This window comes from Xiphophorus maculatus, chromosome 14 (assembly GCF_002775205.1).
Source record: "Xiphophorus maculatus strain JP 163 A chromosome 14, X_maculatus-5.0-male, whole genome shotgun sequence".
Taxonomy (NCBI): domain Eukaryota; kingdom Metazoa; phylum Chordata; class Actinopteri; order Cyprinodontiformes; family Poeciliidae; genus Xiphophorus; species Xiphophorus maculatus.
Window position 1 is genome coordinate 22,521,914 of NC_036456.1, and position 141,953 is coordinate 22,663,866.

General features: G+C 38.4%; 11 protein-coding genes and 3 non-coding genes across 18 annotated transcripts; 5 read left to right on the top strand and 9 right to left on the bottom strand.

The window, feature by feature from the left end:
* Positions 1-12,719: 12,719 nt before the first annotated feature.
* On the top strand, positions 12,720-32,011 carry fga (fibrinogen alpha chain). Its single transcript, XM_005810759.3, is given in 11 exon segments — positions 12,720-12,821; positions 23,187-23,352; positions 24,463-24,545; positions 24,548-24,706; positions 24,862-24,966; positions 26,072-26,255; positions 26,467-26,612; positions 27,192-27,290; positions 27,560-27,712; positions 28,968-29,604; positions 30,668-32,011. Coding segments are annotated over 11 exon segments (2,508 nt in total). The 3' UTR covers positions 31,342-32,011.
* A 91-nt stretch (positions 32,012-32,102) lies between these two features.
* On the top strand, positions 32,103-35,840 carry LOC111610846 (fibrinogen alpha chain-like). Its single transcript, XM_023345836.1, has 4 exons — positions 32,103-33,126; positions 33,490-33,673; positions 33,749-33,894; positions 34,479-35,840. The coding sequence occupies exons 1-4, from the start codon at positions 32,821-32,823 to the stop codon at positions 34,845-34,847; spliced, it is 1,005 nt and encodes a 334-aa protein (XP_023201604.1). The 5' UTR covers positions 32,103-32,820; the 3' UTR covers positions 34,848-35,840.
* Positions 35,841-35,847: 7 nt separating this feature from the next.
* On the bottom strand, positions 35,848-41,232 carry fgb (fibrinogen beta chain). The gene is made up of 13 exons (XM_005810750.2): positions 41,074-41,232; positions 39,805-39,834; positions 39,602-39,708; positions 38,623-38,722; positions 38,244-38,312; positions 37,974-38,088; positions 37,689-37,795; positions 37,478-37,592; positions 37,259-37,378; positions 37,054-37,176; positions 36,874-36,968; positions 36,544-36,734; positions 35,848-36,454 (listed from the first exon to the last, which is right to left on the bottom strand). The coding sequence occupies exons 1-13, from the start codon at positions 41,155-41,157 to the stop codon at positions 36,223-36,225; spliced, it is 1,488 nt and encodes a 495-aa protein (XP_005810807.1). The 5' UTR covers positions 41,158-41,232; the 3' UTR covers positions 35,848-36,222.
* Positions 41,233-45,341: 4,109 nt separating this feature from the next.
* On the top strand, positions 45,342-52,318 carry LOC102226787 (toll-like receptor 2 type-2). Its single transcript, XM_005810760.2, has 11 exons — positions 45,342-45,627; positions 45,984-46,140; positions 47,300-47,449; positions 47,538-47,744; positions 47,825-47,947; positions 48,638-48,788; positions 48,938-49,102; positions 49,187-49,366; positions 49,457-49,597; positions 49,672-50,174; positions 51,217-52,318. Exons 1-11 carry the CDS (start codon positions 45,360-45,362, stop codon positions 51,632-51,634), a joined length of 2,463 nt encoding a protein of 820 aa, XP_005810817.1. The 5' UTR covers positions 45,342-45,359; the 3' UTR covers positions 51,635-52,318.
* Positions 52,319-52,804: 486 nt separating this feature from the next.
* On the top strand, positions 52,805-58,708 carry LOC102227045 (toll-like receptor 2 type-1). The gene is made up of 12 exons (XM_005810761.3): positions 52,805-52,861; positions 54,113-54,374; positions 54,446-54,602; positions 54,917-55,066; positions 55,369-55,572; positions 55,654-55,776; positions 56,166-56,316; positions 56,605-56,769; positions 56,846-57,025; positions 57,107-57,247; positions 57,324-57,832; positions 58,243-58,708. The coding sequence occupies exons 2-12, from the start codon at positions 54,116-54,118 to the stop codon at positions 58,637-58,639; spliced, it is 2,436 nt and encodes an 811-aa protein (XP_005810818.1). The 5' UTR covers positions 52,805-52,861; positions 54,113-54,115; the 3' UTR covers positions 58,640-58,708.
* A 1,403-nt stretch (positions 58,709-60,111) lies between these two features.
* LOC111610884 lies at positions 60,112-65,200 on the bottom strand. The gene is made up of 6 exons (XM_023345944.1): positions 65,065-65,200; positions 63,469-63,537; positions 63,315-63,386; positions 63,118-63,180; positions 61,958-62,011; positions 60,112-61,887 (listed from the first exon to the last, which is right to left on the bottom strand). The coding sequence occupies exons 2-6, from the start codon at positions 63,469-63,471 to the stop codon at positions 60,727-60,729; spliced, it is 1,353 nt and encodes a 450-aa protein (XP_023201712.1). The 5' UTR covers positions 63,472-63,537; positions 65,065-65,200; the 3' UTR covers positions 60,112-60,726.
* A 4,253-nt stretch (positions 65,201-69,453) lies between these two features.
* On the bottom strand, positions 69,454-76,380 carry LOC102227295 (protein FAM111A-like). 3 transcript variants are annotated; one of them, XM_023345891.1, is made up of 7 exons: positions 75,928-76,380; positions 72,406-72,503; positions 72,220-72,253; positions 72,058-72,131; positions 71,878-71,937; positions 71,559-71,600; positions 69,454-71,454 (listed from the first exon to the last, which is right to left on the bottom strand). In XM_023345891.1, the coding sequence occupies exons 4-7, from the start codon at positions 72,124-72,126 to the stop codon at positions 69,571-69,573; spliced, it is 2,055 nt and encodes a 684-aa protein (XP_023201659.1). In that variant the 5' UTR covers positions 72,127-72,131; positions 72,220-72,253; positions 72,406-72,503; positions 75,928-76,380; the 3' UTR covers positions 69,454-69,570. The 3 variants fall into 3 exon arrangements, with proteins under 3 accessions (XP_023201659.1, XP_023201658.1, XP_023201657.1); XM_023345890.1 differs by lacking the exon at positions 75,928-76,380 and adding an exon at positions 75,109-75,154; XM_023345889.1 differs by lacking the exon at positions 75,928-76,380 and adding an exon at positions 74,937-75,142.
* An 874-nt stretch (positions 76,381-77,254) lies between these two features.
* Positions 77,255-83,045, bottom strand: rnf175 (ring finger protein 175). Of its 2 annotated transcripts, none has more exons than XM_023345767.1 (9): positions 82,936-83,045; positions 82,558-82,595; positions 82,334-82,475; positions 81,439-81,593; positions 80,385-80,492; positions 79,350-79,470; positions 78,938-79,071; positions 78,688-78,798; positions 77,255-78,037 (listed from the first exon to the last, which is right to left on the bottom strand). In XM_023345767.1, exons 1-9 carry the CDS (start codon positions 82,954-82,956, stop codon positions 77,917-77,919), a joined length of 951 nt encoding a protein of 316 aa, XP_023201535.1. In that variant the 5' UTR covers positions 82,957-83,045; the 3' UTR covers positions 77,255-77,916. The 2 variants fall into 2 exon arrangements, with proteins under 2 accessions (XP_023201535.1, XP_005810808.1); XM_005810751.3 differs by having other exon boundaries at positions 77,917-78,037; positions 78,697-78,798.
* A 705-nt stretch (positions 83,046-83,750) lies between these two features.
* LOC111611233 (piggyBac transposable element-derived protein 4-like) lies at positions 83,751-89,594 on the bottom strand. Of its 2 annotated transcripts, XM_023347112.1 has the most exons (9): positions 89,548-89,594; positions 88,729-88,772; positions 88,424-88,531; positions 87,369-87,447; positions 87,116-87,162; positions 86,702-86,911; positions 86,398-86,475; positions 84,899-86,227; positions 84,721-84,824 (listed from the first exon to the last, which is right to left on the bottom strand). In XM_023347112.1, coding segments are annotated over exons 6-9 (1,560 nt in total). In that variant the 5' UTR covers positions 86,854-86,911; positions 87,116-87,162; positions 87,369-87,447; positions 88,424-88,531; positions 88,729-88,772; positions 89,548-89,594; the 3' UTR covers positions 84,721-84,823. The 2 variants fall into 2 exon arrangements, with proteins under 2 accessions (XP_023202879.1, XP_023202880.1); XM_023347111.1 differs by having other exon boundaries at positions 83,751-86,227.
* Positions 86,985-87,076, bottom strand: LOC111611266. The gene has a single exon (XR_002753967.1). It is a non-coding gene; the product is annotated as a small nucleolar RNA SNORD14 (small nucleolar RNA).
* On the bottom strand, positions 87,238-87,329 carry LOC111611265. Its single transcript, XR_002753966.1, has one exon. It is a non-coding gene; the product is annotated as a small nucleolar RNA SNORD14 (small nucleolar RNA).
* Positions 88,596-88,688, bottom strand: LOC111611267. Its single transcript, XR_002753968.1, has one exon. It is a non-coding gene; the product is annotated as a small nucleolar RNA SNORD14 (small nucleolar RNA).
* Positions 89,595-90,408: 814 nt separating the features above from the next.
* LOC102224774 (tripartite motif-containing protein 2) lies at positions 90,409-106,099 on the top strand. Its single transcript, XM_005810752.2, has 14 exons — positions 90,409-90,598; positions 96,502-97,084; positions 97,957-98,105; positions 98,915-99,095; positions 99,197-99,456; positions 99,537-99,675; positions 99,943-100,128; positions 100,375-100,570; positions 100,793-100,896; positions 100,994-101,161; positions 101,256-101,424; positions 101,663-101,733; positions 101,814-101,954; positions 102,038-106,099. Exons 2-14 carry the CDS (start codon positions 96,986-96,988, stop codon positions 102,188-102,190), a joined length of 2,016 nt encoding a protein of 671 aa, XP_005810809.1. The 5' UTR covers positions 90,409-90,598; positions 96,502-96,985; the 3' UTR covers positions 102,191-106,099.
* A 33,350-nt stretch (positions 106,100-139,449) lies between these two features.
* LOC102227556 (snake venom serine protease Dav-PA-like) lies at positions 139,450-141,085 on the bottom strand. The gene is made up of 6 exons (XM_014473193.2): positions 141,046-141,085; positions 140,638-140,830; positions 140,370-140,555; positions 140,003-140,064; positions 139,777-139,901; positions 139,450-139,683 (listed from the first exon to the last, which is right to left on the bottom strand). Exons 1-6 carry the CDS (start codon positions 141,083-141,085, stop codon positions 139,531-139,533), a joined length of 759 nt encoding a protein of 252 aa, XP_014328679.1. The 3' UTR covers positions 139,450-139,530.
* Positions 141,086-141,953: the final 868 nt, after the last annotated feature.

A 141,953-nucleotide genomic window follows, 5' to 3' on the forward strand; every position in this document is an offset into this window, starting at 1 on the left:
TTTGTAAAGTAAGTACTGAACTTCAACACAGTACTACTGATGAAGAAAGGGGTCCATGAGGAAGCAGTGCTCAAGCCAGTTCTTAGCTACAGCAAACCAGAACATTACGAGAAGATGGCCAGAGAATCAAGCACCATGCCATCCTACAGTAGACTGGCCACTATTACAGGAAGGTTGCCATTCAAAGAACAACTTCAAGGCTTTGGACTGGGAGGGCCGTGAAGAAATTGGACTATGCTAAAGAAGAACTCCTGTCACCACCTGATGGATTAAAATGGAAAAGGATCATGATTATGGATAAAGCGTCATGATGCTTATGCTTTTTGCTTTGCTCTGCTGAACAGCCAGAATTTTTTTTTTTGAGGCCTTCTGTCTCAGCCCATCTTCCCTTCCCTAAAGAATCATCCCACATCCTGAAGAACCGACAGTTCATCCAGCGAAGGTTCCTGTACAAGAATCAGAACGATCCAAGTTTTCTTCGACATTCATCACCTCATGGGGGAAATCAAAACTCCATGGAGGGGGTGTCAAGAGAAGTGGAGTTTTGATGACTACACTGAGCCCTCTGTGACAACTGAGGATGAAGAATCTGCATCTTCACATCCCAGACGAACCTCTTCTCTTTCCAGGGGATGAGGACGGCGAACTGCAGGAGGGTGATGGACTCCCAGCATGTGAAAGGTCTGACCTCGTGGAGGGGGTGTCAAGAAAATCCGAGCTCATCCCACTTCCCCATGCTGGAGATTTTAGTTTAACAGTAATAATAAATAAAGTTATCTTTAAAATGAATCACTCAAGTGACATCAGGGCCCAGCAGTAGACTTAAGTGTCAATAAAGTTAGTTTAACAGTAATAATAAATAAAGTTATCTTTAAAATGAATCACTCAAGTGACATCTAGGCCCAACAGTAGACTTAAGTGTCAATAAAATAAATCTAGTTGTGTGTGTTGTTTTTGTCTCATGCAAGCTTTGCTTTAATTCTACTTTTTTCTATTTAATCATAAGAAATCATAGTCAGTCAGAGAGAGTCATTAAACAGGAAAAGCAGGTTTCCTGGAAAAAGAGGAAGTAAGTTTCCAGCCTGCAGATTTATAAAAATAGCTGAGACTATTCTTTATTTTAAAGCATGAAAGTTTGAATGAAATCTAAACATTTTGAGTAATTTGATAAGATTTAAAGTAAAATACTTATATTAATATTGGTTTACTTGTAATAATACTTACACTTACATTTGTGGGAACACTTACAAGAAAAACAAGTAACTGTAACTTTGGCATCAAATAATTAGAATCATGTATTATTCTTGGTTTCTTTTCAGAAAAACATCTGTAATAACTCACATTAGGATTATAATAAGTATAATTAATAAGTTATGGTTATAAAATCATAAATTAATGCTAAATCAGAGAAGCTAAAGAAAATAAATGTGATATAAGTTATGGTTATAAAATTATAAATGAATGCTAAATCAGAGAAGCTAAAGAAAATAAATGTGATATAAATGTGATTATGACATTGAACTTGAAATGGTGTAAAAGGTGTAACTGCAATTAAACATCACTGATATGTTGTAGGTAGAGAGTAGGTGAAAGGTGAAAGGCAAGGAACTAACAGGAGAGCAGAGATGATCAACGCCTTATTTAGAGAGTAGGTGAAAGGTTGTGCAGGCAATGGACAGGAGGTTGAGCAACTCTGAGACATTAGCACAGACATCAGGACATAATGTCTGTAAGACAGTGATGGATATGAGATCATCTGTCTGAGCAGTCAGCCAATGAAACAAGCCCAGCAACAGTGCTAGCCAAAGAAACCCTATAAAAGGTGAGTGCAAAAGAGGAACCTTTCGTTGGATCCTCCGGACAGCTTCGAGCCAAGATCGAGATGGACAAAGAACTCTGCAGCTGAAGAAGAGCCGGGGCCACGGAGCCGAAGACTGTCCTGCTCATGGAGACCAACCCGTCAGCCCTGCAACCTGTGGCTTCAAATCGCACTTCTCTCATCGGCTGGGTTCAGACCCCAAAGACAAAGATGAAGACAAAGGCAAAGACAAAGAAGAAGAACTGGTGCCTGTCTTCCTGCCAGCACCAAGTCCTGTGTGACCTCAGCATCCATGCGGAGAGGAGGCTCATCAGACCTGCGGAGATCCTGGCCTTCATCGATCGGCGTCTTCCTCCTGCTGCAACATCTTCTTCATCATCGTGCCAGGTCTGGGGTTCGAGGCGTCAGGCTCCGTCCGTCTCTCTCAAAGGTTCCCTTTTTTTAGTTTTCAGTGTCAGCAGTAGGGAAAGATAGACTAGATGATTGATTTTACTTATTTGATTATTTCTGCTACTGAATTAAGCTGTACTGACCCTTGCAAAAATGCCTTACTAATAAAATATTTAGCATAAAGAAAATCTAAAAGATGTTGTGGACATTCAGTTAATGAGTCACCTTAAAGTTCTTTGATGGTTGTAAAATAGCTGTGATGTTTGATTCTGGAGAGGAAGAGGTGGAAAATGTTTTATAGGTTGCTGGTAGCCCAAATTTAAAACAACATCCTTGGGACTCGCCCGAGTCACTAAAACCTACCTGGTTCAATAACAAATGCAAGTTGTAAAATAAGAGAACGAGCGACCGTTAACAGGTGTGCTCTGTGAAACTAGTTGGCTGTAGGCTGCTCAGTCTGGCTAATTCACAGGGGGAAGAAGGGTGGGACACCTGGATGTAGGCCGTCAGAAAACCAGGCGAATCGTTTCTCGAAACCAGCTTAAACAGAGTTTACTTCAGTTCTGGACAGGGTAAATCCCGGCAGATTTAGGAAACTCAATTAACCCGTTAGATGGAGAGCTGGTAGCACATCTCCCCTCTCAGAAGAGGAAGTACGAGAGTGAGAGAGTAGAGACAGAAAGGAGGGGGGGGGTGTTGCGCAACAACAGGATAGAGGAGGTTCTGCTCCGTCTGCGAACTCTTTCATTATTGATTAGCTTCAACATTCTGATTAACCAACTCTCACAGTTCCCTTTAAGCAAAGTAATATTTTCTCTCTCCAGTATTGTTCTCTGGGATATTTGCTCAGCCATTAGTATGAATGCCCATGACCAAATCTATATTAAAATTCCAAAAATGTAACGTAGAAGGAAGAGTTTCTCTCATGGATAATTCAGGAGCGAGGCTTAGATGTTGACCCTTCTTGCTGACTTGGTTTGGCCTTTTGGAGTAATTTATTATTTTGTCTTCAGAGGTCATACCGCTCTGACCTTCTTGCTGCTCGGCTGTGATTCACACCGAAGCCGGACGAGGTCAGCCGTAAAGCTTACTGGATGCAGTACATTATATGTCAGCAGTTTCTACTTTTATTATAAAAGTTTTCAAGGAGAAAAGATCTCAAACGCTTGCTTGTGTTGGTGAAAATTTATATTTCAGGTTAGTAAAAAATTATTACATCAGAGTAAGAAACACATCTTTAACATCTGTAAAAATATATTTACTCTACACATTGTTTAAATTAATCTTTTACATTAACTAGTAGCCACAAAATAAAATGTATGCAAAGTTTTGCAGGTTAAAGTATGAAACATTAGCGAGGTGAGGACACTGTAGACAGGAAGTAAATGAGAACAGAGCAGGAAGAACCATACTCACCAAAATAAAACAAAGAACTTTAAACAAGAAACTCATCAATTTAAATGTAGTTAAAGAAAGTAAAGCTTTTAAACCCTTCAAGCAGCCTGTTCCCCTCCTCGCCTGTGGGGGCGCTGCATCAAGAACACTGAAGGAAACAACACAAAAACCTCTGAAGAAGAAAGTGAGTGCAATTTCCTTCTAAACAAAAACTGTCAGATTTTAGCAGTTGTAGGTTTTCTATTTTGTTTTTAGCTAGAGACCATGAGCCATTTCTCTCGTTTGGACTTTTATTTTGGGTGTATTTACCCAGAATGCTGTGCTCTTTAGTCCGCCTGGGATTCAGCACCGGAGTTCGCTTCAATCGAACTGAGACCGAGGTTTGAAGGTTGGCCAAAGTTTAATTTTTTGGTTCTCATCAGTTTGTTTACGCTTTCACACCTCCCCAAACGAAACAAACTTTCTAGGCTAACAAACTAGTTCAATTAAAGTTCACTAAACCGGGTCAGTGTGAAAACATCCTTAAATTTAACTTTATAACAGATTAAACATGACAGCTAACACATCATAAATGTAGTTAATTAATGGTATCCAGTGTCCTGGATGTCTTATGGTTTAACACAGCTGATTGAAATGGTCCAAGAATCTCCTCCTCAGTACGTCGTAAAGCTGCTAATGAACCATCGTCTGATTCAGCTGCTGAGCCAGAGAGAAAACTTAAACATGCAGGATAGAAGATCTAATTAATGAGTTAGACCAACTGTGTCCCAATGAGCCCAGATCCGCTTGGTGCCAATACAACCTGATGGGAAACTGCCCAGAGAAACATTTCTGCGTTTAAATGTTGCTGCTACAAACTACAAATTATGAGCAAAATCTTTTTCTCAACCCTAATGAGTCTAACCTTGAAGACAAATTGGAAGATTGCTCAAACCGTTGAGCCAAAGTTTTTTTATTTTACTCTACCCTTTTAAGGATAATTTGGACTAGAAGGTACAACGACACACAAACACACGAGTGACCCAGTTTTCTGGCAGCATGGCAGGACAGTGTGAGCTGACTCACTGAAGTGCAGCCACCGTCAAATAGTTGGAGGAAAAGCTTTTATGTAAAAAAAAAAAAAAAAATGTTCCAACGGCAATAAACAACACAAAACAGTCTCATCTGACTTCCCGTTTCTCAGCTCTCCATTTCGGCCATTAAGGCGTCCGCTGGGACTGGAGCGGGAGAAGATGAGTACAAATTACCTTCCTGTCGCAAGAAAACATGCACACACTAACCCTAATTGCATCCTTAAACAGAAGAGCAAACACGCGCACACACAGACGTGAGTTAGGAGCACAACGGGGAAGTGTGGTTTGGATGGCTGGACATTAAAAATGCATCAGAAGTCAATTAGCATCGGCTTCAGGTTGGAGGTGGAGGAACAGGAGAGAAAGATACAGGACAGAAAACAGAAGCTGATGAAAAGAGGAAATAGAGAAGAGATAAAAGTGAAGGAAGTGAGAAAACCAGCAGGGAAATTAAACACTGCTCAATTACCAGTGATTGGTTTTATAGCTGATAATTAAACTCTAAAGCCTGTCCAGAAATCCAAATTCAGGCAGTGAAACAGTTCCTTTATTTATTAACATCTCTGCCAATATTTCATCAGTTCATTGTCTTCCAGTTTTATTTCTCGCATAGGTTTTCCCAGTTCACCCTGAAGAATCCCAAGAGATTCCTGGGAAAGAAAGGAAATATTTATTCAGTCCAACAGGTTCTGGTTCTGCTCTAGAGTCTCGTTCCAGTCAGGTCAGGAAAACCTCAACAGAAAACATCCTGATCATTTGTCATGTATGCTACGTAGATAAACCGGTAAATAGAGAACTTTCTCTTTGACCCCAGATCTTTTTTTACCCCAAAGAAGTGCCCCATTCCATCTACTGCTCTAAGAACGCCATCAGAACGAAGGGTGCAGCAGGTGGAGCACATCTCCAATGAAGATCTTCTGTCCAAAAGACTTACACACCAAACACAAACAGATCCTGGTGATATCGTCAAAGGCATTGGGTCATGTAAGAGCCTCCAGTGCCAAAATGGCTATAATCACTTCAACAACTTCCATGAAGAGTCACTGGACTCAATCTGCAGACCCAATCTGTTCACTGGATCGGGTAGAGGAGAAAACGCTCTCAGAGCTTTAGCTATTTGTTGTGGAGATAAACAAGCTCAGGCAGAAAGACAATCAGGTTGTGTGAGTCGGGCTGCAGAGTGGTGTTGACCTTGGCATGCTGATTCTCAGCTTCATAATCTGTTATTTGTAAAAGGGAATTTCACCTCATGAGTGGGAACTAAGCTGGACCTGGAGCTTGAAGTTGATTACCAATAAATGTATTTGGAGGCAGCAGCATAAACACTTCAGGCTCTGGAAACCAACACAGTCAGTGCTATGAAACAGTATTTACCTGCTCACAGTTTTTATTAGCATCACTGGAAAACATGGTGAGGTGATGATCTCTGGCTGCTTTGCTGCTGTAGGATCTGGATGACTTGCTTTAAAACATTCTGGTTAAAAAAATAAAAAGTTCAAGTGAGCATCACTTAATTCTCATCAACTTGTTATTTGTACTCATCTTAAACAAGAAACTTTTGGATAAAGAAAACAAATATAGTAATTCTTTATAAGTTAATCTATTTAAATTGAGTCCATGCAACAACTAAAATAAAATAAATAGTGAATTATTTGAAAGTGGTGAGGATTTCGGGTGGTAAAAGTTTAACATTTTAACAAACCCAGACACTACGCCATTTCTGCTGAAGCAAACGGAAAATGAGACCATGAATCTTTAATGTATGTAGTAAATATATTGCTGCTGTTGTAGGCAGAAAAAAAAAGAAAAGTTGCTGAGAATAATATTTTAGATGAGTTTAAGAATATTTTGTACCATGGAAAAGTCTTGACCAAATAGATTATTCGCATTTAACTTTTAATGTCAAGATTTACTATTTAGTTTATGTACAACTAAATGCATTTTAAAAAACACATTTAAAAACAAAATTGTTCAAGTTATTTTAGGATTGCAATACTTAAATCACACAATGTAATTTTACTTATCTTTTATATGTTGCAGTAATTGAGGAAATTGATTTGTATAAATTTAAGTGAATACAGTCTATTTTTCTGCTTAGCCAGCAATTTTCCAGTTAGTTCCCCAGTCTGAACTTGTCAACAGTGTCTTGATTCAGTCAGGAAATCAAAGAACCGACTCTAACAGCCCAAACATTCAGGACCGACCCATCAGCTAGATTCAGCAACCTATCTGTTTTTATTACGGACACGATAGTTTATAAAAATAGACATAGTATAAAACATATTTACTGAGATTACATTATAGAGTTCCAATTATAGCAGCATATTTTATGTTTCAGGTCAGTGTTGCTTCATAGACTGTCAGCTCCATCAGTATCAACCTCCAGGTAAAACAGCCGGTGTTGTTGCACAGGTGAGAGATCTCCTGCTGCATGTTTCATTGGTAATCGTTCTGCACTGATTGCTGGAGAACTCAGACTTCAATCATAGTAGCAGGCAGAAATGAGGAACCTTTACTGGGGTCAACAAAATGGAAGACACGGCGTGTCTTATCTCTCAAATATCAAATATCTCTACAAAAGGAAGAAAGGAGACCAACAGATTATTCAACCAGCTTTAGCTCTGTAGAGCAAATAATAATAATAATAATACAAAAGACTTTGAGGCAATTTTTTTAATCACATCACAGAAGAGAAAACTTTTGTCTAGATTAGTTCTGGAGAGCCGGTACCTCAGGCCAAACGGATCCAAAGAGAGACAGCAGACAGAAGCAGCACAAAACCAAGAGTAAAAAAAAAGACAAAAAGAAACAGATAATATTTCTGTGGGGACTTAATGGACCAAGAACTGATTGATGGATGTAAGCTCCCGCTGATCTCGATCATCGCTGAGTGTTTGTGCTGCCGAGCCTCTTGAGGGGTTTAAAGAAAGACCAACAGGAAAACATCTAAACGCGAAAATGAATGTACAGAATCACAGAGGAGGACAAAAAAGTCCCAATACAAACAGATAGCCAGCAGCGACGCTACATATTAAAACAAAGATTTAAAGGAGAGTATCATTTTTCTTTGCAACTTTCAGGTTTGTAAAAGTGTGAGTGTGTGAAAACTTTTGAAAGGTTTTATGTTTCATTGGACACAATGAAACAAATCTGGAAATCTAAATTCACACATTTTATGTAAATATTGCCAAAAAAAACGTCTCTCCATAAACTGCTTGTATAACAACATAGACAGTGTAACCAACGGTAACACATTCCAAAGATGAAGGAAAACTCTGTGATGTCACAACTAGAGTCATGCTTGTGATGTCATCAGCTCTCTATCTATGTAACAAACTTCTACCTTCTTGTCATTGCTTGCTGCACTACTGAGGAGTTCAGACGCACGCAAAGCGCTTTTACAGTGAGATTGTTAGCAGACTGATTTGAACAAGTACTATTTTGTCAAAACATGGCAGATCAAAGCCACAATTGTTCCATCAGTGAGATAGCCAAAGGACGTCAGTATGGGTGGGTAGGGAACAGACCTCCTCCCTTTGATTTCCATATAGAGATACAACGACTTGCCTCTCTTTTAAAAATGGAGAAAGCAAAATTATTTGAGCAGAACCAAAAGCTGGACGACACCCAAACAAAACTGGAGGAAACAAAAGCTGAGGTAGAGACGCAGAGAGCTCTTAAGGAGATGTTCCTCAGCAGGAACATCGAGTTGAAGGAACAACTACAGGCAATTGAAATGCGCAACAATCCAGAGACTCTCAGCCCTGCAATTATCGATTTCGAGGTGGACAGCGACACAAAACAGCAGCTGCAAGAGGACTTAGACCTAGTGAAGGTAGATCATATTGCCACAGAGCGAGCGTTCATGTCAAGGATTAAGGAATTAAAAGATAAAAACAGTGCACTCCAACAAGAGCTGGACGACATGAAGGCTAAATACGAGGAGCTTCAGTCCAAATCTGAAGCAGACATTAGTGAGATCAAACGTCAGGCTGACCTGCAGATGGTCAATGAAGACAAGATCAGACAGGACCAAAATTTAATACAGAAAATGTCAAAGGAGATCAGCAGCTTCAAGGAAACCGAGAAATACCTGTTGAGAGAACTGGAACAGATTAATGGTTCATACCTAGAACTAAACTCGAGGTATGAAGCAGATGTGACTCATATGACAGAAGCTAATTTGGAAAAAACAAAGCATGATCTTATTGAGCTCATCAAGGCACTCAGAGCAGAGAAGGACAACCTCAATCAGAAAACTGCAGAAGATATCTCTTTCCTGCAATGGCAATCAACTAAGGTAATAAAACATCTGCAATCTGTTGTGGAATTCGCAACAGTTAATTACCAAGAACTAAAAGCCAGATATGATGGAAATGTTCTGACTCTAATGCAGCAGTTAGAAACATTTAAGCAGCATGTAGATAAAGAGTTTAAAACTTATTCAGAGCAAATGACGAGTGGCATGAAGATTATCACCGAGCTTAAAGCTGAGAAAGACAGTCTCCTAAAACAACTGACTGCTTTGCAACAACTTCCCTCCGGCTGTGAGCTTAACTCACAGCAGCAAAACATGAAAACTGATCATCAACACAAACACGAATTAGGACCTGAGAGACAAAAAGAACCAAACGAGAAAGACACTACCCCGGAAAACAAGGTTTCTGACACTGCGTCCTTGGATCAGGACCGTCTGACAGAGGAAACCCTGTCAGAAAACATTGATGTTCCTGATGCCTCTCCCAACCAGGTAAATGACTTTACGGAAAACATGCAGAGTAACATAGGATCCATGGACGTGACGGACCGCTCTGTGGAAAATCTGTCACAGGAACCAGTGGGGGCAGTCGCCAAGGAAAAATCAGTGTGGAAGAAGATACGACACTGTTTGGGGCTCAGAAAACCACAAATGTTCAAGAAGAAAAGCAAGAAAGACTCTGAGTCAAGCGACTAGGAAAAAATGTAATTTCTGAACCGTTTGCAACCCCAAAATATATTTCTTATTTTAGATCCCCCCCAAAAAAATGACCGTGGGTTTTTCTCCGGGTGCTCCGGTTTCCCACAGATTTCCAAAACCATATAAATTAGGGTTATTGACCAAAGTAAATTGTCCTCAAAAAAGGTAGTATTAATTTCTGGAAAATTTAATTTGCAAACGGTTCCGATTGGAGAAACATTTGTGGTGAGAAAAGCAAGAAAACCTCTAAAACAAGCAACTAGTTAAAGAGTCCAGGTCAGTCCTGAACCATTTTCAAAACCCCAACTTACATTTTACATTTTAGACTAAAAAACAAAAAAGGACAACACGGTGATGCAGTGGTTAGTGCTGCATCTTCACAGAAAAGCGTTCTTCACTCTCAACCAGGCGCCTCTTTCTGTGGGAGTTTGTCTGTTCTCCCCGTGTTAGTGTGGGGTTTTCTCCGGGTGCTCCGGTTCCCCCCAGGATTTCAAAAAGGATGTAAATTCGGGTTATTGACTATAATGTACATTGTCCTCAAAAAGGTAGTAATTTCTAGAAAATTGAATTTGCAAATAGTTCAGATTAGAGAAACATAGTGAGAGTTGCTCTCCACAGCTTGCTCTCCACAGGTTGCTCTCCACAGATTGCCCTCCACAGGTTGCTCTCCATAGGTTGCTCTCCATAGGTTGCTCTCCACAGGTTGCTCTCCACAGATTGCTCTCCACAGATTGCCCTCCACAGGTTGCCCTCCACAGGTTGCCCTCCACAGGTTGCTCTCCGCAGATTGCTCTCCACAGATTGCCCTCCACAGGTTGCCCTCCACAGGTTGCCCTCCATAGGTTGCTCTCCACAGATAGCTCTCCATAGGTTGCCCTCCACAGGTTGCTCTCCACAGGTTGCTCTCCACAGATTGCTCTCCACAGGTTGCCCTCCACAGGTTGCTCTCCACAGGTTGCTCTCCACAGGTTGCCCTTTCCCACCAGTTTCTAGATGCCGTCAAGGTTTTTTAATGGGATCCGTTTTAGTGGCCTTAGCATCTCGTCTCTGCTTTTTGCAGATGTGATGAGGTCCTATTGGCTTCATCAGCTGTGGGCAAATAAACTTTGTCGTAGGCCTAACAAGGCGAATGCCTGAACTGGAAAAGGAGGGGCCCTTGCTGTTGAGCCATGTTGCATTGCTTGATAGCTAGTTGTTGCCAGGAATAAACCCAGTCCTGTTTTTTTTCTTTGCAAAAGTTGTTCTCACTGTTGCTTTTGATATATTTTAAAGAAATGTTTATTGTCACAATAGAAGGAGCAAAGAGTCGGGGAGGAGACAACAGACCAGAGGCCAGCAGCAGGACCATGATGTAGGATCTTCTCTTACCTGAGAATAATTTGCTTAAGACGGGCAAATTATTACAGACACACAATTACTTATCTTAGAGATACGTAATAATTTTCTTATTATCTTGCAGATAATAAGAAAATTATTACTTATTACAGATAATAATAAGCAAATTATTACGTATCTTAGAGATACGTAATAATTTGCATATTAATAATAATTATCTTAATTAATAAGATAATTATTACTTATCTTACAGATATGTAATAATTTGCTTATTATCTTAGAGATAATCCACTTATCTCTAAGATAAGCAAATTATAACTTATCTTAAATATCAGAGATAATTTGCTTATGCCCTAATTTCCACACGACTCACACAAACACAACCCTAATGCTCTTCATGTAAGTGGAGCACAAAATCAACACAATGCTTATGAGCCACACAAATGTGGACACGTTGTGTGTCTGACCCACACAAACACAAACAGGCACATTGCAACACAGGCACACACATATATTCCTACATAGCTTATTTCTTACAAATGAAGTAAATCATGAAAATAGTAAAATAAACCCCAGCTAGTAGATATGAACGCTCCTCTTGCCGGTGCTCAGATTCTGTGTCTGTGACACCCAGAGGAGGTGAAATGATCCCATATGCCCCATTTATATTTTATTTGTAAATATTTCTGACAAAATGTAACTGTTGTTGCACCAATTATTACAGTAGTTCAATTTTTAGCTTCACCGCACAGTCACATTTAGATATAGAAAAATCCATATTGGAATATTGGAATATTCCAATGTTAGCTATTGGAACAGTTAGCAGGCCATGACGGCAACACTGTCTTTAGAAGACTGCTTGATACTGGATATTACGACATTTAATTTCGATTTACATTGAACTGAATTGGTGATTTGCTGATGCATATTGGAGCATTAAATATTTGACTAATTCTGACATGTAGCAAGTGGTTTGTGGTTACAAAATTCAAGCTTATGATTTTTTACTAAGTGTCCAGATGAAAAGCTAACTGGGACTTAATGGCCAACATGGGAACTGGTACTTTTCCCCACAATTTTAAGGAATTACTAGTGATGTTACGTGATGTGCCGAGGCTTCGAGGCGTGTGTCGAGTAATGGAGGGGGCGTATCGAAGCTTGCTTCATTTAGGGGAGGAGCCGAAAACGATGACGTCCGAAGCCTCGCTGCCCGGCTGTACCACGTGACTGCTTCAGGAAGTGGCTCAGAGTTTGGCGCGGGGTTTGACAGCTTTAGAAACCCCACAGCCTCCATTCAAAATGTGGGCTGTTGTAGGCGAGTTGCGGTCAGTTGAGAGAGTGGAGAAAGAGGAGGATTTCCCCTATGTGGGAACATTTTGATTTGATAAGCCCTAACAAGGTAAGGTGAACTGAACATTTGCAGATGCATTAGGTTTGCTTATGAGGAACCGTATTTTTCACTGTTTCTTATTTTCTGTAAAGGTGAGGTGTTTATTGTGCTCCAAGGAGTTGGGGTACAATAATAACACCTCATCCATGCTAAGGCACTACCGTGCCTTGCATGAGAATAGGGAAGAAACTGGAGCTTCGCCCAACCAAGGTATTTCGTTACTATATTACAAACACACTATCACAATCTTTGCATGCTGATGTTTGCTTGTTGTGCAAATAAAGACAGGTAACAGACACTGTATTTATTCCCTTTTAACCAGCCACCAGAAAACAAGAGCTGGATGAAGCTCTAGTCTCCATGATAGTGAAGGATACCCAGCCTTTCACTATTGTGGATGACGTTGGATTCAGGACATTTGTGTCTAAGCTGGATCCCAATTATGTTCTCCCTACAAGGCAGGTATGATCCGTCCTGGTCCAGGTGAAAAATCTGGACTCAAGAAGAAACTTGACCAGCGAAAGCGAAGAGCGTTTATCGTTATTGTATCAATTCTTAATCAGTTTACATGTGAGAGCAGGACTCTACCAAACAAACACGCACAAAAACATAAACTGTCATAAAACTGAACATTTGACTTACTTATAAATTATTGCAATAGAAATACAGCCCCTAAAATGTACAATGTAAAAACACCTGACGTTAATAATTGGCTATATATTTTGTCTGGTGTGAGCAGGTGAAGGATTTCTATTTATGTTTTGTGTTACAAGCAGTACTGACTCATTTTGATTAACAACCTACCTTTACATCAGACTGCAAGTTTTGTAAATTCACACTAACATGATTGAAATGACGCCGACGCCACCCTGATGATGTAGAGCTGGAGAAAACCTCCGACAAACAAACTGTGTTATAATGGCAGAAGTAGCGGAACGTCAGCATTTATATTCAGCTCTAAGCAAAGACGAAAAGTTACTTTCTATAATCAATCTATTACGACACAAGTCAAAATCTATTAGAAATCAATTAATTAGATTTATTTTTAAATACCAGGGTGTTTAATCTTATTTAAAAGTATGTATACCTATAAGTATGTGTATGTACAGTATACACATACGTATGTGTACCTCAATACAGACGCCATTAATGTCTGTATTGATGTTCACACTCTTTACCGGCAGGTGGCGGTAATGCTTACCTATCGTTTTTTTGTTTTTGTTTTTGACCAACCGCCAATAAAACTGAAAAGAAGAAGAAGAACTCAACCCGTTACCCAAAACATTTTTTGAGTCATTTTTGCCTTATCAACCAAAATCTGAGGTAAAAACGACAAGCAAGGAAACATTTTCAACGAGTCCTGCATCAGGTCTTTAAGGTTGTTTTCGGGAAACAACGTAGAAACCGTCGTTAGAGACCAAGTCTTTCTCAGCCAGAGGAAGAATGAGGGAGACAAAGTCTCACTGGGTGCGTGAAAGCTGGTGGGACGCATTTTGTACAAGAAAAAACAGGTGAGTAATGGAGCCTAAACTGTATGAACGGAATGATTGAAATATGCTATGAAATATTTAATTTGCAGAATCCTGGTAATAAAGCTTAAATTGTAAACTGAATGATTAGATTGCCTCTAAACACAACAGAATCGATAATTAATAATCATACTATGGAAATGACTAACAAGATCTGATCAAACAAGAAACTTGACTACCTCAAGGGATTTCTGAGGTTGGAGAACGAACCGTCTGACTTTCTTTAGCCGATTAAATTTAACCTTACCAAAGTTTTGCCTTAGAGCGAACAGGTACTGAGATTGAAGCGGATCAGATGCCTTCAGCCATTTGCTAGAGCTGGACTCTGGCCTTCCTCACTGTAAATTAATGGACGGAACCGTGAAATCTTCCCTCTACCTCAGAATTATGGACAAATCAAGAGCTGACCTTAGATTTACGTACGTTTAGTTTGGCAGAAAGGTCCAAAGCACACCAGCAAGACCACCTCCGAATGATAAGTAAATAAAAAATAAAGAAATACGATGAAGCTTGTTAAAGTGTTGACTCAAAAACCCTCCAACATGGCTGAACTAAGACGGTTCTGTGAAGACAAGTGGACCAAACTGGTTTCCCACCAGAGTGAAGCCTCCTGGCTACTCACTATAAGAGTTTCCTTGAGGTCAGAAGAACAATAAACCACATTGTTTTTCTAGATTTATTTGGTTGCTTGACTGAATGCACCTGAAACCCATTTTTTATGTCTTGTTAATGGAGGCGGATGAAACAGAAGAAGACATCGATGTTTCTCCCGTTGCTGCAGCCCAGCAGAGGCTCAACCTTTTGACACCACCAGTCAGTTAGTAAAGCTGTTGAAACTGCTGCAGGGACTGGAAAACTTTCCTCAGTGAAAAACGTCGGCCCAGTTGACCCTCGGTGGATACATTTCTCATTTGAGGATCATGGCCAGAGGGATTTATGGAAATCATCTGGTCTTCTCTGAGAACTGATCGTTCTCTCATTATTCAGCTCGTTTTTCTTTATACGTTGTCAAATCTTTCTGAGTCTCTTCAGCCTTTGCTTCAGTTTTGTTGACCTTTAATGTATATTTTCAGGTCAGAAGAATTTAATCCGAGCGAAGATTTGACTGACTCCTCCAGGTTTCTCTGAAAAATGCTGCCTTTCTATTCCTATTTCCAAAAACAGACACAAAACTCCACGTTTTTTCTTTGTACGACTTTGACAAAAATAAAAAATTCTGTGAAAGGAAGCTGACCCGGCTACAGCGCTTTTCACCGTAATGAATGGCACCGTTGGGTGTATTGTATGTTATCTACAGGCTGCTTCATAAGGCCTTTCAATGACGTTAAATGAGTTTATGAACCTTTATGGTCCTTGAGGTGCAGCGGCAGTCAGAGAAGCCTGAGTGCTTGTGAAATAGATGTTTGCTCAGCCAGATGTAAAATTGGGGTCAAAACGTTTTGCCACAAAACACTGAAGCAGTTAAAACCCTGAATACTGATGAGGCAGGTGGAAAGGAGGAAGTCCACTCTTCATGAGCTCAGCGTAGGCGTTGGACATTCGTCTACTTAACTAATGTCTGTGTTCACTGAAACTCTGAAAGTTTTTAACAAACCATTTATAAGCTGCAAATGTCCTTATTTGTAGAGACAACATGTAGAGAAAGCTGGACTCTTTGTTTAATGGTGGTTTGACTTTTGTGTAGAAGCTCCAGTGGTTCCCAGCATTTCCTCTGGTTTCCTCACATCTAGACTTTGTGTTTCAGGTAGCTTTCTGTGGCCAAAACGTTTTCAATATTCTGCTGTCAAAAAAAATGCAATTTTGCAATTGTGTTGTTTCCATTACATAAGAGATGCAATAAGTCTGCTTATGATGAACCGTTGGATGCTGTGAGCTCTGGTGGAGCCAGAAGCATACTGACCCAGGAGACCAGACAGGAAAACCTCCTCAGCCCAACGCACAAACGTTTTATAGAAAAATGGGAGTTTTTCATAAAACCACAAGCTTGACTTTTTGTTTATTGGTTTATTTATTTAGCACGGATGCTGCAGTACTTCCTCCTGGTGGACTGCAGTAGTATTAAGATTTCTTTCTAAGCTCTAAAACAACTAAAACTCTAATTTTTCCTAATTACATAAAAATGTTTTATTGTTTTATTGGTTTACTTGTTTAAATGTTTTGTGTACTCTTTGCCAAAGCTCCTCTGCATTTCCCTTAATTTCCCCTAAACAAACTGAACTGTGTTTACTCTGATTTATTGAAGTAATTGAAGGTAAACTGAAAGTGTGTCATGTTCTGTAACACGAAGGGGACGTGTGCAGTTTACTGATAAAACGTGCCGGATGTGTTTAACGCTGACCGCTCACTCATAACGCCAAACACTGAAATCATCTTCAGATCCAGGCAAAGCTTCAAATGACTTCCTGTTAATAAAAGCCGTTTTTTCCAGACGTGACATCTGTCTGGAGCCTGTGGGGGTTTAAATCACTAAACGCTCTCTTCTCACCGCTCAGTCTTTGTTACATTTACGCTCTGAACATGAAATTCCACTTACTTTATCATCTGGGAATAACCGTAATTACCTTTTCCTGTTACACTGCTCAAGTCATAATTTGTGACTTGTGAGTTAATGACGCCTGGGAAAGCAAACAAATTTAGACGCCTCATTTCGACCTACCAAAGTGTGCGTTGAGTTCGGCTTAATTAAAACCAAACATCTAATACAACGGCCTATTTAACCCTCAAGAGTGATAACACGTGTCATTTAAGACAGCAGAGATAAATAACCAGGGTTTAAACTCAACAGCTCAGTATATGTTTATCTTCTTTATGCCTTTTTATTCTCTATTTTTTATATATATGCCTGTAAAAGAAAATGTCTGGTTACCTGCTTCAGTAGTTGAGTTTCCATTGTCATATAATTGCTCCATTTGACATTACAAATATAAATTTGCTTATTTGCTTAATTTGGAAAGTTCAGAACTGAGTCATTATCTAACAATGACTTTGTGCAACAAAATGTAATGGAAATGTTTTCCATGGTGTCAGGATCTGTGCTTTCTGTGTTCATTTAGAGCTTTTTGTGTCCTTGAGTCTTTTCGTTGTCCTGTCCTCCCCTTGATTGTTCCCAGGTGTGTCTCGTTCTTTCATTACCCTCCCATGTATTTAACTCCACCTGTGTTCCTTGTTCCTCGTCGGGTCCTCGTCAGTGTCTAGTCCGTTCGTTGTCAGTGTGTCCATGTGCCTGCTGCCGGTTGTTCGGACTGAGCTTTCTTCATTAAATTCACCGTTTACCTTACCTGGGTCTGCTGCGTCTGCCTTACCATCACCTACACCCCACCGTTCCATGACACATGGTCCATCGACCAGTCGGGTAGTAACTAGTTACATTTACTCAGTTATATTTACTTGTAACTTTTAAAAAAATAAAAATAAAATAAATACTTTTAGGAGTATTTTTACAACGTTGTACTTTTTACCTGAGTAATTTTATTATGAAGTATTTCTACTCTTACTTGAGTAAAATTTCTGGATTTTCCACCCACTGAATGAAGAACAAACTCCAAACATTCACCAGACACAAACACACACCTGCTGTTTTTTTAAAGTTTCATAAGTTTCCACATCAACCTTTTTGGAACATTTTACTGTTAATTTTTGTTGCTTGTATAAATTATTGCAATTTTTATGCTTAAAATAGCAAAATTTCTGCTGAACTTCATATTGTAATTTTTAAATATTAAATGATTGCTAATTTGATCAGTTACTTTGACCTCAGTCATTTCTTGCTATGTTTTATTTTTACTTGAGTAAAATATGTTGAAGTATTGCTGCTCTTACCTGAGGACAGTTTTTAGGTTTTCTGCCCTCCTATATTGAACCGGTTCAAGGGAGAATAACGGATCACCTTTAGGGCGATAAAAACTGAATCTGTTGAGAATTTTATTGAATGTTTTTGTAACGAGGAGAAAAATGTAACATAAACAAAGTTGGTCCGCGCTGCAGACAGACACAAATCTATGTTTTGAAACCAAACATCCTCTTCCCACTCCCACTCCAGATGACCTTTACATGCCAACAGTCGGAGCAAGGCTCCAACTTACTCCACCTAGTTGATATATAACAGACACTCCCTTCTCTGTGGTAGGCATTAACTATTGTGTGCAGAAATAAGAAAATACAAAGTCAAAAGTAAAGTTTTCCATTACACTCCCAAAGCAACTTTTACTGCATAAACTCATATTTCTGCTCAGAGGATTAAAGTTTTTGTTCCTGAGTGTCTCTGGCACTGCCTGCTTCATTTTTCATCACCTTTACTGTAAAATAATTGTCTTAATTCAGGTGTGAGTTAAATAACTGGGCTTTGGGTGTCCATGTGTTTACTCAGCTGCAGATTATATTTACTTCAGCATGTTTTCAATGTTTTAGTTTTAGTGTGAACAGACGTGTGCATCAGTGAGGCTGCACTGTGATACCTTTACTAACAGAAACATTCATTTAAAAGCAGAATGCCAGCGGAGGAAAGGCTCACTGATCTCTTTTCTCCCTCTGGTGGTTTAAACAGGACTGACATCTGGATGAGTCTGAAACTGACTGAATCTGTTTGTACAGCTGGATTTTATTATTTTAATTAGTAAAGTTCCTTGAGATGATATTTGTTGTGAAATTGTTCTTTATTATGGATAAATAAACCAAACTGAATTGAATTAGTATACCTTCATAAAGTGCATATTCTGACCTTCTCTAAGTTCAGGATGGAGAGATATATCGACCAGAAATAATCAATAATCAGTTTGCTCTGAAAGCAACATTATAATGACCTTAGTGAGACAGCAGAGGAATATGTATTACTGGACCTACGGATGTCAATAAAACCTTTAAAAGATTCAAAAGTTCAAATGGTTGATTAAAGATTCTTCCCTTCTTGGGGAAAACGTTCAAATTAATTTTGTGTTTGAATTACTGTGATGAGTTATTGCGCTTTGACCAAGCAGTTAAGTTTAAGATTGTAAGTTTTATTGCTTCCTTGTTGGTGAATAATTGACTTGTCTAAATTGCATTTAGCTTTCATTAAAATGTCACAGACTGTGGTCTCCAGTCACACTATAGAGCAGCGTTCAGAGAGCATCTGTGAAGAACCTCAGGTAATATGAATCACAATAACATTTCATTTCCCTCTGGGATCAATAAAGTATTTACGAATTGAACGGAACCGTTTACCTGCTTTGTAACCCCAATTTATCGTATCTTATGTTCCTGTGCAGCTAATAAATGTATCAAAAGTTTCACCTGTAGTGCTAACCTTTGGACGGTTGGGGGCAGCACAACGCCAGTTCTGCACCCAGGCTGCCGTCTACACGTAGTTGAAGAAGAAACGCGGAAAAACAAACGCTGGTGTTGGAGGAGCTGAGTTTTCCGTGTTTTTTCAGCTTACATGTTATATGTGATTACGACTTGGTAAGTTTTGAGCAGGTTAATTAATTTGTTTCACTCGGTGTTTAACGGCCGGAGTTTAAACTGACGGAGACCGGCTGCTTTAGTAAAGCTGCTAAAACAGACACAGCCTGGCGTCTGTCTGAGCTTTTGTATCTTAAGCTCAGACGCGTATATTAAAGTGATTCAATGAAAGATTTTCACTTTGTATCCGTTGAAGTTGAGGCTAAAAGAGGAAAGCTGCGCTTTAGCCGCGGCTCCGCACCATTTCTACACCGGCGAGACAAGCGTCGCCACACGAAGGAGGAGATTATTCTGTATTTCTATCCGTGTGTCGCTCAGCTCAAGCGGGGAAAGACGAACAGTAACAGTCAGAATAGGGAAATAAAAATGTTTCTTTAACTAATGGATCTCCGGAAAACAAAGAAATTAAAAATATATATATTATCAACAGCTTTCACTCACTTGGTGACATTACGTTAAATTTGCTCTGAATTAAATGCTACATTAATGTCCTTACTGTTTAGTAGAAGTGCCTTTTGAAACAGCGTAATTAGGTGACATGCTTTCAGTTTTCTTTCCATAAGTTGTTAAGTAGAGGCATTAAATGAAATAAAACAAAAACCCTTTTTATTTAAGCTTTAAACCGTCTATTAAAACTGAGCATCCAGCCTGTGAATTTGAAATATGAACAGAATAATAGAATAGAAACATCCTTTATTGTCCCACAGGAGTAAGTTAAAGGTAAACAGAAGCATGTAAATACAAACTATGATATAAAATAAAAAAATTAGAATAAAAATAGCACACTAAGATTGAAAGAATGTGCAACTGAGTAGAATAAATTTTGAAATGTACAATGTTTATGCATCAAAAAACAACAGATTGTTTTCAAGAAATGAAAAACCTGTAAATGACATCAGGGATGTAAAACAATTTATTGCTCTAAAGTCTTAGCAGCTGCTGGAAGGAAGGATCTATGATTACGCTCCTTTGTGCACCTCGGATACGGAAGAGGAGCTCGTCTGAGGCGGTCGTTTGTGCACCTCAGATGCAGACTGAAGCAGATCTCTGGGTTTGCAACAGCTTAACAGGAAATAAACAGAAATAGACATAAATGCAGTTTCTGTTTACCTCTTTGTGTTATTCTGGTCGATTTTATCGAAAATGGCGACTATTTGCGGCAGCCTTGAGCTCTGGTGTGTGTTTCTGTCTAAAACACAGTGCTGGTGTGTTTTAGACAGACAGTTTGTGTAAAACACAGTGAGACGACAGTGTGTAGCTGTGTTTAGACACTGTTGACAACAGTTAGTTGAAGTGCAGGTTCTGAGCATCAGTATTTGGTCAGAATGGTCCCGGTTATGATGTTTCGTGCTGTTTTTCCTTGTTAAAACAGGAGGAACGGTTTCTGGTTGCTTTGCAGAAATTACAGCTGCAGCCTGCAGATGCAGAGCTGCAGGATTGCTTCAGTTGAGTCAAAATGTCTCCAAGCAACAAACAGAAATGTCCTAATTCCATGTGGTGTCAGCATGGTTTTGTTTTTTTATCTTATCGTATGCAGAGATAACCGGACGGGTGGAGCTACTTGCAGACAGTTGAATGGTGGTGCTGCTCCTTTATCTCGCCTCTGTAATGCTCAGTGAGCTGAACTGTAGATGTTGTCTCATGCGGCGCAGCAGCCTGAGCCCAAACCTCAGTCAGACCTCAGTTCAGCGCTGCAGCCTGCCGCACATCAAACCGTTCTCTGAACTTCCTCAGACATCAAACGATAAACTTAACAAAGTTTCCTCTCGTTTCTTCGTGTCTACCTTCAGGCTCTGTCTGTAAGGCTGGTTTGGATCAGTCGATCTTCGCCTCTCTGGCGTCTCTGTCGGGTTCTTGAAGGACTCGTCTCACCACAGAACCCGTCGGCCTGGTTACCGCCACCTTTAGGAGGAATGTTAGGTGTTGTTGCGTCATCCTGTGTTCCTCCGGTTGCTGCCTGCAGGTCTGGTTTGTTCTCTGCTGCTCAGTCTTGTCTCTAAAACAAGACGCTCTAAAACAAGTTGTGGCCAGAAGCTGCTGCCGCTGCTGGCCACACCCCCCGACTCAATGTTTACACTCGCAAGAGACACTGTCTGCAATTATACAACTGTATATCTTTGAAAAGCAGTAGTAGAGCCTCCTGCACAACCAACAAGAAAGCAGCGAGTGGTTTCTGGACGGTTAGTCGACAACAAAACACTTGCTGTTGTTTGATCAGACATCGTATCCAGCTGACCAAACGTTCTGGAGCTCAGCTTTGGTCGCTAGGTGACCAGGTGGGGTTGCTAGGTAACGGCAGGGCACGTTGGTTATGTCTCATCAATTGGGAGTTTTTTTTACATAGATTGTTTTCCTGACACCAAAAAACATGAATTTGTGGCCAAAAATCAGCTTTAAGTGCTTCTGCTGTTTATAGAATGAAATTAAATCATTAAAAAATTGGAATTTTTCATAATGTATCCCTTTAATAAATGAATCAATTTTGACAGATAGAAGTTGGCCAACATTAAAAGTCTATAAATAAGTAGACAATGTATTCGTTTAGATTTTTTTAAGTATCAATAACTACTGTTGTTGGACTTCTTGTCAGTGCTTTTATGCAGGCTTATTTTTGGGCAGCACAATGCTGTTCCTGCTGTTAAACAGCAACATTAGATCATAAAGATCCTTCTGATTATTACTCTGTAAACAATACAATTATCAGTGAAAACAGCTGGACTTTGTGTCCTTTTGAGGACTGTTTGATTCTTCAAAGATAATATCTTATATTTGACTAAATAAACCTACAAAACATTTAGATGTTACATCCTTTTTTTAAATTAAAATTTCTCATTTAAAATCATTGTTTTCACTGCTAAAGTTTTTAAATTCTCAATGAATCTTTTTAAAATCTGTTTTCACTGAACAATGTGAAAACGGCTGAAACATTTCGGTCCTAAATCTGTAGTTCCACCAAACAGTCAGCAGATGGCAGCAGAATCATTCGGTTCAACCTGAACGTTCAGTTTCTGCAACATCTGGACCCAGGAAAGGGTCATGACATTTATTGAATATTTTTTTTTAAAATGCTGAAACTGGAAAAAATAAATATTGAAACCAAATGTCAAATTTTGCTCTTGAGATCTGAGAAGTATGAAAAGTTTATTTTAAATAAAAAGGAATGAAGCCAAATCTTTCTTTCTGAATAAAGATTGAGTTCATTGTTTATTACTCAATTGTATGTTTTCAACATTTTCTTTTGCAATTTGTCAGTTTCACATTTTTTTATTTTCAAATTCAAATCTGTCTTTTCAGTTTCGGGTCTTTTTTTCACTTTCAAGTTGATTTTTTATTTTTTTTTTCAGTTTCAGATCTTTGTTCCCTGTTTGATGCTGTATCACGATCAGCAGGCCTCAGGGTGTCTGGCCCTTATCATGTTACGTTCATGAAGCACAGAAACAGTTTCTTGGTTAAGTTTTAGGTTTTATAAATTATATTTATTGAACTGTTTTCCTTAGATAACTTAAAGTACTGACAGATTTAGCCATTTTAATGAATGGATGAAAGTTATTCTTTTTTTAACATGATCGTTTTTACATGAAGTTTCCACTCATTGTGTTTCTAAGCTCTGCATATCAACCTTTACTGTAAGCTAGAACTGCTCTGCATGCTAATCACATGTTTGTTATTGTAGCTCAGACTCTGATTCCTGCACTGCCTTGTGTATCAACGGGCTGAGACGCTCACAGGGAGACATGATGAGCTATAAAACAAATCTAAATTTATTCTGTCACCTTTTTCTCCTCAGGGAAGTTCAAGCCTCCTCTGTGTCTGATTCGAACGCCTGTGAGCGGAGCGGACAATCCTTTGGAAATGAGAGCAGGAGATCGTTCTTACGTTGTTCCAGACCTGCAGGAACAATGCAGCCAAAACCGAACCGGACAGGCAGAGCCGGAGATTTATTTTTTTATCCCGGATTCAAACCCACAATCAAGCTGATCCTGAACCTCATTTTCCACAACTGCAGTCATTCAAGAGGAAATGTGCAGGTGTGAATGTTTTTCTCTTTACTCTGATGCAGCGATATTTCATTTGAATGAAGATCTGTGGACTTTAATATTTATGTTTATGAAAATATGTTAGCTCATAAAAATTGTTCCTGCTTCAAATTAAAAATCTTCTCTTTATGAAGACAGCAAACACTCAGATCTCTGTAGGACCTGACAGAAAAATAAAATCATGATAAATCATTTATAAACTTTGCAACTAGATCAGTAAAATCTTTCCATACTTGGCCTGTAGGGAAATGTTACACTAAAAGTCTATGGTGACCCAGAAGGGTCAAGAAATGCAAAAACAACAACAGAAGTTATGCTAATACAGAAGCTATGATAAACTTGCCATACGATAGCTTTCATCTTATCATAACTTCTGTTGTGGCTTGTGCATTTTGTAGCTAGTATTGCAAGCTAACAGCTACAGTAGCTGCTAGCTTTGAGATAATGTAGCTTATATAGCTTGTTTGTTAGCACTTTCAAGATAAGTTTGCATATTTTCATATGATTAAATATTGTATAAGCCAAATAAAAGGTTAGTAGACCATACTAAATTAACTTGGAGTTAATTTAGCTAATATTGCAAGCTAACAGCTACAGTACCTGGCAGCCATGAGCTAAAGTGGCTGTTAGCATGATAATCAAAATACTTGTTATAAGTTTGTGCATAAAAATCTCCTAACCAGGAGCTAATATAGTAAGCTAACAGCTAAACTGTCTCCGAGTTAAAACATACAATATTTAGTAGAGCTGAAAGTCAGAACTGTTCAGTCATACCTTATAAAAAAACACAAATTATTAGTTATTGGTTTTAATCTTTCAGCTCTTCTAATGGTAAAACATCAACCTGACTGCGAGTACTCAATGAAAATTAACTTATTTTCTTAGCAGGTTTAAAGAGACAACAATCCGAAATGTCCCTTTTTAGACAAATAAGTAATAAATGCAAAATTATTTCCCTATTGGTGATTGATCTAATATTGATTAGTCATTTTCATAATTGCTGTGAGAGGTTTGTCACTGTTGGCCTTGAAGCAGCACAGTCTGGGATGCCCGCAGGTCCAGCAGCATGTTTGAGTTTTCTTTATGTTTACTTTACTGCAGAGAAGAGACACAAAGTACAGAAAACAGCCAACGCAACGTTCAGTGTTAGCAACAGCTGTTGCTCAACTCCAATCAGCCCTGACTGTTTCTGGTGAGTCAGAGGTTCAACAAACAGAACCAGCAGGATTCAAAAGATCCGGCTGCCGCGCTGCAGGAACATTCAGGATCTTCAGAGAAGAAGAACAACAGAAGGATGAAGAAGCTCAGTTTGCTGCTCTGTCTGGTTTCTGTGGCCATAACACAGGTGAGACAAAACTTATGGACTTTATCATTAAACTTTACTTTCCTAAAACCAAACAGTTCAATATATGCAAAAGTTTTGTTGAAATTGTTCGTTTTTTATCCTGAACATTCGTCTCCAAACAGAAGATAAATGTTTCTCTTGTGTTTTTTATCCAGGCTACGTTGTTGGACCCAAGAGGAGCCCGTCCGGTGGAACCGGCCACCAGAGACCAGAAATGTGCCACCCAGAGAGAGTGGCCTTTCTGCACGGACGACGACTGGGTAAAGCAGCAATAATAATATGAAAATTATATTTTTAATACAATTAACCTTCTGTCTAATTGGATTCAATGATTTTTGTAAACATCTGTAAAAATAAGCCTGATATGAGGCCAAAAGTCTTCAACTGTTTAATTTCCAGATGGACGAATTTAAAGCAACCAACGATGAAATACAATAAAACTGACATTTTCTTCGTTTTCTGATTAAAACCTCGATGCATTAATAACGCTTGAGCTTCATAAAAAATATCTTGGAATTTCAAATTTTCTTTTGGAAGATGAATTTGTTTGTTTTTTTCCAGCACAATCAGCTTTAGCACAACTTTGTGTTTTTAAGATGATTTTTAGATTTGATGGAGATTTTCGAGTGATTGCTTTTGGACTTTAGACTTTATCTTACTGAGGATTTTTCTCTATCAGCCTTTTTAAACCTGTTATTTCTAACTGTTTAGGCTTTTTATGACAACAGTTTGTCAGTAAACCACTTAATTAAATTCTAGTAAACATCCTTTTGTTTTTAAGAAAAAGCTGTTTTCTTATTTAACCCCACAAAAATGTCAATTGTACAGCTTCTTTCACAGAAAACATCAAGTGCTACATTAATGCTACCTTCTTAGCTGCAAGTAACGTTTGTGTAAACTTCACCACGGATAGCCAAAGCTCTGTTAATACCAGGTTATATTAACAGGCGTATTAAGTATTGCTGTTAGGAAACTTAAATCTGAATTAGTTACTGCTGTCAGAGGTAAGCTAGTTAGCTTTATTTGTTACTTTTTTATTTTCTTTTTTGAGTCTTTAGTGTAAATATTTATAAAAAATCAGGTTTGTCATCTGAAAAATACATTTTTATTAGTTATTATAACTTGATATGTCAACTCATTTACACCAGTTACTAATAAATTTTATTTATTTTGTGTCAGCAGCTTTAAGCTCAACATAAAAAAAGCTTTTATTTTAGTTTGCTTGTTTATTGTTGTTAAATTATTCATTTCTTTTTAGATTCTGTGAGGTTTTAGTTGATCTGAAGGTCCACTGAAATGAAAATGTTTATTATTTTTATTATTTCAGGTTTTTGGTTTATATTTTGTTCATGCGTTTTCCAACAGTACTCAAAATGCCCGTCAGGCTGCAGGATTCAGGGCCTGATGGATAAAAACGACCATGAGCTGCTGAAGAAGATCGCGAAGATCCGCAGCCTGCTGGATCAGCACAAGGCCCGACATCGCTCCGTGGACCTGGTGTCCAAGCAGACCTACGACATCCTGACGGAGAAACTCACCCTGGACACCGGTCAGCCTCCATCACTGCCTTTAACCTTGTGAACATTTGGTAGAAAAAGGAAAACTAAACGTAATAGCGTGTTAGGTCAAATTTAAATACTCTTTATAAACCATAAAGGCCTTCAAAAATTACATTTATTAATTTTTTTTATTTATGATTTATGATCAGTACCCATTTATTTCCCAGTTTGATGCTAGTGAGTCGTCTCTTTTTCCTGCAGGAAATGACAACATGTACTACAACCTGGCCCAGACGCTGCGTCAGCGGATCACTGAAATGAAGGTCCGGATCGACAGGCAGCACAAAGCGCTGGCCGCGCTGAAGGCTCGGGTCAAAGACCAGGTGGTGGAAATGCAGAAACTGGAGGTACGCAGAGACAAAAGCAACAAACGCTCCAATCAGACGTCTGAAAAATAATTAGTCTGCTTGTTTTTTATTAGCATTTCATTTGGTAGTTAAAACAAGGTTTTTATTCTTGTAATGCTGAAAATACATGTTTTATTGGTTATTGATAAGAGTTTGAAACATTTTTGATGTGCTATCTTTAAAAAAAAGAAAATTTTAAACTTGATCTTTTTAAAACGGATCTTTATTTTACATAGTTTTATTATATTTCCTACCTCATCCTGTCAGGTTTGAATCATTTTGGGCCTAGTTGTTCAAAATTCAGGAAACTCTAACGCTGTAAAATAAAAATAATTCATTTATTTGTGAACGTTGCTGTTTGTTTTTTTGTTTTAAAACACATGTGAATTAAATCAGTAGGTTTTAAATCATAAATCTCAACTACAATAATTAAAATTACGCTCTACAATTCTGTTTTTATTTGGTTTACCATAAGAAAAGTAAATGTCACAATCTGGGAAAGAGAAAAATAAGGCAGCAGCAAAACTTAATTTATCTTTGTACTGATTTTTATTTTTGTAACTTTTTCTCCTCTATTAGATCGATATTGACATTAAGCTGCGCTCCTGCAAGGGATCCTGCGGCGCTCACACCGTGTACCAGGTGGACCGGGACAGCTACGTGGCTCTGGACAAACAGGTAAACACCCTGGAAGATATGGCACTCCTAACATCAGTGTAGCTTCATAATTCATAAACTGTATCTACTGAGATTTATGTAATGTATGCAAACTTAGTTATTTTTGCATCCAGGTTACATAAAAAAAGTAAAAACTGCAACAAAAAAAATAACTGAAGCTACAAAACTCATAATGAAGAGAACAAATTTAGTAAAAAAGAATCATGTTTAATGAACTGGTGGTTTATAATAGCAGAAACTGTTTTGCTGACATGTGTTTCCTCCCCCAGGTGAACCAGCTGGACGCCCAGGTGGCCCAGAGCGTGGAGACGGTGGGGACGCTGTACGTCATGAAGAGCCGCCCGCTGCAGGACGTGATTGTCGACTCCAGGTTCAAATCCAAGGATGTGGCGGCTCAGCGGACGGCGGACTTGTTCCCCCAGGTGAGGAACGCTTTGGGTTCTCCAGAAACAACCATTTAAAGAGGTGTGTCGGATTTAAGCAGAAAGAAACTGAAGGACTTAAGAAATAAATCCCAGAAATTAATAAAACAATATTAATTACTTCACAGAAATTAGTTTCCAACTCCAGATTTCAAAGAGCGGTACCATACTGGGTTTTGATATGTTCTTTCTGCTGATTGAAAGTGCTGGATTTTTTCATCAGAACCTCATCTGGTTCTGCAGAGGAACGTCTAACACCGGGTGTCCAAAGTGCGGCTTAATATATCTGTTAGCTTGCTACATTAGCTTCTGTCTTATAAATCCCAGTATTAACTGAAAAACAACTGAATTGGGCTTTAATTCCTAGATTAAGGTTTAATCTTCTGATTAAATTACCGCTTGAAGATTTCAAGTTAAGAATATTTCAGTTAAAGCAGAGACTAGCAACCCAACAGCTAAATTAGCTCCTAGCTACTGGTTACTTTAGCTGTTAGCTTGCTGTGTTACTTCCAAGTTAGTAGATCTTTAGGTTTTTCTGAACTTTTATTTGTAGACCATTTAGTTTGAGGTCACAGCTGCTAATCCTGATTTTCAGTTATAGCAGAAGACTCACTCATCCTGAATGTACCGATTAGCAAGCTAACATGGCTCTGAGTTAGAAGTTATTATAGCAGTTAGCTTGTGTATCGGCTCCTAATTAACTAGCTTAAAGGTGTTATAAGGTTTTACTTGTAGTATACAGCAGAGATGTGGTTTTCTTTCTGACCAATTCAGTTTCTTTATTTACTACTTATGATTGTAAGTATGCTTACAGTCATACTTACAGAGAGACCTGTCACAATAACACATTTGTCCTGGACGACAAATTGTCCCAGAAATTATTGTGATAAAAGTTAATGTTGTTTTTCAACTGCATCATGTTGATAATGGAATAGTAATTCAAATTTGTTCTCTTAAAGACTAATAAACTTTAATTCTCTAAGGAACAATTAACACTGGAAGACATTTTATATATATAAAATAAGACATCCAAAAACATAAAATAAAATTAAAGCCACACAGAATCAAAATCATAACGAAAATTGATTATGATGTCTCTGTAAGCAAAATTTTATCATGTTATTATTTTATTTAGTGATTAATTTATTGTTAACCTCAGCCTGATTCAGTGTGAATCTTCCTGAGTGAATTTGTAACCACAGAATAATGAAATTATTGGCTCCTGTTCTTAAATCGTAGTTTCTTCTGTTTCCAGGTGAATACTGTTCAGTTCATCCTGGAGGAGGAAGGCTCCAGCTCATCTCCGGCCACCGTCTCCAAGGTCCCAGGTACTTCCCACTCAACGTCTCCCTCCTCATCCTCGTCCTCATCCTCGTCCTCATCCTCATCCTCCTCTTCCGGATCACCGTCTAAATCCATCACGGAGCTCTCAGGACGCGGCGACGGCGATTTTCTCAGCGACTTCGACGGCACAGGACTCCAGGGCCAGCCCAGCGTCAGCATGAGCACCAAAACCGTCAGCTGCACCAAAACCATCAGGAGGACGATCGTCCACACCAAAGACGGGCCGGTGGAGCGGGTGGAGGAAGTGGGCGGCGGACCCGGATGTGACGGGATGGGTGGCTTGACAAAGGGTGGCCTGGGCTCCTTGTTCCCAACGCTCACCGGCTCATCCTCCTCATCCTCCTTTTCATCCTCTTCATCCTCTTCATCCTTCCACTCCGGTGGATCCAAGGGAAGCATATTGGCAGATTCTAAATCCGGGTTGAACCCGTTCGGAGATGACTTCGGCGCGTTCATGACCGACAACGCAGAGGACGACATTCCTGATTTCCATGCTCGCAGTGTGAAGACCGCGGTTGTGGAACGGCAGGCGGACTTTGTAGGAACAGGTACCAAAACCACCGAACTGGAGTAGGATCTGTAGGAGACGGGAAGGAGGCGGCCAGACAGCTAGCTAGCTAGCTTGTTAGCTAGCCATATGTACCAAAAACAGGAAGTGAATACAAAGCTGCTATTTTATTGGTCCTAGTTTCCACATTTAAACATTTAATGTGACATAAAAGTTTGCCTAGCATTTTTGAAAAGCAAAACTAACACATTGATTCTCCAAGGACTTTATAACATTTTTATTACCGTTATCAGCTCTTTAACATCGACCCATTCTGTAACAAATATAACTTTAAATGTTTCCAATGGTCCAAACTAGGGCTGGGTGATATGGCCTAAAAATAAAATCTCCAGATCCGATTTACGACTTTAGTTGACTTTTTGATTTCTTTTCTAAACAAGAAATTACAAATGACAGAAAATATATTAAAAATCGTGGTCTCAGTTTGGTTGAAGTGAACTCTGGTGCGGTTCAAATGCAGATGTGAAAGCCAAACGAACCAGCAACCGCTCCAAAAGCAGGAAGTGGACTACAGCGCAGGGCATTCTGGGTAAATACAACCAAAACAAACATGAGACTCTCATGCTCTTACAGAGAAATTTGACAGCCGGCAAATCTGAAGCTGCTTGTTCACGTTTTGTGGAGGAGGAAGTTGCGCTCAGTGTTCAGAGATTGTCCTCTTGTTTCCTTCAGTAGTTCTTGGTGCAGCGCCCCCACAGGCGAGGAGGGGAACAGGTTTTTTCTAATCAGTTTGTTTAGTTTGACAGTGAAGTGAGAAAGAGAAACACAGCAGCTGAAAATGCAACAAATGTTGCAATTTTGGTCCCAAATTGAAGTGAGAATACCAGACTACCAGGTGGAAAGAGCGCCAATAATTGATTGATTGATGAATTTGATTTATTGCCCAGCCCTGGTCCAGACAGAGTAGAACTGGGAGATTTACTGTTTAAAAATGATTGAAGCAGGAAGGAAGCGGTTTTTTTTTCTGCAGTAAGTTTGAGCCGGCTGATCCAAAGCCGTCCTCGCTAATTCGCGGCCTTCGGTGTGTGCCCCTCTGTCCCCAGATTGCGTCGACGCCCACCAGAAGCACCTGAAAGGTGAAGCGAACGGTCTTTTTAGGATCAAACCCGCCGGCTCCGCGGCGGCCGTGGAAGTCTACTGCCACCAGGAGGGCATAATGGGCGGGTGGTTGTTAGTCCAGCAGAGAGAAAGCAGCTCCGTCAGCTTCAACCGCACCTGGGCCGAGTACCGCGACGGCTTCGGCTCGGTGGACGCTCTGGGGAAGGGGGAGTTCTGGCTGGGCAACCAGAACCTCCACCTGCTGACCAACCAGGGGGAGACCATGCTGAAGGTGGAGCTGGAGGATTGGGAGGGGGGCGTAGCCACAGCTGAGTACACGGTTAGGGTGGGCACCGATGTCGAGGGCTTCCCCCTGCAGGCGTCCGGGTACACGGGAGACGCCGGGGACGCTCTGGCGTCCCACAGCGGCGTCAAGTTCAGCACCTTCGACAAAGACAACGACGGGTCGGGGGAGAACTGTGCGGAGGTGTACGGCGGCGGGTGGTGGTACAACAGCTGCCAGGCGGCGAACTTAAACGGGATTTATTACAAAGGAACATACGACCCAGAAACAAACACACCTTACAAAACTGCGAACGGCGTAGTGTGGCCCACTTTTAAACCGGCCACTTACAGCCTGAAGGCGGCGCGGATGTTCCTCCGACCAGCCTCCTTTTGATCCAAACCAGGGCTGGAAAACTCATGTTGGGCCAAAACAGGATCAGGAATGTTCTCAAAGAGACCAGAATATATCGTTAAAACATCTTACAATATTCTAATTTAGATACATTTGCAAGAGTTTTTGCACTTATGACTCCCAGTATCGATCATGAACTATAGCTCACCATGGCTGAGGCAGCAGAGTAGTAGAAGTAAGAAATGCTGCCACCTGCAGGTGGGGGTTAGCATCACTTAAACCCATTTTTGCAGAAAATTTGCAATAAACTCACAATTATGCATTAGTACAAAACATACAGGGATTTGTTGATTTTGCTTAAATTCTGGAGGAACTGATTGATTTAATTCTGGAAACTAGAGGACCACATAAAACACTAACGTGGGCCGGATTTGGCCCCCGGGCCTCGAGTTTGACACATGATCCAATCACTAAACCTCATAAACATCTAGAAGTTTGTCCATTTACTGCATGAAGACAGAAATGAGGATGTGACTGATGGTTCACCTGTTAGTGAATCATTCAACACAATGTTAACAATGTACTGAACTGCATCGATCTGTTAGCTTGAACTGTCCAATGTTCCCAAAGTGACCCAATGTTCTCTGTTGTTCAACTCTGAGGATCAGAGAATTAAATCTGATCAATAAATAAAGACTCTGTTTTCACTTCAGCTGCTGTTTGTTGTCTTGTTTTTCCAACTTAAAAACTTTTTGAAAATTGTAACGTTACAGAAACTCTAATGTGTTAATAATCTAAATAAAATTATCCAAAGCTATCGTGCTACTTAAAGTATTCTTGAAGTTAAGCCATACCGTATATACACTTCATTATATTCTTACAAAATCACAAGAAAGAAATGGGAACATAATGTTTAAAAATATACCATGTAGTCTATTTATGGATATCCATTTTAAAATAAGATCCTTTATAAAATGCTGCACTTTGAATGAAAAGCAAAGATCCAAGACTTTTATGTAAAAATGTAAGCAATATTCTCTAAAAAGTCAAATCTTTCTTTGTCAAAAATGGGAGAGGAAAAAGTGCACTTCCTTAAAAAATGTAAACAGAATGGTGTCTCCAACTGAGAACTGAAGGTCCAAGAAAGGCAAAAAGAAAAGTGCAGATCAATAAATATCAACAAAAGAGGAGTCATCTCTGTTATAAACTAAATGTAAGCATGAGTCTGTACTTGGATCAAGATATACTAAGTATTAGTACCTTGTGGCAGGAAGTACATAAAGTGCAAGTGTAAGCTTTAGTGTTAAAGTATACAATAAGTGAATGTCTTAGTCTTTATGTTCTTTTTCTTTATGTTTTTATGTTTATGTTTTTATGTCTTAGTATTTATGTTCTTTGTTGCTGTGAAAGCTGGAGCCGATTGAAGGAAGTAAAATTTGTTTACATGTCACATTTAGTCTCAAACAGGTTTACAAAGTTGCATGTAGTGTTTTAATTTCCTAATGGACTAATAAGATAAGGATGGCAAAAACATATTATGTAAATGCAACTCAAATACTGAAAAGGTTTAACAGCATCACGATCTTTGACTGGTCCAAAGATCCTTCTGCTCTGACCAAGAGACAAAAACAAACACAGCTATCTTCTTCTTTTGGTTTGTCCAAACATAAACCGACCTCTGCCTTGTTTTTCTCTTCCTCTTTAGTGTGTCAGAGGTTCAAACAGCAGAAACAAGATGGCCGCCGCTATGCAAGTGGCACCAACATGTACAGGATGCAACGGTGCTCGACTGGATCACATCTCTCTCTGTGTTCAGGTGATGATTGGGTAAGAAGTTTGAGTCTGAGGAAGTGCTCTTTCAGGCAGTTATTGATCAGTTCTAAACAGAACAATAACTGAAACCAGAGTTGGTTTTTGTGGTTTACAGTAAACAAACAGAAAACATGCAATGAAATAAAATAGATGTGTAGTTACTGGCAACTGAAATTGGTAGGATTGTTTCTAAAGATTTAGACACAAACAGTGAATATCCTTTAGTTTATTGATAATCCTTTTTATGACTAAAGAAAAATGCAGGACCGTGGGTAGAGCCTTGCGGTGCTCCACCTTTAACTGGATCAGTGTTTTTGTTCTGTTAGGAGCCACTGGCCCCAACTTTCTCACATCCAGCTCCCATTTCCTCCTCCAAAGGTCTCCAAATGCCCGTCTGGCTGCAGACTGCAGGGTTTGATGTCAGAAATGGAAAGTGACGTGGAAAAAAAACTGCAGATGTTCTGTCAAAAGTCAAGTGTTTATGAAATCGCAATGGAGAAGTCCATGGCAGAGATGACGCACATCTACAACTCTAACCGCAGAGCCATGGTCAACAGATACAGTTAAGATTCACACGTGTTCAGTTTAGGCTTTTTGGAATAAATAACAACGAATTAAAGCTGGATTTTGTGTTTAGTTTCAGAACTGAAGTTTGTGGAAAGTGCCGACAAACTGGGCAAGAACCTCAGAGAACTACGACAGCGATCACGATTTCTGGCACAGAAGATAAAGGAGTTGAGCAACCATGTGAGGAAACAGGTGGAGGAGCTGTATCGAACAGAGGTGAGGATACAACAGAACAAAGACAGTAAATACAGCTGTGCACATTTTTCAAGTGAAAGGAAAATTAGACATTTTGTTGTGAAATGTTTTACAGATAAAACTGAGAAGTTGGTCTTTGTGACAGAAAATTCTGCAGTAAACCTCAATAGAAAGCTACCAGAGGTCTGTCATAATACATTTTGCTGGACGATAAATTGTCCCAGAAGTTATTGCGATAAATTATAATATTGCTATTTTGAGACAATTTTAATCTGATATAATGGTAATGACATAATAGTGCAAGTACCCTCGCTTAACCCTCAATAAGCTTTCATTTCTAACTGCAGGACATTTCAAATATCCAAAATAAATAATATATTTTTTTAAAACTAATAAAATAAATACTAAAGTCTCTGTAAACAAAATTGTTGTTCAAAAAAGAGGATAGTTGAGACCAAAGCACCAGATTGAGGCTTTTTATTATCCAGTTTTTGGTAGAAAGACACAAGAAAAACAATCATGCAAATGCAATGATCACATTGTGACTATCATCACATTCATTGATTTATTGCTTATTGCTAACATCTTGCGCCTTACATCATCAGGTGGACGTAGACATGAAGCTAAGGACCTGCCAGGGAACCTGCCGCGTGGCGCTGATGCTCAGCGTCGATCACCATGGCTACCAGACTCTTCAAACGGACCTACGCCTCATGGACAAAACCATGAAACAGAAAACCAAACCCGCCAAGCCTCCACAGAACATTCCCCGAGTTACGCTGCAGCCGGCGAACGTCGGCCCGCCGCCGCCAGCAGAATACAAAACGATCCCGACGGTCCAGAAAGAGCTGCTGACGCAGTTTGAAGACATTGAACAGAACCGTATTGTTCTGGTGGACCAGTCAGACCAGGCGAACACACTCAGAGCTGCAGGTTCTAATCTGGAACCAACAGCTGAGGGAGAATCACTGTAATAATACTTAATAAAGTCAGACAGACTTCACTTATTTATGTTTTCCTGACAGAAAGACTCCTCCGACCTTTAAGTCTTTTCATTTTTTAATGTTTTATTTATTAGTTTTCCTCCTGGCCTGATTGAAAATGAGCAAAGATACAAACCAAAATACATTTATTGAAATGAACTGATCACTTATTCTTTTAGTTTAAAATTACTGATTGTGTCATTTTGGAACTAAGAAAGGATATTAATAAGCCTTGAAAAAACTTGTTTTTGAGGATAAATATTTAAATAATGTCCTTGATTTAAATATCAATATAACTTTGTTATTTATTGTAACATTGTTTTATTACAGTCATGTGGTCTGTCTTATATAATCAACTTATTTCACCTACAGAAAAAGGCATTTCTGTCTTTGTAAATAATTTATAACTCTTTTCAAACATCTCTGGTGTTTCATTTAAAGATAAATACATTTATTTTATTGACTTTGTTATTTCTGCAGCTGCTAATAATAAAATTTGTCCCAAAGCAATAGATTAAGTTCGATATTGCTTCTGGTTGAACTGCGGTGGTGATATAGCGATGAGGTGGACTTGAACATATCATGACATGAAGTTGAACTGGTGAACTGTTTGTGTTGAACATTAGCTGAGCTGAAGATCACCAGAGCTGACCAATCAGAGCAAAGAAAGCGTTTCGAAATCTAAATAACTGTAAAACTGTAAATAGACAAAAGAGAAAAATTAATTTTACCTGTTAAAATTAACACTGTAAAAAGTTTATATCAATAGGGTTAAAGTTGAGTTTTTCTCTGTTTTGTATTTAAATAGTTATTTACATGATTGATTGATGTTTAGTTGCTTTTCTTTTAGTAAACGGACATTTTGAGAAAATGGATAGAACATATTTTTTCTTCTACTTTTTTTAATCAAAATTTGTGTTCATATTAAGATGTGGCATTTTCACTTTACCTGTAAATTAATGGGATTAATAAAGAAACACGACCCAGATACTCATAGGTTCCTCAATGTGTTTATTGAGTAGCGCAGGACAGTTTTATTCACTGTTCCTTTAATGCAAACGACGTCGTCACGCACAACAAGATAAATCACAGCATATGTTTTCACAACAAATCTGATTTCTCCTCTTTTGAAGAATATGACCTTTTGAAGAAAATATTTTTATTATATAAGAATAAAACCTTTTTGGTAGCTTTTACACCATTTTTTAAAAACTCAGTTGTGTATAAATATGCATGTTTTTTTTACCATATTATTATTTCTACCAAATCAACTATGGATTTTGATCCCTTGATGAAAACTCTTCTGCTGGTCTTTTATTTTGGCAGTTTCCTGTTTGTGTTGCACGTGCCCGCCCCTTTTGCATGATTATCTGGAGGCATAGAAAGGCCTGATCTTCATGCTGATGGCCTTCAGTGAATACCAGCTGCCCTTCCAGTTCATCCACACCACACCGTCATCTGTGCCGTGCTTTGTCATTTTTGACGTATAGGCTCCGCCTATATAGTATCGCCCATTTGGATTGGCTGAGTGGCAGCGGTTGTACCACCAGCCACCTCCGTCCTCCCTGGCGCACTGCTTGGAGGGATCGCCCGGCGTCCTGGAAGCAGCAGACATGGACAGGAAATGATGACAAACAGGAATAGTTGAAGCAACATCTGTGAGGTTCAGTGTTTGCTGGTTGCCTACCAGTTGTCGTTGTCTCTGTCGTAGGTGCTGAACATCATGCCGTTGTGAATGGTCATGGTGCGGTTTTCTCCATACAGCTCCAGAGCTCCTTCCAGGAAGCAGTTGCCAGCGTTACCAGAGTAACCATTGACGGCCATCACATAGTTGGACGTCTCTGTCTGGATGGTGAACTGCTGGTATTGGGCATAGACCTTATAGGAAAAGGAACGGGAAGGTTTAGCTTCAGTTGAAGTCAACGTTTTCACAAGGAAATTCAAAGATGAAAGATAATTTCTACTTTTTCTTTAGATTTATTAGAATAAAAGTCACCACATTTATGAAAAGACTCACCTTGGCTCCTGTCCAGTCCTGCATCTCGATGAGAACCTCAGTGGGGCCCATCTTGGACAAATGGCTGATGCGGTCGTTTCCCAGCCAGTACTCACCTGTCCCATGACAACAAAGGACAGTGTGATATTCATCTTCATGGCATAGTTGGGATACAGTTCTTTCAGTTGTTTAAAGTCTTACCAGGAGTCTCGCAGAAACGTTTGCTGGATTTAAAAGCGATGTTTCCAAAACCACGGCGATAGTCGTCCCATCGGCGGCCAAAGTCAACGCTGCCATCAAGCCTGTTCTGGATAAGGACCCATCCTGGAAGTAGACATTTTGAAAAATACTGTGACTTTAACTGAAAACAAATACTCGAAACTTGCTGGATGAGTTGCACTCTAACCTCCATTCTGGGAGGTCTGATCACAGAAGACCTTGTACGGTGGGAACAATGGATCCGGCTGGATGAGATACATCTGGGAGTCTCGTCCTCCACGCCGGTAAATGTCCTCACACTCCTTACCTGGATCGCAACGAAGGGAGGTAATCAAAGAAAACCAGAGGTAATTCTGTCACCCACTGTTTTTCTCTTTGTGAAAAACATTTTGCCGTCCTCACTCACCAGAAACCACCGGAATTGGACACTTGGTTATGCACGGATCCCTGCACTGCTCATTCTGGGACAGGATGGCCTTTTCAAGCTTCTGGATCTTCAGCCTGATCTTGTCCAGCACCCCCTGTATCCACAACAACATTCACATTAGAATCACCTTGTTTTGTCTGTCATGTTGGTTCTTTCCTTTATATAATACAACTCATAAAAATAGATTCACCTGTAGCACTCTGATGTTGGAGGGGAAGATCGTGTCGACGGTCTCTTTGATGTAGGCATGTTGTTCCTCTACTTGATCGGTGTACTGACTCACCGCCTGGTTGTTGTCTGAAAACATCAGGAAATGGAAAGATGAGAAGTGATTGTCTACAAAGAGACTGCAACCTAGTGATAAAATAAACATCCAACCTCACAAACAGGAATATCTTGCTGTCATGAGTTTCTCTTTAAATAAAACAACTGTTTAACTTAAAGTAGCATCATATTTTGCACCAATTATCCTTACTGTCGAAGACACGCTGTCTCTCCCTCAGAGAGTTGGAGATGCCGTTGACGTAGTTGTAGACGTTGTTTGACGAGCGGGACAATTCCTCAATCTGAGGCTTGAGTTCAACAATAACCTTACAGGGAAAAAGATCAAGAGAACAGAAATTAACATCTGCATCACAAAGTTTTTATTTTTGAAGCTTGAACACATTTGAATCTTTGATCTCCAGAGATGATCTTATAAAAAACTTTCCATTTGAATAACTTGAAGAAAATGAGTGAAATTTACCGCTTTGACGTTCTTCTCCTGCTTCAGCAGAGCGTTTTTCAGTTCGCAGCCAGTCGGACACAAAGCACCCTGATGGAGAACAAAACTCTGATGAATGGCCTGAAGCAAAATCCTCTCTTTGTTTTCTAAGGTCCGAATGTTTTCTAAACTGTTAACCTGTAGTCAACGAATTTTCTGAAAACTTTCAGCTTAATGACGACGCTCTTCTGGAAGTCCTCTAACCCAAAGTCTTTCATTTCTGAAATCTTTGCTGATTTCTCAGACACTCATAAACTAAATAAAATCAGCTCTACAGTCTACGATAAGTAAACTGAAAATGTAAAATCCTGTTAAAACTTGAGTCAGTCTTGTTTCCTAAATGCTGAAGGTATTTTCCTACCATGGCCTCTGAAGCATGCGTACATCCTCCCGCATCAGGCTGCTCCTCTTTCTCCTGCACCTGACTGCCGACCGGAGCTGGGGTGGGCCGACCGCGGTACCTGAACAGAAAACCATCAACCTACTGAAAACACAACAGCAAGGCAAGTTTTCATTCTGACACTCAGTTTTTGGGGTCAAAATTTGGACAAATTAAATTAAATGGTCCAACCAAGTCTGACATTTAAAGGTTTTTGTCTAGAATGAGAATATCAGCTAAAAAAATGATCAGTTTTCAACCTTTTGGGCTAAAAATAGACCAGAAACTGGTTCATTTGCTTTTGTTTTGTCATTGTAAAGTCAATTTTAAACATCTATTAACAAGCTATTTTATTATTAAAGCCATTTCAGTTTATTTTTGTTGTGTTTAGTTTCATGAAAGATGCAGATAACGGGCTTTGTGGAGTTGTAAAATAAAGATAAATATGTAGTAAATGGTGTTTAATTTTGAAAGTTAAGAAAATGAATTTAAAATATAAAGTATATTTCTATTTCCAGATTGAGTGAGCTTCTATAAATTTTGAAAAAAATAAACATTAAGCTTTTTTTAAAAGCCTTGCCCAGCTGTTGTAAATTTCCTTTTTCTAAAATCATGCAGAAGAACTACAGAAACTTTTTTCATTTAGTTTTTATTGCCTTCAAACAGAAAGATATTTTATTTCCTCCTATGCAAACAACAGGAGTTGGGCTTCCTGATGTAAGCGGAGGATGTCCAGATAGGAATATAATGTCCTAAATTTAAATACAACTTTTAATTAAACTATTTAATAATTTTGTTCAAACATTTTCTCACTGTTTCCTGGATTTTATCAGTTTTCTATATTGACTCTTTAATGTGGGTCACCAGTAAAATGAGTATAAATAATGTGGGATTCGCTCCATTCATCCTGATGCCAGGTGTTGGAGTGTTTTAGTCAGGTGAGGCTGTGGGCGGGGCTTACCTCTGGCCTGAGGTGATTGGTGGAGGAGCGTATCGGTTTGGGCTGTACGAATCTCTGCCACTGCTGACCGGTCGATGACCTCGAGCATCAACGGCTGTTCCTTCGCTCTGCACAGAAAACAAAGTTAATATCATGTTAAAGATAAATATTACATAGTTCTCATCAAATGTAACATATTCCTCAAGATAAATGGTTTTACATACTGTGGTGTTCTTTGCTGCCGCCTTGTTGTCCTGTGAAGAAATATTAGGAATAATTGTTAGGAATTCAAACTGGTTTATTGGTGTTTATTGATGTTTATTGGTGTTTATTGATGTTTATTGGTGTTTATTGGTGTTTATTGGTGTTTATTGGTGTTTATTGATGTTTATTGGTGTTTATTGGTGTTTATTGGTGTTTATTGGTGTTTATTGGTTCTCTGTTTCTCTGGTGTGGTTTACTAAGATTAATAAGACAAAAAGATAAATGCATATTTTGATTGCATCAAAAGCTGATGTAAAACCAATTTTTGTGGAGAAAAATGTATTAACTGTGCAGTTTTAAGACATAATTGACCGAATGATCTAAAAGAAATTAGCTATTTTTTAAAGTTTTTTTTATATATAATTATACTTCAGTAAGCTGAAATTCAACCATAAAGTTTACATCTGTTGGTTTTATCAATTATTTGCAAAAATTCAGAATTTTTCTGATTCTATTTTTTCTATATTGTATAACTTTTTAATTTGCATGATTCAATATGATCAAATAAAATTTAAAGAAATGTGTAATAAATGTTTAGTACCATCACCAATTTTAAATAACTTTTTATTTCACAATCTTTTTAAAATATTACTAAAATGTCTGAAATTTTTTATTTAATGATGCTGCTGAAATTTTGATTCCCTGAAACACATGAGAAAAATGACCTAATGAATCCATAAACCCGCCTCTCACCCAAAACGTTCACTGGAGTTAAGCACCAATGATGGATGGACATTCATTTTATTTTATAACTAATTAAGATTTTTTTTTTTTTACATAGAAATGCTTTAAAACTTTTACAGGAATTACTGAAAAAATAAAAATGAAGGAAACAGCATTCACTTGAAAAAATATTTAGTTTGAATTGAAATTTTTTTTATTGTTTCTCTCAATTTTAAATTAATGTCAATTCGTCCAGAATATTTTTGCTGTTTTTTAGTCTCTTCACATGATTTAATGACATATTTTTTGCTTGCTGGATTGATTGTTATCAGACATCATGACCCACATTAATGAAAGCCCATTATTGACCTTTTAATTGAAACAATAATCAATAAACAGTAATCTTTTAGGAACAAAACAAATACCATAAAATGCATAATCTTTTTTAGCAATAATAATCAGAACAAAGTAAGCCTTTAATATTACTGTTACTGATAAGCAGAGACAACTTGAATTTATTTTCCTCTGGCTGATTTCACAGATTTGTCCGACATTAAAATACTCACGGGGTCGTAGTCGTCGTATTCTAGGACTTCCTGAGCCCAGGTGACATAGAGGCACAGGTACAGCACCAGCAACGTCTTCATCATCAACTTTGTGATCTTTCTCCGTTTTCCTCTCTCTGCCTCCTGCTTCTGACCCTCTGGTCTTTGCTATTGAGGTTTTTATCCTCTGATCTTCTGCTCCACCTGCCTCCCCCGGGTTTTATTGATCTGCTGCAGTTGATCAGTAACCGTCTGCTGCGGTCGGTCCAACCAAACCTGACTCAGCTCTGAAATCAGTCAAGGAACAAAAGGGCAGAAGGAGCGAGGAGTCACAATTTGTTTAACGAAAAGGTTTACTGTCAGTCTGATGAGTCATGTAACATCAAAACACTTGAAATGTTTTGAATTAAACAGAAATAAATGAAATATACTTTTTATTTCAGATTGGATGTAATTTTAAATTTGCAGCAAGCCAAAATACACACATCCCTCATTTTCTGCAGCTTAAAATGTTTACAGTACATTTACATGTAGAGACAACAAAATTATTTGTCCAACATGTTGATATTTCCCACTGAAGACAGTGAAATATCTTAGGTTTGCACATGCACTTTCATAATCATAACACTTTAAAGCCTCAACATTATTACTTCATATGTCGCTAAATAATAATTTAAAAAAAACAGATATCACAAAATATGTGCATACAGAGCAAAAAGTTAGACACAAAAGACTCGCATTTTTTAATTTTCACTGGAAAACATTTTTTTTTAAGTTTTATTACTGAAATGCTGTAATTGTTTCAGCAAATAATGTCTAAATTTACTAAATATCACCATAAATTGCTAAATGGATCAGAAAAACAAACATTTTAATGGTTTTGAGTTAGGAACTAGAAATGTGGACTTCTTTTGGATCAAATGATCTATAAACTCTGGGGGGGTTCAGTATTTTTGAATAGTTTTATAATTATTACTCATAGTCAATGAAGCATTTATAAATAAAACCCATGAAGACAGATTCATTTACAGTTTACTGTCTTGCATCATTTAAACATAAATGTTCATCCTCTCTGTGCCGTAATGTAATATTTGTGCTTAGTTTTTCTGAATTTGTATTATTGATTTACTTCATTATGATCTCAATGATGAATCAGAGTTTCATTGCACATTCAGTTAAACACAGCATGTCACTGCCTGGAAGTACTCACTTCAGAGTCACTGCTGTTTGAGTCCAAAAGGGTAAAAGTATCGCATGACGAAACAACAACCCACAGAAACATCCACAAAGCTGTGCTAACAAGCATTTCAGCCACTTAATGAGGAAACATTTTGTTTTCTTTAATCCACACAGAGAAGCAGAAGGACAGTATGAGTTCAAAATGGGTCAGTTTTTGTTTTATTTTGCTAAATATGGCTGAAACCTGTGTTAGAATTTTGTGTTTGCAGCTCAACATCTGCAAAATGTTACAAATAAACTCAGCAGAGTGGACACATTTGCATAATTTGTATAAAGCATCAGTAATTTATCATTGAAAGTATTGAAAATGATCCCCTTGAAGTTGTAATCAGCATATTTCCATAACAGACTAACCAAGTTCTTACTTTTTGTCTGTCCCAAAATGTTCATGAAATATGCAGATAATGTTCTGTGAACAGTTTATTTCACATATTTCCAAAGATAACCTATAAGTCTACATCACCCTGAGGCTTATTGTGGGAACAGAAATTTAGTGATGCATCTCAACAAATTACAATATCATTAATAAATAGTTTTTGCAGGAACTAAAACAAAAAGCAGAACTGATCAAATTTAGAATCAAGTGAGAGGTTTTGCAGAAAAGAGAAATTGTTTAAACTTGAACTTCTAAAATAAAGCTGAGAATCAGCTCTGAACATTCAAAGACACATAAAGATGATTACAAAGTCAGCCATGTGAAGAGCAACATTCAGGCTCCACTAATCTGGAACAAACTTCCTGGAAACTGAAACTGTGACTTCCTTTAAACCTATTTGATTAGAGTTCACTTTGATTTATAATAACCAGAATATCAATTCATTACAACTTTACATCACTTCTCCTTACTTTGCCTCTGTTGTTGTTTTTTGTTTGTTTATTTTTTGTTGTTGTTTGTTCACTGTATTGTATTTTTACCATGTAAAACATGTTGAAATGTCCTTTTGCTGAGAAGTGGGATATGAATAAATAATCTTGACTTTATAAGCTTGAAAAAAGAGTATGTACCAGTAATAATAATCCTGCCAGTTAGGCTTTAAAGCAGACATTAGGGTTATGGTCCAGTGCCTCCTGACATTTACATATGATGTTACAGGAACCCAAACAGTTTGCAACAACCTCTGGCTGCTTTACTTTGCTTTCACACTTAACTTTGTGGTAGAAAAATCATTTCTAGTTGAAAAGTTATTTTTGTATTTGTTTTTTATCGCCCAGCCAGGGGTCTTTTGTGGGCTCTAGTGTCCCTTTTTTCAAAGTAGGCAGACATGCGGTAAACATCGTCGGGTCCGGGAATCAAACCCCCGACATCCGAGACGAGGCCACGTTGCCTCTTAATGCCTCGCTAACCCCTCCGCCACCACGACACGCCCATTTTCTGTATTTTTAAGTGATTTGGTCAAACTTATTTTAAGTTTGCATAACACTGGAGGATGTTTCCTCCACAAACGAACTCTCATGCTTACTACCCCTTTTTAGTCTTGCTTCCAGATGCCAGTGAAGAATTTAACTTCCTCTTGTTGAAACCATAAAATCCCCTTATCTCATTATTTTTGCCACTTTCAGTTTTAGACTTTAATATTTACTCCTTCAGGAGAATCTACTCTGGAGCAAACTGGGTAAAACATGTTCTTGGCATGAAATAAAGCTTTGAATCTCAGCAGACGTGTTTTCCACTTTGCGACAAATGTGATTGCATCTGAAATCATTCAACAGTTTCAAATAGAGAACAAAAGAAAAGAGAAGCTATAAAACGTGACAAGAGATTAAAAATCAGTAAGAGATTAAAAATCAGTAGATTGATTTCTAACCCAGGTGGAAGTCAGATACCGCAGCATTAAAATAATATTTAAACCAAGGCTGGTATGGTTCTGTGTCAGATGTTTTCTGATGGGTAATGTTATAGCAATTGAAAGCCGAGCATAAATTGCAGCATAAAATTGAATGGATTTACAACAGCACTCAAATATAAAGCATCAAACATGAACCAACTACTTAACGACTGAACTGCCATTATTTCAAGTAAATGTTTAGATTGCTTTTAGTTATTTTCATTAAATGTTTTTTAACCAAAGTCTATGGATTTTTCTTTGGAGTTTAAATGAAAACTTCTGTTAATAATTTTGAATTTTACAGATTAAGATAAGTATGGCAGAAATATTGGAAGAGATTGGAAAGGTTTCAAAGCATGAACACTGTTACGTATATCTGCTTTAAACACCAGAACTGCCAGAGGCAAAAGTAATGAGGACGCTTCACTTTGGTCCAAAATCAGCTGTGGGTCGTATCTGGAGCACAAAAAAGAAATTATCTATGAATTTTACTGACTGATGCTGAGCAGATCAAATGAGAGAAAATAAAGTAGAACTACAAGAATCATACGTGGGACACAAAAACAATTTGAAGATTAGAGGATTAGCAGAAACATCCCCCACACTGGTGGAAGTAGCTAAATGTGTGTAAAAGGTCAGAACAGAGATGTTCATCTCCACTAGAGCGTTAATGCAAACATTCATGGGAATTTTCTTTTTTTGTTTCTGCTCACAATTTAGTTTTCTTGAATCACACTTTTTCTTTTTGTTATGATATTCAGAAATATTCGTAATTATTTCTGTTGTAGCCGAAGAAAATCTGCATGTGAACAGAAACAGAGAAAGTGGAACCAGAGAAACACGTCGTTCTTCAGCTGATCATTTAGAAAACACCTTTTTATGAAGCTTAAATCTGTTTAATTTTGCTATAGTTTGATTACTGTCATTTTACGGTCATTTTAAGTTTCTGTTGCTTTACTGAAGCCTTTTTCAGATATTGAAGTTATGTGGTAAATATACTATTTCACTGAAAATGTTTCATGTTAGCCCTGAGCTGAGTGAAAGGGAAATAGTCAAAGTGAAACCTAGTTTTGTTCAGATATTTGTGTTTTCTTCTGGACAGATGCATAAAGACTTCCTGAGATGATAAAGTAAAAAAAAAAAAAACAGTCTTTTCCTGTTTTAACAAATCACTTCTCCAATGTGTGCGTTTCACTTCTGCGTCTCGCTCAGCTCGACAGATCTGCTCTTCCACTCTGCAGCATGAGACGTCTGACTTCGGGCTCCCTGGCCCTGCTCCTCCTGTTGGCACCTCTGATCCGGGGTCAGAAGGTCGACGGGGGTGATGGGAGGCCGACCTGCAGGCGCTGCGACCGCCATCGCTGCTGTAACTGCTCCTACAGCGGATTCACCAGCGTTCCCATGGTAACAGACCAAGCACTGAGCCTGGACCTTTCCTTCAACAACATCACCATGGTGACCCAAGATGACCTGATGGGACACTCACAACTGAGGGCTCTGGATCTCCATGGTAACCATTGTTTTTGCTGCGTCTTTTCTATTGTTTTTACAGCCAGTAGAATTGAATTCAGATATTTCTGTCAGCAGGAAAAGTTTAGTAATAACTATTTACATTTACTCAGTTACATTTCCTTGAGTAACTTGTTTAAAAAAAATACTTTCAGGAGTATTTTTACTGTGCTGTACTTTTTACATTTACTTGTTCAGATACTCAGTACTTGAGTAGACTTTCTACCAACTACTTTTTGTACTATTACTTGAGTAATTTCTTGGACAGCTACCTTTTACTTGAATAAGAATAAGTTTAAGTAGTGTTACTCTTACTTGAGGACAGTTTCCAGGTACTCTGCCCCCCTCTGCCTGCAGCTAACCGGTTAGCTGAGATCCATCCGTCAGCGTTCGACTCTCTGTGGAGCCTGGAGGAACTGGATCTGTCTGACAACCAGCTGAAGTTTCTCAACCCCAAGTGGCTCAAAAATCTGGCAATTCTGGAGCATCTCAACCTGCTGAACAATCCGTACAGGTGAGGAGCTCAGAGCCCCGCAGAGGCAAAGCTGCTGCAAATGAGTTTTTAGCCTTGATTTAAAGAAACTTAGAGTTTGAGTAGTTCTGCAGTTTTCTGGAGGTTTGTTCCAGATTAGAGAAGCATGGTCTCCATGTTTGGTTCTGGTTCTGAGGATGCTGAGCAGAACAGAACCAGAAGACCGGAAGGTTGATACAACAGCAGCAGATCTTTAATGTATTGTGGTGCTAAGCCGTCCAGTGATTTATAAACTAACAGAAGTATTTTAAAGTTTATTCTTTCAGTGGAAGGACTTTAAAATCGGGATGATGTTCTCCACTCTCCAATCATGACACCTAGAGGATATGATGTGAAGCTGTTGCTGTAAAAAATGTTATTGTACAAACCAAACACTAAAACACATCCATTTATAAACAGAGATACAGAAAATTAACACTTTTCTACTACATATTATTTATTGTTTATTGTTATTATGGCATCAAAAAGCAGCAGTGCTTTGTTGTTAGTGTATTTAGAGACTGTAAGAACTTTGAAAAAGGAAAAAAGAAAGAAAGAAATTTGGCAAGGGGTCAAATATTTTTTACACTCTGCGCCGCTCACATCCTCAGATCACAATATGAACTGCTTCTGTCTGCCACATGGTATGGAGTCCCCTCCTACAGACTTCACAGGTTTAAATGTTCATTAGTCTCTGCGCCATCAGAATAATAAATAAGGTAGGCAGACGGTGCGATTGTGCATTGCTGGTTTGGATGATTCTGGATGTTCAGAAAACGTGGTTTTGTCTTATAGAGTCTTTACCAGTCAGACTGAAGGACTTCTTGTTTTTTACTTGTTGAACTCCAGTTTCAGAGCGTTTGAGTTCCTCTGTGTTTCCAGTAATTATTATCTTAGTAAGATGTATGAGACATTCACACATGTAAGAATATTCAATTGTTTCCATATTTAGTTTGGGAGGGGACAAGTGAAAAGCCTTGTATGCCCTCATATGTGTTTAATATGGATTGGGTTTTACAAAGGAAACATGCTTGAATCCCTCCGTATTTATTCATGCATGGATTGTTCCTCACCTAAAGCATGATTCAGTTGGAAATCATGTTAGATGTGTAATAAAAGGAGCAGAAACTTGTAAATTCACCGTGTGTTTGGTCTCGTCCAGCTGCCTTGGTTCCCCTTCGATGTTTCTTGGACTCGTCAGACTGAGGAGGCTGATGTTTGGAGGTCCAGACCTGAAGGAACTACGGAGAACAGATGTGTTTGGAGTCACGGAGCTGGAGGACCTCACTGTCCACGCGAACAACCTGGCCAGGTGTTCCCACATTCGTCCTATATGATGCAGAGACCTTTAAATTATAGTTAATATTTGACTTTTCCTTTCTTTTTTCTGTTCTCTGCAGTTATGACTCTGGCACATTAGGAGACATTTGGCCTCTGGGTCGTGTTACCTTAAGCCTCCATGGTCCGTTTCTAACCAATGTGGCCTTGGCTGCAGCTGTGCTTGCGGATGTATCGTACCCTGAGACTCCGATCATCCTACAGGACCTCAATCTGACTGGGCGTCAGTCTGTCCAGCCCTTCAGAGAGTCAGCCAACAAGAGGATCCGGTTGGAATATCATGCTCTTTTCAATTTGTTCCTGCAGTAACACATGCTTTTATTAACTTTTCTTTGTTGTTGTCCTTCAGATCTCTTTCTTTACGTAACTCTTCTGTGTCCGATGCCTCGTTTGTCGACTTCCTGATGGTGATGAATGGAGACCCGCTCTCCTATCTTCACGTGGAAGACATCACGTTGAAAGGCGAAGGGAGGTAGGAAACCAAAACCTGCAGATGTTCAAACACCCAACGGATGTAAATCATTGCCTCCACTAATCTATAAAGTTTGTGCTTAGAAATCAGATTGCTACAAAACCCACATCTATATTTATGATTAGAGGATTTTTTTAAAACAAAAGTAATAATTTGACCATGTTGATTTCTTGGAAATGAACAAATCTATGTAAAATTACTGACACATTTCCATTAATCAGCCAACAGAGCGAAGTGAAGTGAACTGTTTAAACACTTTGATCCCCCAGTTTTAACTAAACTAAGGAGAAATGCACTTAAAAACCTGCTAAAACGTGAATTACTCACTTCCATAAACACCGGCAGTGTTGGCGTTTTAAACTAAAAGGCCGACAGTGACACCTGCTGGTCGTAACACAGGATGACAGATCATTTTCACTAGTTCAGATTTAGAAAGGGGCTGGTGAAGAACCTGGGCAACAGTTGCACCTCATCTGTTGAAGTTTGTAACTCCTTCTTACAGGCACTGAACTCATGTAGAGGTAAGAAAGCTCCACCAGTGAAGAATTTCAAAACATGAATGTGGCAGAAAGGATTTTTTTGTCCGCAGCATTGATTTTTTTACTTAGTTTTGAATAGATATGATTTGGCATTTTTCCTTTCTTACATTTACTGATGTTTTATGATCAGCTGACTGTTTGTCTGTGGCAGGTGGGAGAAAGCCAACAAAACTGATTACAAAAGCATCGACGAGTTCTTTCTCCGAAATGCTGTGGTGGTAGATGTCTACAAGTTCACTGCGTTTCTACAGCTGGGTTTTCTTCTGTATTACCCAAGGAAGGTGTCCGTCATAAACTGTGGGGTAAATATGTGCTGATAGCAAACGCTCCAAAGTTTCCAGGCTCTGGTACTGACCAAAGTCTTAACAAAACTAAAGACCGGTAGAGGAAGCCCTTTTGTATTTAATTAGAAATTATTTGTATTCCTTTTAAAAGTTGTTTTTGTCTTCAGGTGTTTGTGATGCCCTGTGATACAGCCAAGCTGCTGGTGAACCTGCAGTACCTAGATTTGTCTGACAATCTGCTGACCGACCTGACCATGGCAGAATCGCTTTGTCATGGAGCGCCAACGCTGAAAGAACTCAGAGTTTTAAACATAAGTGGAAACCCTCTGAAGGTGTCTTTATAGTTAAAGCAAAATCTGCGTAACTTACCAGGAATCAGAGTTTCTTGGTTTCAAGCTTTGTCCATTTCTGTCCAGTCTTTGTCACTGATTAGCCATCTGGTGACCAACCTCCTGAAACTGACCCACTTGGACGTCAGCAGAACTCTGTACAGCTCAATGCCCTCGAGTTGCTCTTGGCCCTCCACTCTGAAATACCTTAACATCTCCAGAGCTAAGCTAACCGCCACCACTTCCTGTTTACCAAGATCACTAGAGGTAAAGAGACTGAACCACACAGAAGCAAACTCAGCAAATTCAAAGCAGTCACAACCAAAATATGCTTAACTGACTGAACATTACGGACAGGTGCTGGATCTGAGCTACAACGATCTCAAAGGTTTCTCCCTGGACTTGCCTTTACTGAGGGAACTGTACCTCTCTGGGAACAAGTTCCTAGGATTACCTGCTGGACAACCCTTTCCAAACCTACAAACTCTTACCATGCAGGTAAGAAAGAATCCTGTATTTCTAAATAAAGTCAACTCTGCGTTCTCCAGTATGTGACGCCTTTCTCTTTTCAGTTTAACACTCTGAATATGTTCGGCCTCCCAGAGCTTCAGTCATTCAGGCGGCTTGAGAACCTCCAGGCTGGTTACAACAAGTTCATCTGCACCTGCGGTTTTGTTAACTTTTTCCAATCACAACTAAAACAAAAAGGAAATGTCAAGTTAACGGACAGAAAGGACGGTTATGTCTGCGACTCCCCTCTCCACCTGCAGGGAGAGTTAGTGAGTCAGGTCCGTCTCTCGGTGGAAGCGTGCCACCGGGTTTTGTTTGTCTCTGTGAGCTGCGGCGCGGCCCTTTTAGTTGGGTTACTGCTATGTGTTCTGCTGTGGAGACTCCATGTTTTCTGGTACCTGAAGATGACTTGGGCGTGGCTCAAGGCAAAGCGAAGTTCCCAAAAACAAAGAAGAGACACTACAGACTCAGAAGCGCTGCTGTCCTTTGATGCGTTTGTGTCCTACAGTGAGAGAGACGCTGGCTGGGTAGAAAACTTCCTGATACCTGAGCTGGAGGAGCAGAGGTGAGTATTTTTAACTTTTTAGCTCATATTACACTCCAACAAGGATATTATGCCTGTCAACTATGCATTTATGTAAGAAAAACATTCAGATAAATATATAAATATTCTTGTATATACTCTATAATCTGTATAATCTGTGCATATAGCTCCCATATTTATATTTATACACAATATCCACAGTATATCTCTTGCTATAACCCCTTATAGTCCATACATACATAGTCTTGTTCATCTGTAAACAAATATTTATATCTCGTAGAGCACTTCTGGATAGATGCAAACTACATCTCGTTGCTTGTACTTGTGACAGAGTGCAATGACAATAAAGTTGAATTCTATTCTATTCTATTCTAAATGGTGAATTTATACAGTATATTTTTCTAACAAAATGTAAGTTTTTGGATCAAGCTGCTTTTAAAAGGCTCTGCATGATCCAGTCGAACTGCTGAAATCAGTTCTCATTGTCATAATTGTTTGGCAAAAATCTGGTCATTTTGTCCTCAACCCCATGTTGTCTACTCCTTCTTGTTACAATTAATCAATCAATCAATTTTGAGGATCAATTGTCCAAGGTCTTGAGGATTTCCATACTATCTGTAGATAGTATTTCCATACTATCTACCGAGCAGAAGTACTGTCTATACTTCTGCTCGGTTCTGGTCCGGTGCAGTGGGTCAACGTCCCTCTGACGCCTTCTGTTTTCCAGTAACATGAGATGTTACAATTTGCCAATCGTTATTTCCTCCTTTTCCAAACTTGTGAATTTGTAATAGTCAATCCTCTCTTCCTTAATCATAAATGCATTATTGTAAACCACACTCATAACAAAACACCATGAGGTTCATTGTTTAGGAATAATGAATAATTAGACAGTTTCACAGGAACTCTGCTAGATGTTATAACCGTAACCCTTTGCTAAAATGAGCGTCCCGTAATACGTGACCATCCGCTGTCAGTTTGACTTCAGTCTGACTATGATGGACCCTTAAAGCACAGTAGAAAGTGGATCCATAATCTGGTTTCCTGTTTGTTTTCTCACCAGTGAGGATGGTTCCAGTAGTACCAACTCCTCTCGGCCCAGTAATACCAGCTCCTCTCGGTCATTTTCCTTGTGCCTCCACAAGCGAGACTTCCTTCCTGGACAACCGATCATGGACAACATCATGAGCGCCATCGAACGCAGTCGTCGTACTATCTTTGTCCTCTCCGAGAACTTCGTCCAGTCCGACTGGTGCCGCTATGAACTGGACTTCTCCCACTTCTGGCTGTTTGAGGCCGGCGGAGACGCTGCCATTTTGATTCTGCTGGAGCCGCTGTCCAAGGACAACGTCCCCAAACGTTTCTGCAAACTGCGCAAACTCATGAGCTCCACCACCTACCTGGAGTGGCCTCAAGAGGAGGAGAGGAGGCCGGAGTTCTGGAGGAGTCTCCGCAACGCTCTGAGAGGAGACAATGACTGACAAAATAGAGCTTGAATGTATAGGGGAAGGAAAAAAAATCAGATGCACTGAGGACTTTCTTGTGTAACTTAACCAAATTATTCATGAAAAACTTACTGTATTTTTGGGAAAGTGAAATATCTATGTACAATGCCAACTCTGTTGGCTGGTGTTTGCAAAGCAACCAATCCACAATTGGATTTCATTTTCCTTGGTTCCTATTGGCTGAACCTCCAAGAGTGGAAATAAATAAGATGTTGGATTTTAGCTTCTGCAGTAGCGCTAACATGGCTTTCACTGTGTGTATTTATGCATGTTGAGGTACATTTGGTGTTTGAACTATTAAGAAAGACATCCACTCATTTTTAGAAGGGATAAGTTATGTAATTTATGTTAGACTATGATCCAAGGGGACTGACTGAAACATAGAAACTGGAAAACATGCCATAAGTAATGCCTTGAATAAGGTTGATAACACAATCAAAAGATGTACTGTGCATATTGAAAAAAATAAAAACATACAAAAGAACAATGCTGAAACTATTCCACCAATAATATCACCTAAGGAGCAACTTTACTTGATGACAAAAGTTTTTTATTCATAATTAACAATTATGAATTGTAGCTTTACATGAAATATTTTGTTTTGGATTCATGTTCTTAAATCTTTTTTTTAAATAAAAATATCACAAGTACTTATCTGTAGAAGCCAAAAATATGTTTTAGCTGCAAAGAATAAAGAACAAATAAAAAACGAATATATTTTCATGTCATTTTGTGTTGCTAGGCGACGGATCCTCCTTAGATCCACAGCATCCCTGCTGAAACTTGGTCAGCAGGTTGAAAACAGGCATGAATCCTCAGTAAGAGCAGGAATAATCTGTCCTGACATGGAAAGAACAAAACATTAAAAATAACACACTTTCTTCTCTAATTATTCGTTATTCCTAAAGGTTCTATGAAAATATGTATTCACACTGTTCTACGAAACATTTCTCCATTAGATTAGTGAAGTAATCCATGTTTTGTGATTGTGCGCTTCCACCTGTCTGTCTGTCTGTCTGTCTGTCTGTCTGTCATATGAGGGGCATCGACTCCTGACTGCATGTTATGAAACTGATCTGCTTGTTCACTTCCTGTTTCACACTTGAACTTGTAGTTCCTCTTTATGATGGGATGAAACCCTTTTTATTCTCCGACTCATTGACTTTCTGTCGTCCATTTCATCTCATCTCACCGGATACTAAGGTAAGAAACATCCACTGAGTACTGATGAAAGTATGTTTAAAAATACTTTTATCCATCAAAATTACATTTTTTATGCTTTTAAAAAAAAATCTGTATTCTTTTACTCTTATTGAAAAACAGATTTTACAGTAGATAAATAATAAAAGTTAACCTGAAGGGAGTTTCTCCAACACAACCTGTTGATCTCGCAGCTTGTTGCTTTTCCTCCAGAGAAGCTCAGTTATTATTGTTCAGTTGAGAAAATGAAATACACAGCAATAAAGTTAGAAAAGACACAATATGGAGTTTGTTCAAAGTACAGTACTTTGTTTTTAAAAACATGTTTTTAAAAACACATGTTGTTTTTAAAAAAGTGATTCTTATTCCATTTTAGTCATTTTTAATAGACAAACACATTACAAACTCAACACAATTCACACCATAAAGACGACCTGAAGAATGTTTGTAGGTTTAGTTTTCATTTGCATAATTTATTCACATTCATGCTTCATGGAGTCGACTCACAGCTGGAAGCTGTGAAAAGGCACCGCAGCCCAGAACTGTTTGCTCAGAATCAGCATCTATAGACGCCATTAACCAGGAGCTGGTCATCCTGTCATAGGGTCAAACACAAGTTTTCTGTTTTCCTCTTTACTTTTTTTCTGTCTCTTCGTTCTGTGTGTTTTAGGTTAAAACTATTTAAAAGCATTTGATGTTACTTAAGCTGACCAGCTGATCATTTGCACCACTTCATTTGTTTTCCCTCTGTGAATCTTCTGCACAAATTTTATTCATATTTTCAGAAAAATGCACTTTAACCACAAAGTGCAACATCTGCTTTCTCACTGTTTTTATGAATTCCCAGCTGTTAATAAAATAGCCAGGCACGTTGAGACGGTCTGTATTGGACTGTCAGACTCTCCTGTTATGTTCAAGCCTTTTTATTCCCTAAACATCACATTTAACCACAATGATTTTTCCTAAGTCACATATAAAAAACCATAAAAACCTCCAGAGAACTTCCCTCTTTAGCAGCTCTGTGTTTTGGGATGCTGTTAATAATCAACTGTCGTGCCAAAAAGACTCGATTTCCTCATGAAATGATTTCCTCACACCTCCTGCCAGACTTTCACTTCTGCGTCCCTGTCATGTAATACAAGCTGCAGGATGAAAAAAAAAAATCTGACTCATTTTTCTGCAGAAACAGAAAAATGAGCGTTCACCAATAGAGTGTTCAAGTTCACCAACTTAAACACTCAACTTTCTCTGCAGGAGATGAAGCATCTGAGGATTCTGGCGCCGTTCCTCTTCCTCTCGCTGATCCGGGATCAGACGGCGAACAGAGATGATGGGAGGCCGACCTGCAGGCGCTGCGACCTCCATCACTCCTGTAACTGCTCCTTCGGTGGGTTCACCCATGTTCCCATGGTAACAGACCAAGCACTGAGCCTGGACCTTTCCTTCAACAACATCACCATGGTGACCCAAGATGACCTGATGGGACACTCACGACTGAGGGCTCTGGATCTCCATGGTAACAATCAAGGGATTCAAACTGAAATAACCAGTAGAGCGTTTCTGAATGCAGACGTTTCTGTCCTGCAGGTAACCGGTTAGCTGAGATCCATCCGTCAGCGTTCGACTCGCTGTGGAGCCTGGAGGAACTGGATCTGTCTGACAACCAGCTGAAGTTTCTCAACCCCAAGTGGTTCAACAAGCTGGAGCCGCTGAAGCATCTCAACCTGATCAACAATCCGTACAGGTGAGGAGGGCAGCTTACGCTTTGACGCAGAGGCGTTTATCCTTTACATTTTGTGAAGAACCCAAAGCCTTACCACGGGTTCTCAGATGGATGAAGGTCTTTACTTTGAATGGGCCATTTGACCACATGAACATGTTTAAATTGAAACCATCCCATTGTAGCTCAGGATAAACGTTTAGGGTTGTTGTCCTGTTAGAAGGTGAGCCTCCATGCCAGTCTCCAGTCCTGTGTGCAGCCCAATGCCTGAACAAAGACCAGGCAAACAAAGACCAGCCACACTCATCACCATTCATGTCCTTCTTGGTCTCCTACAGCTTTCTTGGCTCCCCTTCATTGTTTCTTGGGCTTTCCAGACTGAGAAGGCTGATGTTTGGAGGTCCAGATCTGAAGGAGCTGAGGAGAGAAGACCTATCAGGAGTCACCCACCTGGAAGAGCTTACTGTTCAGGCCAACAATCTGGACCGGTAACCAGACCTCATTTTTCTAGGTTTCCCTTTCTAGCACTGAGATATTGTCAGAGTTTTTTAAAGTGCTCTTGATGAACAGTTCTCCAAAGGTTCTGGTGATCTTTGTTTTTCATTGGACTTTATTGCTTTTTTGCTTCCCTTTCCTTACATGTCCTGTCCAGCAGTGTGGGAAATTTCAACTAAAAACAATAAATTAATAAATAAATGCCAAGCAGTTTATTCATGGAAATAAATAAAAACCAAAGTCCAAACCCTTGATCCACTGTCTTTCCTCTTCCTTTGACTCTGTCTCCCTGCAGGTATGACGCTGGTACTTTTGGGGACATTTGGCCCCTGGGTCATGTCACCCTCAGTCTTCACGGCCCGTTTTTAACAAACCCTGCGTTGGCTGCAGCTATGCTCAATGACGTGTCCTACCCTGAAACTCAGCTCACTCTGTCAGACCTCTGTCTGGCTCATAATGTGTCTGTTCAACCTTTTAAAGATTCAATCAACATAATCAGGTTTGAAAATAACCTCCATTTTAACTTAAATGGAGCAAAATGTTAATAAAACGTTGATTCTCCTTTGGTTCCTCTCTCCAGATATCTGTCTCTCCGTAATGTGTCGCTGTCTGATGACGCATGTGGCTCCCTGCTGGCACTGCTAGATGGAGTCCCGCTCAGATCCCTCTCCCTTGTGGGTTTAACTCTGACAGGCGAGGGCAGGTAGGAACCCAACCTGTCAGCTGTTCATCACTCTTTTAGTCAAACTTTATCCATCCATCCATTGTGTGTACCCAGTTATCCTTGAAAGTTTGTAGAGTTTATAGAGTCCATCTTCAGCAGTCGCTGAGCAAGAGTCTTTCCCAGCAACACAGACATAAAGAGCAAACAATCATCCACAAACACATAACTAATGGCAATTTAGAGACACCAGTTAACCTGAAGATTCAAGGTACTCTTACTGGGTTACCTCAAAACATTAATACTAATTCCAATCAGGCGAAACATCTGATGAGACTAATAATGGATGAATAACTTTGACCTTGACTGTTCTTCCAAACCTGAGTATTTAGTATTTAATGTGGCTAAAGCCTTTCCTGACTTTGCGCTAGGTGGGTAGCGGCTAAGCAGACAGATCTGAGCAGCATGGACGAGTTCTTTGCCAGTGACGTCATAATTTTAGACATTTTGAAGTTTGCCATGGATTCAGAAATACAGTATCTGGTGCAACACCAGAAGAAGCTCTCCATTATTAACTCAAAGGTAAAAATCACACTTCACATACAAAACATCTGCCTGCATGGTGGTAATGTGAATCAGGCTATGATGCTTTTTATTCTTAAATCATAGTTTGATCAATAGGCAAATAATTTTTCATCTCCTTCATGTCATTCATGTTAACCAAACAGCATTTTATTTTAAATTCATAATTTTCTATCATTGTGAGAAGAGTTCTGTATTTTCGTGTGGTAACATTGCAAATCACATTAAAATAAATCTCAGAAAATAAGAAATGTTTTCCTCACAGATCTGTTCTCATTTTACTTTCAGGTGTTCCTGTTATCCTGTTACATAACCAAGAAGATGGTGAACACATTATACTTGGATGTGTCCGATAACCTGCTAACAGACCTGACTCTGTCTTACATGCTGTGTGACAACGACGAAACTCTCCAGGAGCTCCGAGTTTTAAACATGAGCGGAAACCTTCTGAAGGTGTCAGCGTTAAACCTGAGGTACAATTTGTGTAAAATTGCTCAGCGCGCCAACTGTTGAACGTTTGTCTACTTAGTCTTTGTCCACGTTGAGTCGTCTGGTCACCAAGCTCACCAAGCTCACCCAGCTGGATGTTAGCAGAACCAGCTACAGATCCATGCCCACCAGTTGCTCCTGGCCGTCCACCCTGAGGTACCTCAACATCTCCCGGGCTAAGCTAACCATCGTCACTCCCTGTCTTCCAAAATCTCTGGAGGTACAGAGTCTGGGTCAAAGACCAGAAAACCTTCCCATTGAAAAGATGCTTTCTATTTACCTCCCTCTTGGTTCTTTAAAGGTGTTGGATTTAAGCTATAATGATCTCAAAGAATTTGTGTTGACATTGCCAATTCTGAGAGAGCTCCATCTTTCTGGAAACAAGTTCCTGAGGTTACCAGCAGGGGGCCCATACCCCAATCTGCAAACACTCATGATACAGGTAAAAACCAATCCCATTCATCACGTTGTGTCTCTGTGTTCTCCATGCTGATCCATTTTGGTTCTGTACATTACAGTCAAACACCTTGAACATGTTCAGCCTTTCAGACCTTCAATCATACAGACGACTTGAGAACCTCGAGGCGGGACACAACAAGTTTGTTTGCTCCTGTGGATTCGTCACATTCCTCCGCTCACAACTAACAGGAAGTGGAGATGTGAAAATAACAGATAAACATCAGACCTATGTCTGTGACTCCCCTCTCTACCTGCAGGGGGAGGCAGTGAGTCACGTTAGCCTCTCCATCATCCAGTGCCAGCCAGTTTTGTTTGTGTCTGTTAGCTGTGGGGTCGCACTGCTTCTTGGGATACTAGTTGCAGGCCTGCTTTGGCGATGCCACGCATTCTGGTTCCTGAAGATGACCTGGGCCTGGCTCAAGGCCACGAGAAGTTCCCAACGACGACGGCGAAACAGAAACACGGAGGAGTCAGATCCATTGCTGTCCTTTGATGCATTTGTTTCCTACAGTGAAGAAGATGCCAGCTGGGTGGAAAACTTTCTGGTACCTGAGATGGAGGAGCCAAGGTAACCGTTAAAGGTCTTTCTTTGCAATGGTGCTTTCTTGACTGTTGGCTGTTTCCACGTTGCTTTGGCTCTTGTATCCTAAATCAACTGAATGGGTCCATGTAAATTATGATTTATCGTAATGGTTCAGACACCTTCACTAAAAAAGTAACAATAGGAAGTCTGTCAGTGAACAAAGTCATACTGGTGTGATACTGAAGCAATAGGATGTATGAAGCTGCAACAAATACCGTTCCAAATTTTCCTAGGTGAGCTCCTTCGATCTCACCATGAAGTTCAAAATGCCAAACAAGGGGTCTCCAACCATATATTTACAAGTTTTTTTTATTTCCCCTGGTCAATGGGCTTATTGTTCAAATTATATTAATAATAAAAGACATAAAATGACCTGGATTCTTATCTGGTTACAGCGACTCAGACTCAGAGAGTCCAACATCCCCGTTGACTCTCTGTCTCCACAAGCGAGACTTCCTTCCTGGACACTGGATCATGGACAACATCATGAGCGCCATCGAACGCAGTCGTCGTACTGTCTTCGTCCTCTCCGAGAACTTCGTCCAGTCCGACTGGTGCCGCTATGAACTGGACTTCTCCCACTTCTGGCTGTTTGAGGCCGGCGGAGACGCTGCCATTTTGATTCTGCTGGAGCCGCTGTCCAAGGACGACGTCCCCAAACGTTTCTGCAAACTGCGCAAACTCATGAGCTCCACCACCTACCTGGAGTGGCCTCAAGAGGAGGAGAGGAGGCCGGAGTTCTGGAGGAGTCTCCGCAACGCTCTGAGAGGAGACAATGAGCAGGAGAACTAACAGATAAAAAACTAAAGAGAAAGAGAAGAACTTGTACCTACTGTCAGTCGACAATGTACCTAATAAAGACCGAGATGGATTGCTGCTTGTTGGTCTGTACTAATTTCATGCAAATTGTAAAAAATATCCCAAAAAAATCCATGCATATTAGATTTTTAGTTTAGTTTAGTTTCTCTTGCTTGTGAATTGACTTGTGGTTTAGGACTAGAGATATAAATCTCCAAAGTCAAGATTTATCTGTGGGCAAAATGGGTCAAAACACTAACTTACCTGAATCTGACAAGTCTAAGTTGAAGAAATAATGCGGAAATTAACTTCTAAATATTTGAAACGTGAAGATATGAATAATTTGACCTTCTGCTGCTGATTGGACCTTAAGGTGTTTTTATCATAGAAACCAAATAATGACAGAATATCAGTAGGTACAGAGTAAATCATTTAATAGGAACTCAACACGGAAATTGACATCAAAGCAGTGAATGTTTGAAATGTTGTTCAAAAACAAAACACAAAGTTTAACAATTGTAGAAACTGAAGAACCACTGAATGAAATGGTGTAAAATAAAACAATAAAAATACCATACCACAAAAAGCAGTAAAAATAAATAAATAAAACAAACTGAAAGTATAAATAAACATGGAAGGAAGCCATTTTAATTTCATGAATAAGTTACTCTAGTCCTGCACATAAAACTGCCTCCCTGTTTGGAGCAGGAAGCAGCTCTGCGTTGAGTGAAGATGAAAAAACAATAGAAAACCAATTCAAAGTACAGAAAACTGATGAGTCATAATTTTATTGACCTGATATGTTCCTCGCTTTACTAAGATAAGATAAGATTTATTTGTCATTGTCATCAACAGATTACGAGACTGAGATTTGCTCGACTCGAGTTAAGATGCAGGTTATGTGTATATACATAATATACAAAGATAAAGAAATAAGTAGTACAAAATGAGAAATAAATTTTAACAAAGTGGTGTCAAGAGCAGAAGTTCTTATGCCTTTGAATTTAGTGCCATGATTGCCATCGGGTAAAAACTGTTTTTAGGCGACTTGTCCTGGTTTTTATTGCTCTGTATCTCTTGCCTGATGGCAGCAGCTGGAAGAGACCATGGCCAGGGTGTGAAGAGTCATTTAAAATGTCCAAAACTTTCTTGTGGAGCCTGGAAGTGTAAATCTGTTCCATAGTGGGGAGGAGGCAGCCTATGGTTCTCTCTGCTGCCCTAACAACCCTCTGGAGCGCCTTCTTGTCCGCGGATGTGCTGCTGCCGTACCAGACACACAGACCGTACGTGAGCACACTCTCTATGGAGCAGTGATAGAAGGCCTGCAGCAGGTCTGAGGGGAGACGGTTCTTCTTGAGTATTCTCAGAAAGTACAGTCTCTGCTGTGCCTTCTTCAACAGCTCCTTGGTGTTGGTGCTCCAGGTTAGCTTGTCCTCCAACTCCATGCCCAGAAACCTGAACACTGGGACCCTCTCCACACAGGTCCCACTGATGGTGAGAGGCTGGATGTCCGTTTTGTTCTTCCTGAAGTCGATCACCAGTTGATCTACTAATGATCCTGTGGGAAACCATACCAAATATTGGAGACATGAATGATTCCTGGATGTTTCTCCTGGATTGGGATCATCTGGACCCATTATTAAAGCACACTGACAGGCAGGCTGTGGGTTTGGCTGTAGATAATTACCATATAGTATGTAAAACATTCATCAGATTGAATGATTTACATAATAACTGTAAAACATTTATTATGTAAAGAGATTTTTTTCCTCTGGAATTGAAAAAAAAACCCCATCATTGTTAGGGACACACTGATTGCAGTTTTCTGGCTGATTGTCAACCACAAAAAAAGCCTAACCTGGTGATTCCAGTTTTGGTCAATATCGATTTTTGGTGGATGAAAAGTCACTGGAGATTATTTCAGACATGATTGGTATGAGTTGGCCCTCTGTCATGGCAGAGCAAAAGAGGAGAGTGGCAGATTTTTAGACCATAAAGGTCGCTCATGAGATGGGAGTCGCCTCAATAAGAAATATTGTGATGTTTAATATGAGATCTCATACAACAAGACCTTTCCACTCCTACTCAGGACTGAACATCAACCTTGTAAGGTAATCATTATCAGATACTTCCTCCCTAATTCTTTCCAGCAGCTGCTTTTCTCCTCTTTTCCTTAGATTGCTCACAAACTTTTTAAATATTGTGAGCGAAGGGATGGCATACTCGATGACACCGTTTTTAAACTCTGGAAACCCGTAGTCATACCCTCCAGTGTGCAGCCCAATAACTTGGCCATGTCCATCAATAACTGGAGAACCAGATGTTCCACCATACATGGGACAACGGTAGGTTATGACCTGTTTTTCTCTTATTCCACTTTTCATTATGTCACCAATGCCTTGATTCGTGATTATTTGTTTGATTGACATCTGGGTGATAATCAAGTCTTTGTATTGAGCTAAATGATCATTTACAGCTTGCTCCCTGTTTTCTACATCGACAATAGTTGTGTGTTTGGTGGTCTTCTTTCTCCCTGCAGGGAACCCAATAGACCCGACTCTACCGCTCTTCGGCACTGGACCGAGTCTCTTAAGGAGTCCTGGTGGAAACTTTACTTTCTCTGCTGTTGGGTCCTCAGGTATGAGCTTAAATATGGCGTAATCCAGCTCTTCATTAATGTCAAGAAATATTTTCTCCACAGTGTATGACAGGTTCACAGTTTCTAGTTCAAAATCAACAGAAACTTTTATGTCATCCAGCAACTTTCTTCCAACCAGACAACCTTTGAACAGATGTGCATTTGTCCAGATGAGGCTGCCCAACCACACGGAGCCTGTTCCCTGGGAAACACCATGCACAACAATTTTGCAAACAGATTCCTCTCTTTCTTTCAGGAGACTTAGAAACTCTTCGTCACTCAGGTTTGGTGCTTCCAGTTTACAATCACCTAGACGTTTATAGATAACCATTGCTTCAAACTGGCGGCCTGGTGGCTCATCTGCCTTCGGTTCAACTCTTCCCCTCTCACTCTCTACATCGTTCTTTACTTGTATATTTGTTGGAGAATGTGCTTTATATATGTTTGGAAAATACATGTTAACACTATTTCTGGATGGAGAGATGGACTCTGGACTTTTTTCAGACCGCTGTGCATTCAGGTCTCGTTTCAAACCCTCCTCTTCTGTCATCCTCTCCTTCTTCTTAACACCGGGGTTCACTGGATGTGGTCGAGGATTGTCCAGCTGAAAAATCACACTTAGATTCATTTCCAGGCTACATATTAAATCTTCCTTTGCTTCCCTTTCTACTCACCGGACACCTGCTGCCATTGGAGTCGTTGGTTCCCAGAGGAGTCTTTGTTTGACTCTGCAACACATTGCAGGTCTTAGATTATTGGTAGCAAGTACACTTTAAAACATTTGAGCCTCAGTCTGTTGTGTCTATGAACTTCTATTTTTTAAGTGAAAAAAATCATGCAAGTTTTATATTTTGAACTTAAATGTGTGAGTTTGTGTTACAGTGGTAAGTGGTGTTAACTATTAATCTTGTGATTGATCCAAGAATTCAATAAACGAGTGTTTTTAAGTAAAAACTTAAAATATTTAATAATACTTAATAATTAAATAATCACTAATTTCAGCCTCAAATGTAAAATACTTGCTGTAATATTTTAAGCATGACATTTTTAGGGTGGATTTAAGTGACTAAAGAAATGCATCACACATTGTCTCCCAGATGGAGGAGCCCTGTTTGAAACCTGGCAACGTTGTCACTACATTTAGAGATTTTTAGACTATTCTGGTGTTTAACTTTCAGTAAAGTCACAAGAAACAAATCAAACAAATTTTTTTCTGTGTTATTGGAGAGTTTGGCGACACCTGAAAGCACCACGTGCTCAGCAGTAACTGTCCTGACTATATTTCCCAGGGTGCTTAGGGGCATGTTTTTGTATCCTGTGTTGCACTATGAGTGAACGTTATTAAGGCAAATAATAATTTTACGTATCTGTATGTTTGCAAAACAATGTTTAGACAACTTGTTTGATTAAGTTAACGAACTTTAACCTCTGAGTTTAATCAAAAACAATTTTCTAGTCAACTTGCATTTTCAGATGATTTTTAGAGTGTGGGGTTAAAGTTAGATCTGAGTAATAATTATAAATGATGATTTTTAACAATGTAAGTTTGTCTTCAAAACAGTGACGTGTTTACAGTAGTGATGGAGAGGCGGTTCTTGGCTAACTAAAAACCTGAAAGCTCCCAAATGGTTCCTCTGATTTTGTTGCATAAATTACTAATGAAAATCGTCCAGTTTGAGATTTTTCTCTCTCTCTCTCCTGGGATGTAGTGCTGTGTTTGTAGCTCCTCCCACTCAGTGCAGACACACTGAGGTCACTGAGGTCACTGAGGAGACAGTTGTTGATCTAAATGGAGGCAGAAAAATCTTCAGTATCTTCTGAACCTGCAGCTCACCTGGACACCTGGAAATACGCTCCGTTTTTTCTTAGGTGGACTGGAGACGTCAACTTGTTTGACCTGATGAACAGAACAAAATATTAAAAAATAATAATTACCAACATGTGCAGCTGCTCATTAATCCTATACAAGATGCAGACATTTATTTTACAAATGCTAAGCAATGATGACTGAACAACCAAAGTCTTACTAACATTTTCTTTGTCACAATCGGTCTTGTTGTCCGTTTTGTTTTTTGTTCGCTTTCTTTTGGCTGATGTCTTCATCTGTCAACACAAAAGTAAAATTAGGATCAAAAACTGAAATATAAGTAACTTCAATAAAAGTTTTTAGTGGACAGGGACTCACCATGTTGTTGTGAGCAAACAGCTCTTGTGGTTGTAAATCCTGTAGCTAAGAAGTTGATGTGCTTTGCAACTAGAACAGTAAAGATCAACATCCAGGTCAAAGGGCGTTTTATCACATCTGTTGCAGGGTTAAGCTAACACTCCGTTTTTATTCTAAGCCTGTTCTGAACAGTGCAAGCAGCATTAACCAAATCAGAAGAGCATCAGGGTAAGATTTGCACACATTTTTACAATGTGGCATAAAATGATAGAAAAACATTGTATAAACTATCAGGACCAGGAATCTCTTCAGGTCCTCTGCAGGCTTTAGACCTTTTCCATAACTGGATATCTGAGAATCCAAATAGATTTTTATACAATTTGCTTTTCATCGACACATAAATTCTGTTTAATATCACTAAAAATGTGGCTTACTGCTCCAAATGTTGCTCAATATAGCAAGAAAGTTGTTGAGTTGGACACAGTGGGGTCACTAATGTTAACCGTAAACATGCAGACATAACCTGAGGGCCGGTCTGTCAGTCAAACCTTTCTCACTGGACAGCAACAGAGGACAGTGGTTGATTCTTAGAGCTTTGCCAAGCCAGATAAGATCGGTGGATAAGATCAGCTTCACATGTAAAAATCCACCGATCACTGATCTTCCAAAATGAAGGAAATCGGCACCAATAAATCTGCTGGCTGATAAATCGATGCACCTCTAGTCTGCAACAAATAATGCGACGCTGATGTCACATATGTGACCATTGGCACTGATTTTCCATACAGTGGAGGAAAGATGGCTGCTATAGAGAAGTTCTGTTTTTTTACGTTTGTTCAGATGCTTTTTGTTTGTTAGTTTTTACAAGCCCTACTGCTCCAACATGGCGAGTTGCAGAGAAAGAGTGGCTGGAAATCAGCTGTTTTAAACCAGCTATCCCTCCCAATATGGAGACACAATGCGGTTCAAGCTGCACATGCTTACAGAGACAATGTTGATTCCCAGTTGTCTTGTGTTTTAACCTTACATTTTAACATGCTATTTAAAAGTAGCTCATCCTCTCTATCTGTCCACACAAACGAACCTCGGGACGCCATTTTTAATCCCTAACAGGAAGTAGTGGTTAGGCTGTTACCCCAGCAACCTGACCTGCATAAGTGGAAGATGATGGATGGATGGACTTGATGTACAGAACTTGAACTTTGTTGTTTTTGGGACAAATTTGCTGCTGATGTAAGGCAAACATAACAGCCCCACCGGATTTCCCATAATCTTGACATTAAACTTGACTTTAATTCACCTTTTTCAAATTTTCACACAGGTGAGTGTTAAAGAACTTAAATCAGTTGCAAATATGTAACAAATGTTACAATATTCATACATAATAATGAGCTTCTAAGCTCTTCCTGCTAAAAGCAGCAAACTTTAAAACACTGTTCAGTGTTTTCACCAAACCAGCAAGCAAATGATGAGTTTATCTTACATGTAATCAGCTCTTATACAGACATAACGTAGCTTGTAATTATTCTGTTATAAACATCTTGCACTTACTGGGACTTTGCTGCAGAGTTGCATCATGCACTAAAAAGAAATGAAGTAAAAACCAGACAAACTTACAAGTCTAAGTTGAAGATGGAGAGAAAAGATCACAGATGGCCTTTAAGTGAAATAAACGGAGGATAAAATAGTTTAAATGCGTTTAGTTGTGCAGCAGAACCGCGGCGCGTTTTGCTCCGCTCTCACTTCCTCTCACTTCCTCTCTCTATCACACTCTCTGTCGACAGATCTGAAGGTAGAGAAAATGGCGCGAAATGTGCTACCTTCAGGTGCAGCTGGGAATTAACCGTTTCGCCCTTCAATCACAGGAAAATTTAGGGTTAAACACCAGAGCTCTGTATTCCTGCATTTCACTTTTCTTGTTAAAATGTCGCCTGCTGCTCTCTGTTGATTTAGCAGCCACGTCATATATTAATGTTGTGATTGTAAATCTTCATATTGTCACGTTTCATGACGGCCCTGAACTTCATCACAGCGAATCGCAGACATTTAAGTCTTGCAGAGGCGTGCTTAAACTTGTGCTAAAATAAACGGAGTCATAAACTCAGAAATTAATAATGGTGGGTGTTTCTTCAAGTAATTCACTTTAAAACAGATAAAATTTATATTAATTCATTAAAAAACACCACTTAGTTCATAAAACACAGCTTTAAGTCTTAAGATCTTTATGATGTTTTTTTTTTCTAGCAGCCCTTAAAATGTTTATTATTGTTATTATTATTAGTTCCAGCAAAACTCAAAAATACGATTTTAATTCATTTTATTTTTCATTTTTAAAACGTACCTGTTAGTTAAACACATCGTTAGTCATTTATCAGGATAATTGACACAATATGTAATTTGCAGCAGCACCAATACAGCCTCATTCTCAGACATTAACCTGTTTATATCTTCTATAACAGGTATAAATGTCATAAACCCAGAACCTTAGGTTTTAATGTACTTCACTTATTTTGTGGCCTTCTACTTTCTTCTCTCCGTTGTAATAATAAATTATGTTTTTGGTTTTTTTTTAAGAAATAATCGCTAAACTTTACGCAAAAACTATCTTCTAATTCCAGCAGGTTTTCCGCTCACCTGCAGTATAACTATTTTTTTTTGCAGTGTGCAGCTTTGTCCACTTGATGGCGCCGTTGAGTCGAAGCTATTTCTTGATAAAGTGGAATGAAAAATCTCAACTGTTTCTTAAAGGTTCTGATATTTTCTGTTGTTTTGTTCTGCAGGATTTGAAAAACGTCAAGAATGACTGGAAGGTATTATTACACTTATCTGGACGTTTTATATGAAATTTAGATTATATGAAAGAAAAAAAACACACCATAATTTCTCCTAAGAGAAATAAGAGCAGCTATCTTCTATGTTGGATTGTTTTCTGAGGAAAGTGACCTGCTGCACCTGTTACCTTCTGTTTGCTTGTATTGCAACACCTGAACACATGAAGCTTTTAGCACCGGTTCCTTCTAGTTAGTGTGTTGATCTTGGTTCTGTTTGGTAAGAAATTTCTGAATTAACAACTAAACATAATTTACCAATAAAAGGAGCAAATCTGTTACCTAAAACCAAACTTCAGACAATATGGACATCAAGTCTTTTCAAGCATTTCCGAGATCATTTTCAAACTTTTCCAGTGCCACATTAATATAGAAAATTAAAATAGAAATTATCTAAATAATACAGTTTAAATTCACTATTATATATTTTATTAGTTATTATTGTTGTCAACAGCATCTTGTTGTGATTTTCTACAATCTGAAGCAGAAACAAGGTAAATTAAAATACAAAATGTACTAATTGAAGCTAAAATCAAATCATAGATATTTTGCAGTTATTTTTCAGAAAATGTATTAAAAAACAATCAACGTGTCGCCGTAGAAAATCTATGTGCATATCTATAGTATCCCAATTATATTTCTACAAAAGGTCCTCTGTAGGTCTTAAATGATATAGTAAGTTAATAGTTACTTACTGCATGTCTCTATTTCTGGGTTTTCACTTTCACTTGAACTGCAGCAGCTCCAAAAACAGTTAAAATGATTTAGAGAAAACTTTACTTCTTTAAAAGCCAGCACAGACCAGCTGTAGTACTCAGATCCTCCACCAGAGGGCAGAATGAAGGGTTATAATTAGACTCAGCAGTAAAGAAACATCAGAAATAATCTGTTCTGTTCTGAGACACACTGGATTATATCTGGAGTTTGTGGGACTATTTCTGTGAATCACAGCTCAGAGTAAAAAAGGTTTAACTGACGACGGTTCCTCTAAAGATGCTCTGGTTCTGGACTTCTGAAAGTCCAAAGGAAACCTCTGGAAAATCTTCAGAAAATCTGGAACAATGAATTGTTGCTGTGCAAATAAAATAATCTAGTATTTATTTTAAAAAGTGGAAGTCATTATATTGTTTATTTTGCAGTAACACATGACAGAAACATCAGCAATAAAACATTACAGAAACCAAGACGTGTTCATTTAAAGTACAGCGTATGAAACCTGATTATTAACTAAAAACAGCTCAAGCATTTTCAAAGCAATTCAGTTAAAAACATTATTACCATAATGTAGTCAAATGACGTACATTACAATTTAATAATCATTATAACAGAAAGCACTCAGAGTCAGTTAATCATACTTTAACATTTAAGAAAAGTTTTATCTGATTTATACATCCCACATTAATCTGGATCCTACAGATATCTTTGGATTATTATAAAACAGAACCAAAACATTTCTTTAAATGGATCAGAATAGTCAGAGCAAAGGGAATATTTGTTGCAACACATTTCTACATGATTAATAAAAATAATCCAGTTCCAGAAAACATCCAACATTCAGACTAAATTTTATAAAACTTTTTTTATGTGGCCCTCTAGATTTACTAAGTGTGCTTAAATATTATGTTGTCAATTAAATCAATGCAGTTTTAGTGTTTACTGCCAAATTACATCAATCAGTCCTTGAGAATTGTCATGGAAATTTACACAAATTCAACAAATCCCCACACTTGTTTGCGCTCATGCATCATTTGGATTTTATTGCAGATTTTTTATCAAAAATTGTCAGAAACTTTATGACTTGTACTAAACTGATGCCTCAGTCTTAACTGATGTCAGATTATAGTCCATGATCCATATAAAACAGGGGTGTCAAACTCAATTTCACCAAGGGCCACTTCAGCATATTGGCCGCCCTCAAAGGGCCACATTGACGGTATAAATCAGGAATGCCCAAGTGCAGTCCTCCAGACTGCAACTTTTAGATGCGTCCCTGCTAAAACAAACCCCAGACAAAAAGTTGACTTCCCTCATTAGCAGCAACTCAGTTCTGTAGAGGCCTATGAATGAGTTTATGATCCAGGTGTGTTAGAGAAAGAACGCATCTAAAGTTGCAGAGTGATGGGTCTGGAAAACTAGACTTGGGCAACCCTAGCATAAATGTATTAAAATACAATGTTAAAAATAAATTAAACACCTCATATTGTTAAATGACTGATTTTATGTATTCAAGTTTTAAATATTACATTTGCATGGATGCAAAATTACTGCTCAGTTTAAAAATATGCTCAGTATTTTTAAACTGCTCAGCTAAACTTCGCTCTTTAGCTTGTTAGCTTGTTGATGTTTCAGTTTTATTCCCTGGGAAAATTAATCTTTGTCTGCTTTAAAGATAAGCAGACAAAGAATAAAAACAAGTTTTGATATTAACTCTCAACTTCATTCACAAAACTTTTTCGTTATTTATTACACAACGAACATGTATTTCACATAAGAACAAAACAATGAGGTGACGTTGCCTGTCCTTGAACACAACGCTGATCCTCTTCACCCTGTCACCAACTCACACATCCTCATTGTGTTGTGTTGTGTAAATAAACACAAAACAAGCAAAATCAATAAACTATATGCATATTCCAGTATATTGAGTTTTGGTTTTACATTCATTCTATTTAAATTTAGTTTGTTCGTGCTTACCAATGTTTTCCTCTGGTCAGTTCGTCGATGTCTGGTTTTAGTTCTATTCTGTGGAAATCCGCAAAACGGCGTGTAGGTTTTCGTCAGTAATGCGCGATCTGTGTTTGGTCTTGTTTAAATTCATTATTGAAAACATCTGTTGGCTCAGATAGGTGCTTCCAAACATGGACAAAACACGAGCTGCATGGAGTCGAAGCTGTGGCATCAAATCAGGGGCAGGAGACGGTAAAAGTCCTCGATTGAAACGTCACGGAACTTCGCTCTTTAGCTTGTTAGCTTGTCGATGTTTCAGTTTTATTCGCTGGGAAAATTAATAATCAGCTTGAGGTGGCTCTGCTGCACTCTAGTGGCGAGAAACCGTAATGTTGGCTGGTAAGAATCTGAAGGCATTATGGGAGATGTAGTTTGTAGTCAATTCGTGCTCAAAACCTATTTTAAGTCAATCAATGGGGCTGTAAAACGGTGGTGGGGGGGAGAGGGCCACATAAAATGACGTAGCGGGCCACATGTGGCCCGCGGGCCTTGAGTTTGACACATGTGATATAAAACATAACATTTACCGTAAAAAATATGCTATTTCTCTTGACATCTAATTTAAACACTAACTTTGCTCCATTTCCTCCTCAGGAATAAATTGTTCTCCTGTTTCATCTGTTCTCTGATTTTCCACACAGAGAGCCTGATCTTTAGTTTGTTTCAGTCCAACAATGATCTCCTCAAGGTATCCGTTTCCCTGTGCTTCATTCATAATTCTCTCCAACAAATCCTCCCTACCAGCTTTATGGAGTTCTTCCAGAAGCTTTTTGAATACATCAAGCAGTGGGTAGCAAAACTCCATAACACTGTGACCAGGAATTACCTTGTCATAGAAAAATCCACCAGAGTGCAAACCAAACACCCGTCCAAAAGCATCAAACACTGGGGAGCCAGAGGAGCCATGATACATGAAGCTGTTGTAGGTCACACACTTCTCTGCAGAGGGATCTCTTTTGATCTGATAATTAGTTGAGCAGACAATAAAAGGTTCATAGGACACTAAATTCTCCTCGACCCTCTGCTCCGTGTCCTTGTTCCTGATGATACATGTAATGTCCATTTTCTTCACTCCTCCTGCTGGATGACCAATAATACAAGCCCCACTATCATAAACAGGTAGAGGTACTGGACCAAATATCTTCAGGAGACCTGGGTGTTTTTCCTTTAGCTCTTTTAGATCAGGGATTTGGATGAGCTCTAACAGAGCAAAATCTAAATCATGAGTTCCACCAACTAGTGTAGCCTGATATTTCATCCCTGGTTTATTTTCAAAGTTTAACTCTGCAGTAATATTCAAATAGTTCCTCCAGTTATATATTTCCACCCAAGGTTTAAACAAGTGGGCATTGGTTAGAACAAAGTTGTCAAACAGAACAAAGCCTGTGCCCTGCACACTTTTCTTTAGCTCAGTTAAACCTGAATTATTCTTCTCCTCTATGATCAAAAGACAAATGGACTTGCTGAGCTCCAGCAGCTCTCTCACAGTGTGAACTTCACTAAAGGAATTCTGGATCTTTCCAAAGTTCTCCTTTTTCAGTTTCAGGGTTTTCTCAAAGGAACGACCAGTAAATCTCCTCTCCATCCAGTCTTTCAGTTGTGGAAACTGGTTCCGCAGAAGGTCATTGATCTCATTAAGGTCAATTTGAATCTTTAATTCTTCTGTTGCTGCCTTTATACTGACACCCTTTTGTCTTGCATGCTCTAGAACTGTTACAGTTTCACTCGTCTTCTGTACTTTGGTTGATCCAGAAGCATCTCCCTCCTGCTGCTGCTCATGGCTGGTCTGTTGTTTTGGGTCTTGCTCTTGAACTACTTGTGATGGATTTGTTGCTTTTATTTTTTCTTCCTTCGGAAGATTTATTTGGAATTTCTTCCCATCTAGGTTGTCAACTATTTCTGTAGAGTTTGTAAGGGCTTCAGCCTCGGCTTCAGACAAAGTGAAGTTTGTGAGAACGTCAACAAAGCGACCGTCCCGTCTTAAAACATCTTCCACTGTCATCCCTTTTGCCCCATAAACACAGAAATACCTAAATCGCGTAAGAATGCTGTTACATCTAAAAATGAGATTTGTTTTAGTTTTGGTGTTTTCTCCTCCTTCTTTATCTATGAAGAAAACAAAATACTTTCCCTTTAGGAGAGCTCTGGCCTCTTCTGGCTGTTTCTCAACAACTTTAGCTGATGTAGTTATTGTGAGAGTCTCTTCGTCCTTCACACAAGAACAAGGAAAATGTGTTGCAACAATGTGGGAATTATTTCCTTTACCTGATCTAATGATGATGTTTTCGTCTGATATTTTTGTTTTCTGTGATTTCTTTATATATTTGTTATATTCTTTGGGTTTCTCTGATTTTATTGTCTGAAGAACAGTTCCTGGTTTCTTACAGTAAACCATGTGTTCTCTACCATCTGAACCAAATTTGACTATGAAGTTATGATTATGGTCATCCAGCTGTAAATAAAGTAAACAATAAAAGTCAGAAAATTTAATAATAACAATAGATTAATGTAGTGAAATGATGCAAATGAAATGAAGGAAATGACAAAAACACAAACCTCTGCAGTCCCATCTTCTTTCTTCACCTTTGTTGGATTCATCTGTAAAAAAGAAAACAAAATAAGCCACATGGGCCTGATCCATTATAAATATTTATTTCATATAAATATGTTCAATTCTTTAAATATGTGAAATATGTAGGTCTATAAAAGGTTCTTAATACATCTCTATTTTTCTGTATATCATGACATTACAGTTAAACAGAACAAACATGAGTGATGAAATTCTGTGACTGAACATCCAGACCAAACTTCATGAGTTATGTTTTATAATTAGAAAGTTTAGACTGAACAGTTAAACCATGAGCCTGTAGCTCACCTCATTCTCTGAAACTTTAGGTTTTTTTCTGTTTCTGCTGCTGGAACTACCAGGAACATCCTGTAAAGTAGATGGAAATAAATCTCCATGCAGTTATTTAACATCCCGACACAGTTATAAATGAAACATAATGATCACTAATCAGTGAGTAAAGAAGATTGTCATCAACTCAGGTCTTACATGTTGCTTTGTGAGAAAGTCTCGTATATCTTGATTGCTTTCTTCCATCTTTGGTTTCTTTGGAGCCATTGTTTCTGCCAACACAGTGATAAAGTTTTGATAAAGAATCTGTTAACTGAAATATAAGCTATTCTATCACCATCATGAAGGAAAATTACTCACCTTTAGCTTCTAGTGAACAAGTGGACTAAACTCTCTGCAACACACATTAAATATAAATTTTTTTAAAAATCTATCTGTTCCATTGATGCTAAAAATCAAGTTAGGTTTTAAAGCACCAAATAAACCAGATTTGTCTCTATATTATTCCAGTTGTTTGATTAAAGCATGAGGTCACTTCTATCTTACCTGAGTGAAGGTTGTGACTGTTTCACCCTGATGTTTTAGTAACGGCTGTAAAATGAATGACCTCAGGGGGCAATGAAAACACCTGGAACCTTGACTCACTGCAGACACAGGAGTAAGAAACTGGTTATTTTACTCAACAAGTGGAAAGTAACGTAATTATGTAGGATTGAAGTTTTTACTTTCATATTTGTCTGAACTCTAATTTGAAGCTAAAACAGCAGCTACAGCCTAAAAGTACATTATTTATTTATTTATTCATTATGACATATTGTAGAAAACACCAAAAGATTTGCAGTCATGATTTGTTAAAGTAGGGCTGCACAGTGGTGCAGTCGGTAGCACTGTTGCCTTGCAGCCAGAAGGTCCTGGGTTCGATTCCTGGGTTCTTTCTGCATGGAGTTTGCATGTTCTCTCTGGGCATGGGTGGGGTCATCTAGACAGGTCGCCAGTCTGTCGCAGGGCAACACAGAGACAGACAGGACACACAACCAGCACACACACACTCACACCTAGGGAAAATTTAGAGACCAATTAACCTGATAATTATGTTTTTGGACTGTGGGAGGAAGCCGGAGTACACGGAGAGAACCCACCATGCAGAAAGACCCCAGGCTGGGAATCAAACCCAGAACCTTCTTGCTGCAAGACAACAGTGCTACCAACTGCGCCACTGCTAATTGTGAAACAAATTTATCTCCATAAAAGTATGTATTTTCCAAGAACATGAAGACAGAGATCTTCATTTGGCAGCTAGCATACTCCCAAATGAGAAAGATCTAGCTTCAGCTGAGAGTTTCAACCAATGGCCCATTTAATTTGGGAAATCTAATCATTAAATTTTTGACATATAGTAATATAAGAATAAATGTTAATTTGAAAAATTATAGATTATTAACAACAATCTTGAAAATAATGAGCTAAAGTCAAATATTCCACATTCAAAATGAATAACTGAAAATCTAATGAAGGGGGAACATTTTTATGTTCCCACCTGGCTGAGTTTATTCAGCACACACCCAGTTCCTGTAAATATGTAACGCTGAGTCACTGTAAATATGTGCAGTTCCTGCCAATGTCCTCATAGGTGGGAAGAGATAAAAAAAGTGAATGACATCTATGTTAGACACCTTTCTGCCCCTCCTCCTCCCAGCCCATTATGTAAATGTCAGTTTTTATTGGTATATGTTCCAGCACTGAGAATAAGCGAGGACCAACGAAGGGTATGGTAACTGCATTAAATGTGACTCACCCTGAGCAAGTATAAAAAATGACATGCATCACACGGTAAGTCAAGCTTCCCTGTTGAGCTGAAGGTTACACAACAATAGTTTTGGAAGGTAACTATTAAAATTATTTGCTTTTAGTGCGACTTTGAATATTGCAGAAGCAGGGATTACGTGATTGGGTTGCACACAGTTCAATGAATCATCTATTAAACTAGTTTTATAAGCCCGCCAGGCTTATAATATACATGTCCCTGATATTATTAAAATAGGCTTCTGTTTAACAACAAACCAGACAGACAATATGAACAAAGCTACATTTGACCAAGCATGTCTTAGTCGTCAGTATTCAGACAACGGTTTCTTAATGAATAGAAGTAACTCTTGGGCATGATGAAGTATTAGGGCCATTGTAGGTTTGAGGGAGATAAATAATTGGCCAAAACAGAGTATAATTACACACACACACACACACACACACACACACACACACACACACACACACACACACACACAAAGTATGTAAGAAATTCAATGTGCTAAAAATGCTCAACAAAGGCCATTTCCATTTTATTGTCCCCATGTTAACCACCTTCAATATTATCCATCTTAAAATTCTGCAAAATAAAAAATAAAAAAATACAGCAAATAAAACAATTTGTCAAAATCTATGAACCTAATTAAATCTAAATTTGCAGAGATTTGAAAATCATCGGGATTTATACAAAAAGGGCAAACTTATTCTTTCAAATGTACAAATAAAATTAAAGCGGTCTTTTTAAAACTGTATTAGTCGAGAAAAAGAAAAAAAAACATGCTATAAAGCTCTGATGGAGGCTGTGTGACTCAAACAGCTCACATGTTTGAGATCTCGGTAAGAGCGGAAATTAAGCTCTTACTAGCGCTGTTCAACCACTTTATGGCACCCCAATAAGGGCGCTATAACTTAGTAAGGCGTCTACTTGCCATATAAAAAACTGAAACTGATTTTCATTTTTCCCCTATTAGAGTGAATGACTCATACATCTAAAGTTGCATTTTACAGGGGGGTTTGAACTAACTATCCAAAAATGTATTAATGTTCTGCAAAATAGAGGAACCGCCTTTTACTGTAGCTCCAAAGGAAGCTACAGATCAGAAGCTAACTTCGATGCTGTCTGGTTGTCCCTCCTGTTTAATAACTTCCCACCACTGAGTGTATAAGCAATTAATTACATCAACAGAAGTTCGCCATTTACATAAATTTCCCATTTTAAATTTAACATTACTTTTTTTTACCATGTTGTTAAACACTTGACCATTACTTACGAAGCTTTTCTGCCCGTGGAAACTGTTGTTCGTTTTAGATGTACAATAAAAAGTGAGGAAAAACAATAAAAAGTGAGGAAAAACACCATAAACAACCGGAAGGAAAGATACCGACAGTGGAGGAAGAGGTCCGAGAGGATTTATGATTGTTAACCGGCAGACATTAACCCACCAGTGGGTGTTCAGTCCCGCTCTCTCTGTTTTCTCTCCTGCGACACTGACCTGCTAGGGAATTTATAAAATGGCGCCGTGTTCCAGCGCCAATCGACGACTACCACGTAGTAATATGGTGCATTCAATTACAACTAGGAATTCTAAAACTGAAACGAACAAACATAAATTTTAAATCAAAATTTTACATAATCCGTTTACAGGGTTTTCTTTTCGTTTGCTAGTTTCGTGTATGTTCAGCAAAGTTAATTTTACCCACACCGTCAAATAAATCCAAGTTGCGAATCCAAGTTGTATGTTTCCTGTTTCTGATTTTATTTGAACTCAACCTGGAATGGTTGCCTTCCAGTCCACGAAAACTTTCAAGAGTAATTTCGCTTTTTTGATAGATTCATAAGATTGTTGGACTAAACTGTAAGTTTAACTGCATGTATTTCATATCACATGCAAATGAAACATTTAAAACAAGCAGACCTGAAAACACATTTTAGGAGTAACCAGAACCATTTGCAGATTTTTTCCAGCTTGACAACAGTGAAAAAGATGATGCTGCAAATTTATCTAAAAAGGGAACCCCTGAGTACGACCGCCTGGGAAAGTTGAAGCCTCTGTACACCAAGATGAGAGAAGCTTCTCGCCAGCATTTTCATCCAGGCCAAGAAATTGCCATAGATGAAAGAATGGTTGCCTCCAAAGCCAGGGTTTTCTTCAGCCAACATATGAAGGCAAATCTGTGAAGTGGGGTTTCAAACTTTTTGTTTTAGTCAATTCCAGTAACGGCTACACCTGGGATTACTTTATTTATGAAGGAAAGACTTACCCCAATGGAGACAAAGGCTTAACCCATGACGCAGTACAAAAGCTTTTGAATACAAAAACTTGGGGTCTGGATACAAGCTGTATGTAAACAACTTTTACACAAGTCCAGCCCTCTTTGCTGACCTCCTCGAAAAGAAAATCTGGGCATGTGGCACAATCAAAGCAAACAGAAAAGGGTTCCCAAAAACAACTGAAAATGCATTGGACAGGAAGTCAGAGCGTGGCAGCATCCGCTGGATCCGGAAGGACTCTGTCCTTTCTGTCCAGTGGAGAGACACCAGGGACGTCTGTCTGTGTTCTGCTTTGCACTCAGCACATGCAGGGGACACGGCTGGCAGGAACGTCAAAGACAGAGATGGAAGATGGACCAGGAAAGAGATTCTGGTTCCCCCAGCTGTGAGGGACTACAGTCGGTATGTATCCTGTAAAATGTTTGGCTGAGTTTTATGGGTACAATCAGTGGCACACTCAGAAAACGTAATCTGGCCGAGATTACATGTAACCCAGACCCTCATCCCAGAGAGGGAAGTTTTAAGTTGTGTTGAGTGATATACATATATATATTACATTCTATTTAAGAAAAAACAGAACTGCACTGAATGGAAGAAATTTCCCATTTTTAAATTGTTTTTTAAAGGAAAATTATATTTAAAAAAAAAAACAAAACAAAAAAAACAAAGAAAGAGCTAGAAAAGATGTCTAGCATTTTTCTTTTCATTTTTTACCTCAAAGAAGATTTATTGTCCCAATGTTAAGGGAAACCTTTGTCACTGTTCCAATGTCTCTAAACAAAAATGTTGATTGTGATAATGAAGTATTTTGTTAAGTACAATGTTTGGTAAAAATGTTATTCCAAGTCTTTTGGATCTATGAAGCTTAAATATGAAAAAGTATAGATGAAGGCGAAACTGGCCATGAGTTTATTGGTCTCGGATCCCGTTATCGCCCACCTCTAGTTAGCAGATGCTAAAATGGCGCCGTGTGTCGAGCGCCAATCGACAACAAATACGTAGTTACATGGTGCATTCAATTACAACTAGGAATTCTAAAACTCGAACGAACAAACATCCCTTCAGGTTACTGTTTCTTACGTCTGTTTGCTAGTTTCGTGGATGTTCAGCAAAGTTAATTTTCTCCACACCGTCAAACTAGAGGTGCGAATCCAAGTTGCTGTAAATTTCCTGTTTCTGATTTTGTTTGAACTCAACCGGCAATGGTTGCCTACAACATAACCACAACAAAAATACTCGCCATCAAAAAATATATATATATTGTTGGACTAAACTGTAGGTTTAACTGCATGCGTTTCATATCATATACACTTTGAAAATATTTCAGAATTATTTATTAAATACAAAATCAGATTCAGCAGAGGTTTTGGCAATTAAATATTTCATTTGACAAAACGGACATTTTTGACACTTTAAAATCAAACTCCTGTATTTTTCAGAGAACTACTCATTCTCTGAGTTGATGGTTTAGGACAAACAAACCAATAATTTACCTGTGAAATTAACTTAAATGGACAATATTTAAATAAAACAGGAGCGCCAAATGAAACGTTTAAAACAAGCAGACCTGTAAACAAACAGCTTTTAGGAGCAACCAGAACCATTTTAACAGAAGTCCTTATGTAAACACTGTGCAAAGAGCTTTAGATAAATAAAGCAGAAACTCATAACTGGAGTCAAACAATCCAGCAGCAAAGAGTGTGCAAATAAAACCCAATTAAATCTAGATAATACAAGATGAATTGGTGTTTCATTTAAACAAAACCTGACTGCAAGAAGCAGTTTAAAAATACTGGATCTGTGCCTGAAGTTTCCTTTGTGCTGGCAGCAGCTTGATTTTGCAGCAACCTCTGGAGTTAAAGTTGCAGCCCAGAAGAATTAATCCTGCAGGAAATTCAGCAAGAGTTCAAAACAGCGGCCTGAAGCAGTCCTTTGTGGCGCCGACTGCAGATAATCCTGTAGCGGTGTTCCTCAGGGCTCTACTCCAGGCCCAGAGAGAAGTTTATTCCATGAACGATGCCGATGATGATGGGTTGCCAGGCGACTAAATACCGCAGCCAGTCGAGCAGCTGGCCGTACAAAACGTGGGTTTTCTCCCAGCTGGAAGCAGAAGGAATTAAGGAGAACGGCACAGAATACCGCTGGTCCACTACATCAGAATTAGAAAATCTATTTCAAGATTCCTCAGTTTTTATGAAAGCAAGAACAGACTGAAAGTTTTTTACCTTCAGGGTATCAAGCTTTTAAAGTCAATGTGCTTTAAGCTTTTGTGCAGCTACTAATGCAAATGACAAACGTATTTATTATTCTTACTTTATGTGACTTTTAAAAATATATATATTGTTGAAGGAAACTTCTGGAATACAACTTTCATTGCCCATTTTTCATGTTCAAACTCCTGTGGTCATGTCATACTGTATTTATGGCATGAAGTTTATTTTTATTTCATATCAATGCTCTCAGGACTCACTCCAGCAGACACAACCAGAGGTTTCATGAACGTTACTCAGTAAAATGTACCACTTAATGTCCACCATCAGTCTTATACCAGATAAGTGACGTTTTCCATTAATTTTTTTGTTTCTTAACTAAATTATATTGTGTTTTTACATTAGAAGTTATTTTGGGTTGTACAGATTTATTTTTGCTAATGTTAAATTATTGAAGCTTTAGGTTTTTGGAGGGAAAACACTTTTTGCTCCAGAATTATGTTATAATTTGTGCCACAAAACATAAGCAAAAAAACCCACCAAGGATACGGGTTGTTCATCATCCTCTTCAGGTCCACCTTCTCGTTGCAGTAAGGACACGTCTGCTTCTTACCCACAATGCACCAGCCCCGGATGCAAAACTCATGGAATCTGGCGGAGAGCCTGTGAGTTAAGGATGCAACAGGAATGGCTGACAGGCTCCACATGGAGAGAAGGAGCGTTTCCTGACCCGGAGTCACGGTCCTAAGAGAAAAGCCTGATGCAGGGAGAAACGAGAGCAGCAGGATACATGTGACCACAGGAGAGCTGGAAGGTGTCTTCTATAAATCCCTCCTCCTCCACCTCCACCAGGATCCTCTGACCGCACACGGCACAGATGCCTCCGCTCAGGCTCCTGCTGGGCATGCCGCCCTTGTTGTAGTACTGAAGGCAAACAGATGGGTGATTTTTTAGTGTTATACAAATAAGACCATCAAAGTAATAACCAGAACAGGATATGGAGTTACATACATTTTTCTCTAAACATTTATAGATAAATAAAATGTGTTGATCCTGCAAGCTTGAAGTAATTTTTGTTATTTTCTGCAGAATTTTCTGCATTTAGAGTAAATATTAACTCAGACTGGACGGTTTTGTGCATTAAAACCATGTTGGGTTGCAGTGAAATGGTCTCTGCTGAAGGTAGCAGCGGCTTCCTTTACCCCGATCGTAGAAGCCATGTAGTCAGAGCAGATTTCTGCAAAGTCTCGGCCCATGACGCCGTAGTAGAGACCATAAAACAGCATGATGACGCCCACGTCCATGGAGTCCTCCGCCTTGATCCTGCACAGGCAAACAAACAGGAGCAAAACAAAATGTTTGAAAATAGAGTTAAAACTCACGTTTCTTTATTTACATGTATATTTTTCATTTAAAATAACATAACCATGCAGCTGTGGCTCTTTTTATTATATTTGTACAAATAATAAACAAGGAAAACAAACACAGTAAGGTTCTTTTGTAAGGGTTTGTTTCCATTTCACTCAAATTTTAGGATTTTATGTAGTTTTTAGAACATTGTGCATATTACTGTAAAAACATGAACCTTATACTGGTAAAATGGTTGCAAGATGTTTTTATCTAAATGCACCAAAAGTAATGAGAACAGGGAGACATTTGCTTCTGGTGTTCAGAGCTTGCAGTCTTGCTTCAGAGACTTTCTGCATCAGGACAAACTTCACCTCTAATTCAAAGTGAGAAACTGGGATTTCTTAAATAAAGACTAGAAAGTAAAAAACCGAATGTAGATTCTTTAAGGTAGGGTTTATGAAACCTTATTTTGTTTGAAACAATTGAAGATAAACTATAATGTTAATGCTTTGCTTGACGTTTTAAACCCAGTTGAAGACCACAGGTCCAGTTTAGTTGGTATTAGATGTTTTCCAGTGACCCAGCTGGTGGGGAAATGGCCTTTTTTCATCTTTGAATGATATTTAGTGAGAAAAGCTCAAAATAGTGGTGAGTAAATGGTAAAATCAATGTGTCATGCTGCAAATCAAAGGCCAATCATGTCAATTTAACAAAATGTGAAAACTACTACTAATGTAATTAATAATGCTTTATTCAAATTAATAAAGCATTATTAATTTGTCCTTTAGGAAATGAAAGAAGGAATCATGTTTATTTTCATACATTTAAATAACACCAACACCTCTGATGCTGGACGTCTGTTTGTGTTGGGTTGTGACTGAGCTGACCTGAAGAAGACGTTGAAGCCGAACATGGTGAACATGATGGCCAGGTAGCCCAGGACGCCCACAGCGTAACTCAGCTTGTAGATCAACAGGAACCACTTGTAGACCATCCTGGAGAGGAAACACAAACACAGCGAATAAAAACAATTCAAGACATCAACAAAGAGATCCATGTTTATTCAGGTTTCACAAGTAAAACAAAGAATTTGATGTTTCACATTTTAAAAAAGAAAATCTTCCTTTTGAAACTGTTGAACTCAAAACCAAAATGTCTCACACAGAAACCAGTAAAACCTTAAACAAACTTCCATCATGATCAGGAGCTTTGCTCTTTTTTATTCAATTCAAAGAAACTTTATCTAAATGTCATAACTTGTATTATTCAAATATCTTCAAACAGCAAATCTGAAGAGGCCTCTGACTAAAGAATGTTGCTATTATAGCTTGTTATAATAGTCATAGGACTATTGTCTTATGACTATTATAACAAGCTACCAGCTCTATATTCAACAGTAAAATATTCAGGATCAACTGTTAGCAGCTCTGCTGATCCACCTCATTTGCTTTTGCTGCTCTTTTTTAAACCTCTGTCTGGTTGTTTGGTTAGAAACTTGGAAGACATGGTTTAAACTTCCTCCTCTCTCTGCGTCCATCAAGTCTCCTTTTCACCACCTCTGGGATTTGGGGTCAGAGTTCAGGTACTATCTGAGGTTTTAAGATGCTAATCAGCTGCTCCTGGTTGTAAAAATAACACTTTGTTGCCACGGTTACACGTCCAAGCAACTGTCAGCAACTTTATTTCTTCCATCTGTGCCAGACATCTCTGTCTTTTTGTGTTTAGCTCTCATGTTCTACCAGCCAAGAAGAGCCTCGCTTTCAAGTATGGAAGCCGCAGCAGCCAAAATGCTGCAGAAACTACTTGAACTTCATGATTATCATCATTTATTTATTTCTGACTAATTGTCAGCCAGGTTCTCCTCTTATTATTAAATCTGTATGATTAGTTTATTTGATCATTTGTAGTTTTTAGCTCTGGTTCTCTGAGTCGCCCTCCTACCTGGGGGTCCTGCAGGACAGCGGCTTTCGGGTGGCTCTGAAGATGATGTAGCTGGTGATGACGGAGAACATCCCCCACATGGACAGGAACCTCCACCAGTACAGCTTGATGGTGAAGTAAAGTGGGACCACCCACATCTGGACCAGAGTCACTAGCTGGAGGAAACGACAGAGCAGATCACAACTTCACTCCAAGTCCCAAATCTGGCAAAACTTTAGCTAAAAACCACCAACAGTTTTTACATCAATCTGGTTTTTAGGATGTTTAAAGGAAAGTTTGGATTTTTTAAAAGTGGATTTTGTTGAGAAGCCAACAGTTGTTCATTTCTGACCTTTGGTTTTATTGAAAGGAATTTACAGATTACATAAGAACAGACCCTTGAGGTCACAGGCCCCATCTGGGTCAACTTTACAGTTTTGTAAAAAGTACTGTAAAGATTTCTTCCTGATGAAGATGAAGAAGCACCATGGTGCCCTCAGTTTCCTCACCCTGAGGGCACCATGGTGAAACAGGTAATGGCAGCATGATGCTGACATCATACTTTTCCTCAGCAGTGGAAGCAGACATGAGCTATTTAGCAAAGATTAAACTAAATTACACTCTTAGCATATAAATATAGTAAGCATTGACTGGGGGGGCTGAATATACAGGCATGCCACACTTTTCAGATTTTTAGTTGCATTAAAAAAAAAAAAAGAAGCATGTTTCAATTTTCTTGCACCTCACATTTATTAACTACTTCATGCTTGTATATCATGTAACAAAGTAAACTGAAGTTTGTGGCTGTGAGGAGACAAAACGTGGAAAAGTTTGTAAGAAAAGCCACCAGCTATGTTTGTGTTTCCATGGAGAGCAGCTGAATGTGTCTGGATGAGTGGGATCAGATCGTGCTCACGTTGTAGGAGCGGTGATGCCTCTGCTTCCACTGCACCAGGACGATCTGAGCCACCACCAGCGTGGCGATGAGGATCAGCACCATCTCCGCATGCATGGCCTCATGACCCCGGTGCTTAATGTGCAGCCGCTCATGCTGCACCCTGCAGAGAGGAGGAGGAAGCTGGAGTCACAGCTGATGATGCCTTTCCCCGCAGCATGATGAAGGGAGCCGCCACCACTCACCTCCAGTTCTCCCGGTGGGTCATCTTCAGCAGGTCGTCCTGAAATGAGACGCAAATAGCAGCAGCTGGGAGGTTTGAACTCTCTGGACATTTAAATGTAGGTCAACGCGACTCAGCCGCTCAGGTAAACGGCTGGAAACGGCCGATACAACCCAACCAAACGTCATTTAGCGGCGGGTAGATGACATAAAAGCGGTTGAAACGTGTGTAATAACATCGCTGTAATGCCACGTCAAAACACCAACAGTCAACAGCTAGTTAGCCTGTTAGCTTGGCAACAGTTATCCGCGCTCATTTCCGGTTTTTTTAAACGTAAAACATCAAACAGTTCGCAGTCAGACCAGAATAAAATACTGACATTTTAACAGTAACCACTGACCTGAGGCTGAACCCCCGCCATGGCCGCACCCTGTCCCCTTGTGGCGAAGACAAGCCGGCCGGCAGCGTTAGCGGCTACGAGCCCAGTGTACGCAAAGCCGTGAGGGACAATACGCACAACATCGCATTTTTTAAATACCATTCCTAAACAAGCACGTTAAATATAAAATTTAAAACATAGATTTTACACTAGTAAAGCTTTGTATACGGAAGATTAGGGCATCTGAAAAAGTCATTTTAAAAAAGATTAAAAGCATCAATGTTAGACGAAGTTTTATCATAAAATGATGCAACTAGCTTTTCCTCCATCATTAAATCAACTTCTGGTAACGTTATAACTTGTGTCTGTTAATACATAGTCTTCATTCTGCTGGTATGACTATTTTCATGTTTACTTTATTCTTGGAATATAAAACAAATCTTAGTCTGACCTGATTTACCATCATACCAGTCATGAAAAGAAAAAGTCCAGAATTATATTTTTCTTTTGCACACTGATCAATAAATGTCACTCCTCACCCAGAAAAAACATAATTTAAAATAAATCTTTAGAAAGTATAACAAGCCATCAGCCAAAACCTTAATAGCCCAGTTGGTTGAAATCTAAAAAGTTCACATATTTAAACATTTATTCTCAATTAGCTCCATTCAAAAATAATAATCAAAACATTTTCCAGGCCTTTGTTTTGATTGGTCCATGTTAAAGTTAAATCCAGATGAATGACAGCACACAAGATTCTTCAGACAGAAACAAAACACTTTCCTCAGTTTCATTTACAGACTTTATTAAATACACCCTCAGGGGGTATAAATAAATTTCTGCCTGACAAAAACACACAAAAGTAAATCACTTATAGCCTCACAGCTATTAGATTTAAGAAGAAACTTTTGGTACCTCTGTAAAGGTAAGATGTCATAGAATGGTTTTCTGATGTCAGCACCATTGTAGCTTTGACCCTGCCTGAAATATTAGGGACAAAATACTTTGCATTTTTTGAACCTCGCCAAAATTTTCTTTGAAATAAACATTGCAAAACACTACCAAAATATTATTTATAGCACAAAAAAGTAGTACAGACTTTTAAATCTAAATGTGTAAAAGAATACCAAACTTGGACTCAATCAGATGAATCATATTTATTTTAGAATGGTATTAGTGAGAAATTTCTTAGGCGGAGAGGCCATTTTGGCACATTTATCCAAAAATGTCACCAAACTGTGCCAAATGTGTTTTTTACATCAATACTGGGGGTTTGTTAAAATTAAATAGCTTATTACCATCTAATGACACTTTCTACATATAATATAACCATTGGTCATGACATTTACCCCATTTATATGCAAAATGTACCATTGTGCACAGTATAACATGTATAATAATGATGAACTGAAAGCTCTTTCTTTGACTCCAAATAGAAAACTTTTATTGAAACAAGGTAAAACAGTCAAAAATACTTTTTGAAGTAATTTCCAAGAACAAATAAACAATTTTGAAAATCCACCACCACCACCACCAAAAAAGAAAAAAAAAGTTCAAAAATAAAAAAAAACTACACCACTACACTACCACAAACTACACCTTTTTGTGGTAGTCCTCAAAGCAATTTCTGTCTGGCTGAAGACAGAGGGCAACGTTACATTTGGGACAGTACAGTGGTGTTTTTCTCTTACTGCCATTCTGCTTGCACCACACACAAATCCTTCGCTTTTCCTCTGCTGTTCCCCCAAAGTATCTGGGAACTGACCCAGGGCATTTGAATGCACCGGGTTGAGCCGAAAATGATGTGCTTGGTTGAGGACAAGCTGTTTCTCCTTTGGACTCCAGTATGAGCTCCTCCATGAGTTTCTCTCTGAATTGCCGTTGGGAAATGGCCTTTTCCTCTCTTTTTTCTGCAAGCATTTTGAACATAATGAAACTATTTACAACAGAAATGTCAATAAAATGGTAAAAAAAAGTCTTATACCACTTCATTGTCTTGTTTCTGACTGAGTAGTATTGGATCAGGGCATCAGACAGATCAACTCCTCCCATAAATTTATTGTAGTCTTTCACAGAGTCAGGAACAGGAATATCTTTCACTACCCAGTGCCCTGCCTCTTTGACTCTCCTCTTTACAGTTGCTCCACTGAAAGATTTGTGGAAGGTGCTGCAGACCGCCACCTCCTTGGTGTCCTTCCACTTGATAAATAGGAGTCCGTCTTTTCTGATCCACCGCATCTCTCCCCTCTGTGCAGATCTTGGAAGGTTGTTCAGTGTTGTTTTGGGGAATCCCACAAGATTTTGCCGGATGGTGCCACATGCAGCAGTGCTGTTTGAAGCCAGTTTTTGAAATAGGAAAGGACTACTGTAGAAATTGTCCACATATAAATGGTAGCCCTTTCCTAAAAGTCCAAAATCCATGAGGTCCATTACTGATGTGGCGCCGAGACCTTCTTCCTGAACAACGGCAGACTTCCCCTGGTAAATGAAAAAATTCCAAGTATAACCAGTCCTGGAATCAGCCAAAACAAACAGTTTATACCCAAACCTGGTAGGCTTGTCCCTCATAAATTGCTTAAAGTCAATTCGTGCTTTACTGGCCACCATCCGTTCATCAATGCATATTTCTCGCATTGGTTGAAAATGAGCCTTGCAGGCAACTCTGATGTCGTCATAAAGTGGTTTCAGTTTGAATAGCCGATCATAGTGAGGAGTTCCCTTTTTTTGCTCATTTTCTTCATCTTTTTTGATGTTGGACAGGTGAAGGGACCAAAGGATGGACTCAAATCTGTCACGGGTCATGCAGCTACGTGGAAATGGAAAATTATATGGCCATTTTGTTCGCCAGAAGTCTGGCTTTGAAGGTACTTGTACCAGTCCACTGAATATAATTATGGCTAAAAATTTGTAAAAATCGCCCACTGTCAAAGGTGACCATTTGAATTTTTTTCCAGCTGCAAGTAAACGCTGTGCATTTTCATTTGTGTTTTTGATTATTTCCCGAATGGTGTAGGCACTAAAGAAAAGCTTGAACAAGCTCAGGGGTGACCAACTTTTTGTAGAGTCAATCTGAGGTCCTGGGTTTTTCTTTGGAATAAATAATGGACATCCGGGCTCCGTATCAAGTTCCTCTATAGTGTGCCAACAATCCTCGCCTTGTTGTTGGTGCGCTGAGGAGCTGACTTTCTGTCGTTTCCTTGCCTTTTTGTGTGTGGTTGTTGTTCTTTTTGGGGCTGGAGCTCTTCCACGCCCTGAAGACCTCAAAGGAACTGGTGGAACATAGTCTTCATCAGCCTCTGCTGCACGATCTCCACTGTGGAAACAGAATGAAATATATTGAAGACTAAATTTGACAAAAAATGACATACTGAAAATGAAGCTGCATCACATAGTCTTATAAAATAAAGCAAAGACACCAATGTTGCACCGTGACAACACATTTCTTATTTTGTAACAATTTTTTTGGCATAATGGAGATCTTACCTCAAAGAAGATGAAGAATCATGAGAGGTGGGGGGAGGTTCAGCTCCATCTGAGCTTGATGGTTCGGCTTTCACTTGACTATAAATAAAAATAAAGTATTTGAAGAATTAGAGGTTTATTACAAAGTAATGAACCAAAGTAAACATGAAATCCTTACTAGTAAAATAAAACATATTTTAGTAAAACATAAATAAACAAATAACCACATGGTTTTACTTCCTGCCGTTATTACAAGCATATAATCACAGAAATAAATAGAACCAAAACATCAAATATTTTGTGTGAAATTGCGGGGAAAACTTACACATCACCGAGATCAAGTCTGTCAGCTGTGTCCGGCTCCTCCTTTTTCTCCTCGTCCGAATCCCACCAGCTATCAGAAGAGTCTTCCAGCTCAACATCGCTCCAAAACATTTCTTCCAGCGTCTCCACATCTGACATCTTCCTCCGCGCCATTGCAGTTGAGCTAATTTTTGCTAGAGTTAGCTCCTGGTTTGATGCCACATCATTATTCCTTAAAAGAAATAAATAAATCTTTAGTTATGACGTATAAATAAATGATTGTACAATTAAAAAGGTTTTAAAATTCGCTCAGACATCCAAGGAAGATTTGGCCATCTTTGGTCATTAAGACCTCTGGTGGAAACTACGAATGGCAGGAAAGTCGTCATCACAGCGACCAATCAGACACCTGATAATGTTTTATCACAATACTAACCTGAAGGTTTTCACTGCAGCAGCTGCTTTGATGCCACATCATTATTCCTTAAAAGACAAATAAATAAATCTTTAGTTATGACGTATAAATAAATGATTGTACAATTAGAAAGGTTTTAAAATTCGCTCAGACATCCAAGGAAGATTTGGCCATCTTTGGTCCTTAAGACCTCTGGTGGAAACTACGAATGGCAGGAAAATCGTCATCACAGCGAAAAAAAAAACAAGTTCAATATGAACTGAATCAAAGGTACCAGTTAGATGAGCAGTTATAGCGGAGAAAGTCCAGCAGCTTCATCGTTTGGCAAGAAAATCATCAGGACGACATTCAGCCTGTAAACAGATGAAAACCATTAATTTTCCCTTTCATGGTGAAATCGTTTGAACAACTAAACTGTTATCTGTAATCCAAGGAAGGTTTAGATTGAATTTCTCTCAACTGAAAATATTGTTCCAATACTCAGAACCAGCAGCACTGCCACATTAAACACTCATTTCAAGACTTAGAAATATTCTCAATTTCTAGTAACTAACAATAATTTAGGCAAACTCATTTTTGACGTTCTAATTTTAAAAGACTTTAAAGCAGAGGCCTACCTGCCAGTTCTTAAGGTCTAGGAAAGTTTTGCTTTCAAAAAATGTTTTAAATTATCACCCTAAATTCATACTAAGTCATCAGCATTTATTGCTTTCTAACATGATTGCAGAAAACCTGCCTTTGACAGAAGTTTAGAACCCTGTTTTAACAAATGCTGTTCCAATTGACATCCATGTTACAATTATAATTGCATTCAATATTCAGCAGTTTTCCAGAGGCCTTGATTAAAGGTTTCCTATATCTGTAATATGATGGTTCAATGGCGCCCCCTGGAGGTTTGAAAACAAACCTTCACAAGAAAGTTTAGGAAATTGTCGCTCCAAAAAGTGATTTACACCAACCAGAACCGATAATATATATCTATAATGAATAAAGCAATCATCACACAGGTGATTTACCTTAAACATTATCTTTAAAATAAAATGTAATTCCAAAGCTTTTGCAGAAATCCTTCACACCAAGTATTTTTTCATCCATATATTCCTCCCACTTTTTTAAAGCAATTACTTTAAAACAATTTCACTGAGTTAAGGTGGAAACACAGTTAGAAAGGAAAATGTTTATTATGTTCAATAATTTACTTGAAAACTCGGGTTTGTTTAAACTTTTATTTGATTATACTTAAAATAAATTCAAACAGTTTTTATAGGCAGAATTTCTCTAGATATTTCAGATTTAACCAAAACAGATATTATATCATTAATACTCTACCGGAGGAGATTCTTTCCTTTCTTCTTCTTCTCCTTAATATATCAGTAGAGGCCCACCAAGCCTCTACGGTGGCTGTGAGGGCCATTTTCTGACCCAACCAACAGAACCCTGTGGAAACAGCTGTTGTCAGAAAGGAACCAGAACAAATGTACAGTCTGGTGAGAACAGTAAATCGCTCAGACATCCAAGGAAGATTTAAGCCATCTTTGGTCCTTAAGACCTCTGGTGGAAACTACGAATGGCAGGAAAATCGTCATCACAGCGCAGGAAATGACTGCAGCCAGGATCACATGGAGGAGACTCACCTGGTCTGAGCTGCTGCTGGTTCAACGCTAGCAACGCATCAATCCTGTAAAAATAAATAAATAAAATAGAGGAGAAATAAACCAACTTATTCAGAGCTACACATCAAGATGCATTTTCCCAATTAATGTAATAAAATAAAAGTAACATAATATGACGTTTGAGTTAATTCGCACATTTTCTAAATGCACGAGTAACAAGTCTGGCTTAGTTTTCTGCTCCTAAAGAGATTTTTCTCAAAGGAAACATTTTATAGGGTTTTGCTACAACGTTTGATTAAAATGATGTTAAATGTAGCTACAAAAAATGTAAGCAATTATAAATCATGTTATTTTACTAAAATAGGCAATTCATAATGAACACAATTCATTCTTCTGCACATGTTCAGTAAATTAAACTATTATTGTAATAATCTGTAATAATCTAGACATGTTAAGTTTGGTGAACAGCAAGAAAATCTACAACTTTTATATAGATTATACAGGCTGAAGCCACAGAAACACGGCAAAGCTACAAATAAATAATTTTATAGAAAAATTCTGTAAGTTTATCGGTAAAACGCGATGAATTAAACGCAAATTCATCACTTTAAACCCAGAAAGTATCGTGAAATGAGCTCGTGATGCGTCACAACGTGGAGCTGAAAGTTTGGGACAGAGACAAGCGTGAAACAATCTAACTCCATCCACCAAATAAAGTCATCATCTCGTCTTCACACTATCGGATAACGATTAAACGTAGCACATTTAAACAGACTGATATGAAATTATACATTTTAATCTATGAGATAAACAAAAAATCAGCAGTAAAGACAGAGTTACCTGCTCCTCTCGCCTGGCTGTGGGAAAATGACCGAGGCAACGTTCCGTCGCTGCTTAAATACGTCATGGCGGACGGGCGCCGCCTGCCGGACGGGAGGTGAAGTGTGAAAAAAAAAAATCCAATGCTGCAAAATATTGTTTAGATTTATTTATTTATATTTTTTATTGATTTATATTTTTTTAACAAAGAACAAAAATATTTAAGAAAGTTTCAGAGATTTATCCAAGGGCTTTCAGGTTACATCAAATGTTTATATGAATACATATCGTAAGCAGAATACTTTATATATTTTCAAATATGCTTCTATATTTTAGTTTTTTTTTTAAAGAGTTTCTCTTATGTTTTATGAACGCTAGTCTGAGTTAAAATTGATAATGATAAAAAAGCAGATTTTTCTGCCTTTTAAATGCATTTTCACACACTTAAGTACTTTTTCATTATCTAAAAATATTTCCAGCAGCTACTGAACACCAGATCTGTTTTCTTTTAAATTTTTGATTCTTGAAATTAATTATTGTATTTTTATTCTTTCCTGCTTGGGTTTCTTAGATTTTACTTTTTGTTTTATTATTATTAGTACTTTAAAACCCTTAGTTTTCCTACTGTTTTCTGTTTTTTTAAAATTCTAACATATTATATAATGTTCTTGCTATACATAGCGTACCATCTATATCTGCAAAAAAAGAGAGAAAAATCTTGTGACTATTGCAGGTCAAGAGACACTAAAATGAATTGAGTCATTGAGAGAGAGTATGTGGACATATGGACCAATCCCCTCTCTCCTTTTGCCTCTATCTTGCTCCTGATTGGATGTTCAAAGTGCAGATTATTTGAGCCCCCTCAGCCTCCATCCCTCCTCCTCCTCGGTGGCGGTTGTTGCTGCTGCAAGCTGCTGGTGTTGCTGTGACGATGATATCCTCCCCCTCTTACACACACATACACACGCAGACGAGGAGGAGAGGAGAGAAGAGGCAGCAAACAAGACGGTGTCATGACGCGATGGCTGCAGGCTGGAAAACAGACGTTCCCACTGATGGCCTGGAAAACAGGGTGAGAGCTGGATGCATTTCCTGGGGACAGAAGGATGGATGGATGGATGGAGGGGTGGATGGATGGATGAGTGATCGATGGGTGGAGGAATGTTTGGGGGTGACAGCAGCAGCTGTAGCCTGCCTCAGAGAGGGGGATGATGCAGAGAGGACTGCAGGATGGGAGCAGGGATGGAGGAAATGAGGACGGACCGACTGAATGCAGCGCAAACTGATCAGCTATGTGTGGATAAATAAGTGAGTGTGTGTGTGTGTGTTTGGTGTGTGTGCTGTCAGGCCTGCATGCACACGCTAGCATCCTGTCTGCTAACAGAAACAGAAGGTACGTCACTTCTCTGAAGTGAAACTGAGGTCTCATCACAGCGACATATTCTGTTTATAGGAACATGCAGCTCCTGCAGAATTCAGATGGATCAGTGATCAGATGCATCCGATCAACTGATTCTGTAAAAAAAAAAAAAAGATGTTTAAAGCTGGAAAATCCAGTTGAGTGAGAAGAAATGGATGCAAAATAAGCGCAAATAGAAAAACACGACTGAAAATATCACTAAAAATATACAAACATCAACGTAAAGGGGAAAATATAACTTATCATGAATTCAACAATAATTGCAGGTAGGAAGAGATGCAGAAGAAAAGACAAATCAATTCAAAATAAAGTCGATAAAGAAGCACAAAAGCTTCATAAACAGATTCAGATTGATTTCTAAAGAGCAGCTGATGCATAAATGTTAAAATGACAGAACAGTTGGACTTAAAACTCTGAATAAAAAGTTGTTATAAGAAGATAAGAACAAGCAAACAAGTAAAAGAAAAACTTGAATTAAAAATAGGATCAAATCGACTAGAAAGAGACAAAACACTAGAAACGAAGCAATAAAATGGCTCAGAATATTACAAAAAGATGCAAAAATGGCAACAAATGAGACAAAGCAACTTTAAAAACATAAAAAGAAAAAAAAACAACTGTAATATCGTTAATTTGTTTCTTTTTATCATGTGGATTTTTAAAATAAATGTTACAGATTGGCTTTCATTTTGAAGTGTCAGATTATTTTACTGCAGTTCAGGATTCTTCCAGATATTTACCATCCAAACAGCTACAAATGATTATCAATAAAAATTAAAACACATTAGTTAAGCCACTGTGAAAGTATACAGTCATTTTTATTGCCACAGAATAAAATTATTACATGCAGAACCTCTTTCTGAATCCCACACAGATATTAAAAAAACACTGCAGAGATGCTGAGATATTTTATTCCTTCAACACTTACAGTAGCAAAAATGAAGCTTCTTATTGATTTCATCCCAGAAAGGGAGAAGAGGAAGAGTATGAGTGGGACCAGTACGTGATGAATGAGTGATTACAACACAGAAAAACAGAAAGTGGACACGAACATTCCCGTGGGAACGTCAGAGGAGACGGATCAGATGAACCCAGTGTGTGTGTGTGTGTGTGTGTTGTGTTTTCTTTGTCTGATTGCCACCGTTTTGTTGATTTATGGACTTGCTACCAGCAGGTTTCCCTGAAATTAGTTTTTATTGAGCTTTGCAATCAGGTGATGGAGCCTCGTCTGCTGATCCAGACAGAAATAAGCAGTTTTTCAATTAACTGAGTGAGTTCTGGTTGGTCAGACGAAGCTCATTCAGTCATGAATGAACCAGATCGCTGCAAAAACCCTGAAATTAAACAGAGATTAACCCCATTTTCAAAAACTGGATATTAAAATGTTATTTGCTCCTGGAGAAAGTATTTTCTCTTTTACTTGTTACGAGGAGTCCCTCAGGGCTTTGTTTCAGTCCCCATTTTTATCTCATTGCAGAAATTTACTCAATCAATTCCTGACATTTAATTGAAGAGGAGCGACCTTTTCTCACAAGAAAAGGTCTAGTCCTTCGGCCTGTTGCTGATTTGGTGAGATTTATGTGATAATCAAGCCAGTATGTAGGTGAAACAATTTAGCAGAAATGTCAGCAGCTTTAATGTAGTGAATTAAACACACAACGTCCATCGGACGTGGATGACCTTTATGTTTAGTTTTTGAAATCAAACATTGACCTTAAACACAAACTTGTGGGACTGATTTGGGAACTAAAGTCTGAAATCAGCTCTAAATCCAAGACTAGATGAGACGTTTGGTACCAAACTTCTCAAATTCTCAGAGTTTTCATGCTTCTTGTAGGAGATGATGCCACCATGATAAAGAGGAACAATACGTCTCATTCTGAGTTAAACACTGACCTTTTAAACTCTCATTTAAAATAAAACTCAGCCACAATTTAGTACCAAGAATTATGAATTTCCCTATATAATTCTGTATATATGTGAATAGATGTCAGAGGTCAGTTGCCTTCATAAGTATATTGGAGTATTTACTGGTTGTTCTGTTGTAACTGTTGTACGTTAAGAGCAACTGGAATTGTGTCTGGTTGCAGAACAGAGAGGATTATGCTTTTATGCTTGTGTGGACACTTGAAATCCATCTTATCTTTTTCTGTGTCACTAATAAACAAAAGCTCTTCCAGCAGACTGGTCCTCGAGTGCTGCCTCTGCACATGTGTGTATGTTGCAGCGCTGACCTGAAAACATCCATCTGATTGTGTTTTCATGAGTTTTATCAGTGAGAGTCAGCTGCCATGAGGCACACCAACAGGTTAGACCACTATTGTTCTGGTGTTTCTGTTTGGTGATCCTTTTGTTGAGCGTCCTTAGCTTTCATCGGTCCAGTAGGTTTCCCATTCTTTAAATGGTGTGTCTGATTGCTTTAAGCCAAAGTAATGAAAACCACATTTATAGCCGTACCCCATCTAAAGTAGAGACAATAGATGACTGGATTGATAGATAGATGACAGCTGCAAAACAGTTGTTTCAGGAAGAAAAAGAGCCAGTCTGTGCAGCAAAGATAAGTTCAAGTAATAGCTGAAGACACAAAATCAGATACAGGGACTTTGTACACCAGCTATGTTATTAGGTACACCTGTTAGTGCAAACAGAGAACCAGCAAATCCTGTTGTAACGTCTCAAAACCTTCAGGTATCTAGAAGCAACAAAGACAACCAGCAGAAGTTCAAACTGAGCATCAGAAAGGAACAGGATGGAAGTGGCTTGGATCGTCTCATAGTTATTGGTGTAGAAAGTAATGATCGTTAACAAAGTAAAAAAACCCAATGAGCGGTAGATGAGGACCAAAATAACCCATCAATGTCAGAGGAGGATGGGTAAACTGGTTCAAGATGACAGAAAGGGAACACCAGCTTAAATGAGAACTTATTACAACCAACACATGCAGAATACCATCCCTATATTCACGACATTGAAACACATAAGGTTACAGTTCACACAGATTCTCCAAAAATCAGAGTCTCAGATTGGAAATCTGTTCTGATGAGTCTCAATTCAAAACTGAAACAACATTTTCTGGAGTTAAACAATCAGCTCCTCTCAAACATCCCTCTGAGTTTCTCCTTTGTAAAACCCAAAACAAGGAGGCCTTGAATTGTCTGCAGACCCGTAACAGCCACAGACCGTCGCCAGACACACAACCCACTGCAACAGAGAGTCCCACAATCCTTTGCTGCATTGTAACATCAGAGCATGAGTGAATGGAGATGTGGGGGTGTGTATCCTGAAGATTTCAGAGGAATCCTTCTGCTGTATGATGTGTGTGTGTGTGTGTGTGCTGAGCAGATGTGTGTTTCAGACGTTAGGAGTGTGTTTGTCTGCAGGATGTGAGGCTGATCAGAACATCTCAGGGGACAGAGGCGTTTGAACTGGATTACAAGCAAAATCACGCCGAGCTGCAACCCCTCCCCTCTATGAATTATTCACCAGAACATTGGGCCTCGTGTTTTTACAGAGAACCTGGAACAGAAATTGCTTGGCTGGCAGAAAAACAATCAACAGACAGATCTAAGGAATCAAACCTGGTTGTTGAAAGTTGTTACCTGCACAGTTTCCTGCTGCTGAAATTCTTATTTTAGACATATTTTCCCGTTAGAGGTTTGATCTCCTCCTGACTGAGGCCCAGACAGATTTCTTGTTCACACCTAACCGTCATCATCATCACGACGTGTGCATCGCTGATGAAGAGGGGAGCCGGCGACCCAGAATGCTCTGCATCGTCAGTGTGAACTCATTCACATGCTGAAGGATAAATATAGGGTTCTGGGGATTAAAGAACCCGCCGCCGCTTCACATTTTTTCTTCCATTTCTTCTCGATGGTTGGTGTCACCACACCCCCACTCGCTCTGTGCAGTCTGTTGCTATGGAAACCCCAACCTTCCTCCCTCCCTTCCTGTTTTTCCATCACTTTGAAGTCGGTTCGGTGACCTACATTAAAAGCTCTTTATTAGTTTTTGACTTTACAAGTTCATTCTGAGGATCATAGCATGGCAGAGGCTTTCCCTGCTCTGCGGACCGAACCGTTAGGGATCCACCTGAGCTGTACATCAGTCTGAGAATTGATTCATCTTTGCTCTGCTGTCATTTCTTCAGTGCATACAATAACTCCTGTCGCTGTGTGTTTTAAATGTGTCTTCGTCGGTTTTGTGTGAGCAGTGAGTTAGTAGAGCTAATTCAGAAGAAGAGAAACGGTGATTGAAGCAGATTGAAATCAATAAATCCCACAGATAGCGAGTGTAATCCAGCCATCCATCATCCATACCTGCTGGCGTCTACCTCTTGGAGAATTACCGTCGCTGTCATGTTTTTGTCAGTGGAACGAAGACAGAATACTTGGAGAGAATCCAATGCATGCAAGGAAACACTGCAAACAACTGCACAACCTTTCAGACCTTTCTGGATTAATGTTTGCTAAAAAAGAGTCTGATGAAAATCCCAGATCTTATCTGATGTCGCTTTTATTAAACTTCACATCAGTTTCCCCCTTTGACAACTTAAACCTCAGATTTCATAACCTAAAGTTTTTATTTTGGCCTTTTTTTCTCTACTTTGTGCCTGTATATAAACCAACGTTGTCACTTTATTTATAACTGTAACGTAAATAACTCTAAAAATCTCATATACAGTTTATTGTAACCATACATTTCTGAAACCTTTGTTTAACATCATATTCAACGTATTTAGGTTGTGATCCCCGTTTGGTCAATCAGTCTCCTGGTGATAGATTACTAATTGTAGTCATAACTACTTTACCTGGCAACAGATGATGAGTAAAATGTAGAAAACTAAAGGTGGACATGAATTTATGGCTGAAGCTTGGAGGGTACAAAATACTGTCTGTGGCAGAAAGCTTCAAAAGTCAGTCACAAAATGACTAAAACTACAAATATGAAATGGAGGGCAGCCGGATTATTGATTCTTTTTCATGTTCTCCTGCTTGTTTAGCATATGAAAGGAAGACAGTTGGAATATCTGGCAGATTTTCAGACATTGTAAGATTACAGTGCTTCATTGTTAAATGATAAAATCATCAAAAGTAAAAAAGTAAATTTCAAAATACACGTCAAATATCAGCAGAGCAAGAGAGCAAATAGATTCAGGCATAAGTAGACTGCCACCTGGTGGCCGTTAGGTGAACTGCAGGAAGGAGCGTTTCAGCTCAACCTTCATCCTTATTAATGCAAACCTCACAGCTGCTTCCTGCTCAGGCCTGCAGAGGGGGCATTATGGTGATAATGGGTCTGGGGATTATCCGCAGTACTGAATAAAATATAAAATTAATTTTGTATAGTATTGTATACCCTTTATCTGCTAGCATGATAACAGATCAAAACACAAAGGACTAAATTATTCCTTATCATAAAACAGTGTGAGCCAACCTGCTGGTGTCACTGATGCTGTTCAAATGAAAGCATGTGGTCAAGATTTTAATTATTTCTCTATATTTCTTTATCTAAATCTTTAACTCTTGTCATTCTTTTCTATTTTTCTCCTGCAGGAACCAGTGGATTCACCCTCAGTCCTCTTCAAATGAAGTTAATTGAACTGATTGTACTTGAATCATTCCTGAAGGGAAACAATCTGCTTCTCACCTTCTTCTTTTCGGTGTTTCAATGGATAAATAACCATCTGGAATCATCTGGATTTACATGGAATCCATGTTTAATCAGGAATGTGGGACAGAAGACTCTCAGATCTACAGAAGAATAACGTTGATGTGGATTATTGACTAAAACCAATCAAACTTAAGAGCAGTGCAGATCTTTTTAATGTTCAGAATGTGCCAACAGTTTCTACTGGACTGTTTTTCTCCTTTCTCCTGCATGTAAAATGGAGTAAAAAACAAAAAGAGTCGGGAAAAAGAACCTGTAAGAAACCAAAGCAACAAACCCTCTGCTTGAAAGCAAAGCATCTTCCCCTGGCTGCGGTGAGGACGGAGGGGTGTGTTTGGAGGTTCCCCCCCAGCAGGCTGCCGCGCGCAGATGGAGGCCCACCAACACTCCCCAGATAGCAGCAGTGAGGAGTGCACCGTCCTGGAGGCTGCGCCCAGCAAGAACAGCTGCCTGCAGCATGCAGGGAAGGTAAGAACACCTTCGAGATCACATCAGGTTGAACTTTACCAACACATGAACCAAACAGGACATTTACAAAAGACAAAATATAATAAAAATATAAAAGGAAGGGAATAAAAACATTATAAAAGAATATTAAACCAAAAAATACAACAGTATTTATATCAGAGTTTCCTGATATGTGTACCTTGATAGTAAAATATGTGAAATAGATATAATGTGTACAATTATACAAAATGAATTCATGGCACCAAATTAATATGAATAGTAATTTATTGGATGATGCTACAGATGTAAGAGGGGTGGGTGTAGAAATAACACTTCTACACTTCTACCCACTCCAAATATACTTTTCTACTGTTCCTTTGTTTTGTTTGCTTTTGTTTTAAATTTATTTTGTTTGTATATTTTGTTTATTCTTTTGTTACACTAAGTTCAATAAAGTCAAACTACAACTGAATTTGACCTTTGAGAAGTAATATTTTCCCTACTTCCCTCCATTAAAGGTGATGAACTACCTGGCTTGGATTATTCAAACTCTCACCTCCTTCCATAACTCTTAAAGGGGCAGTTTTATGTATTTTTCATATTGCCTTTTTATAGCGCAATCAAATAATTATGCTACATTCAGTTGTTATAAAAATGCTATGTATATACCAAACATGACTTAACATTTTTTATTTTGCAATTCACTGCCTTGAACTTGGGCCTCTGTCTCTTTCAAAAGCTCCTGCTCTTTCCGACACACAAAACTTTAATAAAACCTCCCTTTAAATCAGGTTATAATCTATTTGAGCTTGAGTCTGAAAAATCAACTAAAAGGCATAAATCTGATGGGATTATGAGATGTATAGTTAATTCATCACTATTTGTGCCTGCAGGTGGCTGACCTGTACTGCTCGGCCTGTGAGTGTGCCCTGTGTGAGGACTGCTTACCGGCCCATGAGGATCACCCCAAGGTGGCGCTCAGCCAGGCTCTGGAGCAGCACCGGAGCCGGCTGAAGGAGAGACTCGGGGCGGTCCAGAGCAGGTACCAGCAGAGAAACCCCGAAGACCACACATGGACATTTATATGCTAATATTTCTGTTGTGATCTAAAATATGAAAAGGAAAGAACATAAATGAGGTACAGCTAGAGTGGGGGTAACTATCACCAGGGAGAGAACTAAAACATGCAGAATGGCCCTATAGGACTGATGCTTTTTTCCAGTTGTACTCATAAATGCTAAATTCTGACTTTCCAGTCACTGGAAAACCCCACAAACTGGGATTTCCCACTGGGAAACTGGAGCAACCCCAACTTCCCCCAGTTGTGACTTGTAAGGCTGACTTTGCAATTCAATATGGCCGCTCCACACATCAATAGTAGGAAGATGTGGTGGAAACATGTTTATTTTACAAGACACAATGTAAAAGTGAGTCTAAAATCATTGTTAAATGTATCGCCTGAAGATGTAACCTGAGCTAATTAAAAGTGATGTTTGCTAATGGAAATTAAAGATTAAAATGATGTTTGTAAGGGCTACAATGTCTGTGGACGTTGCCATATTGAAATACCAACTTCTTAATTAAAACTATTTTACCTTGAATCGGATGTCAAATCCAGCTCTGAGTTCCCACTTCCCAGTAAACCGGAACGCATCGTGGTTTGGGTCTCTGAGCTGGAGACACAACATTTGTAAATGGAGAAACACTGACATCTGGTGGCCATATGGGGAAACACAACATGAAGGGCACAAGATTTAAGTATTTGCTGATTGTTAAAGAATGAAATACATGAAATAGAGAAAAACAAAAACAGTTTAGTATGAAATTATCCTTTTCCCTCCTCCTCTGCAGGCTGCCCCAGATTTCAGATGCTCTGTCCCTTGTTACGGAGATTCTCCAGCAGCTGAACAACCAGAGAGCTTCCATCGAAGAGGACATCCAGTCCAGCTTCGAGGACCTGCACAAGCAGCTGGACGTTCGGAAGAGCGTCCTTCTGATGGAGCTCGAAGTCACATATGGGCTCAAACAAAAGGTGCAGACAGATGTGACAGAGTGTATTTGCAAGTCATTTGGACTCTGACTTTGCAGGAAGAGAAACTTGGAAGTATTGAAGAATGATCTATCTGTCTTTAGGTCCTCCAAGCCCAGATAGATAACCTCACGCGTGGAGACGGGGACATCACGGCCACCTGCACCCAGACGGAGGAAGCTCTGGCTGAGGAGGCGAGCGTGGCGACGCTGGAGGTGGAGCATGAGCTGGAGGAGAGGCTTAAGGAGCTGGCCATTCTGAGAATGCCGTGCCAGCCGGAGGAGAACGACCAGCTGGACCTGGTGATGGAGACAGATGGACTGAGGAAGTCCATTCACAACTTGGGGACCATAGTTACAACCAGGTGACGATACAAACAGAAAATACAACAAAACGCTGATTATTCTGTATCTAACCCTGCTCTAATCCTTATTTATCCCTCAGCGCTGTGGCAAGTCAGAGTGAAGCCATGGGCACCGGCTTGGAGCAGTGCATTGTGGGACATCCTGCTTCAGTTACTATAGTAACAAGAGACAAGTCAGGAGGAGCCTGCAAGAGTGGCAATGCCATCTTATCAGCTGAGGTTTGTTTCAGAAAATCAAAAATAAAAATACAGACAGAGGGAAAACCTAAGCACACCTCTACTGGATTTAAAGAAACTGAGGAAAATACTTAATTATTTGAACTTCAGCAGATGTGTCCATCTCTATATATCAAATAATACTTCTTGTTTGCAGATGTAACGCAATGATAGCAACTGAGAAGGAATAAACCAATCTACAAATTGACTGGATGACTTTATTTTGTTGATAGAGTTTCAGAAAATTCAATAAAACGTGTGTGGATGCAGGTATTCACCCCCGACGGCAGCATCGTTGATGGTGAGATACTGGACCACAAGAACGGTACATATGAGTTCGTCTACACGGTGCCCAAGGAGGGCAACTTTTCTCTGGCTCTCCGTCTGTACGACCAGCACATCAAAGGAAGTCCCTTCAAACTGACCGTCACCAAGGCGTCCGAGGTAGAGGTCGAGGTGGGTCGGCTAACCCGGGTGAACCTTTACAACGTAGGATCAGTGGTTTATAGAACTTTTGTAACTTTCATAGAGTATGTTTACTTATATATACAGATATATATATATTAAGGAAAATATTGAAAAATAATTCAGTTTGCTCTATGATGCCCAAAAATTCAACCCACACTTTCAACCTATCATTCATGAAACATATTAAGATTAACACTAATATCTATTGTTTTCTTTTCTCTGTGGGTTTTCTAGGTGTCTCCATCCACCACCACAGCAACTAACTCGGCAGCCAATGCCACCCCGTCCACAGGCTCCTCTGACGGGACAAAGAGGCGAGGAAAGTCGCCCGGCCAGAAGAAGAAAGGTTCCAAGAGGGCCAGCAGCGCTCTGGGAACCCCACGACGAAAAACCCAGAATCCCATCGAGGACGACCTCATCTTCAAGATCGGTGAGAAAACTTTAAACAATTTCCTCTTGAACATAAAATCTGGGCCACCAGTCTGGATGTCTAGAATGGTAGACATGCTAGAAGGAGCTAAAAAAGAAGGCGATGCTTGGTACAAGTTCACAGACTCAGGAGGCGATGACTTTGGGTCAATAGTTAGAACCTTAATTAGCAACACAATGGACAACGTCTTGGTCTTTAGTAAAATGTTCTTCTCCTTTTCAGGAACTAAGGGTAGAAATAAGGGTGAGTTCACCAACCTTCAAGGAGTGGCTGCCTCTTCCAGCGGTAGGATTCTGATAGCTGACAGCAACAATCAGTGTGTTCAGGTATACTTCAGTTCCTCCAGTCTTGACAACTCACAAAGGTAAATTCAATGAAACCTAAGTTTCAGGTTGCAAACTCAGAAATTCATTTGATCCTCAGATTTTCTCCAACGAGGGTGAGTTTAAGAGTCGTTTTGGGGTGCGTGGGCGATCTCCTGGCCAGCTGCAGCGGCCAACCGGGGTCGCTGTGCACCCGAGCGGTGACATTATTATTGCTGACTATGATAACAAATGGGTTAGCATCTTCACGTGCGAGGGCAAGTTCAAGGTAAGTTGTTCAGTTCCTCAGTACTGACATTTCTTTTCCATCATGGCTGGTGAGGCATTTTTTGGACATAACTGGTACATCTGCTGTGTCCAAGGCGAAACTTGGCTCAGGGAGACTCATGGGGCCAAAAGGTGTGTCTGTGGACCAAAATGGTCATGTGATTGTAGTCGACAACAAGGCGTGTACAGTCTTCATCTTCCAGCTAACCGGCAAGCTAATTGCTAAGTTTGGGAGTCGGGGGAATGGTGACAAGCAGTTTGCAGGTAAGCCGGATTCTCCATTGAACTGCTGTGTAAATTAAAAACTGTTTGTTAGAGACTCCTGTAAAACTAAGTACTGTATGTGTGGAGTTTACTTTAATTGTTCAGTTCTACACACCTTGTAAGACAGTGCTAAAGAACAGCTTTCATTTGAAGCTTTTAATCTTTTGGCTAATCCTTTCACGAAGGGAAGACATTTTGATATAAAACATCTGATTGCTTCCTTGTTCTCGTCTTGAAGGTCCACACTTTGCAGCAGTGAACAAGAATAATGAGATCATTGTGACAGACTTCCATAACCACTCTGTCAAGGTACGCAATCAATTACATTCACCCCCTTGTTTAGAGTCCAATCAACCACTGAACATAGTCTGATGTCTTTGTGCTGTCAGGTTTTTACCACTGAGGGAGAACTTGTGTTGAAGTTCGGCTCAAACGGGGAAGGAAATGGCCAGTTCAACGCTCCCACTGGTGTAGCTGTGGATGTAAATGGGAACATCATTGTAGCTGACTGGGGCAACAGCAGAATACAGGTACAACACTGATTTATGGCGTTTATGCAGCATATTAGCAACAGACCCCAGTTATATTTCTCATTTTCATTTAATTTTCTCAGGTTTTTGATGGCAGTGGCTCCTTCCTGTCCTACATCAACACATCAGCAGACCCGCTGTACGGCCCACAAGGCCTGGCGCTGACCTCGGACGGTCATGTGGTGGTCGCCGACTCTGGTAACCATTGCTTCAAGGTCTACCGCTACCTACAATGATAAAGACTTAGGAGAGGAGAACAAGGACGGCAGTGGTGAGAGTGGAAAGCTAAAGCTCACAATGTTTAACTCCATCTATCCATTGCATGAACTTGTCCTGATGGATTAACTGAAGGAAAGAAATGCCAAGGAAAACGTTCGGCCTCCGTCCTTACATGACCTGAACTTCAGAGGAGATGTCTGATCTTGGTGATGTCTGGAGGAATGAAGCCAGAATGGAATATAAAGGTGAGATGTTGCCTCTCCAGAAACGTATTTCTGCAGTACTTTGCAGAAATGGATTCCTGTTTTTAATGAAAGATGTCTGCCTTCACCTATAGCGGAAAAGATTGACCAGCCAAGTAATGAATACAAGTGGAAAATTAATGGTTGCAAAAAAGGAAGAAGACGTACTTTGGAAATCTTGCATATTAAATCTATGTTGTGAATGTTGGATTGACGAAATGTCAGTGGCATAAATGCAGATGTCGAAGTAATTTGGTGGGAATGATTTGAATTATTGACAGTTTGACAATGTTCTGCCTTGATGTATTGTATGTAAAAGACAAAATAATGTCTGGTGAGGTAAAAGGGGTCCAGAGCTTTGACTTTTCTCAGTTTATTGTTTTAAGGCTTCATATCAACTGATCAGATTGTCTTTAAGCAAACTGATCAAGTTTTCAGTGGAGGCTTGATGGAAATGTAAATATCTGGGCAAGATTACGACCCAAGGAATTCCACTCAATTTCGCTAAATTAAAGCATTATGAGAGGATTAGAGCCACTGTAGATTAAAAAATATTAATATGGCCACAGAGCAGTCAATTTTACATATTTACTAGAAACATGGTGGATATTCTCTAATGTGGGGTAAAATTGTAAAATTAAAGGCAAACAATTATCAATATTAAAACTCAGAAATTTTAATGGAAAACCTCAGAAGTTTACCAAGGGTTATGGACCTCATCCATCTTTTACTACCGGAGACCCTCTCTAAAAACTCTTATAATTACCTATTATAATAGTTCAAACACCAAATATACCTTAATATGCATTAATACGCACAGTGGAAACCGTCTCAGCAGTACTGGTGATGCTAACATCCATGGTCTTCAAGGTACAGCTAACGAAAATAAACAGCGCCATTGATCAATGCATCAACATATTTAAATTCTCTAAGCTCTATTTTCTTTTGAATACTTCAAACATGCGTTACAAAAACGTCAAAAAAAATAGGAACATTTTCTGTGATATTTCCACCAAATAAAAAATCCATAAAAACTGAGGTGTGAATAGGAGGGTCCACTCTATAAGAGTTTTTTCTCTGTGGCCACATTTCTTTATTTTATCATGTACAATGCTCCTAACAGTCGGCAAACTACAGACCAATGGCAATACTCCAACCTCCATTTTCAAAGTGATGACTCTGGAAGCATTCGATAGATTTGGATTAATTCCTCCGCCTTGGACCACTTTTAGCTTGTTGAACATTGTTTGTACATATGGATTGTTTTAATTATGGAATGTTTATTTCTCCCATAAGATTGAATCCTTTAAAAATCTTCAACAATAGATTCATCATTATAAACAACTGCTTGTCTGACTGTTTGAGTCGTGGAATGGGACTTTCGACCCACAGCATCGTCTCTGTGCTTGGCGCGTGCGGTTGTGTATTACACAGAGGAATGAAAAAGCTCTATAAATCTATCTTATATATTTATGAGAACATTTCTAACATTTAAAATCAACATTTCAAATCGTATATCTCTGCTTGTTGTCTTGGCAACTGTGAAGAGAAGGCGGGGCTTCTAGAATGTTCAGATTTGGGTTTTTTGTTAATGTCCACGGTTCTAGAGCGCGTTTAGAGTTCTATCGAGTTCCAACGTCAAACTGTAGAATTTCACACGTCATTTCATGTGGAAACATTACCTCAGTGTTGGAGAAGCATGCTCTTGTTATCACCGTTTGCTTCCATTCAAGCATTTAGAAGTCATGTTGCCTTCTGTTGAAATATTTAGGATGCACCAAATGTGGACCGTTCAGGGACACTGCGCTGCAGAATGTACTGAGGATAGCCCAAAACCTGGTCTGATGGTTTAAAGCAGATAAATTTCAAAAACAATGTTTTCCAAAGTGAAGATTTAAAGGAGACAACATCAATACTTGTGTTATGCATGCAAAAACTACACTGATCTTGCAGCTTATTGGGTTTTGTTTTCCTTTCTGTGAGATTGTAGATAATGTCCTGGAAAGATTGACTACTGACAGGAAATGATATGGTCCACTCACTCAGAGTTTTACCATGACAAAACTAAATTGCTTATTTTGCTGACAGTCATCATCCAGCAACATATCCAAATTCCTAAAACTTAAAACCAACTAATTTGAGTCACTATTTTTGCAAAATTGCATAATTAACAGAGTATTTTCTTGTATATCTTAATAAACTGCCTGAACACTGTATCAGTCAGCAGTCCTGGTAAATTATCAATATTTTCACAGCTCCTGCATTGATTTTTTAAAATGCCCATCTATTTTTACTGCATATTGTAGAGGTCGATTCCTCTCTCAATGGTCTGCAGTTATGATGCCAATCTTAATTTTTAATGTCTCGTGAGATACTGTCTCATTAGCACAGAGAAGAACAATACTGGTGCTGAGGACTCAGTGAATATCTTCCAGGGCTTTTACAACCTGTCATAAACCAGTTAGCTGCCATTTAAAATATTTCAGCATTGAGCTAAAACATTTGAAATATTGCCATATCTTCCAGTGGTTTACACAATATCTTGATAAATCAAAAATAGGAAGTTATTCTCTTCATCATATCTAGGCTTGACGATCCCACTGACAAATGACATTCGTTTATTATTTGCTCTTTATTTGGTTCTTTATCTTGCAGTTTGATTGTTTGTTTCCACCATGTGCTTTGAACTTCTTAAGTGCCCGTATTGTTTTTATACATTTCATCAAGTTGTCTGAATCAAACTGCGATTTCCTCGCCTGTTGTGGTTGGAATAATTGTGCAGTCTTATTTATTTTTATTTATTTAATTTTGAAAATAAAGTTGTCTTAAAGGAATAACACAAAAGTTAACCAGTTTGAAAACCATTGCACCTCATGGTTAACTAGCTAGCTAAAACTAGCTTCTACCATGCTAGTTTTAGCTATTTTGGTTAAAACTAGCTAGCTAACTAACATGGCAAACCAGCTAAAACTAGTTAGCTAGCTAATACTAGCTAGTTAACCATGGGTTAAACACTTACTACAGCTCACTGGATAGAATCGATGTTGTCAAGCCTTTAATTACAAGTACAACTCATTCAGTCTCTTTTAAATGCTAACTAGCTTGCGGCTCTTCAGTCCACTCACGCTAGATTTACTGTAACCATCCAACAATTGCATGTTTGTCAGAATAAATAGATTAAAATTAGAGTTCTCATCAATCTGTTGTTTCTTTTTCTATTTTGTGCTGATTGTCAGTTTGTGTAACTGGATTTTCTGATTGTTAGCAAACAAAAGTGCTGCTACGTCTGAGAGGTTTTTTGACTCTCATTGAGCTGGAATGAGTTTTTTTCTTGTCAGTGGAGTTAAAATTAGGTTATTTCCTAATTTAATCCTTGTTTGCTGGATATTCAGCCTTATTATGTGTAAATAATGAATGTGGATAAAATGATTGAATTTCTTTCATGAACTTGGTTTGAAATATCCTATAAAACGAATCAGGTCCGTAACAAAAATACCTTTGATAACGTCATAAAAGTGATTGTTTAGTTTCACAATGAAAGCCCGGACTGTAACCAGCTTCATGTACTGTTATTGCCTGTTCTTACTCTCTGTAACTACTGTCTGTCATGGCTGTTCATGTTTAAGGCCCATATCTGGATATTCACACACACTCAACACTGAAATAAAACATTGGTTCCTCTTGTTTTGGTTTATTTTATATATAACATATAATTTCAAGGGACTTTTTAAATTTTTTTTGCTATTTTCTTCTTTTCTTTGAATACCAAGTGTTTAATATATAACATTAAGATAAAAAGAGATTCAGAACTTGAACAACAAATATCAGTGTTATACATTTATGCATCTCTTCAGTCCATGTCCATGTGTATGTGGATATTTACTAAGGAGTTCATCCAATGATCACATTTTCTTGCTCTTGATCATTTGCCAACTAGAAGGCAATCTTCACAGCCTCTCATTCATTTTACTGACCTCCAGAAAAAACGTCTCCTGTTGACAAAGATCCTCTAATATCACCGAGAAAGGTCAAGGTAAAAAACCCACAAATGAACAACATAGTGTTAACAATGCAAATGTAAACATACTTATTAGTCTTTTGATTTGGTCATTTACATCAAACCAGACTATAAAAAGTGATGTTATATTCATTAATATCAGATAACAATACACAAGATTTATTTTCCATTTGCATATTCAAAAGCTACAGCATGCAAACAGCAAAACTTCTCTGTGAAAGACCTATTATTCTGCTTTGCATGTTTCATAAACATAAATGTATCTGGAACAAAGAAGATGATGGCCGACCTCTCATTTCAGCTGGGAGTCATTCTCATAGTCATTAATTATCTCAGTTTACTAAAAGGTCGGATGTTTTCTCACTTCCTGTCATTGACTTCAGGTTGACAGAAAAACTTACCAAACAGACTAGGGTGTTTTGGGTTTCCAGCAGTGGCTCTGTTTTGGTTTTTTTTTGCACCACTTTCTACTTTCTAAAGAGCAGAAACAGCTTCCTGTGGCAGATATTTTATTTGCCGATTCCTTAGTTGTAATATTTTCAAACCAGGTGATGATTGAAAATGTGAAAATCGACACATCAAACGTCTACAACTTCCTAAGACAATGGATCAGCTGGTGACTCTTATTAAGGATCATATTTACATTAGGATAAAGTTTTATCATGTCATCAGTGACTGCAACACAGACCTCTGCTATCATTTGAGCATTTCAAGGTTTCAGAGTTTTACTTTTTGAGATGATCAAAAACAGATCTGGTCCTTACAGATGAAGTGAGACCTACTATTTTGTGCTGCAGCATAATCTCCTGGCTTTGTATAGGTAAAGGAGAAGTGACACCAAAGAGCAAGGCAGACCAAGCCAGTTGATGCCTACCATCACCAAACACTCAACACTCCGGCTCACCAGAGCGGACCTGTTCAAAGAGTGGCAAGCAAGGAGGCTGACGAACCAGAGCCACACCACACTGGAGATGACTGTGATGGTGCAGAAAGCTCTGCGCCTTGAATGGTCCATTCTGTCTCTGTCCCCGCCCCCTTCTCTTGGTCCTGGACGAATCAGAATGCAGAGAACCGAGACGCTGCAGAACGTTATGACCGGGATGGAGAGAGCAAAAAAGCAGAAAACAATAATGGCTGAATGGTGTGATAGTAAACTTGTAAGCATGGTTGTCAATCCAAAGCAGAGCAGCCATGTGCATCCGATGCTAATGTTTCTGATTCTGATCCCACGGTAGCTTTTCAGTCTACGGTAGGTGAGGGGATGAACTACGGCCAAGTATCGATCTACACATGTTAGCAGGTTAAAGATCAACTCACCATAGAATGGTATGTAACAAAAGTACATTCCTACTGTCAGGATCAGTGCGTGATTTGTATGTAAGCCAGCAGTAAAGAAGAAACACCCAAAGACCCAGATGAGCTCCATGGCAGCCAGGTGGTAGCTGAAGATGTCAGAGTGGCTCGCTGCTTTCAAGGAATGCTTCTGCCGCCATTTTTGGTGACCGTGGTAGAGGACGAAGGAGGACAGAGGAAGGAGGAGGAGGACTTTAATCAGATTGTAGCCTGTAGAGATGAAGCTGTGGAGCTCATAGCCAGTGCAGCGGTAGACCTCATTGGTATACCAGGAGACCGATGTGTTACCCAACATGTCTGCCACTTTCATCCGATCAGACCTGATGAGAAACCACTGGGGGGAAAATCAGGACAGAGAAAGTAAAACATCTTCACCATAAAACACAACTTTTACAGGTGATACTGTTAATTGGCAAACCCTAACATCATTATCAAGTCAAAGGTTTGGTTCAGAAAAGTATTAATTAGCAGGTTTTACCTGAAAATGCCCAAGTTCAACACTCACCTAGTTGGGGGTATTCAGTTCTTTTGAATCTTCGTTGATGCCTGAACTTTGCTCCCAGACAGCAGCAATGCTTCTGGTTCTGTTAGGGTGGAAATGATGCTTATGTTTCACAGTCAGAGCTTTGCATGATGCAAAACAAATAAAGGATTTATTTTGCAATCTATCACTTCAAATCCCCAACAGCTAATTTTATTTTATTAGTTTTATGGACATAAATCAGACTGTATGGTAGAGCAGGGTGGAGCTGAACATGTGATTGTTTGAATCACTGCTACCAATAAAACCGACTCTTGAAAGGGACTAAACATTAAAAATGTGTGAAATTCAGCTTTGTAAAAATAAAGAAATAACATTTAATCCATAATTTTAATCTCACTCTGGTTCTCCTTTGAGTGATTTAATGATGCATTCACACCAGCCTTCTTTAGTCAGCATTAATCAAACTAAAGTTTGCTTGCCTTGAAAGTCTGCTTTGTTTGGGGAGATCTGGATACGGACCAAACAAACCACTTTTGGTCCAACTGAAGACTTCGGTCTCAATCCTTGTGTGGTTTGAATGCATATATGGATTAAAATGGTCAGAGACTGCAGCACAGGGCATTCTGGGTAAACTAGCGGGAGAAATGGTTGGTGATCTTTTACCAAAGACAAAAGAGAATTCCTACACGGCTAAAATCTGACGCCCCTCCATGTATTTTTAGATTTCAAGAAGAAGGAAGTTGCGTTCAGTGTTTTCTTCAAAGTCTTTGGTCTTGTTTACTTCAGTAGTCCTTGGTGCAGCGCCCCCACAGGCGAGGAGGGGAACAGGTTGATCAATAAGTTTGGACCATTTGACATTGCAGTGTGAAATGTAACAAATGTTGTACTTTTGGTCCCAAATCAAACCGAGTCTACCAGACCACCAGGTGGAAAAACAACCGTAAAGTAAAAGTTTTGGGCCTAAATCTGTTTCAGATGTTGCCTTTTGACTTAAACACATCATTCTGGAAAGCCCTGCAATGATCCACTCTGGAAAACGTCTTGGGTCAAAGTTCATCAGTGGAGATCTTAAAGACTCATTGGCAGTTATCTCAAACTCTTGACATCTGTTGTTTCTGCTAAGTAGTTATAATGTTTATTCAAGTTATTTTATCTAATAACTTGTTAAAGTTATTAGATAAAATATTAAATTAGTTTGATTATCTGTTCAGGACGTGCACAACTGGAGTTGATTGGATTTCGAGAGTCGAAGCTAACTCATTAATAAAAAGAAGAACATTCTGTATATCAAATACATAAATATAATAAGCATATAATAAATGTAGAGATCAGTGGGTCATTCTTTCATTTTTATGTTGTTTCTTCAGCTGAAACACACAATAAAAACATTATGGAAATACAGATAATTATTTTACATTTGCATGAACATAAGTGACTTCACTTATGGAAAACAACTTATTACTTTAGTTTTGCATTATTCATCAACAGCTGGCACAGGCATGGACATGATGGCTAACCTGTCAGTTCAGGTTCCACTACCTCAGCATGGCAGGAGACAAAACACAATTTCTAATAGGACAGAGAAACACTTTTATATGTGGCTCAGAGTTTGCATAAAGCCTTTTTCTACATTTTAGATCAAACTTACATCTCACAATCGGCCTTTAAGCCTGAACTACTGACCATATGAGTCACAAAGACTCAGTGGAAAAGAAAGACTCACCGTCTAATCAGGAAAATCTGAGGATTTCCACCAAGTCCAAACAAAATCCAATATGGCCGCCAAACACAAAAACAGAGATGAGAAAGTAGCAAAAACACAGATTTTTACAGTTTGTTGCTAACATCACATTTGCCTTTAGTTGATGGTTTCTTCACTTGGCCCCACAATTATCTGATCCCCTGACTTTCTATCTTGTAAACTGAAAACAGATGAAGTTGGTTCGACAATTTCTAAAACCAGGTTCCAAGTAAATAAATGTACAGAAGAATTACATTTTGCTTTACTGATCACTCTTTTTGGAGAAACTTATATACAATATTCTTGCAACCAAAACAAACTAAAAAACAACATAAAACCCACCAGGAACCCAACAACACCCAAACATTTCAGTAAAAACAAGCGACCACAACAACCGCAACCCGACAACGGAGCAAATCTGGCTTCTTAACACAGGTGGTTGATTCAGTTTCACTCCGGAGTTTATTTGTAGGCTGAGACTTACAATTTTACAAAATTGTTAGTTGCAGTACAAATGGTTTCTCATTTCTAAACCCCATTTCTGAATGAATTTTAATTTTGGAGTAAATAGAACCACAAACATCCTGCAACTTTTACTGAAAGTCAATTTTGGTGTCGGAGTTTCTGTGTCTTGCTTTCAACTTGACACTTAAAGATAATTGATTGACAAATAATACATTGTTTTTTTAAGTATATTTTCTTTTTGAATTATTTGAGTTATGAAATTTCTTGAATCAGTTCTGTGTATTATAATCTTAGCAAATAAGTACAACTCTGCACCATGGAAAATAAGCTTTTAGCTAATCTAATCCTCATATCTAGTGCAGATTGGTCAGCTAGACAGATTATCTGCTTATAGCAAATGAAGGTTATTGAAATAAATACATGTTCCTTTGTGACTTCATAAAAAAATATGAGTTCAAAGTTTTCTCTACTTTCTTGTCTGTTTTCGCTTGATATCCTTCAGCTGCTAGTTTTCTAGACGTGTATAAAAGAGTCTAAAGATTCACGGTTGTATCACCAGCGTCCAGCAACTTTTAGATATTATTTAGCTTCATTACACCAGAATGTAATGATCAGGTCATTGGTGAAGCTCTGTTAAGGTTGATGTCGAGCTGAGGAAATAATTCAACCTTTAGGTTCAGGTACAGCAAATAATATGAGCTGCTTGGATGATTAGGAGAAGCTGGATCCATCCCTTCTTGGGTGGAGCATCTCTTATTTTATAAGTTCTTTACCTCTGTAATGTTTGAGTTTAGTCAATCAATCAGAAAATACTCATTGAAACGTTTGCGTACATCGAGGTAGTTTTCCTGCTCTCTGCAGATACAGAATGGGTAACACCAGATTGCATGGCAAACTGACCCAGGGAACAAATGCTGCCATCAGACATTTGTCCTCAAGATGCAGTAGTGGTACAGCGTAGAGAACATTACTGACCAAAACCCACACCAAGGTCAACAAAACAGTACTCATAATGGTTAGGATGGTGCAGAAAGCCCTCCTCTTGGTTTGATCAGTGTGCTTCCTGTCACATGCTGCCTGGCCTGGAGGTGGACGTTTCAGAGCCCAGAGGACAGAAACACAGCAGAAAAACATCACTATGAAGGAGAAGGACAAATGAGAAACAAAGACCATCATATTGAGAAAATCACCCATAGAATGAGTTGAAACCACCCAGACAAGCAAGAGCAGCCAAGTGAAACCGATGACGGTGCTGCGGATCCGGCTGCCAGTCTCATTCTTCAGACCCAGGTACGTGACAGGATGAACAACCGCCAGGTAGCGCTCGATACAGGTCAGCGTGTGAAAGAACAACTTCACATACCAGCACACATAAAAGATAAAAAATCCAATTTCTACTACTTCAAAGACAGCGGTGTACATGCCAGCTACGTCAAGGCCGCACGCCACGACTTCAATCAGTGCCATGGCGACCATGTTGTAGGTGAAGAGGTCAGACTGTCTTCTTGATGGTGCAGATGGTGGAGAACAGCATTTTCTGCACTGTTGAAAGCCCAAATGAAGGACGATGAAGTAAAGCGGGCCGATGAGGAGGACATTGGTGGCGAACAAGGATGATATCATGTGTCTAACAGCTGTGAAATTATAGCATCTGCCAAAAACATGCGGATCAGAGACATTGGATGAAGCAAAATTAATGTGAAGTTTGAGATTTCCAATGGCAGAAGATTTGAGGGACATAATTGTTCACTTAGATACCTGAGGGAGCAGCAAGAAAGACACAATTAAAGCAAAAGATGAGAAATTCTGACATTTCTAATGACAAAAAAAAACCAGAAAAAGGTTAACTTTTTCAACTTATAGTTTATGAAGAAATCATGTTTTTTGGTTCCTTGAGCTAAAAAGTTAACCTTTGATTGACTAAGATCTAAATTCAATCATTATCTAATAAACTTAAATTATTTCTAGTCTCATAGTTTCACATTTTTGACAAAAAAAGACTTAAATGTTGGTAGATGACATTAACAATTAGAAAAATAAGTGAGACAACATGTAACATCAGCAAACCACAATTCAGTGTGAACTTGTTTTTCTTCTCACTAAATTTATTTTCGGACTTGTTTTATGCCTGAATAATTATTTAGTTAGTTAGATGGTGAAATATATGATCTGACCTCATTTTAATAAAATAATTTTTGATTTACTTTGAAATAATGCTGAATTTTTAGTTTGTACATATAAATGAAAAGAAAAATGAAAAAAGAATAAAAAAAATCAGATAAAGTAAAAGTGAAAATAGTTTGAGTAACAACAAACCACAGCATACATAAAAGATGCCTTTTAAATGCTGTGCTCACAAAGATGCGACATAAACCAGGTAAATATATTTAACTCACCTGTGCAGAGCTGTTCTCTGTTTGTCTGGAACTGAAAGCCTGCAGGGCTCCAGTTTTAACGCTGGTGCGTCTTTAAAGCCCAGATAGGAGCTGGACTTCAGGGTCTTTAACAGTCAAAACAGATTCACAGTCTCTGATTGCTTCACGGTTAATTTCTCCAGGCAAATATTTGTTTCCTAAAATAATACAGGACCAGATGAGGACATTATGTTTCACCCTGTAGCTCACACTCATTTATTTAGAACATGTATTTTCTCTGTGCTGCATTCATGAACATTGTTGTGAAGACGACACAACAAAAACACCAATCAGCCACTTAACTCAAAATTACGTCAGTCGATGAACTTTACATTGCATCACCAATTGATTTGATTATTGGTTTTCAGATTCATCCATGATTTAGTATGAGCATCATGTCTTCTGTGTGATGTGTTTTTTCCTGTTCCTTCGCTGATTTTGACTTGAAAACAACAGTGACAACAAACATTAACATTTCATGAAACATTAGTTTTACAAGTTACTCATTTAAGTAATAATAATTAATACAATTTAAAATTTATTTAGAAAAATGTTTGTGTAGTCACTAAGAAGGCTGAACTTTACTGAGTCAGCCGTATTATTTCCTGTCTGTTTCAAGCCATCGACTCCAAACGTTTCTGTGTTTCTGTTGGATGTGTCTCTGTGGTAAAAATGTTTGTCACATGAAACATTTTGCATGATGCAAATCAAATAATGACTTTTTAAAAATGTTATCTAACAACTCACATTATTTATTTAATAAAATAAAAAAAAACTTTCAATATAAATCAAACAGAACCAGAAACAAACTATTAAATCAATGTCACCTCTAAAACGCGCTTTACTAAAACTTTACTATTTTAAAAACAGCTGACTGAAATAAAAGTGAATCGATTGGACTTTCTTCAACGTTATTACTTGCTGCTATTTCTTGCAAATGTTTGTGGCAAGAATGTAGACACAGCTCTTGCTTTGTCATTCTGAACTTTGTTTGAAATGTTGTTGTTAAAGGTCACAGATGTGAAACTAGACATGAACCAGACTGTATCGTATTTTTATATCCGCTGATGGAAAGTTTCTGCAGAGAAGTGTGAGTTGTGCACGTTACTGGGGTTATAAATTTATGTGCTTGTTTCTTCATTCTGGTTTTTCTCTGAGAATCTCAACGGCCTTTTCTTTGACCCTTGAATAAAACATCTCAAAGACAATCATTCTCTGAATGACTGATTCAGTGTTTCTACCTTTTAATAAGAGAACTTTTAATACATAGTCAATAAATTTTCACTGTGCTGATACAGATGTGTGATTTATAAAATTTTGACAACAAACTGATACTGTCATGAAGTGCGGTTGGTGAAGGGGTGAGGCAGAGGCAGCGGACCCAGGTATGATGAATGATGATGATTTAATGAAGAAAACCAGTCCAAACAACGAGTAGCAGGCACACGGAAACACTGAGGACGACTAGACTGGACATTGACGAGGACCCGACAAGGAACAAAGAACACAGGTGGAGTTAAATACACAGGGGGTAATCACAGAACGAGACACACCTGGGAACAATCAAGGGGAGGACAGGACAACGAAGAGACTTACGGACACAGAAACTCAAAATAAACATAGAAAAACACAGATCCTGACAGATACATTATATTTTCACAGTTTGATCTGTAAATATATATAATCAAACAAAAAACTGAACCTCTAGTATTTTTTTTTTAATTCAGCAGTGAATTTTGTTTTGAAACAAACTTTTAAATAGTTTAATCATCAACATTTTACCAAACTAAAGCAATTTATTCCTGCAGTGCTGAACATGTCATTCTGGACTGTTTTTTGTCTTTTAGATATTTTTGCATATGTAGGATTTTCAACATAAAATCATGTTGGTGTGCATACAAGTCAGCCAATAAAATATTTATTTGTGTATCACAAAAAGACCAAAGGAAAAAAAAAAACCATCTGTAATCTGTAAAAACAGTTACCCCATCTTACTGTTGATCATTAAAGTTGCATGCTAGTTTTCCTTCTTTATGGAGAAACAACAGTGGTAATACCAAACTGCTACACAGATTAAAGCCATTCAAAGCCATATCTACTAAACATTGGGCGGTGGAAGCAAACAGAAGTGATTTTCCCTCAATAACCCGTAGCAGAAGGAAAACAAACCACAAACACTGTATGCTCCACAGACAAATGATGGTGTGAAAAGCTCTGCGCTTCGATGGGTCAATTTGGTCGCGTTTTTCAAGGCCAGGCGTTGGGCGAATCAGAGCACACAGAGCATAGAAGCTACAGAAAGACGTGGAAAGAATGGAGATGATCAAAATGCACAGCAAAGGCACAGAGTTATACTCAGAGTGAACGGCTAAATTTATAAGCACGAGTCCAAAGCACAGCAGCCACACACCACCAATGCTGAGAACTTTGATCCTGAATCCACGAGCGCTTTTTAGATTATGGTAGATGATGGGGTGAACTACAGCCAGGTACCGTTCCACGCATGTCAGAACATGAAAGAAGATCTCTCCATAGAAAGCAACAAGAATTGCACAGTTTCCTAATGATGTAAATACGGGACACTCGTGACAAATGAAGCAGAAGAACCCAAAGACCCAGAAGAGCTCCATGGCAGCAAGATGGAACGTGAACAAGTCGGAGTGGCTCCGGAAAAAGCGCTGCTGCCGCCATCGCCTGACGCCCAGGTAGAGAACGCAGGTGCAGAGAGGAAGGAGGATGACGACCTTGATCACACTGTTCCCCAAAACGATGAAATCACATGTGGAGAGCTGGACGTCACTGATGGTGTTTGTGGAATTGAACATATCTGCTGCAAACAGGCAGAAAAACATCAGCAATCAGTCAAAGTGAAGGTACAAAAGGCAGAATATTTATTTAAACTCTAACAGAGTGTAACCTTTATTACCTGCTGCCAGAGCATAACGCTACATCAGCCGATTCAAAGTAAGAAAACACAAAAGAAAGAAAAACATGTAGGGTTAGGGTAGGTAACCATAACCCTAACCAAGTTTCTTAGTTTTATATATATATATATATATATATACTGTATATATATATTTAAAATTACAGACAAACTTTAAAAACATTGAAAGAAAGTCAAATTTTATAAAGTACATTCATTTTTCTAATCAGGATTTAATTTGGTTATAAGTTTCCAAACTTGTTTTTTTACAGGTCAAGACATTTCAAAGCTGGACAAAAATTTAATTTACAAAAAGCCAAAAATATATTTTACCTTCTTTTACAATGCATTGTTTAATTTCTACAAAATAAAAATTTATCATTTAAGCAAGCCTCACCTTTTTGATGTAGCCTTTAATTTAATTAGATTTGGATTCATCCAAAGTCGGCGTTCATTGTTTGTCTCCAGTTTATTACTGAAGTTCACACTGTAGCAGTCACTGGTTTTCACACACATGACCAGTCAGGATTTCCTGGTAGGTGTGTCTAAAATGTCAAACATAATTTAAACCTCTCAGTACAGATTCCTGCTTTGCATTGTTTAAAACACCTTAAGTGTATAAATAGAAATGCATGATATCACCATTAAACCAGCGTAGGCACAAAGAAAATGGTATTTTCACCATTTCTCCTTCAAACTATTAGATCGATGAAACTTTATTATCACGTTTCCATGAGATTCTTCTTAGATTTTATTAATCTTTTCCACATGACAAAATTCAAACGATCTGAACACAATGACAGGTGGTTTATTAAAATAATCAGATGTTTCACTGCATTTAAAACTAAACTAAAACTGAAGTTAGATAATATACACAAAAGCTAGAAAAGCTATTGAAGCAAAAGGTCAAAATTGGCATAGAATATGGTGGTTAATTAAAAGAAGTTTGATTTTATGAAGAATTAAAACCTGACCATACAGAAATGAATTTGAACAAAGACATGCAATACCCATATCTAACCAATAGGTGGCAAAACATTCCCATTAGCAGAACATCACAGGAAAAGAAAGAAGATTCTGAGCAAATTCTTAAAATTGTAGAAAATTCTTGCTCATGTTTTCATTGCCTTTATTTATTATGTTATTTTTATGTGTTTGTGTGATGATATATGACAAAATGTAATGTTTATCATTTGTTTCATAATTGGTGACTGCATGTTGTTTTTGTGTTTTTGCAGCTTTTCTCTGCACCACGTCTATGAAGTACAGCAAACCGAAGTTCAGTAAGGAGTTTATCAACTATTTACCTGTGCAAATGTTTAGAGATCCACCCCGAATAACACACCTGACAACAGACTGGAGGTAATGAAGGGAATATATTGACATTTGTTCACACAAAACAGATGAATTCAACAATTTGAAAATAGCTAAACTGAGCACACTTGCTGAGTACAATAAAGCTGGGTTTTGGGATATACTACAGAGAATAGCACTTGAAATGTACCATACAAGTGGACTTGATTGGACATGTTCTACCAGCAACAGAACCGTTTTTGTGATTTGTTGAGGTAGAGCAGAGGAGCTATCAGACTGATGGGAAGATTAAACCAATCTACACTCGCCAGGATAACACAGGTGGCATTTTTACTCAGCAGGGATGAATTTCTCAGTGCATTCAAAACAATTACTGCAATAATCCACAACACCAGCACTCCCAGTATGGCTGTGATGGTGTTGAAAGCTCTCTGCTTTGACTGGGTGACCCTGAGTTTTTCTCCACCACCCTCTCCTGGTCCTGGATGCATCAGAATGCAGAGAACAGAGATGCTGCAGAAACCTATGACTATGATTGCGAAAACCATAATACATATTACTGCTAAGGCTATGTGAGCACCTGACACATCAACATACAGGAATAAAAGTCCAAAGCACAGCATCCAGACACAGCTGATGATGATTTTTCTTATCCTGAACCCGCGGGCGTTCCTGGACGTCCGGTAGATGACAGGGTGAACAACAGCCATGTATCGTTCCACACAAGTTAGGACATGAAACAGAACTTCTCCCATGAAAGTAGATGTAAAAGTACTAATTCCTACAATCATAATTGCCAGATTATTCATTTGCATCCCACAAAGGTAGAATATGGATCCAGGAGCCCAAAATAGTTCAATCAGAGACAGATTGTAGGTGAAGATGTCAGAGTGACTTGCTGTTTTAAAGGAGCGCTGCTGGCGCCATTGTTGAAAGCCCAAGTAGAGGATGAACAGGCAGAGAGGGAGGATGAGGAAAAATTTTGTGGCAAGCATAGCAATGAAGACAAAAATACTACTTGAATCAGAGCAGTAGTATGCAAAATTATCACCAAGGCTGGAGGTGGAGTTAACCAACATGCTGACTGATGAATGTGGACCTGAGGAGACAGAAACACAAGGAAAGAGCAAAAGTTAGACACATATTTACCTGAACCATAAAACTAAAAGAGGTGACTTTTTTATTCTCCATTATATAAAAACGTGATTCTTGATTCTTAAATTCAATCTTTAGAAAACAAAGTCATTAAACAAATAAAAATAATAATGCAACAAAAACAAAAATAAAAATTTTGAAAAATAAAATAAAGTAAAGCACTCAAAAAAACTGAACATACCTTAGTGAAAATCTGTACATAATATATAAGTTAGAAATATCTGGATCATCAAGATAAACTTAATTTTCATTACAACACTTTGTGAATCTATGGAATTTAACCAAAACCAAGAAAAATGCTCATATACAAATAGAGATATATATTAAAAATATCTTGTATCTTACTTATAAATGCACAGTTGTTCATTGTCGTCATGATTTAATAGCTTATAAACTACAAATCTGACAAACAGGATCATCCAGAATGAAGCAAACATTAAATCTGAAGGCTGATGAATCTGAACAACTGAAGCTCAATGATCTCAAACCAATTTTCTCAACATAAATCTGATCAGGTTAAAAAGGAAGCAACAACATCTAAATAAAGAAGGTAACATCCTATTTTCCTTTCTAAAAGTATTTTTATTAAAACGTACCTTGCTGCTGCTGATGTTTGTTTTTCCTGGTGGCCTTTCTGTCCAAACCCAGTGTGTGTTGCTAATCTCCAAAATGCTGTGAAGCTGTGATGGTTTTGACCTGAGTGCTGCTGAGGCTCCTTCCTTTATCAGTGTCAGAACTGACTAATAAATTCAACATGATGTAAATGATAATAAAAAATGATGCATTTATTCAAAGTGAGCAGCTTGGCACAAACTTAATGGGTTTGGTATATTCATAATCTATCAATCTAGTTAGCAATTTGCATAGAAAAACATTTATAGTTAAACCAAACATGAAAGTTTATTTTAAAATATCAACCAATGCTGAACAACATGAATATGACAACTTTGATTTAGACATTTTAAAGAGTTGAATAAAAGATTCAGTTCAGAGTTTAGATAAATTATTTGGATTCAAACTAAAGCTGCAGAGAATCAACATTTTATTCTGAACTGGTGCAGGTCGTGTTTGAACATTTGTGACATGATCAGGAAGTGAAAACACTAAAAGACAAGTGTGTAAATATTTATTAGCTTACAGAAAATCTTACATAAAACAGAAGTGACATTTTATTACACAGCAATGCCACATTAGCAATTTCTGAGATCCACAAATTATAGTTTCTCTGTAGCAACACCTTCATACTAAAAGGAAATTTCCTTTTATTCTGTTGCACTTAAAACAGTCATACAGCAAATCTACCGTTTTGACATCAGAGTTATCCATCCATGGACTATATCTGCTTGTCTTTGCAGGATTTGAGGAGGGGTTTCTATCTCCAGCAGCCATTATGACAGGACCCCAGTCCACAACAACTAACACACAAAAAAAACACATCAACAAATCTATGCAAGAAATGAGCTAAAAAGGGTTAAATGTCAAAATTTAAACCTGAGTCTGCATACAAATAATAATTTGTAACAATAGACAAGCACTATATAAATTAAGAGAAAAGAGGAAATAAAACTTTTACATCTTTGAAGGTTGTCTTGAATAGTCTAAATAACTTTTGATTTCATATGAAGTCATTCATATCTTTCTTATTTCTGTGTTTTGGCAGCTACATGTTCTACCAGCAACAGAACCGTTTTCCTGACCTGCTCAGGTAGAGCAGAGGAGCTATCAGACTGATGGGAAGATTAAACCAGTTTGCACTCGCCAGGATAACACAGCTTGCATCTCTGCTCAGCAGGGATGAATTTTTCAGTGCATTTGAAACAATTACTGCAATAATCCACAACACCAGCACTCCCAGTATGGCTGTGATGGTGTTGAAAGCTCTCTGCTTTGACTGGGTGACCCTGAGTTTTTCTCCACCACCCTCTCCTGGTCCTGGATGCATCAGAATGCAGAGAACAGAGATGCTGCAGAAACCTATGATCATGATTGCGAAAACCATAATACATATTACTGCTAAGGCTATGTAAGCACCAGATGCATCAGCATTCAGGAATAAAAGTCCAAAGCACAGCATCCAGACACAGCTGATGATGATTTTTCTTATCCTGAACCCGCGGGCGTTCCTGGACGTCCGGTAGATGACAGGGTGAACAACAGCCATGTACCGTTCCACACAAGTTAGGACATGAAGCAGAATTTCTCCGGTGAAAGTAAATGAAATACTACTAATTCCTACAATCATAATTGCCAGATTATTCATTTGCATCCCACAAAGGTAGAATATGGATCCAGGAGCCCAAAACAGTTCAATCAGAGACAGATTGTAGGTGAAGATGTCAGAGTGACTTGCTGTTTTAAAGGAGCGCTGCTGGCGCCATTGTTGAAAGCCCAAGTAGAGGATGAACAGGCAGAGAGGGAGGATGAGGAAAAATTTAGTGGCAAGCATAGCAATAGAGATGAAAATACTACTTGAATCATAGCAGAAGTATGTAAGATTATTATCATGACTGGAGGTGGAGTTAACCAACATGCTGACTGATGAATGTGGACCTGAGGAGACAGAAACACAAGGAAGGAGCAAAAGTTAGACACATATTTACCTGAACCATAAAACTAAAAGGGATGACTTTTTTTATTCTCCGTTATATAAAAATGTGATTCTTGATTCTTAAATTCAATCTTTAGAAAACAATGTCATTAAACAAAAAATATTAAATGCCACATAAAAAACAATACAAGTTTTGAAAAATAAAATAAAAATAAAGCACTCAAAAAACAAAAGAAAATAAAGCAGGTAACATCCTATTTTCCTTTCTAAAACAGAAAAAAAATTTTAGACATTGATACATCTCAGCAGAGCGATGGGTCAACCCACTGTCCTTCTGCAACTGTAAGCTTGGGATGGGCAGTTTGGAGTGGAAGAAGAGCATATACTTCTTTGGGGTGAAAAGTATTTTTATTAAAACGTACCTTGCTGCTGCTGATGTTTGTTTTTCCTGGTGGCCTTTCTGTCCAAACCCAGTGTGTGTTGCTAATCTCCAAAATGCTGTGAAGCTGTGATGGTTTTGACCTGAGTGCTGCTGAGGCTCCTTCCTTTATCAGTGTCAGAACTGACTAATAAATTCAACATGATGTAAATGATAATAAAAAATGATGCATTTATTCAAAGTGAACAACTTTCCACAAACTTAATGGGTTTGGTATATTCATAATCTATCAATCTAGTTAGCAATTTGCATAGTAAACATTTATAGTTAAACCAAACATGAAAGTTTATTTTAAAATATCAACCAATGCTGAACAACATGAATATGACAACTTTGATTTAGACATTTTAAAGAGTTGAATAAAAGATTCAGTTCAGAGTTTAGATAAATTAGTTGGATTCAAACTAAAGCTGCAGAGAATCAACATTTTATTCTGAACTGGTGCAGGTCGTGTTTGAACATTTGTGACATGATCAGGAAGTGAAAACACTAAAAGACAAGTGTGTAAATATTTATTAGCTTACAGAAAATCTTACATAAAACAGAAGTGACATTTTATTACACAGCAATGCCACATTAGGCTACCAAGCAATTTCTGAGATTCAGAAATGTTAGTTTCTCAGTAGCAACAACTTCATACTAAAAGGAAATTTCCTTTTATTCTGTTGCACTTAAAACAGTCATACAGCAAATCTACCGTTTTGACATCAGAGTTATCCATCCATGGACTATATCTGCTTGTCTTTGCAGGATTTGAGGAGGGGTTTCTATCTCCAGCAGCCATTATGACAGGACCCCAGTCCACAACAACTAACACACACAAAAAACACATCAACAAATCTATGCAAGAAATGAGCTAAAAAGGGTTAAATGTCAAAATTTAAACCTGAGTCTGCATACAAATAATAATTTGTAACAATAGACAAGCACTATATAAATTAAGACAAAAGAGGAAATAAAACATTTACATCTTTGAAGGTTGTCTTGAATAGTCTAAATAACATTTGATTTCATATGAAGTCATTCATATCTTTCTTATTTCTGTGTTTTGGCAGCTACATGTTCTACCAGCAACAGAACCGTTTTCCTGACCTGCTCAGGTAGAGCAGAGGAGCTATCAGACTGATGGGAAGATTAAACCAGTTTGCACTCGCCAGGATAACACAGCTTGCATCTCTGCTCAGCAGGGATGAATTTCTCAGTGCATTTGAAACAATTACTGCAATAATCCACAACACCAGCACTCCCAGTATGGCTGTGATGGTGTTGAAAGCTCTCTGCTTTGACTGGGTGACCCTGAGTTTTTCTCCACCACCCTCTCCTGGTCCTGGATGCATCAGAATGCAGAGAACAGAGATGCTGCAGAAACTTATGATCATGATGGCAACAGCCAGAAGACATAACATTGCTGAGGTTCTGAAAGTGCCTTTTACATCTATAAGAAGGAATAAAAGTCCAAAGCACAGCATCCAGACACAGCTGATGATGATTTTTCTTATCCTGAACCCGCGGGCGTTCCTGGATGTCCGGTAGATGACAGGGTGAACAACAGCCATGTACCGTTCCACACAAGTTAGGACATGAAACAGAATTTCTCCGGTGAAAGTAAATGAAAAACCACAAATTCCTAAAATCAACATTGCCAGATTATTCCTATGCATCCCACAAAGGTAGATTATGGATCCAGGAGCCCAAAACAGTTCAATCAGAGACAGATTGTAGGTGAAGATGTCAGAGTGACTTGCTGTTTTAAAGGAGCGCTGCTGGCGCCATTGTTGAAAGCCCAAGTAGAGGATGAACAGGCAGAGAGGGAGGATGAGGAAAGATTTTGTTGCCATCATAGCAATAGAGATGAAAATAGTACTTAAAGTGGAGCAATAATGTGTAAAATTATCATCAAAGCTGGAGGTGGAGTTAACTAACATGCTGACTGATGAATGTGGACCTGAGGAGACAGAAACACAAGGAAAGAGCAAAAGTTAGACATAAATAAATGGTTGTATTAATCATTGCAGCAATAATGCTGTGATGACCTCAGTGAGGAATGTTGGCCAACTGACAGACCTTCTGTTTGAAACCAGAATAAATCTCTAAAGTCCTCACATTTCCTAAACTGATTAGGAAGGCGACTCCTTAATGTCTGAGATTGAATTAATTTCTAATCAGTTCTTCTCTGAACTGATTCCTTAAATGTTTAGTGGATCAGGATAATCTCTAAGTTTTCCTCACGTCTTTCTATGCCTTTTCAGTCAACATTTTTGAAGCTGCCTGATATTTGAGCTTGAAAAATAAAACTGTTGTGTTACTGAAGTGAAACAGAAGTTGCCCAATGAAACACGGCCCTGCATATTGAGTGATTACATTGTTGTCTTTGCGTTCAAAACATTTGTTTTCCACCAAGGACAAAATATCTGTTCTTCAGTAGATTAGAAATACATCGAAGCTTTCATTAATTAAAAAGATTATTATGCTTTTACCTGAACAGTGAAACTAAAAATGAGTGCCAGCTGTCAGTTCTACACTTAAAAAAAATCTAATCTGTAATAATAATAATAAAAAATTCAAACTGATCTCAAGAATACAACGCTACATTTTTTGCCATCTATGTTTTCGGTATGAAAAGCCTTCAGTGTCAAAATGCGCTCAACTAATTTTATCTGTGGAGTTTAAGTTTTTCATATACTTAAATATTTATTTTTAAAGTTTGCATATTTATCTTACTTATAAATTCACAGTAATATTTTTTTACATAGCTGAACAACTTCAGCTCAATAACTTAAAACCCATTTGCTTGACATAAATTTAATCTAATTAAAAAGGAATCAATGGCAAAACAAAGAACACCTAGCAAGAAAATAAAGCAAATTACAACTTAAATTTCAAAAAGTATTTTCATAAAACAAACTTACCTTGTTACTGATTAAATTTTTTGCCTAATGGCCTTTTTCCCATTCATCCAAACTCAGTGTCTGTCCTTATATCTAATATGCTGCGATGACTTTGACCTCAGTGTTACTGCGATGATCATAAAAATGATGCATTTATTCAAAGTAAGCAACTTTACACAAACGTGTACATAATAGGTGGCTAACTAGAAAGATATTTTCATAATCTTTCTCGTTAGCCATTTGCAAAGTTTAACGCTTAAGGAAATGAGCCAGAACCCAACATGCAGCCACAAGGGAAGTGATTACCAAACGTTTGATCAGAAACCATGTGTGTTGATGGGGTCCTGTCCACTCAGTGTGGGAGGAGTTTGTCCACGGGAACAGAAAAGATTCCCATCAAAAGCTGTATGAACACTTTCTGCTTTCTCGCAGTTTCCTACTGAAGTAAAGAGAAAAGTGAGAAAATGGGCTTGTGTGCGTGCATGTAGGCGTGTAGCGGTGTGGTGTGTGTGTGGTAAAATACACATAGCTGCAAGGAAACATATAGAATTGGACATTTTTAAAAATCTTTTATACCCTTTAACGTGACTGCCGAACAGTCTCTATGTAAAAAGTAGACGCAGGGGGAGTTGCAAATGTGTAAAATAAATACATTTTCAATTTATATATAGAGTGCACCTATTAAGACAAATAGAAAAAATTTTATATACTTCCACCTATTTTAAAAAAGATTTTAAACTTTAAAACGGGTCAATTTGACCCGCAACATAACAGGAGGGTTAAGACTGCCTGCTAGTTTAAACATGATTCAAATAATCATAAAAAACGACTGCATTTATTCAAACTAAGCAGATTTGCACAAACATGTACTTAATGGGTTGGGTATATACATAATCTATCAATTTGAAATGTTGAGGCATTTGTTGGTGGACCCAAACGCAGAGACAGAGGCAGCTTGTAGATGAGAAATGTTTAATGATGAAAAACTTACATAAAAACAGCTAGAGGAACTTAGAATGAAAAACTAGCAGGAAAAAACAGGGAAGTAACAGGATAAAACAAGATAAGACAGGAGGAAGCAGCAAAGAGTGAGAGGAGCAGATGTGTTTAAGTACTGGGAGAGTGAATGTGGAACAAAGGACCTGAGCTGATTGGCTAACTGACTGCAGGTGTGAGGGAGAGTGAAGGTGGCACAAGGGGTGAGGGAGAGTACACAGGGGACTAGTAAATAAATCTAATAGTAAGAATGAGTAAACATTAGTTAAAGTAAAGCACAAGGAATAACTAGACAAGAAATAAACAAACTAGATTCACAAACTAAGGACTGAAATAAAGTTAATCAGGAACAAGGTTCAAATTTACATCTATCTATCTATCTATCTATCTATCTATCTATCTATCTATCTATCTATCTATCTATCTATCTATCTATCTATCTATCTATCTATCTATCTATCTATCTATCTATCTATCTATCTATCTATCTATCTATCTATCTATCTATCTATCTATCTATCTATCTATCTATCTATCTATCTATCTATCTATCTATAACTAGCTAGTTTGCTATTTGCAAAGTGAAACATTTATAATCAGCCCACACATGAAAGTTGATTTGGACATTTTAAGCAGTTGAATCAATAATTCAGTTCGGTTTAGATGAATTAGTTGGATTAGTTGTAGAGAATCTACGTTGTTTTTTGTTTTATGTGGCGTCAGGTTGAACTGGCGTTTGAACAGATGTGACGTCATTACTGCAGTAAAAACAATGTGGAATGAAAGACAAGTTTTCCTCTATCTGAGATAGTTTACATACATTTATTAGCTTACGGAGAATGTCACAAAAATATAACAGAAGTGACATTTTATTACACAGCAAAGCCACATGAGGTCAATTCATGAGCACAAGCAGTCGGAGTATAAATGACTATAACTGACAATGATTACAAAGCAGAATTACAAAGATGTAAAATAGCTCAACTTTAGCTACAAGTTAATGTTTTTAAATTGAGAACCTCTAAACTTTCACCTAATACACACCTACTGTACATATACAGCTACATATTTCAGCAGGATATTTTGGAATATGTAGCTCTAATCTTTTTTCTGTATTAGTTGGGAGACAGTTTTCCTGCTTTGTGAAGATACAACAGAGGCAACACCAAACAGCTAGGAAGATTAGAAAAGCCAAAGCTCAGCCCCACAATGCAGGCAACAGGAGAAGCTAACAAAGGAGAATCTGACAACACAGTTGTACCCAGTAAGCCTAAAAACCACAACCACTGCATGCCTGATATGACTGTGATAGTGTGGAAAGCTCTTTGCTTTGATTGGTCAACCGGCCCTTTTTCTCCAGGCCCTGGATGAGTCAGAGCACAGAGAACTGACAAACTGCAGAAAGATGAAACTATTACAGCAAAAGACAAAAGACATAACAATAATGTGATTTTAATTGCATATGATGGAATTAGATTAAGGCTTGTGATTCCTAGGGACAGCAGCCAGACACACCCGATGCTGATGGTTCTGATCCTCACCCCACTGGTGTTCCTCATCCTGAGGTAGAGGATGGGATGAACCACAGCGATGTAGCGGTCTGCACAGGTCAGGGTGTGAAATAAAACTTCTCCATAAAAACTAGTCATAGTCATAAATATGGTTAAATTTTTGAAGACTGTGAGGTTATAGTAAGTAAAATATATTTGAAGGACGTATCCAAGGACCCAAAAGAGCTCCATGGCAGCCAGGTGGTAGGTGATGATGTCAAAATGGCTCGCTGTGTTAAAGGAGCGATGCTGGCGCCACTTTTGGAGACCTAGATAAAGAACGAAGGTGGAAAGAGGAAGGAGCAGGAAGACTCTGATCCAGGAGATGGAAATGAAGATGTTGTTGCAGTGCTGGAATAGTAGAGAGTTTTCTGACATATTCATCATGTACGGTGCTGATCTGCAAACAAAAACGAGAACATGACGGATTTAGGAAAACACAAGAATATTGCTTTTAAAATACGCTAGAGCAGTGGTCTACACCTTCACAGTCCAAAGAGCCAATCATCAAACTTTGAATATCTACTGTAGAAAATTTATTTTTGTCAAGAGCTGACATTTGATTTCTATGTTTAGGTTTCAAAGAAGCAACAAAACAAGCAGTTTGGAAAAATACTATGGATACATTTTCTTCTTCGAGATGTTAATATTAGTGGAAAATGTAAAAACAAAAGCACATAGTTTCTGATAAAAGGAGAGGGAAGCTTTCACATTTTAAATACAGAACCTAGGTGGTGTTGATTTCATATCTGTATTTAAAGACATTACTTGTATTTTAATCATGTTAGCCAAACTTATGAAGAGCTTTAACATCATTTAGTCTAATCACAGCAGACTTTCAGAAATTTTCAACATTTATGTCAAAATGTACAGAAGCTCATTAATTCTCTAAACTGAAAAAAACCATCCTGTATGTTGAAAACATAAAGGCATCATTTTGGTCAGCAAACACCTTGACTACATTACAGTCACTTGATTTGATTTCAATTCTATCATTAAATGTTTGCACATGCAGGCAATCATGAATTTTCAACTCTCTTTTTAGCGAAGTTTGACATTGTGAAGAAGTTGTACAATAACATTTCTTTGCTACTTGCAAAGCAGCAATAAAGTTCAATGTATGAAAATTATTCATAGTTTTAACTACCACTATAGAAATTTAAAGACAATTTTGAAAAACACACAAACCTTGGCAGATTATTCTTGTTTCCAGGTGGCAGTCACTGAGTCTCTCTGCTCACTCTCAATCCTGAATTTATGCTTCTTTATCAGAGCAACTGTGATACTTATTGGTCAGTCACAACTGGTCTGATTACATAATAAATTACATAATCTGTCAAGATTAAATATGGTCTTCATATTTGTTTATTTAGGTTGTTCCATCAAATATAATTCAAACATGTCACTTCATAAAATATGTCTGTTTCAATCATGAAAAATAAACAAACCAAAGTGAATCGAATATTGAATATTATTTCCATATCTCCAAAACAGCAACAATGATTCAACCTAAGTCTCCATTATATATGTCATAATTAAAATAACCTGTAATTGTTTATTCAAATAAAAATATTCAAAAAAGTCATTCAATCATTTATATAGTCAGACATCTGTGACTTTACAACAACCATGTTTATTTTTTTGTCATATTACCAGGGACATGTTGATATGAAGCCTAGGCGCAAATTCAAACTGGAAGACTCTTTCATCCCCACCGGGACCCGTTAATTGAAGCGACCTGCCCACAATCGTCGACCTATCGACGCCGGACCAAGCCACGTCACGTCCAATCACCGACCAAGTCCCAGCTGATAAGGACCTTCATCCATGGTATCCTTCGCTCTCCAGCCGAGCTCAACCCACCACCACCCCTTCTCCTCCATTCGCCCGGTCCTGAGGCCCGCACCCTTCTTCAACCTCCACCACCAGTGCCGGGCCCTGGGGGATGACGTTCCTAACAGCATCGGGGATGCTCATCTGAAGCCTATCGCTAACGCTGCGATAACCGTTATCCCCAGCCGGGGCCCGAGCACCAAAGACTTTAAATTCTGTTTGTCAATAAACTCTTCTAATTGTCTTCTCATCTCCGTCTGAGTCTCTCCAGATTGATATATAGCTGAACCATATATCAGGTAGAAACATTTTAGCAGTTGATGGTGTGAATGTTCAAAATGTTCTGAACTGGCATTATCTTAAGAAAGTATGAAATGTAGCTGAAGTAATTGGGAGGCAAAGGGTATTTAATTGGAGATTAATCTTAAATGTTACATAAAAACAGGCAGAAGTCTAAGAAAAAAAGACAACTTAAATTGATGATCAGGTATCATAAGGGTTTTAAGCGCAATTATTTTTTGTACAAATCTGCAGGAAATCACACCATTGATTGTTCTCACACAGGGCTATAAAGAGGCAGTTCACACAATATTATCAGATATATTTAGAAGTCATAACAAAATACAGAACTACATAAAAACTAGAAGTCAAGGCGCCGTGATATTTGAAAATGATCCCGGACGAGCCCCCATTTGTGTTAGAACATCAGCTTGTGACACAGGGAGGTAAGATAAGAAACAACTACATGGTGGCTCAGCAGGGAAGAGGTGTTTTCTAGCAATCTGAAGGTTGTGAGTTTGATTCTAGATCCTCCATCATATGTCAAAGTGCCTTTGTGCAAGAAAATGAACCTCTAGCTGCCTACTAATCTGTGTGGATGTAAGGACTGCAGCTCAGTACCACGTTGTAGAAATGTACGGATGTCTAACGCTGGTTAAATGTTATAGTTTTAAAGATAAACTGAACATCACTTTTGAAGACAAAAGTGGAACAATTGTCTCTAAAGATAATATTAATTAAAAGTGGAATAATAAAGGCCCTCAGATCCTACACAAAACAGTAGAATGATTAAACAAAAAAATCTCCTTAACAGAGATCTTTCAACTAAAATTAATCTTTTTAACTAAAAATAAATAACCAAAATGCTTATAACTCAAACCTTACTTCAACAACCAAATACATAAAGAAAAAATACACAAGACAATTTAAGATAAATTGGGAAATGAAATAATGCTTAGGCCCTCTAATAGGAAATCTAAGTAGTAAACCTATGTGACATTACTGATACATCTCATATAAGTAAAATGTCTTAATCACTGCAAAAACACAAACTTACCAAGTATTTTGTCTCGTTTCTAGACTAAACACAATGCCTAAACCAAGTTAAAACATCTGTCTTGTTTCTATATTTGTCCAACTAAGCCTGCCAGGGTTTTCCCCCAAGGTGAGGTCATCATTTCATCAGGATCACACCTGATTTATGGAACATGTCAGCGTCTCTGAGGACGCAAATCAACGGAAAACTTCTGTTCATGTAAACTATTTACATACATGTTCTATAATGATGATTTATTAATACAGAGACATGTTTTTGCGTCTTAGCAGTGATGACACATCCAGCTGTTAGTGTGTCATATTTGAAACCACAATTAATAATATCTGCTGACCAGAGTTTTTGTGAGGTTAATAAAAACAGATGCAGTATTGACATGTTTACATAAACCAGGCTATGATTTACTTTCAAAGTCCATTACATCTGACAGCATGTAAATAATCTTTAGGAAAAGACTGATATGTATTCAAATTCAGCAAAGCAAGAACAGATTAAAATAATTGATTGTTTGATTCTTTGATTGTTGATTAAAATAATAATAGTAACAACTTTTAGCAAAATCATATTGAAAAATAAAGTAGAAAACCATAAGAATAAAAACTGTACCATATATAAATCATTTGAAGCTCTACAGTTTACAGCATTTGTAAAGACGAGACTTTAGTTCAACTTAAACTCTTACTTTGATATTTTCAAGGCATCTTAATGTCAAACACATCAAATAGTTTGTAAAAAAGAGTAATATATAATTAGAATTGTGCTCATCCAGTATTATGTTTTGTTTTATTTATGAAATGAGCTTTTGAACCAGACAGACCTTTGTGCTTTACTAGTTTAAACCAAACATCGTCTGCATCCTCAGTTGGGTTTGTAACAGTTACAGAAAGTTGTTTTTGTCCCGTGTAGATAGAGCAGAGGTGAGACTAAAAAGGTGGGCAGGTCCAACCAGCCAATGCCTGCGATCATTATGCAGCCATAACTTTCCGTAAACAGCGAGGACACAATTAAAGAATATGAAACACAAAGACCCCCAAACCACAGCCACAGCACACACGATATGGCCGTGATGGTGTGGAAAGCTCTCAACTTTGATTGGCTGATCCGTTTTCTCTTACCATCGTTTGTCCCAGTTTGTGGACGAATGAGGACACAGAGAACGGAGATGCTGCAAAAGGTTATGAATCCAATAGAGACAATGGAAACACTAAGAACTACAATCAGGACTTTTTTACCTCGATTGTTTACATGTAAGAAATTCAGCGCCAAGCTGATCAACCAAACAGAACCGATGCTGATGTTCCTGATCCGGACTCCACGGGCGTTTCTTAACCTCAGATAGGTGATGGGATGAACGACAGCCAGATACCATTCTGCACAGGTCAGGAAGTGGAACAGCACCTCACCAAAGAAGGTGGTGGAAAAACAACAGTGTGATCCAACTATTATTGCTATGTTGTTACTGTAATGTCCAAGAAAATACAAGATAAAACCAGGGCACCAGATAAGCTCCAGAGCTGCCAGATGGTAAGCGAAGAGGTCGGCGTGTGTTGCTGCTTTGCTGGAGTGGCTCTGCTGCCGCTGCTGATAGCCCAGGTAAAGGACGACGGTGGACAGGAGGAGGACGAGCATCGCTTTCACTGTGATCATGCTGCCTGAGATGAAGAAAGCTTCCTGTGACTGGGAGCAGTAATAGTTGACCTGCTGAGAGACGGATGAGGCGTTCACCAACATGTTGAACAAACTGTGGAGACGAGGAGGAGGAGGGCTAAGAAAAGGACACAAAATACAGGAGATCAAGAAACAAGTAACTTTATGGTTTGCAAGAAGTTTAATTCAGACGATTCAGTGATTTTAAAGGAGCCTTATAAGATCTTAACAGATCATATTTTTCCACAAACAAAGATAACAAACATTTTGCAGTCAGGTTTCAGCTACTTTGAGTAGGTCTGCTGTAATCATTTGGTTTGTCTGATCCAAACCTTCCTGTATGTTCACTATCAGAACTTAACTGAAGTTTTAGATCAGTTTCTCCTGATTCTCCTATGATTTTAATCTTTTAATGAGAGTAATCATTAAAATGTAAACTTTTATTTCAGACTCCACTGATCTTATTTAATGTTAATACAAACCTACTCACTCTTATTATACTCAGGATCTTCTGCACTTTAACTTCATCCAAATAGATTTCATGATCTTTTAAAAATGAACGTCTCTTTTTAACATGCCATTTAACCAGCAAAATATATTTCCACATATATATTATCCCTTTTCACAAATCGTTTCTGTTTCTAAAACCATTTGAGAACTTTTCAGTCCTTTGACTCTTTATCTGGATACTTATTTTAAAGAATACGTATCCATCTTCTATTTGTACACAACCTTATAATTCCTAAAGGTTTACATTAACCTTATGAGGCAAAAGTGATTTTAAAAAAAATTACTTCCTAAAATTTTCTTATTGAATAGAAAAATAACTGTAGTACTTTGATAAAAGTAGCATGCAGGTTAGATATTACTGTTCAAAATCACTCACCTTTTCATTGATCTTTATTAATCTGTAATCTATAAACTGTCCAATCGCAGCTCACCGCTGAAGAGTGTTTTTGTTCTGCTCAGGTTCATGTGGTCATGTTCATATTTATAACACCTGGATGTGCTTTGATGAATGATGCTCACTTTAAATAATTTATTTTATGGAGGCTGAGCCTTCAAAACCCTGAGGAACAACTTTCCTGCTCAACGCAATAAAACATTAAACACTGAAATGTTCTTTGCATTTTAAGCCTAATTAACAGTAGATTTATTATATTGTGTTATTTTGCTGCAGGACTGCATCAAAGATACAAGTTTAATTTTTTTTTTATTCTTAAAGCCACAAACTATGAGAATTATTCACCTATTTATATTAATCAGATCAGATCTAAAGATCCACTCAGATCAGGCCCGAGCCCGATCCAACCCGACTAATTAACTCTTATTTATAGCAGCTTTTTGTCATTTTTTCTGAGCAATAATTATTATTGATTTATTAAAAACGTGCTGAAGGAGCATGACCTGGACCCGTCCAGCAGGCAAATCCTTCTGGTTCTGGATCAAATTTCAGGTCAGGTTCGGTTCCAGATGTAGATCTAAACTCTGACATGAACTAATAACTAACAAGAAGACTGACGGCTTTTGTTTCTTTCTCAATTTGTCTAAGATTCACCTTATAAAAAATACATTTATAATCTGAAACATCCCTTCAATTACCAAAACTTTTTACATGAAAAGTTGACGCAGATTTTTCTTTTTAAAGAAGTGATTTTATTCTCTTCCCAGTATATTTCTTTTCCAAAAAGGAGGTAAGCAAAATTTTTTATCACCGCATTGCTTTTCTGAAGCAGAAAAAAAACAACATTTTTAATAATTCAGAGAATTTTACACATCAGTTCTGTTTTAAAACGGTGCAGCCACAGGACGCTACCAACAGAACCACTTTCAATGCTTTTACTGCCAAGTGCAACCAAACTAGTCATGAGAACTTAAATTAGCGCCAACTAAATACTTGTTACTCAAAATTACATTCAGTAAAAGCAAAAACATGAGATAAAGAGAAAACCTGCAAGAAAGGCGCAAAATAGTCGGCTTGTCAGAAAATTTCAGGGTTTTATGATTTGCATTGAATTGCTATTGTTATACAGTAACATAGTGATAAAACAGCTCAGTGTGATACAACATGATTTTACCTGCAACATTCAAACAGCAGAATAATTAATCTGCAAAAAAACAACATGAACAGAATGACTTTATCCTGCCTGGTGGTGAAAGTGTGAGACATTTTTCCATTCCAAAGTAAATGTAGATCGCTCTCTGAGAAATGCTTTACACATCTGTGGCCAAAATGATTTATGAAATTATGATGGCAGTTTATCATATTAAACAACATTAAAATGAGCTGCAAAGAAAGGATGATGTTTATGCTTAGCAATGAAATTATACAGCAAAGAATAATCTGTTTGCATCCTGTATTATAAATGCTGTATAAAAAAAAAGTTATAGAAAACCTGCAGCAAAACCAGGTATAATATAACATGGAAATTCTGTTGATTTAATCATATCTGTAGAAATCATAATAATATCCAGACTCAAATGTTTGAGTCTGAAGCAGAGGCTTGAAGTAAAAACAAATAAACATAAATATTTTCACATTTCTTGAATATAGTTCATGTTTATTGATGTGTTAATGAGTCACAAACAGATTCAGGACGGAAAATCTTGAAAATCAGGAGCTGAACATAGAAATGCAGCCAAAACATCTAATTCAATGTGGTTCATTATTTTAGAGACTAATTTAACAACTGAGACACGTTAGATTATTTACATGTGGATGTTTGAAAGCCGTTATTTCTGTTAATTACAATAATTTTCCATTTACAGCTAATAAAAACATTTATAATTAGATTATCACATCAGACCAACAAAAAATCAGTTTGTAAAAACAGAAATGTGTTTTTTCAATGCCTGCTAAAATGTTGTTTTCAAAAGGAATATATTCCATATGACTAAGTGTCATCATAATAAGCAAATCCAAATTTTATTGAATAGAAAACTTAGAAATTATCAGCCATGTTCCTTTAACTCTTTTTACACAATTTTTTGTATTGTTTTTCAGGTTAAATCGAAGCAAATCCTTTTGAAGACATTTTAAGGCAAGTGGCAACAAAGAGAAAATTAATTATGTAAAGTAGGGAAGATCACATACAACATATACATTTATGGATCAACAGAAACAGCAACTACACTGTAAAAAACACCAAATATTATCAGGTGTTCCTGGTCTAGTTTCTTGGGCAAACATCTTAATCCACTCAAAATAACACAAAACTAACTTACAAATAACTTTCCAGGAAGATATAGGAACTTATTTGCATCAATAATTCTAATTAATAAAAGTTATAATTGTTTTAAGTCAATAATATTGATAAAAAGCACAACTTCCACTGGCAGATTGGATTTAATTTATAACTAGAACTTTTTCATCAATATTAAGGAATTATTGACTTAAAACAAACTTTTTATTGCTGAAAGGTTATTTTAAGTTAGTTTTGTCTTATTTCAAATGTACTAGGATCTTTGCACCAGAAATACTTGGTAAGATTTTATGTTTTATCCATTTAAATTCCTCATTCAGCAACGTGACAGTTTTCCAGCCCTGAGAAGAAACAGCAGAGGCATCACCAGGTTACTGGGCAAGTTGCAAAACCCGAAACTTGTTTCTATAAAACATGCATCGCTTGAACTCAGCACAGACGTTTTGGTCAAAGCTGTGGACATAAGGAGACCAACAAACCAAAACCACTGCATGCCAGAAATGGCTGTTATGGTGAGGAAAGCTCTCCGCTTTGACCGGTCCAGCCGCTCCCTCTCTGCGCCGCCGAACCCAGGACCCGGATGGACCAGAGCGCAGAGAACAGAGGCGCTGCAGCAAGATGTGACTGTTAGGGTGACAACCAACAGGCAGTACAATGGGACGGTTCTGGTTCTGTTGGTTAACGCTCCGCTCAGGCCGATCAGAATCAGACACAGCAGCCAAACAGACGCGATGCTGATGTTTCTGATCCGGACCCCGCAGCTGCCTTTGGCCCTCAGGTAAACTACAGGGTGAACAGCTGCAACGTGGCGCTCCGCACAGGTCAGGATGTGGAACAGCATCTCTCCGTAAAACGTGAAAGAAGCCGCCCAGAACCCCACGGTTTTCATTTCCAAGATGCTCAAGTGTTCGGCACAAATACCACAGAAGAAGCCAAACACCCAGAGCAGCTCCATGGCAGCCAGGTGGAAGGTGAAGAGGTCAGCGTGGGCCGCGGGTTGAAAGGCGCGCTGCTGGCGCCGCGTCTGCAGACCCAGAAACAGGATGAAGCAGGACAGAGGGAGGAGGAGGACGGCCCTGGTCGACCGCACGGCGACGCTGAGGCTGTAGCAGCGGTACCACAGCAGGTCAGCCGGTACGGAGGTGGCGTTCACTGACATGGTTAAGTGTTAACCTGAAAACAAAAGACACAATGTCAGGAAAAAAAGCAGCAGAAGACACTTTAGTTCATTCACCAACTTCTTATAAAATCTCATCAGCTCGTCAAGCAGCAGCTACTCAACAAAACACAAAACATTATGATAATATTAGTAAATAATTAGCATCACTGGCTATAAGTTCAGGAAAAACATTTCCTTTTACTTACTTTTTGTGCCTATTTCTAATCTGAACTACTGACCTGCTGAGGCTCCCTGATGTGTAGAAAAACTTTTTCCTGTGTGAATTTTTTCATAACTGGATTGTTTTTATGCATCATTCAAATCAAACAAAGATCAACCTACACACCACATGAAGTATTAAACACAGTTGTTTCTCAGACATGTAGATATTTTATGCATTGTGTCGGTTTATCAGTTTATTCTTAACCCCTGATGTTTGCTAACCATGTTGCTGGTTCCTGACTTATTCTAGTACCGCTGATGTAAAATGTAAAATCTGCTGTGTAAAATAAAATTAGAAGAACATAAAAAAATAAGACTCACCAACATATATTCCCAATTTCTCTGTTTCAGAAGCAACTCAGAGAAACTCTTCTGTAACTTTGACAGGATTCAAATCACCTGTAATGATTCAGCGGGAGGCTAGAAACCTGGAATTCAAACTACATGTAAAATTTAATTGATGTGTTTTATCATTTCTGTGTTTATGACAACAGCTGCCAGAATCAGTCCAGGAAATGTCGTGGGTGATTTTAATAATTCATTTCTCTGGATTAACTCTGAACTTTTTCTTTATTAAACAACATTCAACAAATCATCTGAGAAACTTACATTAAAACTGAAAGAACCTCTATTGACAATACTTGAGAATATTTGTAAGATGTTTTATAAAAGCATTAAAATGGGATTGGAAATGATGTTTCAATTAAAATAATAATAATAAAAAATTTGCCTTTGGTTATTTATTTATTAAATTTTGTTAATTTACTTTGTTGTTTTGTTTCCTTCCAGTTTTGAAGCACATGTGAATTTAAGCCAGGATTATTAATTTATTTTTTTAATCTTAATAAGGTTTAATTAAGCTCTTCCATCTTTACACATTCAGAGAAACATTTGATTTCACCTTGTTGTGCTATATTACAAAAACATGCTGCAAAAATCTTAAATAAATAAAAACTTTACTTTTTTCTGCTTTTAGTTTCATTGTAAATGCAGCAGGATGAAACCTGTCCTCCAGGTGAGAACACCTGGCATCCAATTAACTCAGGCATGTGGAGCATAAGGAGGATCTTTCCCAGACATGGCCACGCTTCAGCATGAATGTTGCTTGATTGGGTTGCAGTGGTCGTGACTCGATTGTTTCTCCTGTATGAGATCTGAGATGGCAGTCGTTTAATTCAAACTGTTTGTGGATTTAGAAACTGCGTGGAGTTTCCTGCTTGCACTGCGGTGTGGCTGTAATTTCACCTCCGCTGTTGATCACAGCAACATAAGAACGGTAAATACAGTTTACTGCATCCATACTGTTCAATAGTAAATAAAACATGACCACTTGGCAAGCTGATGATCCTCCTGCTGCTGTTGGGCCAGAAGGAGTTCTCTGGTTGGGGTGTAAATGGCTTCTTCCTCTATGCCACCATTTACCTAAACCACGTATTAAACTGTCACCTCTTTTCAGACTGGAAGCTGCTGCAGCTTGGTGGAGGCCCTGCTGCTCTTTCCCCTGTTTTGTGCTTTTGTTTTTTTGCTTGTTTGCTTCGGGTTATTTTCAGTTTGGGATTGTTCTGTGTGGCCTCCGGCCTTGCTGCTGGTAGCAGCTTTGGTTTTTAGATCATTAATTAAAGCCTTAATTGGTTTTTAACAGATGGACATGTCTGAGGTTGGGATGACCTCATTGTAGTTCTTGTCCATGTCTAAATTGTAGCAGTACTCATTTTCTGTAGTTGCTTTGTATGACCCCACCATTATTTCTTGTGTCCAGGCTGAGAGCTGAAGGTGGTGGGGGGCCTCCAGGGGGCGCTGGAGTTCATCTGTAACTGTGTCAAATTCTATTTGCTTACAGTGTAGCAATGGATGAAGATCATTGCTAATACTGCAGGAATTAAACAGTATCGACAACTATTTTCATGTCATTTGGACTGATGAGATACAAACGTTTCCAAAAAAATCAATAAATGCAAAACAATGACAAACATTTATGCAGGTTTTGGTTTCTTTAATGAGTTTAACAGTTTTTAAAACTAAAATAGGTTCATTTTTTCTTCAATAACCAGAAAAACATGAGTAACAATCTGATCAGACATTTATTTTCTAGTTGTGACAGTGGATATTGCTAACAGCTGTTTTATTTATCCAGAAACAAGATATTCTCACAGTTTAGCTTGTATAATAACTATAATCCCCTAATAATCCGGAGCTGAGTGAAAAATACCTTATCTTCATCCAAGATTAATATTTTTATCTTACACTTATACATTTTAAACTTTCAGTTAACGTCTAAGTATGAAGAGTAAAATGAAAAAAATCACTTCTCTAGAAAAGTTTCATTTAATAGCATCATGAAATATTCTTGGTGGCATAGAAATAAATTCAGATTGTTAATATTTGAACAGTGATTATTGAATTAAAAAGGCTCATATTTGATGATGCAAAACGTCTTTGTTTAATTTGATGTAACATCTTCAGTGAAAAACGTAACGATGTATTTAATGACATACTTTAGCATCTGCTAACATCTTTTCACTTTTTCCAGATGTTGCTATAAAATTTACAGAGCACTTCTGTCCAATTCAAAACTTTGAAAACCAAATTGTAATTTTGAAGTTTTACATACATTTTTAAACATGTATTTTAGATTTTAATTTCAACAGTGAAAGAAAATATATGTGCTCTTCCTACTTTATTTATTACAGCAGATATTTAATGTTCTTAAAATAATTCTTCTTTTTATAGCTTTATCTAAGCCTTTAAAAGTGTTAAAATTAAAATTAACAGCAACATTTTGCTTAACTGCAATAGAGAAAATTTTTCTGTCATTTTCATGTTAAATTTGTGGCAACCAGAAGCTACATTAATTAGTTTGACCATTTTTTTTAAAAGTATTTTTTGTTTTTAAACTTCTTATATTCCAGATTTTGACTGTTTTTAATTATTGAACTTTTTATTTCCTTCGTATATTTATTAAAAGTGTGATTATTTTTAAGTTATTAGGATATTAATTGTTGTATTATGTGACTTTGGTTTCATTATTTTTGTGCAGCTCTTTGGTCTTGCTGGAGTTTAAAGTTTTCTAGGACTAAATCAGGAAAAGTAACTCCAGAGCTGCAGAGTTTAGATGCTGCATGTTCATTTCTGCTGTAAAATAAAGACAAAAACTGAATAAATGAATCTGGTGTTCCTCTTCATGTGATTTAAAACTCATGTCACATTTTTAGACTCAGTTCAGGGAAAATATCAACAAACTGAACCATGAATGTAAAGACGATCAGACAGGAAATGTTTCTTTTTCATTCCTTTATTTATTTTTCATGTTTGATTCAGACGAAGCTCCAGGTCAGGTGATTAATTTATCATAATTCTGCAAACTACAAACTGATGAAGATACAGATATAAAATTATATCTGAGAGGAAATTTGATGAGAATTTTGTTTCATTATAGTTTAAGCCCAGTTATTTGTTTTATCCAGCCCATGTATTCACACACATCCATGATTCTAACTGGCACCTGACATGCATATCCTCCTGAACATTCAGTAATCACACCATAAGTCCTGTAGTTGAACTCCACCGTTGAACCAGAGTCGCCCTGTAGAAAAAATTACATCAGTATATTAATTTATGTTGTAAAAGAGAAAAGTCTAATAATCACTGCAGAGAAATATTGAAGAAACAAACTTACATGACATATATCCTTGTCCCGTTCTTTGGCGAGGAATATATTCCCACATGTCGACTCGAAGTGGGTAACAGCAGAAACCTCCATGTCGACACACTGAAGGTTTGTTGAAATAGGAGCATTGGGGACTAAAGAGAAACATGAAAATCATAAACATGTTCTTCACTCCACCTTCTCAGTAGAGACAGAGACAAAGATTTTATTCTCATAACTTCAATATTTCTCTCACTTCGCTTATTAAAGGGGCCGGTTGTTGTTCCTCCCTCTCCTACCAGCTGAACAGTACTGCCTCTAAAACACAAGAATAAAATGTAAAAACACAAGATAACAGTGTAAAGAATTATTGTTATAAAGAACAATGAAAGAACAGAAAGTAAATCCATGAAGGACTTCATCCTCTGGCACAGGAGTGTCCACCTCCAGTCCTCAGTGACAGTGTCCTCCGTCCTTTACATGTGTCTCTGGTCCAACACACCTGAGCTAAATGGGTTCTGGTTCTGCTGGTGGCCTGATTACCTGACTCAGGTGTGTTGAAGCAGAGGCAGCAGGACTGGAGACAGAAACTCTGTCATGGTTTTGATCAGAAAAAGACTTACTTTTTAGGGCGTTTCTTGCAATTTGGTAGCAGAGCAAGTGGGACGTCTGTTACTGGTCTCCGAAGCTTCAGCAACATGATGTCATGCTTCTGGCCGCGGTGAGTATAAATCACAGGATCGTTTTGGATCACCTGAGTCTCCTGGGTAGCAGTCCGTGGATGAACTTTAAATATCGCTTTGTTAGTCCTGCAGAAAAGGTTAGATTGTAATGAACACACAGAAAACCTGACCATCTGCAGATAAAACTGTCTTAATGTCTCTCTCCTACCATCCTGCCTCTGACTCCCAGCAGTGAGCTGCAGTCAAGATCCACTCTGAGTCGATCAGAGTTCCTCCACACAGGGTCGATGCAGTACCGTTTGTGCTCAACAGCCGAACATGATAAAGACGGTCGGTGACATCACAGTCACGACCTCCAATGATTCTCTTCTGCAGAGAGACAGCTGAGTTCACTGAAACACCTGAAGAAGAAAAAGGAGGACTGTACTCAATAAATTTGGTGCAAACATGACTGCTGGAACAAAAAGGACAAAAAAGCATCACAGTTTATATGCAAAGAAGTTTCTGTCTGAAACAGAATCAGAGGGAAGCTTGAGAGTCACAGAGAGCAGCAGCCTCTCTGGAACCAGTGGAAGTGTCTCCAGTGTCTCCAGTCTGCCCAGTCTGTCTGACTCACCCAGACCCAGCAGCAGCAGCAGAACCTTCAGCAGAGCCATTGCTGGTCCAGCTTCTTGTGAATGTCTGCAGTCCTGCAGCAGCTTTTAAACTCCTGCTGGACAGGAGGCCAACAATCACAGGATGGACACTGACCGGTCCAATCAAAGGACGGACACTGACCTGTCCAATCACAGGACAGACACTGACCGGTCCAATCACAAGACGGACACTGACCGGTCCAATCACAAGACGGACACTGACCGGTCCAGTCACAGGACAGACACTGACCGGTCCAATCGCAGGACGGACACTGACTGGTCCAATCACAGGACGGACACTGACCGGTCCAATCAGAAGACGGACACTGACCTGTCCAATCACAGGACGGACACTAACCGGTCCAATCAGAAGACGGACACTGACCTGTCCAATCACAGGACGGACACTGACCTGTCCAATCACAGGACAGACACTGACTGGTCCAATCACAAGACGGACACTGACCGGTCCAATCACAGGACGGACACTGACCGGTGCAATCACAAGACGGACACTGACCGGTGCAATCACAGGACGGACACTGACCGGTCCAATCACAAGACGGACACTGACCGGTCCAATCACAAGACGGACACTGACCTGTCCAATCACAGGACGGACACTGTTCTGCACTTGCATACAAAGGAACTTTAACAGTTCATGGTTATAAAGAAATTTGAAAAATGTTCTTGTTCTATTGACATATTATTTCACTAATAACAAAAGATTTTCTCCTCTTGTTACTTAAATAATCAGCCAATGAAACAAGAAGTTTTTCATCAAGAAAAAACTGTTTTGTTTAAAATTCAGATCTGCCTTTGTTCCCAAAAGTTGAATCATTTTGTTTATTGATGAGCTGTGAAAATGACCCTCAACACAAACAGAAAA

Bases quoted from the DNA above. Each gene is read 5' to 3' on its own strand.
- rnf175 (XM_023345767.1), bottom strand. From the start codon at position 82,956: ATGGCGGGGGTTCAGCCTCAG. The intron at 81,594-82,333 runs GTGAGCACGATC...CGTTTCCTCCAG, and splicing joins GGCATCACCGCTCCTACAAC to CTAGTGACTCTGGTCCAGAT. The intron at 78,799-78,937 runs GTATCCTGCTGC...GCTCTCCGCCAG, and splicing joins CAGCTCTCCTGTGGTCACAT to ATTCCATGAGTTTTGCATCC.
- LOC102226787 (XM_005810760.2), top strand. From the start codon at position 45,360: ATGAGACGTCTGACTTCGGGCTCCCTGGCCCTGCTCCTCCTGTTGGCA. The intron at 49,367-49,456 runs GTAAAGAGACTG...CATTACGGACAG, and splicing joins GTTTACCAAGATCACTAGAG to GTGCTGGATCTGAGCTACAA. The intron at 50,175-51,216 runs GTGAGTATTTTT...TTTTCTCACCAG, and splicing joins CCTGAGCTGGAGGAGCAGAG to TGAGGATGGTTCCAGTAGTA.
- LOC102224774 (XM_005810752.2), top strand. From the start codon at position 96,986: ATGGAGGCCCACCAACACTCCCCAGATAGCAGCAGTGAGGAGTGCACC. The intron at 99,676-99,942 runs GTTTGTTTCAGA...GTGTGGATGCAG, and splicing joins ATGCCATCTTATCAGCTGAG to GTATTCACCCCCGACGGCAG. The intron at 100,897-100,993 runs GTATACTTCAGT...TTTGATCCTCAG, and splicing joins GCAACAATCAGTGTGTTCAG to ATTTTCTCCAACGAGGGTGA.
- LOC102227556 (XM_014473193.2), bottom strand. From the start codon at position 141,085: ATGGCTCTGCTGAAGGTTCTGCTGCTGCTGCTGGGTCTGG. The intron at 139,902-140,002 runs GTGAGAGAAATA...GTTTCTCTTTAG, and splicing joins CGGCCCCTTTAATAAGCGAA to TCCCCAATGCTCCTATTTCA. The intron at 139,684-139,776 runs GTAAGTTTGTTT...TTTTTTCTACAG, and splicing joins GGGACAAGGATATATGTCAT to GGCGACTCTGGTTCAACGGT.
- LOC111611233 (XM_023347111.1), bottom strand. From the start codon at position 86,853: ATGGCGCGGAGGAAGATGTCAGATGTGGAGACGCTGGAAGAAATGTTT. The intron at 86,476-86,701 runs GTAAGTTTTCCC...TTTTATTTATAG, and splicing joins AGACTTGATCTCGGTGATGT to TCAAGTGAAAGCCGAACCAT. The intron at 86,228-86,397 runs GTAAGATCTCCA...CTGTTTCCACAG, and splicing joins GATTCTTCATCTTCTTTGAG to TGGAGATCGTGCAGCAGAGG.
- LOC102227045 (XM_005810761.3), top strand. From the start codon at position 54,116: ATGAAGCATCTGAGGATTCTGGCGCCGTTCCTCTTCCTCTCGCTGATC. The intron at 54,375-54,445 runs GTAACAATCAAG...TCTGTCCTGCAG, and splicing joins GAGGGCTCTGGATCTCCATG to GTAACCGGTTAGCTGAGATC. The intron at 56,317-56,604 runs GTAAAAATCACA...TTTTACTTTCAG, and splicing joins TCTCCATTATTAACTCAAAG to GTGTTCCTGTTATCCTGTTA.
- LOC102227295 (XM_023345891.1), bottom strand. From the start codon at position 72,126: ATGGCTCCAAAGAAACCAAAGATGGAAGAAAGCAATCAAGATATACGA. The intron at 71,601-71,877 runs GTGAGCTACAGG...TCTTTTTTACAG, and splicing joins CTAAAGTTTCAGAGAATGAG to ATGAATCCAACAAAGGTGAA. The intron at 71,455-71,558 runs GTTTGTGTTTTT...CTTTATTTACAG, and splicing joins AAGAAGATGGGACTGCAGAG to CTGGATGACCATAATCATAA.
- fgb (XM_005810750.2), bottom strand. From the start codon at position 41,157: ATGATGAAGACGTTGCTGGTGCTGTACCTGTGCCTCTATGTCACCTGG. The intron at 38,723-39,601 runs GTAAGCCCCGCC...TTTTCTGTTCAG, and splicing joins CCAATCACCTCAGGCCAGAG to GTACCGCGGTCGGCCCACCC. The intron at 37,379-37,477 runs GTGAGTGAGGAC...GTTGCGATCCAG, and splicing joins TCCAATTCCGGTGGTTTCTG to GTAAGGAGTGTGAGGACATT.
- LOC111610846 (XM_023345836.1), top strand. From the start codon at position 32,821: ATGGCAAAAACATATTATGTAAATGCAACTCAAATACTGAAAAGGTTT. The intron at 33,674-33,748 runs GTTAAGATTCAC...TTTTGTGTTTAG, and splicing joins AGCCATGGTCAACAGATACA to TTTCAGAACTGAAGTTTGTG. The intron at 33,895-34,478 runs GTGAGGATACAA...TTACATCATCAG, and splicing joins AGGAGCTGTATCGAACAGAG to GTGGACGTAGACATGAAGCT.
- LOC111610884 (XM_023345944.1), bottom strand. The intron at 62,012-63,117 runs GTGAGCTGCAGG...AATGTGTTGCAG, and splicing joins GCGTATTTCCAGGTGTCCAG to AGTCAAACAAAGACTCCTCT. The intron at 61,888-61,957 runs GTGAGTAGAAAG...GTGATTTTTCAG, and splicing joins CCAATGGCAGCAGGTGTCCG to CTGGACAATCCTCGACCACA.